This window comes from Lotus japonicus, chromosome 5, assembly GCF_012489685.1.
Source record: "Lotus japonicus ecotype B-129 chromosome 5, LjGifu_v1.2".
Classification (NCBI taxonomy): domain Eukaryota; kingdom Viridiplantae; phylum Streptophyta; class Magnoliopsida; order Fabales; family Fabaceae; genus Lotus; species Lotus japonicus.
In genome coordinates this window covers 53,672,020-53,813,782 of record NC_080045.1, presented here as the reverse complement: position 1 = coordinate 53,813,782, position 141,763 = coordinate 53,672,020, and the positions used below count along the sequence as shown (strand labels likewise).

The 141,763-nt window shown below is 36.2% G+C and overlaps 13 protein-coding genes, 2 long non-coding RNA genes and 1 pseudogene across 20 annotated transcripts; 11 read left to right on the top strand and 5 right to left on the bottom strand.

The window, feature by feature from the left end:
- The first annotated feature begins 4,037 nt into the window (after positions 1-4,037).
- On the top strand, positions 4,038-14,522 carry LOC130719791 (uncharacterized; annotated as a pseudogene).
- Positions 14,523-17,588: 3,066 nt separating this feature from the next.
- On the top strand, positions 17,589-25,742 carry LOC130717250 (protein SEMI-ROLLED LEAF 2). The gene is made up of 20 exons (XM_057567415.1): positions 17,589-17,877; positions 18,194-18,331; positions 18,776-18,850; positions 18,971-19,086; positions 19,259-19,373; positions 19,704-19,832; positions 20,017-20,064; positions 20,504-20,706; positions 20,836-21,032; positions 21,253-21,536; positions 21,656-21,802; positions 22,134-22,538; positions 22,640-22,789; positions 23,222-23,306; positions 23,425-23,549; positions 23,647-23,838; positions 23,917-24,051; positions 24,351-24,488; positions 24,886-25,092; positions 25,392-25,742. Exons 2-20 carry the CDS (start codon positions 18,197-18,199, stop codon positions 25,512-25,514), a joined length of 3,009 nt encoding a protein of 1,002 aa, XP_057423398.1. The 5' UTR covers positions 17,589-17,877; positions 18,194-18,196; the 3' UTR covers positions 25,515-25,742.
- A 2,710-nt stretch (positions 25,743-28,452) lies between these two features.
- On the top strand, positions 28,453-34,540 carry LOC130717792 (uncharacterized). 3 transcript variants are annotated; one of them, XM_057568152.1, is made up of 13 exons: positions 28,453-28,881; positions 29,321-29,526; positions 29,619-29,708; positions 30,109-30,261; positions 30,409-30,533; positions 30,768-30,889; positions 30,987-31,069; positions 32,008-32,160; positions 32,301-32,444; positions 32,880-33,062; positions 33,219-33,313; positions 33,406-33,503; positions 34,343-34,540. In XM_057568152.1, exons 2-13 carry the CDS (start codon positions 29,524-29,526, stop codon positions 34,444-34,446), a joined length of 1,353 nt encoding a protein of 450 aa, XP_057424135.1. In that variant the 5' UTR covers positions 28,453-28,881; positions 29,321-29,523; the 3' UTR covers positions 34,447-34,540. The 3 variants fall into 3 exon arrangements, with proteins under 3 accessions (XP_057424135.1, XP_057424137.1, XP_057424136.1); XM_057568154.1 differs by having other exon boundaries at positions 29,619-29,712; XM_057568153.1 differs by having other exon boundaries at positions 28,454-28,881; positions 32,301-32,438.
- A 4,047-nt stretch (positions 34,541-38,587) lies between these two features.
- LOC130717375 (protein SEMI-ROLLED LEAF 2-like) lies at positions 38,588-52,017 on the top strand. Its single transcript, XM_057567587.1, has 11 exons — positions 38,588-38,615; positions 38,796-38,910; positions 39,241-39,369; positions 39,554-39,601; positions 39,957-40,041; positions 40,160-40,284; positions 40,382-40,573; positions 40,652-40,786; positions 41,086-41,223; positions 51,161-51,367; positions 51,667-52,017. Exons 3-11 carry the CDS (start codon positions 39,367-39,369, stop codon positions 51,787-51,789), a joined length of 1,056 nt encoding a protein of 351 aa, XP_057423570.1. The 5' UTR covers positions 38,588-38,615; positions 38,796-38,910; positions 39,241-39,366; the 3' UTR covers positions 51,790-52,017.
- A 7,217-nt stretch (positions 52,018-59,234) lies between these two features.
- Positions 59,235-61,407, bottom strand: LOC130721540 (uncharacterized). 3 transcript variants are annotated; one of them, XR_009013499.1, is made up of 5 exons: positions 60,952-61,407; positions 60,390-60,465; positions 60,237-60,281; positions 59,885-60,126; positions 59,235-59,485 (listed from the first exon to the last, which is right to left on the bottom strand). It is a non-coding gene; the product is annotated as an uncharacterized LOC130721540 (long non-coding RNA). The 3 variants fall into 3 exon arrangements; XR_009013498.1 differs by lacking the exon at positions 60,237-60,281 and having other exon boundaries at positions 60,952-61,405; XR_009013497.1 differs by lacking the exons at positions 60,237-60,281; positions 60,390-60,465 and having other exon boundaries at positions 60,952-61,391.
- Positions 61,408-66,541: 5,134 nt separating this feature from the next.
- Positions 66,542-73,337, top strand: LOC130718490 (homeobox protein knotted-1-like 10). The gene is made up of 5 exons (XM_057569092.1): positions 66,542-67,205; positions 67,357-67,473; positions 67,563-67,710; positions 71,815-72,056; positions 72,516-73,337. The coding sequence occupies exons 1-5, from the start codon at positions 66,972-66,974 to the stop codon at positions 72,672-72,674; spliced, it is 900 nt and encodes a 299-aa protein (XP_057425075.1). The 5' UTR covers positions 66,542-66,971; the 3' UTR covers positions 72,675-73,337.
- Positions 73,338-74,769: 1,432 nt separating this feature from the next.
- LOC130720405 (uncharacterized) lies at positions 74,770-76,896 on the bottom strand. The gene is made up of 2 exons (XM_057571044.1): positions 76,593-76,896; positions 74,770-75,720 (listed from the first exon to the last, which is right to left on the bottom strand). The coding sequence occupies exons 1-2, from the start codon at positions 76,660-76,662 to the stop codon at positions 74,942-74,944; spliced, it is 849 nt and encodes a 282-aa protein (XP_057427027.1). The 5' UTR covers positions 76,663-76,896; the 3' UTR covers positions 74,770-74,941.
- A 2,258-nt stretch (positions 76,897-79,154) lies between these two features.
- On the top strand, positions 79,155-91,247 carry LOC130717590 (lon protease homolog 1, mitochondrial). 2 transcript variants are annotated; one of them, XM_057567874.1, is made up of 21 exons: positions 79,155-79,652; positions 80,428-80,493; positions 80,685-80,876; positions 80,956-81,021; positions 81,205-81,246; positions 81,373-81,495; positions 82,952-83,050; positions 83,267-83,332; positions 83,412-83,498; positions 83,993-84,032; positions 84,446-84,617; positions 86,969-87,093; positions 87,631-87,761; positions 87,857-87,961; positions 88,174-88,287; positions 88,523-88,690; positions 88,850-88,951; positions 89,133-89,369; positions 89,659-90,174; positions 90,504-90,691; positions 90,944-91,247. In XM_057567874.1, the coding sequence occupies exons 1-20, from the start codon at positions 79,293-79,295 to the stop codon at positions 90,672-90,674; spliced, it is 2,982 nt and encodes a 993-aa protein (XP_057423857.1). In that variant the 5' UTR covers positions 79,155-79,292; the 3' UTR covers positions 90,675-90,691; positions 90,944-91,247. The 2 variants fall into 2 exon arrangements, with proteins under 2 accessions (XP_057423857.1, XP_057423856.1); XM_057567873.1 differs by lacking the exon at positions 90,944-91,247 and having other exon boundaries at positions 90,504-90,919.
- A 2,786-nt stretch (positions 91,248-94,033) lies between these two features.
- On the top strand, positions 94,034-97,220 carry LOC130718802 (uncharacterized). Its single transcript, XM_057569426.1, has 6 exons — positions 94,034-94,207; positions 94,327-94,488; positions 94,577-94,741; positions 94,877-94,983; positions 96,445-96,722; positions 96,855-97,220. Exons 1-6 carry the CDS (start codon positions 94,142-94,144, stop codon positions 97,025-97,027), a joined length of 951 nt encoding a protein of 316 aa, XP_057425409.1. The 5' UTR covers positions 94,034-94,141; the 3' UTR covers positions 97,028-97,220.
- Positions 97,221-100,381: 3,161 nt separating this feature from the next.
- On the bottom strand, positions 100,382-101,458 carry LOC130720304 (uncharacterized). Its single transcript, XR_009013031.1, has 3 exons — positions 101,369-101,458; positions 100,996-101,263; positions 100,382-100,864 (listed from the first exon to the last, which is right to left on the bottom strand). It is a non-coding gene; the product is annotated as an uncharacterized LOC130720304 (long non-coding RNA).
- A 5,479-nt stretch (positions 101,459-106,937) lies between these two features.
- On the bottom strand, positions 106,938-108,240 carry LOC130721136 (uncharacterized protein At2g29880-like). Its single transcript, XM_057571874.1, has 2 exons — positions 107,859-108,240; positions 106,938-107,765 (listed from the first exon to the last, which is right to left on the bottom strand). Exons 1-2 carry the CDS (start codon positions 108,213-108,215, stop codon positions 107,223-107,225), a joined length of 900 nt encoding a protein of 299 aa, XP_057427857.1. The 5' UTR covers positions 108,216-108,240; the 3' UTR covers positions 106,938-107,222.
- A 6,939-nt stretch (positions 108,241-115,179) lies between these two features.
- LOC130719790 (uncharacterized) lies at positions 115,180-116,413 on the top strand. Its single transcript, XM_057570400.1, has 3 exons — positions 115,180-115,387; positions 115,490-115,975; positions 116,394-116,413. The coding sequence occupies exons 1-3, from the start codon at positions 115,180-115,182 to the stop codon at positions 116,411-116,413; spliced, it is 714 nt and encodes a 237-aa protein (XP_057426383.1).
- Positions 116,414-124,075: 7,662 nt separating this feature from the next.
- On the bottom strand, positions 124,076-129,253 carry LOC130718481 (uncharacterized). Its single transcript, XM_057569081.1, has 3 exons — positions 128,914-129,253; positions 128,702-128,817; positions 124,076-124,628 (listed from the first exon to the last, which is right to left on the bottom strand). The coding sequence occupies exons 1-3, from the start codon at positions 129,019-129,021 to the stop codon at positions 124,265-124,267; spliced, it is 588 nt and encodes a 195-aa protein (XP_057425064.1). The 5' UTR covers positions 129,022-129,253; the 3' UTR covers positions 124,076-124,264.
- A 1,256-nt stretch (positions 129,254-130,509) lies between these two features.
- On the top strand, positions 130,510-131,610 carry LOC130719789 (uncharacterized). Its single transcript, XM_057570399.1, has 5 exons — positions 130,510-130,647; positions 130,740-131,007; positions 131,134-131,230; positions 131,312-131,433; positions 131,522-131,610. Exons 1-5 carry the CDS (start codon positions 130,510-130,512, stop codon positions 131,608-131,610), a joined length of 714 nt encoding a protein of 237 aa, XP_057426382.1.
- On the top strand, positions 131,128-133,506 carry LOC130720327 (uncharacterized). Its single transcript, XM_057570957.1, has 5 exons — positions 131,128-131,845; positions 131,951-132,105; positions 132,207-132,324; positions 132,426-132,614; positions 132,789-133,506. Exons 1-5 carry the CDS (start codon positions 131,699-131,701, stop codon positions 133,032-133,034), a joined length of 855 nt encoding a protein of 284 aa, XP_057426940.1. The 5' UTR covers positions 131,128-131,698; the 3' UTR covers positions 133,035-133,506.
- A 3,886-nt stretch (positions 133,507-137,392) lies between these two features.
- On the top strand, positions 137,393-140,380 carry LOC130719788 (uncharacterized). Its single transcript, XM_057570397.1, has 11 exons — positions 137,393-137,554; positions 137,772-138,033; positions 138,154-138,250; positions 138,347-138,468; positions 138,544-138,628; positions 138,713-138,842; positions 138,920-138,975; positions 139,199-139,316; positions 139,418-139,609; positions 139,698-139,946; positions 140,078-140,380. The coding sequence occupies exons 1-11, from the start codon at positions 137,393-137,395 to the stop codon at positions 140,378-140,380; spliced, it is 1,776 nt and encodes a 591-aa protein (XP_057426380.1).
- The last annotated feature ends 1,383 nt before the right edge of the window (positions 140,381-141,763 follow it).

The following is a 141,763-nucleotide window of genomic DNA, read 5'->3' as shown; positions in this document are numbered from 1 at the left end:
CCGACGTCGACCAGGTTGGTCCCGTGGCGGCGTCGTACATCATCTCGATCCCGCCGCTCTGGAGAGCGGCGCCGATCCGGACTTCTGTGGCGTTCCGGACTCCTGCGCCGGTCGGGGGTTCTATGACGGGGGCTCCTTTCTCGAGGAGGCGTACGTGCACGGTTCTTGGGGGGGTCCGGGCACGGGCCCTGGGTGGGGTGGGTGATCGTCTGGGAGGTGGCGAATGCAGACGAGGGAGGTTGACTGAGGAGAGGGCTACGTACTTTGACAATCTCCCGATTCTAACCAGCTCTTCCACCTTGTCTTTCAGGTTCAGACATTCGTCCGTGTTGTGACCGGGGCTGTCATGAAATTCGCAAAACCTCTTGGAATCCAGCTTATCCCCTCGTGTGAGTAGCGGGGAGGGGGGGTTTGTCCCTGAGGTCAGTAGATGTTCTCTCCCGCAAGATGCGGGAGAGGGAAGAGTTCAGGGGGGTGTAACTATCGAACTTTTCCGCTTCTGCTTTTTCGCATCCTGGCTCTTCCGTCGCTGTTCGCGATCGCGCTTAGGTTCGCCCGGGTCTCGTGTTTTCTCAGGGGGCCTATGGCCTGGGTTTTGATTGGTGGACCTTAATGTTGCTGCCTCCTCCATGTTAATATATTTCTCTGATCGGGTCTGGAATTCCTCCAGTGTCCTGGCTTTCTTCCCATCCAAAGAAGTTAAGAAAGGGCCTGGCCTAAGCGTTTGTCGTACCAAGATTAGGCGGACCTGAGGGAGGAGGTCCGAAATGTCTCCTGCTTCTTTGTTGAAGCGGTTAAGGAAAGCCTTCAGGGATTCCTTCTCGCCCTGCATGATCAAGGCCAGTGTTTCTTCTGACTTCGGAATGTTTCTTACCGAGGAATACTGGGTCAAGAAGTTGGACATGACTCCTTCCCAGTTGTGGATGGAGTTGTTGGGGAGGTTTTGGAACCAGTTCATCGGGCCCTTCCCCAAGCTCATCGGGAAGCAGCGGCAGTAGATCGGGTCAGTAGCCCCGGCGTACTGCATGGCTCCCACGAAAAAGTTGATGTGCTCCGTCGGGTCGGAGTCACCCTCATAGAGCTTCATTTTGGGCCTTGACCATCCTGGGGGAAAAGGGGTCTCCCTGATGTCTGGAGAGAGGGGACCATTGATAGTCTGAGGTAAGGTCACCAGGGTGCCATGTGGGCGGATCGGGTCCCTGAGGGGTTCCCTGGTGGAAATGGGGCTCCTCCGTCCGGAGTAACTTCTGCGCGGGGAGTGGTACCTGCGGTGATGGGGGGGTTGATTCACGGCCCTTTCGGTGGTGTGTTCTTGGCCATGATCGTTGTGGTAGTCTGACGGGGGAGGTGGCCTCCTTCCCGTTTCCCCCTCTTGAGAGAACGTCGGCTCTTGTCTAGAGAGATCTTCTAGTTCCTCCAGCTGGCGGAGGCGCGCTAGAAGGGCGCGGATCTCGTCCCGAGTGTTGCGGGCTTGGACATTGCGCTCCTGCCCTTCCTCCGGAGGATGTTCCTCCTCCATCGCCCTAACCCGGGCCTCCAGCCTGCACAGGGCTTCGTGCGCGGCATGGGGGGTAAGGATCCCTGCCTCCGGGGATCGTCCCCGAGGTGGAGTCGGAGGGGTAGTCCTCTGGGGCCGGGGGGAGTGTTGGTGGTTCGCGGATTCGTCCAGAGTCTCCACATGACCCTCGGGGGTTCGGTTGAAACGGCGAGAGGTCTGTCGGGTTTCTACCATTGCTCGTTGCTGTTGCACTTGTCTCTGACGGCACGTGGTGAAGGAAAAGTTTACTCGATCCCCACAGACGGCGCCAAATGATCGGGTGGATCACGAGAGCGGGGCTGCCAAGTGAAGAAGTGAGGCCAGTGTGCTGGGTGGTCGGACGGACCCGGGAGGGGCTCCTGCAAGGGACTCCAATGCCAAAGTGAGTAGAGGGATCGAGTAAGGGGTAGCTGAAATTGGAGAGAATAACGTACCTTAGAATGAGTGAGCTGTTCCCCTTATATACAAGTAGGAGTATTAGGGTTGGAGCCATGCAACGTCATGCATGGCTCGTACTGGTGGGTCAAGGGCCGTTGGATGCTTCTGCTCCCTCTGCGATTTGCAGTGATCCAACTGTTCAGATTGTCTAGGGGGCCCACCATCCAACCACCCTAGTTCCGTAGGGTGGTTGGCCTAGGTCAACCCCTAGGTGGTGGGGTCCATGTCCTCGGGCTAGGGGTGAGCGCCGTCCCGCTCGTGGTCGTGCCCACTCGGGTGATTCCCTTCCCCCTGGTCGTCCCAATTGGGCCCCACTCGGGTAACCCCCTTACCTGGTCGTCTCACTCGGGTGACACCCTTCCCCTGGTCGTCCCAGAACAATGACATTGGATAACCATTTTTCAGATGAAACCTGTCTTGATGAACTTGAAAGTCAGCTACTCAATATCTCTGCTTCTCGATGCTTGTCCTCTCTTCTCTGCTACCATTTTTGTTTCGGATCAACAAAAAACTTGTGGCCATTAAATTTTGGATCAATGCTAGTATGTCAGCATCTATCTAGGCTATGGTTTTTATGGCAATGGGAAATCACCCTTCTCATTTATATCATTGCACTTATCCCCCAAAGAATTTGATCACTAGGGTTCGACAATGAGGTCGCTGAAGTCAGACGCCCCTTCCATAAGCAAAACTCACATGATGAACTTCAAGTGTTCTTTTTAAGGTGTTCGTTCCGCGTCTGCCTCTAACAAACCCTACTACAATTACTCCGTCATAAAATGTAAGATGTTGCTCAAGACGAAATTGGGCTTCATTGGTCATTCGTGCCGATGTAGATCATCCGTAACTCCCCCACCATAATGGTTCACCCATAGACCAAGGGTGTTTTTTGTAATTTACCAATTGAAAAAATTTAAACCCTAAATCCTTCTCCCCTTCACTAGATCTAGATCCTTGTGCACCTTCTCCACCAGATCCAAATCTGGTTTCACTCTTAATGCATCTCCGATCTCGTTTCCCTTCACTGTGAGAATGATGAAGATGAAACATACCGAGGTGTTAGTATCGTAAGCAAGCCAAACGATGGAGAATTGACTCCAACCAAGCTTCCTCTGAGCTATATACCTTCCGCCGGCGAACTGATCGCCGACCCTGACGGCGCGTTAGCCTCCTTTCCTATAACCCCTCATCGTCTTCTTCAGACCCTGATGACGATGAACACAACATCACCCTCTTCTGATCTATCTATTCAGATTCACCCCACACACAAAAAACCAATTTTGATTAATGGGTAAGTTTCAGAATTGCAAATGAAATCGATTTTACTCTTCTTCTTCTCTTTTTCTGGCAAAGCTGAAACTTTTCTTTTCTTTTCCTTTTTTTTTTTTTCATTTTCAGTTGAAAATTGCTTGGATACAAAGTCTCTAATTTTGATTTTTTTGGGCAAATCAAATCAAAATCAGTCGCGTACGCAACACTCTCTGTTTCTCTTGAAATTCTCTCCACTTTTTTCTCTCTGTGATTCCTTTCTTTCTTCTTGTGATTTTAGCAGGGAAGGTGGGTCTTCCATTGTTCATAGTCATCGGATTTCAATGACTGATATTGACCCTTTTGGGCATTGAATAATCCGGATTGTATTTGGGTGAAGTTAGAGCAATTTGGGTAGGGCAGTGAAAATGGAGAATGATGTGCACATTCGTGTAATACACATATTCAGGATGTGTATGAACTTCAGAATGTTTTGATTTGGTTCTGCTATGAACTTCAGAATGTTTTGTTTATGTCCATTTGAGGATTCAGACATGAGAAATGTTCATGTTATTCCCTTTTTTTCCAGTTCAGTTTTTGTTCACTGTTGTATTTATGTTTCAAAAAAAATTAATAAGAGAAAGAGTTTTACACTTTTACCCTTTTGTCATCCTTTCAATCCTAGCCATTCATCTATAAAATATTCATAAATTCTAAGATTTAATGGTGTTTAACAGTGGTCCATCCTGATCGCGGGGATCACGAGAGTGGGGCTGCCAAGTGAAGAAGTGAAACCGGGGGGCTGGGCTGTTGAATGGACCCGGGAGGGGCTCCTGCAAGGGACTCCAATGCCAAAGTGAGTAGGGGAATCGAGTAAAGGGGTAGCTGAAATTGGAGAGAATAACGTACCTTAGAATGAGTGAGTTGCTCCCCTTATATACAAGTTGGAGTATTAGGGTTGGAGCCATGCAACGTCATGCATGGCTCGTACTGGGGGGTCAAGGGCAGTTGGATCCTTCTGCTCCCTTTGCGATTTGCAGTGATCCAATGGTTCAGATTGCCTAGGGGGCCCACCATCCAACCACCCTAGTTCCGTAGGGTGGTTGGCCTAGGTCAACCCCTAGGTGGTAGGGTCCATGTCCTCGGGCAAGGAGTGAGTGTCGTCCCGCTCGTGGTCGAGCCCACTCGGGTGATGCCCTTTCCCCTGGTCGTCCCAATTGGTCCCACTCGGGTGGCATCCTTACCTGGTCGTCTCACTCGGGTGGCGCCCTTCCCTGGTCGTCTCACTCGGGTGACACCCTTCCCTGGTCGTCCCAATTGGTCCCACTCGGGTGGCATCCTTACCTGGTCGTCTCACTCGGGTGGCACCCTTCCCTGGTCGTCTCACTCGGGTGACACCCTTCCCTGGTCGTCCCAGAACAGTAGCCCCCCAGCTCTAGTTCACTGAGGTAGTGGGCTAGAAGCTTTCGGTCAGGTTTTGTGAGTTTCTCTACGTCCTTTGGGTCGGCACCTGCCAGCCCTTACTGGAACACATCCATAGACCAATTTTTAAAATGACCACCCTAGTGGGCACCGTAAATAATATGGAGGTTCCATCCATAGCTTAAACTTGAAAATGGGAAATGAAAACAAACTAGGCAAACCATAATCTTTTCTCTCATACCATTTTCTCATATATTTTCCTTCTTTTTCTTTTAGGACTTTGGGTTGACTAATTGACATACAATAATATTTCAGCCCACTATTAAGAGCTTGGGCTAATGGGCTAGCGGACTGGCCCGGCCCAGCCCATACACAATTCTGGAAAGTTCTTTCCTGAAGTCGCCTACTTGGTCTCTTGCTCTATACTGTAAAGTGTAAACTGTAGTTTCTTCTTGTTTGTTCAATTCATCATCATCATCAGCACACGATGGTACTAGTTTCATCGATTCCTCGTCGTGATAACTCTTTTCCTTCTGTTCTCATCATCGCGATGGAACCTCCTTAATCGTTGATTTTTCCGTTTCTCTCTTGTTTACAGGATTTCCAGGGATTCTTAAACGACTTGCAGGATTGGGAAGTTTCTACAAAGGACAACAAAGCGCGAAAATCCATGTCACAAAAGGAAAATGTTGGTAATTTTAGCTTAACTTTCAAAACTTGCAATCACTATGTCATGCTCCCTGCAGTTTCATATATTAGAGTAATATTATAGGTAGTGTTGTCAAATAGCGGATATCGGGGCGCTATAGTATAGTGTTGTAACGTAGGGCTACAATGGCTCACCACTGTTTGCTATTTGTTACTATTTCACGCTATTTTCAGTTTGAGGGTTTGAAATAGCGGATTTTTGGCTTTCGGCTATTTTCCGTGATCCTCAATTAACAACTCAATTAACAACACTGATGTATGTATGTATGTGCTTGCTTGCTTATATATAAATGCATTAATTCATTTGTATTGTGTGTTATGCTGGCGGCAATCACAAAAGGGTTCATCTTCAAAAGGAGGTGCTATTTCGTCTGATCGTACAAGGAATTCTCCAGGACAGTATGGTTTCCCAAGAAATAATGATACTCTCACCCGTCTGCAGAGTACTTTTGTTCCGGAAGATGTTCCTGATGCGGCTTCTGAGAAAGATCTGGTAGGGGGAGGGGGATGTTCTAGGATATTATGGGTTGATTTAGTGTTGCTGTCTTATGTCATGCTGAAACTGCAATCAATCTATATTTTATAGGGTAATGAGTTTTTCAAACAGAAGAAGTTTAAGGAAGCTATTGACTGCTACTCATGGAGCATTGCTTTATCTCCAACAGCTGTAGCATATGCGAATAGGGCAATGGCCTTTATCAAGCTCAGAAGGCAAGCTACATTTTTAGTTAACAAATTATAGCTTATTCAATAGTAATATTTACATAATGGTGGATTTTTGTCAATAGTGGAATTTTAGTTGTATGATGGTAGTCTTTTCATTTACTGTCAAATGTTAATTTGGTATATTACATAGTAATATTTACATTTACTGTCATGTATTAATCTTGAAGGGAACTTCTCTTCTTAAAGATGATGTTTTTTTCATCACCTATTTGTGTCAGTAGATTCCAAGAGGCTGAGGATGACTGTACAGAGGCCTTAAATCTCGATGACCGTTACATAAAAGCATACTCGCGTCGAGCAACAGCTAGAAAAGAAGTTGGGAAGTTTAAAGGATCCATGGAGGGTGTGTTAACATGCAAGCCATATACTCGTTTATCATCCAAATATGAAAACATTCTGATATTTAAGTTTGTTGACTATCTGGTTTGCTTAAATTACAGATGCTGACTTTGCCTTGAGGTTGGAACCTAACAATCAAGAAATCAAGAAACAGTATGCTGATGCTAAGTCTTTGTATGATAATGTAAGCCCATCATTAGTCCCAGTATTGTTATGTGGCTGCTATGAAATGTTACATATTTTAATTTCTTATTATTTTCCAATTTTGTAGTTTTGTCAACCTTGAATAATATACTTAGGGATGCTTTATAGGGTTGCATGGAAGATTTAGGTTCAACATGTACTGCAAAGTAGAATTAACAGTAGTCGAGATGAAGCAATAAAGAATCCAATTGTCTGATGCCTTAAAATAAGGTTCTAGGATTGAAGGGCCTCTTTGTGGCGTGAAATATTGACTCAAAATTTGAAAATGATCAGACTGTTGAGGATGAATCTTAGATAAAACAAATATTGGTGCATGAAAAAATAATAGTAGATATTTACTGTTTTCCATGATCGGAAGAAACCTTTGAAGGAAAACACGATTAAATATTAAGTCTGCTGTTTTTCATTGTATTGTGGCCTTACAGGACAAACTTTTTAGGATATTAGGAAAAGTAATGCAATTGAGAAAATGAGTGTGTTAGATGTGTTAATTAAATATGTGACACTATATTTGGTTTACAAAGAATAAATAACCAATTAAACTGTTAAACCATGGACGTTTGTACTTTTTATATTTGAATATTGAGGTTGATGTGTCTTTGATATGATCTGAAACAGTGTAGTGCACTCAGAAATTAACCATCAGATTTTAATAGTTTTGGCCAAAGGTTCATTTGGTCAGTTCCAAACTTTGGGTTCATACATTTTGTAGAAGTTGTTGTGTATAATTGTCGATCTCAAAGAGTGGCACGGAGTGACTGACCAAAGATTATAGAAAAAATATCCATTTTATACTATACATAAATGCTAAAAAAATAATAGACATCATTAGGTGTAAAAAATTATCAAGTAAATAGCAAGAGACTGAAGCTGAGGTTGAGGTGCTCTGTTGGGCTGGCTGTGATTGTGATGTTGTCCTAGCTGCACCAAAGAAGGACTGGGAATAATGACCAGTAGCCAACAACAAAAAGAAACAGGGCATAGGATGTGTATCTTACCGAAGGGGAAAATGGATGGGAAATAGTTGCACACAAAAAGCATAGTGGTGTGAGGAGATGCAGCAGCAACTTAGGGGGTCATTCTCCAAAGGATTGCCTCGAGGGGGGGGGTGTTAATCCTATTTATATTCTGATAAGTGAAAATAATGAAAATTTTAGTCACCCTCAAAATTAGAGGGGTGGGTAAACAAAAGAGGGGATCATAAGGGGTTTAGTAGTCTGTTGGCCATAATCACTGCAATTTATCCACAATCTGCCCCATGATTCAGGCAGCTATTGCTGCTCCACTAAAACATGTCAAGATGCAACTTCCTTGGGGACCAGGCTGTGCGATGAGACACGCTGCTAGTTGCTACGATAGTGTGCTATTGACTACTCTGATTTCGCGTTTACTTTTTGTTCCCCTCACTTCTTTGTTGCAGTGATTAATTTTTTTTGTAATGCCTATTGTCTAGGAAAATCTTCGGAAAGTATCTGGAGCACTAAGAAGTACTGTACAGGGAGCTCAAAAAGTGGGAAAGTCAGAGACAAAAGTTAATGGAAGCAGCATCCCCTCCATTTCACATGTTACTCAAAAGTCAGGGCCAGCTGAAGTTCATCATCAGACAAAGGTACAAATAAGCAGAGTTTTTAACATCACTTTTCTAGACCATTATGTTCGTGGATGAGATAGATTGAAGACTACTTTGTAAGGTGTTTCTCATGTAAATTTTGTCCAGCACTCCAGCCTGAAGTTTGGTTATGTTGACAGGGCAATGAGAGGCAATTTCCTGCTAAAGAATCACTCTTAATGGAGATTGATAACGGGGACACAAAAGCCAGAAACAGCACTCAAGGACAAGGGAATGGTTCTAAGGAAGGTTCTACTTCAAGGAACAGTTTGGAGCAGGTTAAGGTTTTTCTTGAAACCCTTCCTCTTCTGCTAAGTAATGTAGCTCCAGGGCATTCCTGGTTCTGTCTAGAAGCAACATTTATTTTTCCTATGTTTAGAAGCATAAGGACATATTTTTATGTTCTTCACAATTTCTTATTTACGTTTGAGTTGGTGCCCACTAGGGTGGGCAACTTTCAAAGTGGTCCACCGGTGGACCAATGGGTAATATTGACATTTCCTCAACCTTTACTTTTCCCTTCTCTTTTTCAATTTCCTTTACCCTGCCTTTCCCTTCTCCATCTCTTCTTCAGAACAGTTCTCTCCACCGCCATTGTTATGCATCCAAACTTCTCCATTTCCACCGTAAACCCAGTTCCCTCCGCCGCTCGACCCTCCTTCCGCCGCCGCATTCAGACTCTCCGATTTCGACTCCGACGACTGGATGGACACTCTAATGGCCAGCGCCGACTCAACAACCGACCCACCACCTCCCGATTTCGCTCTCAGCCCGTTTTCCTCTTGGGCGACCCGCCTCTCACCTCCCTCGGATCTCAACCGGGTCATCTTCACCTCGGAGTCTCAACATCCTCGTCATCGTCATCATCGTCGAGATCTTTGAGCTCAACGGGGAAGCCAGAAGAGGAAGAGGAGGCAGCGGCGGAGGATGGGAAGTAGGGTTTGGGTTGTTCGGGTTTACGGGTCGAGTGGTAGAGGGTGGGTTTTTGAATCTGTAACGAACATGAACCCAGATCTGCGGTGGTGGTGGAGAACCAACCCTTTCTCCATCATCATAGTTCTTCTCCCTTAAAAGTTTCAGCTTCTTCTTCTTCTTCAATCGCCGGAGCTTCGCCGGAGCTGTGATTATGGGTGCGAAGAAGAGACTGAAGAGGAGAACCTTGTTCCGAGGAGCATGACCTCAAAGGAGAGAGGTGGAGCTTGCGGCAGACCTAGGTCTTGACGCAGCGGTGGAGATGGTCGTTGGAGAGAAATGAACCTCTTGTCTCTATTATCCTATGTTTTTCTTGTTCTCCTTCTCTAAGAAGCGAGTTGCTTGACCCCTTGACGGTGATTTGGGTAAGGAGGGATTAGAGAGGTGGGATGAACCTGTGAATTTTGGGTTCATGAATTGGAGTTTTGGGTTGTTAGGTTCTGATGCAAAATCTGAACTTGGAAGTGATTTTGGGACCTTGAATTGTGGTTTTGTCTTGTTGTTTCTATATTCAATCTAATAAATTGCGATGAGGATGAATTATTCTTGTTTAATCTAGGATAATGTTGGGTTTTATGGATTGTTGATTGACAATGCTTGTTGCAACCTAGCAATCATAATCTGATTCACGTTCTCTTCTTTGGGGCAATTATTTTGTGTTTTTTTTTTTTCCCTTTATTGTTCATGATCTGGGTAAAAAATTGGGTTCTGGAAAATGGTGAAGAAAAGGAGATGAAGAAGTTCTTGCAATTTTCCATCACTGTTCCTCCTCCTCTCAATTTTTATTTTGATACATAAAATTTGGGATTTGATGATATATTAAGGAAATATGAGATTTGAATTGATTTAATGAAATCTGGAATTTGATTGAATCTGAAGAAGTTTATGAATTTGATTGAATCTGAAATGAAATCTGGAAATCTTAAAATTATTTTTTGTTTTATTTTTAAATAATAATAGAAAGTATATTACACTTTTACCCTTTTATTATCCTTTCAATCCTAACCATTCATCTATAGAATATTCTTTGATTCCAAGATCTGACGGTTTTAAATCGTGGTCCACCGATGGACCAGTTTGAAAGTTGCCCACCCTAGTAGGCACCGTTTGGGTTATCCACATTATATTCTTTTGGAGCTTTGTCAAAGTCACCTCACCTATGTGCATTTGTTCTTGCTACTTTTTTTAATACACAGTAGTGGGAATAAAATAATTTCAAGGTTTTTTGAGCCTTTTAAATTATATTTTCAAGCATTCTGCACCTTAAAATTATATGGTTTTACCCCTCACTATTTTTGCAAGTATTTTGTTTTATTTTGGTTGAAGTTTTGGTGTCAGAAATATTGCCTATTCCCGTTTATATCCCTATTTTACATGATTTTGTTGTCTTACATTTTTTAACAGAGAAATCACAGAGTTAGAAAGCCCGAAATAAAAGCGTCTGTTCAAGAGCTTGCTTCTCGTGCGGCTTCTCGAGCCTTGGCCGAAGCTGCCAAAAACATAACACCACCAACTACAGCTTATCAGTTTGAGGTCTCTTGGAAAGGGTTTTCAGGTGATCTTGTTTTGCAGACTCGACCAGGGGCGGACCCATGTGTAAGTCAGGGGGTTCAGATGAACCCCCTGAAAAAACAAAAAATTCTACTTACCCCCTTGCATTGTTATTATTTTGAACCCCCTGAAAATTTCAATTTGCACCCAGACCCCCATTTTCTCCTCTCTCTCTCTCACACACTCACAGTCAGACTCACGCTCTCACCCTCTCAGGAACGCTCACCACACCCTCACCCTCTCACTCTCACTCTCACTAGGTCTGGCCATCATCAAGATTAAAGCACACACGCACGGCACGACGCACCGCCACCGGCCATCACCACGCAACGCCACTACCGTCCACCAATCCAGCCGCCCCTCTGCAGCTCTAACCCTAGGTATGGCTGATTTGAGATTTCCCTAAATTGATTTCGTTTCTCTTCTCCTTTCTCAAGCTTGATTTTCCCAAGCAACCATGAATCGAACGAGCCTGGTTAATCTCTCAGGGTTTCAATGAACTCTCTCTTTCTCTTTCACCTTTTCTTCCCCACCACAGCTGATGATGATAGAAATCATATTTTTATATATTCTTTGAATTTCAGCTTTTGTCTTGTTGGAACCCAATTGCTCTAACCCCCAATTTTCAGCTAACCCAATTGACAAGCATAATTATATGAGGCTTTAGGGTTTTCAATTTTCAGAATTGGCATAGATATTGTTCTTTTTTCAGAAATTTGATTGATTTTCATATCCCTTCATTTATACACGGCAAGTTTTTTATAAGGCAATGAACAGTGTGATGTATATTGGTTGTTTAGACATTACCAGTTATTATCTGAAGGTTCTTTTTTGGATTTTATGTGTTTGACTACTTTGTATAGGAAGTTTTAACTAGTCATGGTTATGAATCATAGTGTAGTGTTGTATTATGATTTATAGCTGCACTGTTTAGGTTGCATCTTCTATGACCTTGAAGTTTGAATCCTTTTTAAAAACAATTGCAACTTATATTTGATATCATTTGTGCTGGGCAACACTTGTATAGCAGGACACTGTTTTTTTTGAAAAATTAAAACAACGCAACTGCTACTTCCTTGTTGATTTGAAGAATTTTATATAAATGGCATGGCAAAAGATACAGTTTTGAGATCTTTGCAACCAACAAGGTTTTGGGATGTAAATAAGATATAATTACCTATCTAGTATCTACAATCAAAGAATGGTCCGAAGTGTGTCCAAGAGATTTTGGATAGTCCGCTGTTCCTGGGTTGCTTGCAACTCTTGCAATGGCATATCTTCATAATACATTTTATGGTAAGCTAAAGCCTGTGCCAAGTTCATTAGAGTAGAACTTAATGTCAATCTTTGGTAAATGCTTGGAGGAAGTTGTATCTCATTTGGCACCTGTGCTGGTACCATTGTAGCACTGTTTTGGATTGAAGAATCCATATGAGAAGGCCTAGTTTAGGTGATTGTTGTGGGTCTGAAGAGTATAGCTGGCCTTTATGTTTTGTGAGTGCACCTGGGGTACTGAATACCCTGTTTATGTACTCTGTTTCTGATTCCTCTTCTCTTCTTTTTTCATTTTCCTTTGTTCCATCATATATCTCTCTGGGTTGAGGTACCCCTAGTACCTCTATAATACAATTTTGTTTACCAAAAAAAACTCTATGCTCCACACTCTTGAATTTATTGTTTGTCATAAGTTGGATCAAAGAAATTGGTTCACTGATTATGTATTCAATTATTTAACAAGAACTGGTTCCAATTCAAAATAGTTTTATTTTACATTTGAGTCAAGCTCATTGAATACAGCTTATGAAAAGTAAAACTCAACAAACCATTTATATGTTGTTGTTAGTGCTGAATGAATATTTAAAGCCTTAAGCCTTATTATCTTATCTTGAGACTTTGTGAGTGGGTCTCGTGGATGTGTATGCTTGATGGCTGAAGTTTCTGCCTATTGAAACAGAGTCTGCAACCTCATCTTTACTTTTGTTCTATCATTGGTCTTTGCTGAGTTGTGGGAAATAGTTCTTGTACAGGTTTCTGTGTTTCTGTTTTGGTCTATTGTAGTGAGATTGATTAATTTAATTTCACTTTTGCTGACAAAAAAAAGTGTGCATGTAGTCTTCTTTTGAAGGAGACTAGGAGTGCTGTTTTCTTTTGTTAAAACAGAGTAGTGCTGCCTTGTTTTTAATGATTATGGTTTGTGTTTAATTTTAGGAAGTTCATGGAAAAATTTGAACCCCCTGACCCCGGGGTCCTGGATCCGCCACTGGACTCGACTATTGAAGGTATTCAACTTTTTTGTACATTTATAATTTGATAATATTTTTTGTCATAAGCGTACTTGACATTGACTAGAACAAGAGATGCCTTTATGTAGAATTTCGGGTGTTGAATGTGCTGCTTCAAATTGCAATAAATAATTGTGCTTTTTGCTTGTATAGGCCACGTCCCCCCCTGAATTACCAAAAATATTAAAAAATGCCTTATCATCTACCCTGCTAATTGAGATCATCAAGTGTGTTGCTTCCTTTTTCACGTAAGTATTTATCTAAAGAAATTATTTATTGTTTTGTCTTTTGTTTGAGCTTCAATCGTGATAGCAATATTCTTGTTCTTTCGGCAGTGAAGACATGGATTTGGCTGTCAGTTTTATGGAGAATTTGACCAAAGTACCGAGATTTGACATGATTGCAATGTGCCTTCCATCAGCAGATAAGAATGGTATGTATATTAGTCTAGTAGTAAAATTGTAAGTTTCTTTTTGCCGCACTTTGTAAAATTTTATAAACTGTAAAGGTTTCAGGAGATAAAACGTGTTAAGAAAGGGATTAGAAGTAGGAATGATAGTCAGACAACTTATGATAGTTTATGACTAGGATGAACTAAACTGGTTGTGGATATGCGTGGACGAGCAGTACATTTCTTAGGTAGCTATCCAAATTTTAATGTAAAAATAGCCATTTGCTTGCTATGTAGTTGAACCTTTTTAACCTCTGGTTTCCCTCACCAAGAAAATAAACATAAAATGAACGGCAGAAAGTGAATTAGGGGGGATTCTGGTAGTAACTGACCTTAACAAATCATGTAAATAAGTCATCATTGTTATATATCCTTTTACAAAAGACAATAGTGAGTCCAGAATTAAATGAACACCATCACCCTTGTATAATGTGAAATTGCATATTTATACATTAGACTCGTGAGAGTTTCTTTTTTGATATTCTAGTCCTAATCTGAAATAATGGTCTTGCATGTTCATTGAGAATTAAGCTCGTAAAATCTCAACCCCAAATTTAGCCAATTGTGTTGTAGAGCCTCATTACTTAAATACAGCTAAGAGCTTCTGTATTTACTCAATACGGAACATGAGATTTATATTTCGGTGCAGTGAGTTTTGTTACGTGAAGCCTGTTTACTTTCTTTTATTAGAATAACTCATGCTTTAATTGCTGAGTTGCTTACAAACAAAATGAAAGGCTCCTTTATGGTGGTGGTGGTGTGGTGGTGCTTTTTAGTCCTAATGGTCGATGTTACCAGAGTTGCAAATCTGATTGGATTGAGTTGTGGTTACATTTGGTGCAGATTTATGCAAGATCTGGGATGAAGTGTTTTGTAATGAGGCAACTCCAATGGAGTATGCAGAGATTCTGGACAACCTCCGTTCAAAATTCTGCCTCGGACAATGACATATCCATTTGTATTCTTTTTTTGTTCAGAGATGTTCACTTGTAAATTGTTATGCTATTAAAAGTTTAGCATTATTGTCTCTCTCAATTTGATCCATCTTTTAAGGGATTAGCTAGAAGTAGGAGGAAAAAGAAAGCAAACCTTGTTGAAGTGGCTTGTGGTACCGTTCGTGAAACAGCCACCCTTCCCTCAAAATCATCCCTCTGAATCAATTTTGATTCTCAAAAGCTACTCACATAAGTTTCTCCTCACAAGTGATTTTGACCTCAGAATCAATTTTAGAAGAATTAAAACCATTAAAGTGACCCTTACCCAACAGCTTAAGCTTTTGGGATTAAGTGGTTGTTTGACATGGTATCAGAGCCTCTATGGCCAAGAGGTCTAGAGTTCGATCCTTGCTCCCCTCACTTTCTAATTAAAAAGTGGAATTTAATTAAGCACATGGTAGGTGGGCCTGTGCAGTTATCCACGCTTCAAGCCCAAAGGGCTCTTACGTGAGGGGGCGTGTTAGAATATAATATAAAACCATTAAAGTGACCCTTACCCAACAGCTTAAGCTTTTGGGATTTTTGGGATTAAGTTGTTGTTTGACACATGTAATGTTTCATTTGGTCTTGAATTTCCCATGAGTAATTATTTCACTTATGAAATTGGAGGACTTGGATGCTTGTATTGCACGGAATGTGCTGGATAGAATTATAGAAAGAAAGCTAGTCCCACTCTAACGAGGGAAGGACCGTTTTCAAACTGCTGTCTAACAAGGGGGACCATCTGGCAGAAAGCTCTGCCAACAGTGACTTTACAAGTGACTAGTCTATTTTCCACGTCTTAAGTTTCTTGTTTGATCTGAACGTTTTGACTAAAGATTTTTGGATCCATTTATTTCAAGATAAAATTATGTTTGAGGTGCAACTCGTCCTATCACCACTCTAACATCATAAATCTCGTCTAAAACGCAATGGATCTAAACAAGCTGCAACAATATTAGGCTGTTTGTTTCTTTTTTGCCCCTTAATGTGCATTTGGTTTGTATGGAATAGTGTGTCATAATGTTTATGTAATTTGAAGTGACTTTCACCTTAACTCACTTTTGATCCAAAACCCACATTCAACCAACTGAACACAACTCTCACTTCTCACTTTTGACCCAAAACCCACACATTCAACCAACTGAACACAACTCTCACTTCTCACTTTTCACTTTTGACCCAAAACCCATATTCAACCAACTGAACACAACCCTTGCTTCTACTTTCAGTTCGCACCACTTTCAGTTCGCACCATTGGGGCATTAATTGAGAATTTAGAAATCATCGGCTGATATTATGGGACAATAAAAACCCTTTCATAACTACTGTAATAAGTTTTTTTTCAAGGTATTCCCACCGTAGCCATGAAACTAGTCTTCTGAGAACATGTTAAGTGGGTAGACTTTTTCCAATAAATGCTAAAAATGAAGTCATAGCTTGTTTTAAGGTACTAACATTATAGGATGTTAGAATGTGACATGAAGCTTTTTATTATATTAATTATGTTATAAAATTCTTATCCTGTATAGTTATTATACATCTTAAAACTACCTTTAACTAATATTATTCAAACAATATTATTTTATTGAAATTTATTTTGATATAAAAGTAGTCAAATATAAATCACATTACACTTAACCTATTTTGACTCAAATTCTGTTTTGCAAACTCCCATACTCAAACTGTTTCGCAAACTGAAATTCAAACACAACTTGATCGTACACTTATTACACTCCACTACTAACACTCTCAATCCAAATGGTTCACCGCAACAATAAAAGCCATCCTGCATCAATAGTGACAATCATAAGGAAAACACTATCCTATGACCACAAGACAACCTAATGAAAAAAAAAAGGAATGTCACTTGCCTTGCACGAACAAGGCACGAGGTTGAATGTCACTTTTCTTTAGTGATGGCTACCGTGCCTCTCAAAATAAGAGGGGCATCGATGCCTACCCTATTTTTTGGGCTGAGATCATAAAATTGCTCTTAATATCTACTTCAATTTTTAGAGATGAAAATATAATTAAAATGATATTTTAGCTATTTCAATGATTTAATCTCAATAATCAAATATTCTAATATTATATATATGGTTATAATATTAGAATATTTGATAATTAGGATGAAGTGTTGAACCAAGTGGGTTGGTGTAGTGGTTCAGCACTTCATCCTTTAAGCAAGTGGTTGGGGTTCGAATCTCAACTCTTGCGAATAGAAAAAACTTCTTGGCCAACCCCCTACCACTTAGTGCGCTGACCATGGGGCGATGGATTAGTCTCACGATTAAAAAAAAAAACACCCTATGTATCGGCGCCCTCTTGAGAAGCACTGCAACATTGGCATTTTTCTTTTTTCTAAATTGATGTTGTAACAGAAAATCTTTACTTGTATTTAATTATTATTATTATTTATTTCTAAAAAATTATTATTTATTTCTTATCTTAAAAACATATAAATAACATCAATTATTATTTAATCAAACAAAGAAAATTGGGCAATTAGCCATGTGCACGCTAGTGAGACGCATCACCGTTTTTCACATAAGTCAAACATCCAGTTAATCCTTTTGTTTTGTGCATCATTGATGATAACTACATTATACTCATAATAGATGCATAATTTCAACATCTAGTTAATCCTCTTGTTTGGCTATAACTATTATAAATAATGAAAACAAAATCGCCCGCTAAGTCCCTAACATTTCTATGCTCCAACACCATGTGCATTCATTTTTTATACTTATATCCCCTAGGATCCTATTGCCTTGCATCACCACTCTCATTTTTCTAATTTTTCAAATGAAATAACGTATGAGCCACTTCAATAAAACCTTATAATAAGCAAACTATATGATAATGATGCATTCATAACTATTTGACTAGGCGTGAACGCAAATGAATATTTAATTTAATTAATTCACACCAACAAATAGTAAATACACATTCAATTACCCCCGTTGAGATTTCAAAATAAAGCTTCAACTCAACATTGACTATTCTATATGGAAAAAAAAAACACTATAAAAAAGTGTTGTTTGTTGTTTGTAACATCAATAACATCAATATCCATTTAAATCTTTGAAGAATATAATACTAATAACCGATCAAAATATTGAGTTGAATTCAATTGTGTCTGACAAAGTTTGAAACAGCAGGTTGGAAAAAGAAAAAGGAAAATCGATTTGTGTGTGTGTTGTGTTCACTCTCCTGACACCATCACGTGACCAAACTCGTACTACAACATAGTAGTCTCTTCTCTTCTCTCTAGTTTCCCATTTTGCTGTGTCTTCAACCTCACGCGCCATTTTTGTAATTGGAATTCAACCTTCCTTCACTGTTCTCCATTGCTCTGTGTGTGCAAGGGTTCTCTGTTCTTCCATTCCTAGATCTTCTTCCCAAGGTGCTTGGTAAGGATCCTCTTTCATGGTAGTAGTTGTGATTCCTGGTTCTGTTTATACCCATATGATTTTTTTTGCAAAGTTATTTTCTTTTTGGTATGTGCTTGTTTCTGCTTTATTTATTCCTTTCTGGGTCAATGGTTTTCTCCTTTTTTTTCTGCTTTTTTTCAATTTGAAAAATGGGCATGTCTGTCACTGTTTACTCTTGTACTGTGATTGGAGCTTCTAAGTTTTGTTGGTGGTTTTCAGATTTTGAGGTGAATGTTTTAGCTTGGGTTTACTCTAAATTTGGCTGCATTTTGTTTTCTCATTTTGGGAATTGCAGGCAATGGGGATCATCTCCCGGAAGATCTTCCCTGCATGTGGGAACATGTGTGTTTGCTGTCCTGCTTTGAGGTCAAGCTCACGCCAGCCAGTCAAACGTTACAAGAAATTGCTTGCTGACATCTTCCCCAAATCCCCGGTTAGTATCTTATCACACTCCTTTTTACCATGAAAATGGACATTGTAACATTATGCAACTCCTATGTATACTGCCATTGTGGCTGGTTTAGCTCTTTTTTTCTTTCAACACTTTGATGCCTTAGGAAACAATTTTTTTTGGTGAATTTGTTGTTAAGCCTTTACATTCCCATGACGAGGAGAACATTAATTTTCCTTCTCTGTGAAGTTGAAAATTTGAAACTCATTGTTACTTCTGTGCATTGTTATGGCTTTATTATTATGAATTATTGTTTTCAGTTATCACTTGCTTTTGAAGTGGAAAAAAAGTTACAATTCTAACCAACCAATCATGGTTGCTGGTGAATCAGTTTACTTGTATTATCTTGTCATATCTTTTCACTTTACCATTCATTCGTGGATGAAATAGAACTTTGGTATTCATGTTTTAAATTATACTTCTCAGGATGAGCTTCCCAGTGAAAGGAAGATTGTAAAATTATGTGAATATGCAGCAAAAAATCCTTTCCGGATTCCAAAGGTATTTTTATTCTTTTATTTCACTCATGTATTGGTTTTTAAACAAACGAGGAAGAGGAAAATGGATGTCCTTGAATTAGCTGAATCTATTGCTGAGGTTATGTTTTTCTCTCTCTGTTAGATTGCAAAATATCTTGAAGAAAGGTGCTACAAAGAACTCAGATCTGGGCACATAAAACTGGTGACGATTATCACGGAATCGTTTAACAAGTTGCTTTCCATTTGTAAGGTGCAGATGTAAGTTTCTCATGATTAATTAGTTTGTTTCCATACTCAGTAGTGTGCTGGTATCAAACACTTGATGTTTTATGGATCCTTTTCATTGTTCCACTTATGATATTGATCTCCAGCATACTATATTTATGTGGTTCATTTTGAAAGTTTTTCATATATCTCTTGCTTGTTGCAGAGCATATTTTGCTCTTGATGTGCTTAACGTAATTACGGAGCTCTTGGGCTATTCTAAGGATGAAACAATTCAGACACTCGGTTGCCAATCCTTAACAAGGTTCATCTTCTGTCAGGTGAATCATACAATTCTAAATGGCCAAGATACTTCTGCGCTGTTTGCTTACGTAGCTTTTGCATGACTGTAATTCTATAAGATTAATATTTACTTGAATTTATGAACTTGGAAACAGGAATGAATTGACTCACTCTCTTTGTATGCAACCTCAATAGCGTATGAGTATATTAGTATAAGCTAAAGCAGGTTTTGTGATAATTATAGGCCTCCCTTAGGTGTTACAATCATGAGTTGATCTGTTTCGCCTGCTACTTTCTGCCATCCAATAAATTAGCTGATGTCATTTTTCGCCCTGCACTTTCATGCTATTGACACAATGAAAGAACAGGTAGATACTACTTATACTCATAACATTGAGAAATTGGTGAGGAAAGTATGCATCCTATCGCGGGAGCATGGGGAAACACATGAAAAGCGCTGCTTAAGGGCGTCAAGCTTGCAATGCCTTTCAGCAATGGTAATTAGTGCTCTGTTTGATTTGCTTTGTGCTTCAGATGTTGTACATGTCAGTTGTTTGAAGTCTGATTTATAATATTTTCGTGTAAGATTTCATGGTCGTGATGAGCTTTTTATTGTTTTTTCGAACACATATGATAATAGGAGTAAGTACATTGTTTATTTGACTGCTTTTTTCATGGCAGGTTTGGTTCATGGCTGAATTTTCGAACATTTTTGCTGATTTTGATGAGGTAAGTTATCGTGCTTCTCCCCTCCAACTCCATCCTATCCTTTTAATGAAATGAAGCTTATTTACATCTCAGTTGTAAAGAGATGGAAGAGATCTCAAAGACCTTAGATTATCATTGTTGGACTTGGTATCTCCCATACTGGGGTGAAATTGTGATGAAATAAATTTTTTTGATGGAAAAGATCTCACAGACTTCAAATGATTCCAAGGTTTGATGACACTTTAATTTCATGTCTAGTAAACTGTTTTTTGAAGGTTTGAACTTTACATTAATTAGGAAATTAATTAGGAAATCTGGAACCAAACCCGCCAATTTTGTAACTACCATTATACTGTGGTTTTCTTTGATCAATAGTTTTTTTTAACTTTACGTGGTGGATTCCTTTTGTTTATTTTCAGTCAGGTATCATCTATAATTTGTTGGTTCATTCAAAATGCAGATTGTGTGTGCCACTTTAGATAACTATGAGTGGATTAGGCAAAGTCAAGATGCCGATGTCAGGACAGAGGCGCATCATAATTGGGTGGATGAGGTTGTACGGTGTGAAGGTCGGGGTGGTTCAGTTGTTGGTAATGACATTCGCTCTAGCTGCTTGATCATCCAGCCACGGCCAGAAATAAAGGATCCTTCCCTTTTAACTAGGTACTTGTTATCCAAGAGCTACGTATTGCGTCGCCGTCATTTATTAGCTGTTGCAGCTCTGGCAGTTGGTTTTTTACACAGCTCTTAATCATTGTTCCCTTTTTTTGTTTGTATTTATCTTTATTACAGAGAAGAAATTGAAAAACCTGAAGTATGGGCTCAGATATGCATTCAAAGAATGGTAGAATTAGCCAAGGAAAGCACAACTATTCGTCGTGTACTGGATCCAATGTTCGTCTACTTTGATTCAAGGCAGCATTGGGCTACTCAGAATGGGTTAGCAATAATGGTTTTATCCAACATGGCTTACTTCATGGAGAACACGGGTACATTATCTCTTACCAACTTCTGGCTCAATTGCTTTTCAGAAACAAATCATTCAATTGATGTGTCATTGTATTCCATATTTTTACCTTTAAAGCTGTGTGGAGTTTAGGTTCTGATAGAATAGAATATTCTTGAAAACAGTTATGAATGCTCTATGAGGTTCTTCTGTCAAACCATCCATTTTTGCCCCATAACGTGTGTTTTTCCATTTTTCTACAGGGAATCAACGCTTAATTCTAGCTTCTGTGATACATCATCTTGACCACAAAAATGTTATGAATGATCCCCAACTTAAGTCCTATGTAGTTCAAGTTGCCACATCTTTAGCTATGCAAATTAAATCAAGGAGAGGATTGGCGGAGATTGGTTTTGTTGGCGACCTTTGCAGGCATCTTAGGAAAAGCCTTCAGGCCACAAGTGAATTTGTTGGAGAGCAAGACTTGAACTTGAATATCACACTCCAAAATTCCATCGAGAACTGCCTACTAGAAATTGCTGATGGGGTAGGTCTCCCCCCCCCCCTTCCCAAAAGGGGGGAAAATCACAATTTACTATTTATCCAGTCTCTCACTCTGCATTTCATTCACTTACAAAACTGCTGTTATCTTTTCTGGTTGACTAGGTCATTGATGCTCAGCCACTATTTGACTTGATGACCATAAACCTGGAAAATATTCCATCTGGTGTCGTTGGAAGAGCAACCATCGGATCACTGATAATCCTTGCTCGCACAGTCACTTTAGCGTTGGCCCGTTTACGGTCGCAGCAGGTTAGAGGAGCTTGTTGTAATCGAACAGTGTGTAAAGTTAAAGCTGTACTGCAAATTGAAGCTAGGATACTTGGTAACATTGTTAAGAAAATATGATGATATATACTAGAACTTTAAATCTTTTACACGTTGGCGATGATGAGGCATTATCTGAAATATAACTTTGAACATATGAACAATTTAGCTAATTTGTTTCTTTAAGAAAATTCAAAGCGAGCCATATCCATCATTTAATCAATTTTCCTTTTGCATTGAATGGTCTCCTTTTAATGATATTTGTTGGTGTTATCTTGGAATTTGTTCATTGATCAAGATTTATGCTTCCATCTAGGGATTTCCTGAATCTCTTCTTGTGCAACTCCTAAATGTAATGCTGCATTCAGACGTGGAGGCTCGTGTTGGAGCACACCTTATATTTTCTGTACTTCTTTTTCCGAGCTCCTTCCATACACATGAAGTGTCGTCTCTGCGGTCCAGATATCTCGATCAACGCAATAAAAGGAATTCTCACACTACATCTGCATCTGCTTCAATTTCTGCTTTACTTGAAAAGCTCCGCAGAGGTAGAGATGGTTCCAAGCCAGAAAATCGTGGGACCATTGTTCATGATGGAAAAGAAAGGGATATCGTGGCTGAAGAGTCGAAGCAAAGCAGTGGCTTAAAGAATTCCCCTAACTTTTACAAACTCAGCTCTATCATTGAGAGGGCTACAGGATCCCCAAGTCTGAATGAGACAGTAAGTAACTGAATTGATTTCTGTCAATGGTTTTTGTTAATTGTGATCATTCAAGGTAGAAATTTGTAATTTACCATGTTTTTGTATCATTTGGTTCTCAGGAACCGTATGTTTTGAAACTAAGTGAGGATCAAATGGCCCAGCTGCTTTCTGCCTTCTGGATTCAAGCCAATCTTCCAGATAATTTGCCTTCAAATATTGAAGCTATATCTGATTCATTCATATTCACACTAATCGTTTTACGCATGAAGGTAGTTTTATTCTTTCTTGTACACATTGACATTAGAAGTTATATCCCACTAGTTTTATCTTTACTGCTTTCGTGCTTTTTTACAGATATTATATGGTAAGTTGAATGTTTGTAGTTTTGAATTGCTAGTGTTTCTGCATAAAGAAAATATTCAAAATAGAAATATAGAAGTTAAACGAAATTAATGCTTACTAAGGTAAGTGTGATTCTGTCGGTTTTATCATCTCAAAATTTGTCTTCAATTTTAGTCTAGTTCTCGTCTTAGTTATATTCCCATTGACTAATCACCTTACCCTCTACCCTATGAATTGTGTATGCTCTTACTCAGAAAATATTGAATTCTCATTTTCACAGGAACCTAAATGTAATCAAAATCCTGACAGCACTTTCTTTTATGTACTTTTGTAATCATTATTGGGATACAATGTTGCAGAACCTGAAAGACAGGGAGAACCTGGTGATCCGCTTCTTTCAGCTTCCTTTGTCTCTGTGGACTTTGTTGCTGGACCCAAGTAATGGTATGACCTATGTACACTATCTTTATGTGAACTATTTTATTTGAAAGGATATATAATTGTTCTTTTTGAAAACTAAAGAACAGAAGAATGTGAAAGTGATATACTTTTGTCCTGGCAGGAACGTTGCCCCCAGCATGTCAGAGGTCTATCTTTGTGCTATCTGCTTGCATGTTGATATTTGCCTGCAAAATATATCAGATTCATGATCTGAATGATGTGTTCATGTCATTAGCAGTATCTGAAGTGAGTGACTGCTCTTACTACTCTTTAATGCTAGAGGATTGCCTCCCTGCATAGTCTGAAAGAATTTATCTTAACGACTGCCTGCTTAAATAAACAGGTTGATCCATTCTTGGGTATCAGTGACGATCATCAAGTATATGCTAAGATCCATATGGATGTAAGAGATTATGGTTCGGCTGCTGATAATCAGTTGGCCATGTCAATATTGCCCGAGTTACGAAACAGAATATGTAAATATCATCAAACCATAAAGGATGTTTTGGTTCATAATTTAGCTATGATCATTGAGGTACTACATTTTATTCAGGCACCATATTTTGTTCATAACCAACCATTCTCTTACTTTTTGGTTTTCCTGTTTCTTTAGCTGGATGCAGAAAACCTGGCTTTGCAATTGTCAGAGACCTTCCAGCCTGATGAAGAGTTTATGTTTGGTCCACAGTTAACTCTTGATCAGAATCAAGCGATTGAACATTCCCATGAGTCACTGTCAATTGATGGGGTATGCTATCACTATTGACATAATGTCTTTGTTACTTTTATGTGGATAATTGGTACCAGATCAGTTTGCTGTATAATGTTTCTCCCACTGAAGTATACATGTGTTCAGAATGTTTTTAGAATTAGAAATATTTCAATTGAATAGCTCACTTTATCTGGCCATGATAAAATATATTGGTTTTGATCCCTTGCCCCTCCTTTCCTTCACCTAAACTTCTACTAGCCCTCGTGTCATGCCGACGGGATAGAATAAACGAAGAGTAAGTTTTGTAAAAGAGTACTGATCAGTTATTTTTCCAGGATTTTCCCTCAAACTCAGCAGGTGAAGATGACACAACCAGTGAAGCTTCCGTCTCTGACATTTCTAGATTTATTCCAAAGAATCCCGTATCCCCTTCTGCGCCTCATGTTATCAGCATTGGACAACTTATGGAATCGGTAACATTCTGTGTTCTTGCATGCTTCAATGTATTAATAAGACATTGTTATGTAATAGAATCTATTGTGCCGCATCTGATGGTTTTGAACTAGCAGAATGACAATATATTGGGTGAGAAAGTGAAAGTAATTTAAGTATTTAAGGGCAGTGCTATAAAAAAATTGAAATCCTATAAAAGAAATAAATATACAGTCAACATTAAGTTTGAGGGTGTAGAGGATGCTTGTGGATGGGTAAGTAAGTGAAACACTTTAGTTACGTTCCAATAGTTATATCTCCATGCATATTTTTCCAAGCAATATAAATGGAGTATGAACGTGGATTCCAAAATGCACACATATCAGTTACCCATTGTTATTGTTCCTAAAAGCTTAACAACCCATCCATTGTTTCTAGGCACTAGAAGTAGCAAGTCAAGTGGCGGGAACAACTGTCTCCACTACGCCCCTTCCCTACAACACCATGGCTAGCCAGTGTGAATCGCTCGGGACATGCGCAAGAAAGAAGCTCTCAAATTGGCTGGCCTACGAGAATCATCACACACAAACCCCTGATAGGTTATTTCTGGCTATTGCTGATCATAGAAACTCAGCACTTGAAAAGGTATGTCTTAAGTCCATTGTGTTCAACATTCCTGATCATACACAGATTTACAGGAGCTCAACAATCCATTGTGCTCTTTATTTGTCACGATTCTGATTATTTTATAGCATGTTAGGATCAGCTTCTTTTTTCTCAGAATCTATTATATTATCCAGAAGTTATTCACAGAAGCTTCCAGAACTGATTTTGGCATTAGAATCAATGTAGAAGGATTTCTAAACACACACTTAGGCGTTACCAGGGTTTATTCTATATATATCCAACTCTTTAACATTCATGCTGACATTATATTCTTGTAGGTGGCAAATGATGATGGGTATGCCCAAAACCAAGTAGCTGCATTGCCAAGGGACCCTAGGCTGGCTGTGAAACTTCCCCCTGCTAGCCCCTTTGACAATTTCCTTAAAGCTGCTGGGTGTTAGTGATAGATTAGATGTCTCATGTTAACATCTTCTATGTTAATTTGTGTATCCCTCTAATGTTAAATATTCTTCCAGACAGGAATTTCTAGTAGTAGTAGCTTGACAAAACTTGAATATTATCATAGTCCTTGTAATGAGTAGTTGAATCTTGGTACTTTATCATGTTATTGTAGAACAATTTCTGAGCTGAACTGTTCATGTCTTTATGGTAGATGTTTTTTTGTGGGACATAGTGTTGCATGCCTCTGAACTACTTACTGTATTGGAGTCAATTGTATTCAGTTTGTGATAACCTGCTAGCGTTTCAGTTTTTGTAATCTTGTGTATTCTGCTCTTGATGTAGGAGCTTTTTAGGATAATTTTAGTAATTTTATTTATTTGTAATTAGGATCTTATTTATTTTTTGTTAGGAACTTATTTATTTTCAATTAGGATCTTTTAGGATATTATTTATTTTTCTGTTAGGATATTTTCTTTTCCTATTTAAGCACTTGTAAGGCATAGTCTATTTCAGTTTATGATTGATAATAAAATTCAAGAGTTTTCTCTTCTTCATTCCATATTATTAATTACAAATAAATAAAATTACTAAAATTATCCTAAAAAGCTCCTACATCAGCTCTGGCCTTAACTGTTCGTGTACTTATGATTGGTTGCAAGAACTGCACAAGTTGAAATCTGTCACCATGAATATAAAGTGAGTAGTAACAACTTTCTGAAAGTGAACATTGACAATTGAACCAACAAAGTTAATGCATCGAATACGGCTAGTTTTGGGAGCTATAAATGAGTTTTGTCCATTCACATCAATGTGTGTTTGGTTATAAGCAAGAAGCCTGCATTGGGAATAAAATGAACTTGCTCTAGTTTTATCATGAGAGAGAAAGACTTTGCAGGTGTCAAGCATTGCTCCAAAGTTGGACTAGTCCCTTGAATCATGTTATATGGTGTTCTTCACCAGGCAATCAATTTCTAGGTTGGAGCTGAAGTTCGAGGGAAAGTAGACGGCGCCTTTGATTCGGGTTTGCTGATGACAGCAACTGTGAATGGAAGAGTTTTCAGAGGAGTGTTGTTTGCACCAGTAGTAAGCTTTTGAACTTTGCTTTTATAACATGTTACATTTTGATTGTTGTAGAAATTAGCAAAATATGAAGTTAATTTCATAGATAAGCATGTTGATCACCAATAACTGAATGAAAGTTATCAATAACGGAATAGAAATTAACAACTAAGCAACAGACTAACTGATCCTCTAATCTCTAACTAAAATATGTACAGCTAACATTTGTAGTGCAAGTGCATTAACCATTTTTTGGTAACAAATTTATCAGGGTGCAGGAGTAAGCTCCACCAGTGTTGAGCCAAATTGTTCTTTACCATGTTTATTTCCCTCCTCCACTCAACCATTGATGAACTCAAATCATGTGGAGAATTTGAGGGGTTTGCGGCAACCGCTACTGGCTCGGCCATCTCCAAACATGAGAGGCTCTGCTGCACCTTTAGCTGATGCACGCAAAGTGAGGAGTGACCTTCAAGGGTTGGTTTTGACACTCGGAGGACCTGCTGCGAGTGGCAACCATGCTTGATCATTAGGTGAACTGTTGAGGAGGCTAATAAGGTTTATGTAAATTTTAGAAATAAATCATGTGTACTTGAATGGTTATGCTTTTCTAGGGTCCATCATAATATTTGGTTTTAACTATTCTGGAATAAGTCTTGTTCGCCTACCATAAGTACCATAAGTTCATAACAATAGTAACTTAATCATGTTTGGAAATCTTTTTACAATTGATTCTAATGTCCGAATTAATTCTATGGAGAAGTTTCTTAAGTGGTTTATGGGTGCCACAATTAAAATTGATTATGAGAAACTAATACAAATGTACCATTAGTTTGATTATGTTCTAGCAAGATAATTCCCTGCTAAAGGTCTAAAGCTTGGAAATTTCACAAAATATTCAAATTGCCCTTGGATGGATACTATGTTGCACGGGTACGGTACGGGTACGGGGTACGGCATTTTTTTTAAAAACAGGGTACGGATACGCCGGTTATATATATATATATATATATATATATATATTTGAAATAAAATGTTTTCGACCACAATATTATTAATTAAAAATATCAAATATCTTAATGTACAATACTCGTATTTCTTGGCTAATACTCATATCAAAGACCAACATGAAAGTCATCACAGAACGGTGGATTCAATGGTGGCATGATGGGAGGAAAAAGAACGTGAGCGACTTTCTCTCTTCATTCTTCATAGCAGCCGTATGTTAGAAAGAGTGAAAGGTAAATTAGGTTTTGGTCTTTTGAATAAATTGAGAATAAATTTTTTAATTTTTAAAATTACATAAAAAACTACAAAACGACATAATTTTGAACATTTTTCATTTAAAGAAAAAACTTATCCGATGTACCCACAGAGTACCCAAAACGTACCCACTGTGTCCCCAATTATTTTTTATTTGGCGATACTTTTGGGTACAAACTCACTGCGTATCCGTACGGGTACTCTGCCAATTTTGGCTTACCCGTGCAACATAGGATGGATATATGGATAACATGTGATTATCAATAATTTGACCGGAAATCAGAATTTGGACAAATTGAGGGAACCTATATATCGTAAGAACAAAAATAATTCCTTCTCTGAATTTAGTTGAAAATGAAGTATTGACTCGACTTGGTGAATGGTTTTGTAATTATTGCCCAACGTTTTGTATAAACGACAAAATCAATCATACTTAGATGGAATTGATGCAAGCCTAGTTTGTGACTTCACGTGTGTTATTTTATCCATTGTATTTTATGTATTTGGTTTTTTTTTTCCCAATTCAACAACTTTATTCAATTAATTGGAAAAACTGTTTTAGAAATCTAAATAAATCATCAACATAAACCAAGCATGCTCTCATTATTTAACCAAAGCTTATCCAACCAAGCGATCTTCGTCTTCTCAGCTAATCCACCTTGCCTAGTCTCACAAGTTAAGTGGGTTGAGCAGGCAGATCGGGCCATTTTAAATCCATCCTGCCCTTCAAATTTTAAATCAGAACCATCGTTCGCCCTAATAACTCGTGCACAATGGCCTTGTGCAAAATAACATCATTCTTTGTGCTTATCCTTTCTCCTCTTTATCTCCTTGGGTCCTATTTCACAACAAAGAGCAAACAATAAACTCTGACGATCTCACCCCCTCGTGCACAATATCCTTTCTCTCACTCTCGTTCTCGCTCCCAATCTCACTCTCTCTGCAATTTCGCTCTTTCGATCTCACCCTCGCTCCCGATCTCACTCTCTCTGCAATCTCGCTCTCCCGATTCATGGAGTGGCTCTTTCTTCCCTCTTGATTCAGGTAAAATCTCTTGATTCTTTCACAGTATTGTTGTTGTGGTTGTTGTTGTTTTTTCGAATTTGATTTTGTTTTTGGAGTTGAAAATATCTGTTTTGTTCTTGTCTTGAGTTTTGTTCGTTGATGCTAGTATTGGGTTTGTGATGTTTTTTTTCTCCATTTTGTGCCTGGTTCAGAAGCAGATGAACATAGGTGAGGAAGGCAATAGTTTCTATTTTTTTACCAAAACAATAATTAGAGTTACATAAGAATTGCTCAAACTGAAAATCCGTAACTCCCCCACCTTAGCGAATTCCTTGAAAGTGGGAAAAAAATTTGAAAATAATATGGAGGTTCCATCCATATCTCAAAATTGAAAATGGGAAATGAAAACAAACTAGGCAAAACCATAATCTCTTATCTCATACCATTTTCTCTTATACTTTCGTTCCTTTTCTTTTAGGGCTTTGGATTGAGGAATTGACATACAATAATATTTCAGCCCACTGTTAAGAGCTTGGGCTAGTGGGCTGACTGACTGGCCCGGCCCATATACAATTCGCGAAAGTTCTTTACTGAAGTCGCCTACTTGGTCTCTTGCTCTATGCTGTAAAGTGTAAACTGTAGTTTCTTCTTGTTTGTTCAATTCATCATCATCAGCACACGATGGTACTAGTTTCATCGATTCCTCGTCGTGATAACTCTCTTCCTTCTATTCGATTCCTTAATCGTGAATTTTGTTGTTTATCTTGTGTTACCAGGATTTCCAGGGATTCTTAACTGACTTGCAGGATTGGGAAGTTTCTACAAAGGACAACAAGGCGCGCAAATCCAAGTCACAAAAGGAAAATGTTGGTAATTTTACCTTAACCTTCAAAACTGTGTTTCTGCAATATGAATATGAATAGAGCATTAGCAACTAAGAATTTACTTTGTTTGACTAGTTTCTCCATTTTTGTAATTTGTGGGAATTTTCTTCACTGCATTGCAGTTTGTTTCTCACATACAAAGGGAATGTTAACTCTTGTGATTGTGAATAAACTGTTTTGAAACACTGAACATTCATTAAAAAGTGTCTTTCCTAGGTGGTTTTTTTTCATGTTTCATTTGTATTTTAATGGTGTCTTAAGGCAAAATGGGGCACTTATATATTTGCATGTTTTGGAGTGATATTGTATGTATGTGCTTGCTTGTGTATCAATGCATTGATTCATTTGTGATGTGTGTAATGCTGATGGTAATCCACAAAAGGGCTCATCTTCAAAAGGAGATGCTATTTCGTCTGATCACACGAGGATTTCTTCAGGGCAGTATGGTTTCCCGAGAAATAATGATGCCCTCACTCGTCTCCAGAGTACTTTTGTTCCGGAAGATGTTCCTGATGCGGCTTCTGAGAAAGATCTGGTAGGAGCTATTTTCTCACCGTGTTTTTGTCTTGGGATGACCTGGGGAAGGGGGAGGGGGATGTGTTAGGATATTATGGATTGATTTAGTGTTTCTAACTTTCTATCTTGTATGATGCTGAAACTGCAATCTATCTATATTTTCTAGGGTAATGAGTTTTTCAAACAGAAGAAGTTTAAGGAAGCTATTGACTGCTACTCAAGGAGCATTGCTTTATCTCCAACAGCTGTAGCATATGCAAATAGGGCAATGGCCTTGATCAAGCTCAGAAGGCAAGCTTACATTTTTAAGTTAACGAATTATAGCTTATTCAATAATATTTACATAATGGTGGATTTTGTCAATGGTGGAATTTTAGTTGTATGATGGTAGTCTTTTCATTTACTGTCAAATGTTAATTTGGTATATTACATAGTAATATTTACATTTACTGTCATGTATTAATCTTGAAGGGAACTTCTCTTCTTAAAGATGATGTTTTTTTCCTCACCTATTTGTGTCAGTAGATTCCAAGAGGCTGAGGATGACTGTACAGAGGCCTTAAATCTCGATGACCGTTACATAAAAGCATACTCGCGCCGAGCAACGGCTAGAAAAGAAGTTGGGAAGTTTAAAGGATCCATGGAGGGTGTGTTAACATGCAAGCCATATACTCGTTTATCATCCAAATATGAAAATATTCTGATATTTAAGTTTGTTGACTATCTGGTTTGCTTAAATTACAGATGCTGACTTTGCCTTGAGGTTGGAACCTAACAATCAAGAAATCAAGAAACAGTATGCTGATGCTAAGTCTTTGTATGATAATGTAAGGACATCATTAGCCCCAGTATTGTTATGTGGCTGCTATGAAATGTCACATATTTTAATTTCTTATTATTTTCCAGTTTTGTAGTTTTGTCAACCATGAATAATATACTTAACTTAGGGATGCTTTATAGGGCTGCATGGAAGATTTAGGTTCAACATGTACTGCAAAGTAGAATTAACAGCAGTTGAGATGCAGCAATAAAAAATCAAATTGTCTGATGCCTTGGAGTAAGGTTCTAGCCTTCTAGGATTGAAGGGCCTCTTTGTGGCGTGAAATATTGACTCAAAATTTGAAAATGATCAGACTCTTGAGGATGAATCTTAGATAAAAAAATATTGGTGCATGAAAAAGAGTGGTAGATATTTACTGTTTTCCATGATTGGAAGTAACCTTTGAAGGAAAACACGATTAAATATTAAGTCTGCTGTTTTTCATTGTATTGTGGCCTTACGGGACAAACTTTTTAGGATATTAGGAAAAGTAATCCAATTGAGAAAATGAGTGTGTTAGATGTGTTAGTTAAATATGTGACACTATATTTGGTTTACAAAGAATAAATAACCAATTAAACTGTTAAACCATGGACGTTTGTATATTTGAATATTGAGGTTGATGTGTCTTCGATTTCGATATGATCTGAAAGGATGTAGTGCACTCGGGGGGGGGGGGGGGATGTGTTAATCCTATTTATATTCTGATAAGTGAAAATAATGAAAATTTTAGTCACCCTCAAAATTAGAGGGGGGCTAAACAAAAGAGGGGATCATAAGGGGTTTAATAGTCTGCAACTTCCTTGGGGACCAGGCTGTGCGATGAGACACGCTGCTAGTTGCTACCATAGTGTGCTATTGACTACTCTGATTTTGTGTTTACTTTTTGTTCCCCTCACTTCTTTGTTGCAGTGATTAATTTTGTTTGTAATGCCTATTGTCTAGGAAAATCTTCGGAAAGTATCTGGAGCACTAAGAAGTACTGTACAGGGAACTCAAAAAGTGGGAAAGTCAGAGACAAAAGTTAATGGAGGCAGCATCCCCTCCATTTCACATGTTACTCAAAAGTCAGGGCCAGCTGAAGTTCATCAAACAAAGGTACAAATAAGCAGAGTTTTTAACATCACTTTTCAAGACCATTATGTTCGTGGATGAGATAGATTGAAGACTACTTTGTAAGGTATTTCTCATGTAAATTTTGTCCAGCACTCCAGCCTGAAGTTTGGTTATGTTGACAGGGCAATGAGAGGCAAGTCCCTGCTAAAGAATCACTCTTAATGGAGATTGATAACAGGGACACAAAAGCCAGAAACAGCACTCAAGGACAAGGGAATGGTTCTAAGGAAGGTTCTACTTCAAGTAACAGTTTGGAGCAGGTTAAGGTTTTTCTTGAAATCCTTCCTCTTCTGCTAAGTAATGTAGCTCCAGGGCATTCCTGGTTCTGTCTAGAAGCAACATTTATTTTTTCCTATGTTTAGAAGCATAAGGACATATTTGTATGTTCTTCACAATTTCTTATTTACGTCTGAGTTATCCTCATTATATTCTTTTGGAGCTTTGTTAAAGTCACATATGTGCATTTGTTCTTGCTACTTTTTTTAGTACAAAGTAGTGCGAATAAAATAATTTCAAGGTTTTTTGAGCCTTTTAAATTATATTTTCAAGCATTCTGCTCCTTAAAATTATATGGTTTTACCCCTCAATATTTTTGCAAGTATTTTGTTTTGTTTTGGTTGAAGTTTTGGTGTCAGAAATATTGCCTATTCCCGTTTATATCCCTATTTTACATGATTTTGTTGTCTTACATTTTTTAACAGAGAAATCACAGAGCTAGAAAGCCCGAAATAAAAGCGTCTGTTCAAGAGCTTGCTTCTCGTGCGGCTTCTCGAGCCTTGGCCGAAGCTGCCAAAAACATAACACCACCAACTACAGCTTATCAGTTTGAGGTCTCTTGGAAAGGGTTTTCAGGTGATCTTGTTTTGCAGACTCGACTGTTGAAGGTATTCAACTTTTTTGTACATTTATAATTTGATAATATTTTTTGTCATAAGCGTACTTGACATTGACTAGAACAAGAGGTGCCTTTATGTAGAATTTCTGGTGGTGAATGTGCTGCTTCAAACTGCAATAAATTATTGTTCTTTTTGCTTGTATAGGCCACGTCCCCCCCTGAATTACCAAAAATATTAAAAAATGCCTTATCATCTACCCTGCTCATTGAGATCATCAAGTGTGTTGCTTCCTTTTTCACGTAAGTATTTATCTATTCTAAAGAAATTATTTATTGTTTTGTCTTTTGTTTGAGCTTCAATCATAATAGCAATATGCTTGTTCTTTTGGCAGTGAAGACATGGATTTGGCTGTCAGTTTTATGGAGAATTTGACCAAAGTTCCGAGATTTGACATGATTGCAATGTGCCTTCCATCAGCAGATAAGAATGGTATGTATTAATAGTAGTAAATTGTAAGTTTCTTTTTGCCGCACTTGGTAAAATTTCATAAACTATAAAGGTTTCAGGAGATAAAACGTGTAAAGAAAGGGATTAGAAGTAGGATTGATAATCAGACAACTTGAGATAGTTTATGACTAGGATGAACTAAACTGGTTGTGGATATGCGTGGACGGGCAGTACATTTCTTAGGTAGCCATCCAAATTTTAATGTAAAAATAGCCATTTGCTTGCAATGTAGTTGAACCTTTTTAACCTCTGGTTTCCCTCACCAAGAAAATAAAGATAAAATGAACGGCTGAAAGTGAATTAGGGGGGATTCTGGTAGTAACTGACCTTGACAAATCATGTATATAAGTCATTGTCAGATATCCTGTTACAAAAGACAATAGTGAGTCCAGAACACCATCACCCTTGTATAATGTGAAATTGCACCATTTATACATTAGTCTCGTGAGAGTTTCTTTGTTGATATCCTAGTCCTAATCTGAAATAATGTTCTTGCATGTTCATTGAGAATTAAGCTCGTAAGATCTCAACCCCAAATTTAGCCTATTGTGTTGGAGAGCCTCATTATAAATACAGCTAAGAGCTTCTGTATTTACTCAATACGGAACATGAGATTTATCTCACGGTGCATAGTGAGTTTTTTTATGTGAAGCCTGTTTACTTTCTTTTATTAGTATATCTCATGCTTTAATTGCTGAGTTGCTTACAAACAAAATGAAAGGTTTCTTTATGGTGGTGGTGGTGGTGGTTTTTAGTCCTGATGGTCGATGTTACCAGAGTTGCAAATCTGATTGGATTGAGTTTGGTTACCTTTGGTGCAGATTTATGCAAGATCTGGGATGAAGTGTTTTGTAATGAGGCAACTCCAATGGAGTATGCAGAGATTCTGGACAACCTCCGTTCAAAATTCTACCTCGGACAATGACATATCCAGTTGTATGTTTCATTTCTTTTTTTGTTCAGAGATGTTCACTAGTAAATTATTATGCTATTAAAAGTTTAGCATTATCGTCTCTCAATTTGATCCATCTTTTAAGGGATTAGCTAGAAGTAGGAGGAAAAAGAAAGCAAACCTTGTTGAAGTGGCTTATGGTACCGTTCGTGAAACAGCCACCCTTCCCTCAAAATCATCCCTCTGAATCAATTTTGATTCTCAAAAGCTACTCACATAAGTTTCTCCTCACAAGTGATTTTGACCTCAGAATCAATTTTAGAAGAATTTTCACACATGTAATGTTTCATTTGGTCTTGAATTTCCCATGAGTAATTATTTCACTTATGAAATTGGAGGACTTGGATACTTGTATTGCACGGAATGTGCTGGATTATAGAAAGAAAGAGCTAGTCCCACTAACGAGGGAAGGACCGTTTTCAAACTGCTGTCTAAGAAGGGGGGACCATCTGGCGGAAAGCTCTGCCCACAGTGACTTTACAAGTGACTAGTCTATTTTCCACGTTTCAAGTTTCTTGTTTGATCTGAACGTTTTGACTAAAGATTTTTTGATCCATTTATTTCTAGATAAAATTATGTTTGAGGTGCAACTCGTCCTGTCACCACTAACATCATAAATCTCGTCTAAAACGCAATGGATCTAAACCAGCTGCAACTATATTAGGCTATGTTTGTTTCTTTTTTACCCCTTAATGTGCATTTGGTTTGTATGGAACAGTGTGTCATAATGTTTATGTAATTTGAAGTGACTTTCACCTTAACTCACTTTTGATCCAAAACCCACATTCAACCAACTGAACACAACTCTCACTTCTCACTTTTGACCCAAAACCCACACATTCAACCAACTGAACACAACCCTCACTTCTCACTTTTCACTTTTGACCCAAAACCCATATTCAACCAACTGAACACAACCCTTGCTTCTACTTTCAGTTCGCACCACTTTCAGTTCGCACCATTGGGGCATTAATTGAGAATTTAGAAATCATCGGCTGATATTATGGGACAATAAAAACCCTTTCATAACTACTGTAATAAGTTTTTTTTCAAGGTATTCCCACCGTAGCCATGAAACTAGTCTTCTGAGAACATGTTAAGTGGGTAGACTTTTTCCAATAAATGCTAAAAATGAAGTCATAGCTTGTTTTAAGGTACTAACATTATAGGATGTTAGAATGTGACATGAAGCTTTTTATTATATTAATTATGTTATAAAATTCTTATCCTGTATAGTTATTATACATCTTAAAACTACCTTTAACTAATATTATTCAAACAATATTATTTTATTGAAATTTATTTTGATATAAAAGTAGTCAAATATAAATCACATTACACTTAACCTATTTTGACTCAAATTCTGTTTTGCAAACTCCCATACTCAAACTGTTTCGCAAACTGAAATTCAAACACAACTTGATCGTACACTTATTACACTCCACTACTAACACTCTCAATCCAAATGGTTCACCGCAACAATAAAAGCCATCCTGCATCAATAGTGACAATCATAAGGAAAACACTATCCTATGACCACAAGACAACCTAATGAAAAAAAAAAAGGAATGTCACTTGCCTTGCACGAACAAGGCACGAGGTTGAATGTCACTTTTCTTTAGTGATGGCTACCGTGCCTCTCAAAATAAGAGGGGCATCGATGCCTACCCTATTTTTTGGGCTGAGATCATAAAATTGCTCTTAATATCTACTTCAATTTTTAGAGATGAAAATATGATTAAAATGATATTTTAGCTATTTCAATGATTTAATCTCAATAATCAAATATTCTAATATTATATATATGGTTATAATATTAGAATATTTGATAATTAGGATGAAGTGTTGAACCAAGTGGGTTGGTGTAGTGGTTCAGCACTTCATCCTTTAAGCAAGTGGTTGGGGTTCGAATCTCAACTCTTGCGAATAGAAAAAACTTCTTGGCCAACCCCCTACCACTTAGTGCGCTGACCATGGGGCGATGGATTAGTCTCACGATTAAAAAAAAAAACACCCTATGTATCGGCGCCCTCTTGAGAAGCACTGCAACATTGGCATTTTTCTTTTTTCTAAATTGATGTTGTAACAGAAAATCTTTACTTGTATTTAATTATTATTATTATTTATTTCTAAAAAATTATTATTTATTTCTTATCTTAAAAACATATAAATAACATCAATTATTATTTAATCAAACAAAGAAAATTGGGCAATTAGCCATGTGCACGCTAGTGAGACGCATCACCGTTTTTCACATAAGTCAAACATCCAGTTAATCCTTTTGTTTTGTGCATCATTGATGATAACTACATTATACTCATAATAGATGCATAATTTCAACATCTAGTTAATCCTCTTGTTTGGCTATAACTATTATAAATAATGAAAACAAAATCGCCCGCTAAGTCCCTAACATTTCTATGCTCCAACACCATGTGCATTCATTTTTTATACTTATATCCCCTAGGATCCTATTGCCTTGCATCACCACTCTCATTTTTCTAATTTTTCAAATGAAATAACGTATGAGCCACTTCAATAAAACCTTATAATAAGCAAACTATATGATAATGATGCATTCATAACTATTTGACTAGGCGTGAACGCAAATGAATATTTAATTTAATTAATTCACACCAACAAATAGTAAATACACATTCAATTACCCCCGTTGAGATTTCAAAATAAAGCTTCAACTCAACATTGACTATTCTATATGGAAAAAAAAAACACTATAAAAAAGTGTTGTTTGTTGTTTGTAACATCAATAACATCAATATCCATTTAAATCTTTGAAGAATATAATACTAATAACCGATCAAAATATTGAGTTGAATTCAATTGTGTCTGACAAAGTTTGAAACAGCAGGTTGGAAAAAGAAAAAGGAAAATCGATTTGTGTGTGTGTTGTGTTCACTCTCCTGACACCATCACGTGACCAAACTCGTACTACAACATAGTAGTCTCTTCTCTTCTCTCTAGTTTCCCATTTTGCTGTGTCTTCAACCTCACGCGCCATTTTTGTAATTGGAATTCAACCTTCCTTCACTGTTCTCCATTGCTCTGTGTGTGCAAGGGTTCTCTGTTCTTCCATTCCTAGATCTTCTTCCCAAGGTGCTTGGTAAGGATCCTCTTTCATGGTAGTAGTTGTGATTCCTGGTTCTGTTTATACCCATATGATTTTTTTTGCAAAGTTATTTTCTTTTTGGTATGTGCTTGTTTCTGCTTTATTTATTCCTTTCTGGGTCAATGGTTTTCTCCTTTTTTTTCTGCTTTTTTTCAATTTGAAAAATGGGCATGTCTGTCACTGTTTACTCTTGTACTGTGATTGGAGCTTCTAAGTTTTGTTGGTGGTTTTCAGATTTTGAGGTGAATGTTTTAGCTTGGGTTTACTCTAAATTTGGCTGCATTTTGTTTTCTCATTTTGGGAATTGCAGGCAATGGGGATCATCTCCCGGAAGATCTTCCCTGCATGTGGGAACATGTGTGTTTGCTGTCCTGCTTTGAGGTCAAGCTCACGCCAGCCAGTCAAACGTTACAAGAAATTGCTTGCTGACATCTTCCCATGACGAGGAGAACATTAATTTTCCTTCTCTGTGAAGTTGAAAATTTGAAACTCATTGTTACTTCTGTGCATTGTTATGGCTTTATTATTATGAATTATTGTTTTCAGTTATCACTTGCTTTTGAAGTGGAAAAAAAGTTACAATTCTAACCAACCAATCATGGTTGCTGGTGAATCAGTTTACTTGTATTATCTTGTCATATCTTTTCACTTTACCATTCATTCGTGGATGAAATAGAACTTTGGTATTCATGTTTTAAATTATACTTCTCAGGATGAGCTTCCCAGTGAAAGGAAGATTGTAAAATTATGTGAATATGCAGCAAAAAATCCTTTCCGGATTCCAAAGGTATTTTTATTCTTTTATTTCACTCATATATTGGTTTTTAAACAAACGAGGAAGAGGAAAATGGATGTCCTTGAATTAGCTGAATCTATTGCTGAGGTTATGTTTTTCTCTCTCTGTTAGATTGCAAAATATCTTGAAGAAAGGTGCTACAAAGAACTCAGATCTGGGCACATAAAACTGGTGACGATTATCACGGAATCGTTTAACAAGTTGCTTTCCATTTGTAAGGTGCAGATGTAAGTTTCTCATGATTAATTAGTTTGTTTCCATACTCAGTAGTGTGCTGGTATCAAACACTTGATGTTTTATGGATCCTTTTCATTGTTCCACTTATGATATTGATCTCCAGCATACTATATTTATGTGGTTCGTTTTGAAAGTTTTTCATATATCTCTTGCTTGTTGCAGAGCATATTTTGCTCTTGATGTGCTTAACGTAATTACGGAGCTCTTGGGCTATTCTAAGGATGAAACAATTCAGACACTCGGTTGCCAATCCTTAACAAGGTTCATCTTCTGTCAGGTGAATCATACAATTCTAAATGGCCAAGATACTTCTGCGCTGTTTGCTTACGTAGCTTTTGCATGACTGTAATTCTATAAGATTAATATTTACTTGAATTTATGAACTTGGAAACAGGAATGAATTGACTCACTCTCTTTGTATGCAACCTCAATAGCGTATGAGTATATTAGTATAAGCTAAAGCAGGTTTTGTGATAATTATAGGCCTCCCTTAGGTGTTACAATCATGAGTTGATCTGTTTCGCCTGCTACTTTCTGCCATCCAATAAATTAGCTGATGTCATTTTTCGCCCTGCACTTTCATGCTATTGACACAATGAAAGAACAGGTAGATACTACTTATACTCATAACATTGAGAAATTGGTGAGGAAAGTATGCATCCTATCGCGGGAGCATGGGGAAACACATGAAAAGCGCTGCTTAAGGGCGTCAAGCTTGCAATGCCTTTCAGCAATGGTAATTAGTGCTCTGTTTGATTTGCTTTGTGCTTCAGATGTTGTACATGTCAGTTGTTTGAAGTCTGATTTATAATATTTTCGTGTAAGATTTCATGGTCGTGATGAGCTTTTTATTGTTTTTCCGAACACATATGATAATAGGAGTAAGTACATTGTTTATTTGACTGCTTTTTTCATGGCAGGTTTGGTTCATGGCTGAATTTTCAAACATTTTTGCTGATTTTGATGAGGTAAGTTATCGTGCTTCTCCCCTCCAACTCCATCCTATCCTTTTAATGAAATGAAGCTTATTTACATCTCAATTGTAAAGAGATGGAAGAGATCTCAAAGACCTTAGATTATCATTGTTGGACTTGGTATCTCCCATACTGGGGTGAAATTGTGATGAAATAAAATTTTTTGATGGAAAAGATCTCACAGACTTCAAATGATTCCAAGGTTTGATGACACTTTAATTTCATGTCTAGTAAACTGTTTTTTGAAGGTTTGAACTTTACATTAATTAGGAACCTAAATGTAATCAAAATCCTGACAGCACTTTCTTTTATGTACTTTTGTAATCATTATTGGGATACAATGTTGCAGAACCTGAAAGACAGGGAGAACCTGGTGATCCGCTTCTTTCAGCTTCCTTTGTCTCTGTGGACTTTGTTGCTGGACCCAAGTAATGGTATGACCTATGTACACTATCTTTATGTGAACTATTTTATTTGAAAGGATATATAATTGTTCTTTTTGAAAACTAAAGAACAGAAGAATGTGAAAGTGATATACTTTTGTCCTGGCAGGAACGTTGCCCCCAGCATGTCAGAGGTCTATCTTTGTGCTATCTGCTTGCATGTTGATATTTGCCTGCAAAATATATCAGATTCATGATCTGAATGATGTGTTCATGTCATTAGCAGTATCTGAAGTGAGTGACTGCTCTTACTACTCTTTAATGTTAGAGGATTGCCTCCCTGCATAGTCTGAAAGAATTTATCTTAACGACTGCCTGCTTAAATAAACAGGTTGATCCATTCTTGGGTATCAGTGACGATCATCAAGTATATGCTAAGATCCATATGGATGTAAGATATTATGGTTCGGCTGCTGATAATCAGTTGGCCATGTCAATATTGCCCGAGTTACGAAACAGAATATGTAAATATCATCAAACCATAAAGGATGTTTTGGTTCATAATTTAGCTATGATCATTGAGGTACTACATTTTATTCAGGCACCATATTTTGTTCATAACCAACCATTCTCTTACTTTTTGGTTTTCCTGTTTCTTTAGCTGGATGCAGAAAACCTGGCTTTGCAATTGTCAGAGACCTTCCAGCCTGATGAAGAGTTTATGTTTGGTCCACAGTTAACTCTTGATCAGAATCAGGCGATTGAACATTCCCATGAGTCACTGTCAATTGATGGGGTATGCTATCACTATTGACATAATGTCTTTGTTACTTTTATGTGGATAATTGGTACCAGATCAGTTTGCTGTATAATGTTTCTCCCACTGAAGTATACATGTGTTCAGAATGTTTTTAGAATTAGAAATATTTCAATTGAGTAGCTCACTTTATCTGGCCATGATAAAATATATTGGTTTTGATCCCTTGCCCCTCCTTTCCTTCACCTAAACTTCTACTAGCCCTCGTGTCATGCCGACGGGATAGAATAAACGAAGAGTAAGTTTTGTAAAAGAGTACTGATCAGTTATTTTTCCAGGATTTTCCCTCAAACTCAGCAGGTGAAGATGACACAACCAGTGAAGCTTCCGTCTCTGACATTTCTAGATTTATTCCAAAGAATCCCGTATCCCCTTCTGCGCCTCATGTTATCAGCATTGGACAACTTATGGAATCGGTAACATTCTGTGTTCTTGCATGCTTCAATGTATTAATAAGACATTGTTATGTAATAGAATCTATTGTGCCGCATCTGATGGTTTTGAACTAGCAGAATGACAATATATTGGGTGAGAAAGTGAAAGTAATTTAAGTATTTAAGGGCAGTGCTATAAAAAAATTGAAATCCTATAAAAGAAATAAATATACAGTCAACATTAAGTTTGAGGGTGTAGAGGATGCTTGTGGATGGGTAAGTAAGTGAAACACTTTAGTTACGTTCCAATAGTTATATCTCCATGCATATTTTTCCAAGCAATATAAATGGAGTATGAACGTTGGACTGGGCGGGACATAAAGAAGATTATGTCCCGCCCAAAATGAACAATAAACCATTGACGATAGCCAAGGCGGGAAAGGCAACATGACGAGCTTCATTGCCCTCCCTTAGGTGATGGACCCACCAGCCAGCTGGAAGATTCCTTTGGATTTGTCTTATGTGTACGGGGATTTGGGCCCTGATTGTCAGGCCCAAATATAGGAAAGATCCATATCATGACCACCCCCTCTATAAAAGGGGAGGTCATCCACTTGTACGAGACCAACTTTTTCAGCATTAATGAGAATATTCCTTTTATGGTAGTTTTGCTATTTTAGTGCTCTGCTAGGGTTTACCTTTTGTCTTTCTCTTACATAAGCTTGCCCTAGTACAGAACATTGGCGCCGTCTGTGGGGAAGACTCAGCTCTTCCGGTGACAGAAGGAGGAATCGCGAGCCATGGAGACTCGTTCATACGGCGTAGGTCGGCGCGATCATCGCCGGCGCGGTGGTGGTCGACACGGCGGTCGCGCCGGCGGACGAAACAACAACCGTCCCGTACTGGACGACCAAGAGCAGGAAGCTTCCTCGGAGGGGGTCCACTCAGTGGCGCCGTCGCCGGCGTCATTGGTGAATGCAGCTCCGGGAAGACCTTCAGATCTGATCGCTAAATCAGATCCAGGTGTTCGGCGGCGTTCAACGCCGCCTGACTACGTGAACTTGGAAGATCTTAAAACAACTGCTCCACGGAGAGTGCAAGAGGCAGTGACAGGTATCACGCCTGCGGCTTTGCAACAAATGTTAGATACCTTGCAGAAGGTGCAGTCCCAAAACGAGCAGTTGCAAGCCCAAGTTGAGTATCTTACTCAGCGGCAGAATTTTAAGCAAGAACAACGCCTGGAGGCGGAGGATGTAGTTGAATTCCAACCTTTTGTTCCAGCCATCACTAGGGTGGACATTCCAAAGCACCTGCAAACCATGGCATTAGACGCCTTTTCGGGCGAATCTGATCCTATGGAGCATCTTAGATACTTCAATACTAAAATGGTGATCGGCGGGGCGTCGGATGCGGTAAAATGTCGATTATTGCCTTCCACGTTCAAGGGCATGGCGATGCAGTGGTTCATTCGACAACCGCCCTTCTCCATTGATAATTTCACTGATCTGTCCACTAAGTTTCTGACTCAATTTTCCGCCAATAAAACCACAAAAGCAACAATGTTTGATCTTATCAGCATACATCAGCAACCAGGCGAGAAATTAAAAACCTACATGGCACGCTTCAGCAAGATGGCGGTGCAGTTGGAGGATGAAAATCCAGATGTCTGTTTGGCGTCATTCAAAAATGGCCTTCGGGCGGGAGATTTGAATAGAGACTTAACAAGGCGACCGGCGAAGGATATGATGGATCTTCGCGCTCGTGTTCAAGAGTTCATATTGATTGAGCAAGATGACCAGAAGAAACAAGAAAGAGAGGAAGGACGTAAGCAGTCTCAATCTGGCGGTGTTTCACAAGACAAATCTAAGGCGGGGAAGGAAACCAGGATAGCGCAAACCCCCCGCGTACCAAGACCGGGACCATACCACAACTCTAAACCTGGCTTTCAAAATACATGGCACAGAAATTCACAAGGTCCCGCTGCTGCCACAGCTGGTCAGCCTGGTGCTTCGCCAACGCCAATCCCACTTACTAAGTTGAATGCACCCTTAAGTACCATTTTAAGGGCGGTTGGACAGACCAACGTTGTGCAGTACCCACCACCCCCACGGCGACCGCCAGCTAACGTGGACACCAATAGGTGGTGCGAGTACCACAGAGCGTTGGGGCATACGACAGATAATTGCTGGAATTTAAGGCGGGAAATTGATCGCTTGATTAAAGCTGGCCATTTGGCAAACTTTGTCAAAGACACAGCAGCGCCGGAGGTAGCTAAAATCACTCAAGGGGACAAAGGTAAAGGTAAAGAGATAGTTGAAGAGTTGGGCGATCCTGCTGGGGAATGCTCATCTATTGCAGGAGGATTTGGCGGGGGTGCAATTTCAAGTAAGGCTAGAAAACGCTACGTAGCGGCAGTACACTCAGTACAGGAGTCGAACGAAGGCGAGTGTTGGGTGAATCATTCCCCTATTATATTCACCCCTCAGGATTTTGCGCATGTAATTCCCCATGACAACGATCCAATTGTGGTAACAATTAGGGTTAACAATTATGTGACAAAGAAAGTATTCTTAGACCAGGGATCTTCGGCAGACATCATCTATGGAGACGCCTTTGATCGCCTGGGACTAAAGGAATCAGATTTGAAACCATACAGGGGAACTTTGGTGGGATTCACAGGAGACCGTGTCAGTGTGCGGGGATACGTTGAAATTCCGACTGCCTTTGGAGAAGGAGAGTTTGTCAAGAAGTTTCAAGTAAAGTACTTAGTATTGGCGTGTAGAGCCAATTACAACGTACTCTTGGGGCGAGACACCCTCAATAAGGTCTGCGCGGTCATCTCAACTGCTCATTTAACTGTTAAATATCCCGCCTGCAACGGGAAGGTCGGGATATTGCGTGTAGACCAGAATGCAGCAAGGGAATGCTATTTGAGGAGCGTGGCGCTCTATGGGCGGAAGGCCGCCAAGGAGAGCCACCGAATTACAGAAATCTTCCCACAAGAAGGATTTAGCTTGGACCCAAGAGATGATGCTGATGATTTTCGCCCACAACCGCTGGAAGAAACCAAGCAGGTGCAAGTCAAGGACAAGTTTCTAAAGATTGGCAGTGGGTTGACAACAGAACAAGAGGACAGACTAATCACCCTTCTGGGTGATAATCTAGATCTCTTCGCATGGACCATCAATGATGTACCAGGGATTGATCCCAAGGTGATCACCCACAAGCTAGCCATACGACCAGGGGCGACCCCGGTCATCCAACCAAGGCGAAGAATGAGTGAAGAAAAGAACAAGGCTGTGCAAGTAGAGACTGAAAAATTGATCAAGGCCCGCTTCATCCGTGAGGTACAGTACCCAACGTGGCTCGCCAATGTTGTAATGGTCAAGAAGGCCAATGGGAAATGGCGAATGTGCACGGACTACACGAGCCTGAACAAAGTGTGTCCCAAAGATTCGTACCCACTTCCCAATGTTGACAAGCTTGTGGATGGAGCTTCAGGGAATGAACTTTTAAGTCTCATGGACGCTTATTCGGGCTATAATCAGATTATGATGCATCCCTCGGATGAGGAAAGTACAGCATTCATGACCAATCAGGCGAACTATTGTTACAAGACAATGCCTTTTGGTTTGAAGAATGCAGGAGCTACGTACCAACGGCTCATGGACAAAATTTTTTCAAAGCAAGTAGGCAGGAATATGGAGGTGTATGTGGATGACATGATTGTAAAATCCGCCAGGGCTAGTGATCATGGCGGCGACCTTAAAGAAGCGTTTGATCAGTTAAGAACATATCAAATGAAGTTAAACCCTGAGAAGTGTTCTTTTGGGATCCAGGGAGGAAAATTCTTGGGATTTATGTTGACATCAAGAGGAATAGAAGTAAACCCAGATAAGGGAAGGGCGATCTTGGAAATGAAAAGCCCAACAAGTATAAAGGAGGTTCAGCGTTTGACAGGGCGAATGGCCGCCTTGTCACGTTTCTTGCCAATGGCGGGTGACAAAGCGGCCCCGTTCTTCACATGTTTAAAAAAGAATTCAAAGTTTCAGTGGACAGAGGAATGCGAACAAGCTTTTACCAAATTGAAAGAAACATTGGCCACATTACCGGTACTCTCCAAGCCAACACCAGGCGTTCCATTAGTGCTCTATTTGGCGGTTACTGACAAGGCGGTAAGTACGGTTTTGCTCCAGGAAGAAGGAAAAAAGCAGAAAGTTATATATTTCGTGAGCCATACTTTACAGGGGGCAGAATTGCGGTACCAAAAAATTGAAAAGGCGGCTTTGGCGATTCTGAAAACTGCAAGGCGCCTCAGACCTTACTTCCAAAGTTTCCAAGTCAAAATTAAAACTGATGTTCCCTTAAGGCAAGTACTTCAGAAGCCTGATTTATCAGGGCGATTGGTTAGCTGGTCGGTTGAGCTGTCAGAGTATGACTTACAATATGAGCCAAGGGGCCAAGTCACAGTCCAGAGTTTAATTGACTTCGTGGCGGAATTAACACCCACTGAAGGAGAGAAGACTCAAGGAGAATGGGTCCTGTCTGTGGATGGATCCTCTAATAACACTGGAAGTGGGGCGGGAATAACAATCGAAAGTCCAGATAAAATGATCATTGAACAGTCTCTCAAGTTCGAGTTCAAGGCGAGCAATAATCAATCTGAGTACGAGGCTCTAATTGCCGGCTTAAGGTTGGCCATTGAATTGGGAGTCCAGAAGTTATTTATCAAAGGAGATTCGCAGTTAGTGGTTAAACAAGTGAAAGGTGAGTACCAGGTGAAGGATCCGCAACTGTCCAAATATTTGGAAGTGGTGCGCAGATTGATGATGGAGGTCAAAGAAATCAAAATAGAACATGTCCCGAGGGGACAAAATGAGAGGGCTGATGTGTTGGCAAAGTTGGCAAGCACAGGGAAATTGGGCAACTACCAGACAGTCATTCAAGAAACCCTGCCTCGCCCGAGCATTGATTTGGTAGAAATAAAGTTGAAAGCTGTAAAGTCAGTCAGTGAGGGCGAGGTATCTTGGATGGAATCGATTAAAACCTTCTTAGAGAACCCACCAAAGGAGGATGATTTGAACACGAGAGCAAAACGAAGGGAAGCCAGTTTTTACACACTGGTGGATGGAGAGTTGTATCGGCGAGGAATCATGTCTCCTATGCTCAAATGTGTCGATATCAAGGACGCCCTCGGAATAATGGCGGAAGTCCACGAAGGCGTGTGTTCTAGTCATATTGGCGGGCGATCCTTGGCAGTTAAGGTGATAAGAGCAGGATTCTATTGGCCAACGATGAAGAAGGATTGTTTGGAGTATGTTAAGAAATGTGAAAAATGTCAAGTCTTTTCTGACCTACACAAGGCTCCACCAGAAGAATTAACAACCATGATGGCGCCTTGGCCGTTCGCCATGTGGGGGACCGATATTTTAGGACCATTCCCTGTGGCGAAGGCACAAATGAAGTACATCATCGTCGCGGTTGATTACTTCACTAAGTGGATAGAGGCTGAGGCAGTAGCAACTATCACGGCCGCTAAGGTCAGGAGCTTCTTATGGCGAAGGATTATTTGTAGATTTGGGGTTCCCAGGGCATTAGTAATGGACAACGGAACACAATTCACAAGTAGTGTTACCCGAGAATTTTGTACAGAAATGGGAATCGAGATGCGATTTGCCTCTGTAGAACATCCACAGACCAATGGGCAGGCTGAATCGGCTAACAAAGTTATCCTGAAGGGTTTAAAGAAGAAACTGGATGAGGCAAAAGGGCTTTGGGCGGAGGAACTACCAGGCGTTCTTTGGGCATACAACACCACGGAGCAGTCAAGCACAAAGGAAACCCCGTATCGTCTAAATTATGGAACTGACGCCATGCTCCCAGTGGAAATTGAAAATCAAAATTGGCGAGTGGCTCGGTTTAATGAAAATGACAACGGAGAAAACTTAATAGCAAATCTAATTATGTTGCCCGAGGAACAATGAGAGGCCCACATAAGAAATGAGGTGGGAAAAGTGAAGGTGGCAAGAAAATTCTCAACAAAAGTGGTGCCAAGAAAAATGAGGGTAGGAGACTTAGTGCTCCGAAAAAATACAATGCCCGATAAACACAACAAACTCTCACCCAACTGGGGCGGGCCTTACAGGATTATTGGCGATGTTGGAGGAGGAGCTTATAAGTTGGAACAACTAAGCGGTCAAAAGGTTCCACGAACATGGAACGCCTCTCATCTAAAGCAGTATTTTAGTTAGTAGAAACAACAAATGTGAACAAAGTCGCACTCTTTTTCCCTTTCTTTGGAAAGGTTTTTAATGAGGCGACAATTGTAATGAAGGGACAATTGTTCCCATACGAAAGAAAATTAATGAAAAGATCATTTCAACAGAATCATATATGTTTTGAATTTTTATTACGAGTTCATGCAATGCAAATCGTATCAAGGTATGCAATACCGCGAGTAAACCTTTCGGAATAAGAAAGTATCGCCTTCAAAAGTTAAAAGCCTTGGCAATTCTAGTGGCCACTAGAAACCAAGCCTCGTCGAAAAATCGGCTAAGGTATATAACAACGAAAGTTGGGAACAACTAAAAACAACGAATGAACTTAAGATGATATCCATTTAAAGTAGAAAAAAGGGGGCGATGCCCATACATGATTTGGAATGAAAATAAAACAGGGCAATGCCCAAAGAAAAATTTCAACTTCGTAAAATAAAAACAAATTCAAGCCAGGTTCTCGTTGTTGGCGTTGTTGCCCTGGCTTGTCCCAGCTTGAGGATCTTCCTTCCCTTGATCCTCATTCCTGTGCTGCTCATTCCCATCCTCGCCATCTTCCTCAGGCTCACTCTCATCATTGAATTGGGGAAGGAGATCGAGGCTAATGTCATCATCACCAACTACTTGACCATCCTTGATCTCCTTCAGCCACCCAATGCGGGAAAGATCAAAGCCCGGCTCAACTACACTGATCTGCTCTTTGGCCGCCAGAAAGCCTTGAGCATATTGGAGAGAAGCACGCCCTAGGATGGAAGCATTCAGGCGATCATGTTTCTTCTCCAACTTTTGATATTTGGCTTGAATGGCAGTGTGCTTGTCATTTATGGCTTCTTTAAGAGACTTGGTCTTTTGAAGAAGCAGGTCCGAAGCAGCCAAGTCTTCAGTTAATTTAGCACACTTCTCCTCAGCAGATTTCAGCTTGTTGTTGGCGGTCTCAGCATCAGTTTTAGCCCGTTCATAGGCTGTCTTGTAATCAGCTGCCTTCTTCTCAAAACGGTTTTTGGCTGAGATCAACTCTTTCACACACTGAGCCATTCCCGCTACAGTACTGGCGGCAGACAGTGCGTGATGGATCGCCATGGAAGCAATGTTGGGGGGACCCTGACCGGAAATGTCCTTGTGAATCCGGTTGTCAAAAGTACGGGTCATGAATTCCAGCCCATTGAAGTGAGGATCCGACAAGCTCAGCAAGGGGGGAGGAGCTTCGCCACCAATGGCTGAACTAGGCCCAGCCTGGCCAAATGGAGTTGATGGGCGGTTGATCAGCGTGCTTGAATCTTGTTGAGGGGGCGGGACATTGTCATGTCCCTTCTTTTTCTCAGCGGGACGACTTTTTGAATCAAGAGTTGATTGGTGGAGAGGCTTACCACCAGCAGCACCTGAAGTTTTTTGACGTTTAGGGTCCCTGACGTTGTCAGAACCCGAGGTACCTTCATTCTTCTTCTTCTGCTCAGTTTCGGCGGCCCTCTTTTTCGCCGCCGCAGCAGACTGGGCGAGGTACTCCTTCATCTTGAGTGGGTTCGCGTCAACCTTGCCTTTTCCCATCGTAGCTGTACGGAAAACATCAATTAGACGAGATACATGAACAAAAAGAAAAAGAAGTTACGTACAAAGATTATAAACTTACTAAAAAATTGATTTAAAGTGCCGGATTTCGACGCCTCAATCAAGTCGTGACCGGAAATTACTGGTAGTGTGCGGAGGTAATCGGCGACGCCTTGTTCAGATTCATCCAAGGCGTCGTATGAAACAGATATTTTTCGGCGAGGGTTCTTTGTCCAGTAAAAAGGGAAGAGGGGGTTATTGTCAGAATCTCGGAACAAGTTCTTTATTTCGGGCGACTCCACAACTTTAAAGTATTTCTTCTGCCATACTTTGTAATGGCTTTTAAGGGCGGTAAACCGACTCATGTTCTTACGGGCTAATAGTGGAACCCATTTCACAGAAGTAGGTTTAGTGGTGACTGATTTATAGAAAAGGAAGAACAAGGGATAGGTTGGAGTGAAACTCAAGTGTTCACAAAGAATTTCAAAGCAGCGGAGGAAACCCCAGGCGTTGGGCTGGAGTTGGCAAGGCGCCACATTCAGAAAAGAAAGAACGTGACATATAAACGGCGAGAAAGGAAGTTTAATGTTTAAATCTAAGAAGAAGTAGCCATAAACAAAGAAAAAATCGGGCGATCCATCGTCTGGTTCTTTACGCAACAGAACACAGTCATCTTCGCCACATGGGAGGACATTCAACAGATGATCTTCATTATTCGAGGTGGCGGGATCTATCTTCGTGAACCCTTGAGCAGAAATTCGAAGCGAACTAATGCTCCCAACGCTGCTCCAGATAGAATGCAACAGACATTTATCTTCAACTAAATGCACGTCAGAGCGCCATTCAGGTGAAGACAAATCTCCGTTAGAGGAGAGAATTGAGTCTACAGAGCCGGCGGGACCGGAATCATCATGGGTAGAAGGCGAGGAATGAATTTCAATTATAGAAGGGGCGACAACTTCCTCCTCCGTGGAGGGTGAAGAAAGTTCTAGGGAAGAAAGGCTAGCGTTTGGTAAAGACATGCGAGGCAGTTTCATAAAAAGAAGATGAACAGAGTTAAAAGTAAAAAGAAGATGAACAGAGTTAAAAGAAGAAAGAAGATGAACAGAGTCAGAAAAAAGAAGTAAACGAAGAGTCTCAAGAAAGAGAAAAACTAACCAGAGGGAGAAACGTGAATTTGAGAAAGGAGAACGTCGGCGATAGGGGAGCACCGCGCAATGACGACGGCCGGAGGAAGAAAAGGTTCACCGGAGTTCAAAGAAGAGAATGAAAGCTGCGGTGAAAAGGGTTTTCAGAGCAAAAGTGAAAAATGAAAAGTGAAAAGGGGATTTTATAGAGAGAAAGGAAGAGAGAGAATGAGTGGGGGAAGATCGTGGGATCGTGGGATTTGAAATTCGAAAAGTTAGGAAGCGAAAAGACATTACTCCTCGAGACGCGCAACTGAAGATTGCATTTATAACAAATGATGACGAAATCCCGGAAAATAAGGATACGTGCGTCAGTTGAAAAGACGTGGTTGACGGTTATGATTAATGGCGACATATCTTTGAAACGGCAACAAAGGTGGCGAAGCGTGAAAATGGCGATGTAACAACGAAGGTAAAATGGCGATGAACGAATAAACAATAGAGGCGAACTACTAGGTAACATGATGAAGACATTTCAACTCTTTACTCGAGTCTCATGTCTTGGGGGCATGTGGACTGGGCGGGACATAAAGAAGATTATGTCCCGCCCAAAATGAACAATAAACCATTGACGATAGCCAAGGCGGGAAAGGCAACATGACGAGCTTCATTGCCCTCCCTTAGGTGATGGACCCACCAGCCAGCTGGAAGATTCCTTTGGATTTGTCTTATGTGTACGGGGATTTGGGCCCTGATTGTCAGGCCCAAATATAGGAAAGATCCATATCATGACCACCCCCTCTATAAAAGGGGAGGTCATCCACTTGTACGAGACCAACTTTTTCAGCATTAATGAGAATATTCCTTTTATGGTAGTTTTGCTATTTTAGTGCTCTGCTAGGGTTTACCTTTTGTCTTTCTCTTACATAAGCTTGCCCTAGTACAGAACAAACGTGGATTCCAAAATGCACACATATCAGTTACCCATTGTTATTGTTCCTAAAAGCTTAACAACCCATCCATTGTTTCTAGGCACTAGAAGTAGCAAGTCAAGTGGCGGGAACAACTGTCTCCACTACGCCCCTTCCCTACAACACCATGGCTAGCCAGTGTGAATCGCTCGGGACATGCGCAAGAAAGAAGCTCTCAAATTGGCTGGCCTACGAGAATCATCACACACAAACCCCTGATAGGTTATTTCTGGCTATTGCTGATCATAGAAACTCAGCACTTGAAAAGGTATGTCTTAAGTCCATTGTGTTCAACATTCCTGATCATACACAGATTTACAGGAGCTCAACAATCCATTGTGCTCTTTATTTGTCACGATTCTGATTATTTTATAGCATGTTAGGATCAGCTTCTTTTTTCTCAGAATCTATTATATTATCCAGAAGTTATTCACAGAAGCTTCCAGAACTGATTTTCGCATTAGAATCAATGTAGAAGGATTTCTAAACACACACTTAGGCGTTACCAGGGTTTATTCTATATATATCCAACTCTTTAACATTCATGCTGACATTATATTCTTGTAGGTGGCAAATGATGATGGGTATGCCCAAAACCAAGTAGCTGCATTGCCAAGGGACCCTAGGCTGGCTGTGAAACTTCCCCCTGCTAGCCCCTTTGACAATTTCCTTAAAGCTGCTGGGTGTTAGTGATAGATTAGATGTCTCATGTTAACATCTTCTATGTTAATTTGTGTATCCCTCTAATGTTAAATATTCTTCCAGACAGGAATTTCTAGTAGTAGTAGCTTGACAAAACTTGAATATTATCATAGTCCTTGTAATGAGTAGTTGAATCTTGGTACTTTATCATGTTATTGTAGAACAATTTCTGAGCTGAACTGTTCATGTCTTTATGGTAGATGTTTTTTTGTGGGACATAGTGTTGCATGCCTCTGAACTACTTACTGTATTGGAGTCAATTGTATTCAGTTTGTGATAACCTGCTAGCGTTTCAGTTTTTGTAATCTTGTGTATTCTGCTCTTGATGTAGGAGCTGTTTAGGATAATTTTAGTAATTTTATTTATTTGTAATTAGTATCTTTTAGGATCTTATTTATTTTTGGTTAGGAACTTATTTATTTTCAATTAGGATCTTTTATTTTCAATTAGGATCTTTTAGGATATTATTTATTTTTCTGTTAGGATATTTTCTTTTCCTATTTAAGCACTTGTAAGGCATAGCCTATTATCAATCAAAAACTGAATAGGCTATTGCCTTACAAGTGCTTAAATAGGAAGAAAAAAAATATCCTAACAGAAAAATAAATAATATCCTAAAAGATCCTAATTGAAAATAAATAAGTTCTTAATAAAAAATAAATAAAATCCTAATTCCTAATTACAAATAAATAAAATTACTAAAATTATCCTACATCAGCTCTGGCCTTAACTGTTCGTGTACTTATGATTGGTTGCAAGAACTGCACAAGTTGAAATCTGTCACCATGAATATAAAGTGAGTAGTAACAACTTTCTGAAAGTGAACATTGACAATTGAACCAACAAAGTTAAGGCATCGAATACGGCTAGTTTTGGGAGCTATAAATGAGTTTTGTCCATTCACATCAATGTGTGTTTGGTTATAAGCAAGTAGCCTGCATTGGGAATAAAATGAACTTGCTCTAGTTTTATCATGAGAGAGAAAGACTTTGCAGGTGTCAAGCATTGCTCCAGAGTTGGACTAGTCCCTTTAATCATGTTATATGGTGTTCTTCACCAGGCAATCAATTTCTATCTAAAAATTTCATTTGAAAACCAAAATGGCTGCTACTAAAGCTCCAGGCAATGTTAAAATAAGTTCAAAACATGTTGTAAGCAATTTTAAAGTACTTATTGATAAGCTACAAAATAACTTATATTTAGAATATAAACTTTTTTTGTGTGTGAATAGAGTTATACACTATTTTACATAGACTATTTAGAGCACTTGTATAAACATTTATGTTATATTAAGTCAAATAAACTTTTCCAAACATAACCGAAGCCTAATGAGCTCATGTCTGCTTTCTATTTTAAAGACCAACAAAATGTGGCACTGGTAGATGGGTTGGTTCGTGGAAGTTGCATGGTTGGTAAATAGCTCATTTCTTTAAACATGCTGGCAATAGTTACGATCTTTAATTATATATTCAAAAAAAATTGGTTGAGAAAGAATTTATTTTGATGATATTTATCTATGAAGCATAATCCTGTCTCTGAAGAGATATCCCACCACTACTGAATATTGGCTCGTTCCTCACTTGTTAGATGTCTTCAATGGTGTCCGAGCAAATCTTTTTTTTTTTTTTTCCAAACAATTAAGTCAACACCTCTGCTAAGGTAAACACTTGTGGGGACACAGATTTAAACTCTCTCATATGACATGATAATGTCAAGTAGAACATCGTATTTATCTCTCTCTCCATAAATATTTAAAGGGCATCACCGCGTCACATATATAATACATATGGATGGAGAGATAGGTACAAAATTTCCATAAGATAACACAGGAGAGCATCATGATCCTTTTTAAGATATGGGTATCTTGATGTCCTATTCTTTGAATGTTGTCGTGTCACAGTGTAGTATTCCAAAAGTATTTATTTCAAATCAGGTAAATGTGTACTACATTAACATTTTTTTGTTAATGTGTCAAGTTAAATAATTTAGTTCATAAAAGTATTTATTCCAAATGCGGTAAATGCCAAAACATCAATACATGAAGATTGTGATTCTAAAGACCAGATATCAGACAAGAAGAGAACCAACAAATTCCAAAATATATTTATACATGAAAAATGCATACCAACAAAGAAAAATGGGAGAATATATTGATGCCCCATGAAGCGAAAAAAAAAAGCTAATGGTGGAGGGAGGGGACCTACCCGATAGACATCATTAACGGGGGTTGCCAACCCAAACAAAATGATTGAAAAGCTGTCAGCTCCATCACCGTGAATGGGGGTTCTAAAAAGTAGAAACTGTTCCTCCCCGATGACTTGTCTCAATTCCAAGGCTTCACATCACTTTAGGTTCCTAGTTCCTACCATGTCCTTTGTGTTTGCAACCTTGGTAATATGTAATAGGACTATAGGAGTCACTTTTTTAGTGTGATCTAATTGTAAGATGAGTTTTAACTTGTGGATTGGTATAGCCCATCAAGGTAATGTGCACAAAGTTTGGGCCACCTTTACTTAACTCTTTTAAGGCCACCACCAACCTATCTTTATAGATTCACAAAGCTCATACCCAGTACTTAAGCCCTTGGAAGTAGCCCAATAACATCGTGGAATTAAAAGTAAAATTAATAATCGTCCATCGTCCAAAAAAGGCTTAAATATGTTAAAGGTCCCTCTTAAATAGGGGTCATTTGGTTAAGGCCCCTACAAAATTTTTTGGGTGGAATAAGCCCCTAATGTGAAAATAATATATAGTGATAAACCCCTGTCGTGAGGTTCCGTTTAATTTTTGATGATTTTGCAAACGATGCTGACACAGATTATATTTTGTGAAAATTATTAGGGTGCCATGTAAGTAAATTAGGGTTGAAAAAATAAAAAAAATAAAAACCCAAAGTAAAAAACCAAGTAAAATCCCCAAACGTACTTAGGGTTTTTACTTTGGGTTTTTATTTTATTTTTATTTTTTCAACTCTAATTTACTTACGTGACACCTTCTTGAATTGAATAATTTTCACAAAATATAATCCACGTCAGCGTCGTTTGCAGAATCATCAGAAATTAAACGAAACTTCACGGCAGGGGCTTATCACTGTATATTATTTTCACATTAGGGGCTTATTCCACCCAAAAAAAATTATAGGGGCCTTAACCAAATAACCCCTATTTTAGAGGGACCTCCAACATATTTAAGCCTCCAAAAAAAGTAAAATTAATAAAATTATAGTTATTAGAGATAGTTGTAACTTTCTATTTTATTTTCCGATGTACTAAAAAAAAATATAGTTGTAACTTGTAAGTGATAACCGCTTATAGAAGGTTTTGCAGAAGCAGGAACAGGGCAGAAAATGTTGAAGCAGCTGAGATAGTGATGAAGCAACTGGACTAAAGGACAAGGAGGTGGACTTGAACGCAGAACGGTGGAGGGGATGTAGCCAGCCACCGTGAACAATGGTGTAGTGAGGCAAAGGACGACTGGGAGCATTCACAGAACTCCTCAATCACCTCAAGGTAAAAGAATGAAGAGAGAGATAGGAAGAAAATGAAAAGTAAGAGAGAGAAAGTTACAACTTTGTGCACTTCATTCCACCTCATTCTACTTCCAAGAGATGTGTGAATGGAACGATTGAGGTGGAATGAAGAGAGAGGTAGGAAGAAAATAAAAAGTAAGAGAGAGAAAGTATGAGATGAAATAGATGATAAGATGAGAGAAATAGAAATAAAAATGGGTGAAAATGAAGTGTTTTGAAAATGATGTGTGTATATATCTTATAGAAATGATCCATATCTTGTTTTTTCTCCATTTAGCAGAAAATAACTTTATCACGATATACAATGATTCCTTTTTATTTTAATTTCAATATAGCTTTCTCTTTGGAAATTCTTTATAACTAATATTCTATATATTTTTGTAGGTCACACTTGTTATGCAACTGAGCAACTCCCATTATCATTTTATTCATATAGAAAGTCATAATAAAAAACACAAGAATCTTCATCTGCTCTCAAATAATGGGCAAAAAGCTGAAGGTAAAAGAATACATTTTGATTGCGGATAATTTTTAATAGGCGATGTCTTGAATAGGTAAAACAAGTACTCACGAGAAATCTTTGACTGAAAAGGATACTAACCCTTTTTACAAAGTAGTTTACCATTTTCAGGCATTTTGCATAAAAAATGTGATGTACTTTTAACTTGAAATTTGAATGAAATGATTCTTGAGTTAATTTTCTACTTTTGAAGATACGATATATTGACACGAGCTCAACACTTATTGTGTTTCAGAATAATAAAAAGATACGATACATTTTCAGGCTTATGACACGAGCTCAACACTTATTGTGTTTCAGAATAATAAAAAGATGGTATGGTACAAAGATTCTCCTGAGGTGCTCAATAAAATCAAAGCTAACAAGGAAATGACGAAAAAGAAGTTCCCACATTTTGGGTAGTAATTGTCATGTGAAAAGTTAACATCACTACATTCACTTGAACACTTTATTTTTAGCTTATTAGCACTTTTGGTCCCCCAGGTTTCAAAAATGTGCAAACGGAGTCCCTAAAGTTTAAATATAGCATTTTACTACCCCGACGTTAGTCTCCGTTAGCAGTTTTGGTCCCTCACCACACTTCCGTTAAAATTTTAACGTTTTTGGTTGATGTGGATTTTTTTTAAATGATGTGGAACCTGAATAGGAGAGATGAGCTTAGAAGTGGCTATTAGTAAATTCCACATATACAATTACAAATTAAAACAAAATAAAATAAAATCATTTAATTAAAAATAAACACTATAAAGAACTCTTAAATCCCTAATTAACTCTTAAATCCCTCATTCATGTAACAGAGGAAGAAGAGTTGCAGAAAAACGGAACAGGGGAAAGAAGAAGAAGGGACGCGGTGGAGGGTGCGGCGACGGAGCTCCAGGGGTGTTGATGGCGTTTCCGGCGGAGCTTCTGATACCGTTCACTACGACCCAACCGATCTGTATTCATGGGTTCAAACTTCAAACTATGCTCACCGAGCTCAATCCTGCTTCAACCATCACCTCCAACTTGCTCGATCCATCTTCTCTCTTGGAAAATCCCCAAATCAACGGCCCTTTATACCCTTCTTCAGTACTTCTCTAGATTGGGGTTTTTTAGGTTGGAGTTTCGGTTTTCTTTGGATTGGGGGTTTTTAGGTTGGAGTTCCGATTTTCTCTGGATTTGGGGTTTTGGGGTTCAACGGTTTATGGGTTGATTTTTTGGGTTTGGGTTTCTAGGTTTGGGGCAGGTCGATTTATGGGTTGAATGGTTTTTCTGGATCGGAAGAAGAAGAAAAAAAAAAGCAGAAGAATCTGGAGGTGCTTGCATAGAAGAATAGAGAGGAATAAGAAGAAGATGGGGATTTGTGGGCTTGGGGGTTTGATTTCTGGGTTTCTCACTAGATTAGGAGGAAAGGTTTTCTGGGTTCAAGAAGATTCTGTAGATGGGGATATGAAGATGAAGTGGAAGAGATGAATCCTTTTTGCTCTTAGAATCAATCTAAGATTCCGATGCTTCTCTTCTTGTATCATTGATGAGCAACGCATATTACAATCTTGTTTAAAGGGAAGAACATTGTTGGCCACTATATCAATCTGTCGTTAGTCTCACCCTGCATTGTGGGAGAAACAATTGGCATGGACAAGAAGATCAAAATTTGATCATATCAATGTGGTTAGATTGCAGGTTTGGGAGAATTTGGGGAGAAGACTGAAGAGATGATTCTGGAAAATCAGAAATAAGATTGGATTGAATTAATAATTAGATTCTCTCCTAACTACCATTCTCTATCCTAATCGGTGGCCAACTCATTTAAAAATAGTCCACCTCAGCCAAAAACGTTAGTTTTTGGACGGAATTATGGAGGGGGACCAAAAGTGTTAACGGAGCCAAACGTGGGGGTAACGGAATGCTATTTTTAAACTTTAGGGACTTCGTTTGCACATTTTACAAACCTGGTGGACCAAAAGTGCTAATAAGCCTTTATTTTTTATTAGCTGAAACTTATGCCGGGAGATCTGTTAAAAATATAAGCATCACTTACAATTTAATTGCATAAACTTTTATCAATTAAAAAGACAGTATTAAAGTGTAGGTGTTAAAATGAATGTCAGTAGTATTCTTCATTATGATATTTTTTTGAAATGTTCATTATAATATATCAATTAACGGAAGTTAGATAAAGATTTTTTTTGACATTTATAGCAAATTTTTAGTACTACTACATTGGGTACATTCACTCTCATAATGTGATTATTGTTTATTTAATTTTAAAATTAAATTGTGAATAATTTCTTTAAGGAAAGTACGACTTTCAATTGAGTGAAACCGTAAATACATCTGCTAATAGAGCATAGTTAACCTGTATAGGGAAATCTTTCCACCAACAGTCAGGAAAATCATATGTTAAAGAGGCTAAGACATGTGCAACATTATTGCCCTCTCATTCTACATATAAAATGTTTTGATTTAAAATAAGGGGGTTTGTACTATGATAATATTTAAAAAAATCAAATAAGCCTAGCCCGATGGGTTGGGAGAAATTAAGGAGTAAATGATAGTAAATGAAATATGAAAACACTCAAAGACAATCATATGAACATCTTCTAAATGCATGCTCTATATGAATATCTTCCTACTTAAATTTTCTTTCTCATACAATAAAAACACTCAAAGACAATTAAAACATTATCACTAATAAGCCTGTAAATGTTATATTATAAATCCTTGGCGCAAATGAAATTAGCATGTTACTGTGATACATCTCACTTTTAGTACATGGAGGGCACTACCACAAAAACACTAATTTGGGACGGACAAATCCGTCGCATAACAGTTAAAAATTCCGTCCCTAAAATATTTTGGGACGGAATTGTGACGCAAAAAATTGCGTCGCTTTATCGCTCGTCGCAAAAAAATTGGGATGGAATATATTACTCCGTCGCACTATCGGGACGGAAATAGGGACGAACAAATAAAAAAATGTGACGGAATTTGTGACGGAAATAATAAAAAATTTGTGACGGAAAATATCAACCCGTCGCACTTTTGGGACGGAATACAGTAAGTTACATTTTTTATGGTAATGCTATTGTGACGGAATGGGTGACAGAAAAAATATTTTCCTGTGACGGAATGGAAAATAACATAGTCCGTCCCAAATTGTGCGATGGGCATATTCCGTCACTGAGCTGTGAAGTATGTTTGGGGACGGAATATTCCGTCGCTAATTTGAACTTTTTTTAAAAAAAAATTATTCGGGTCAGTCCAATCAATGTGCAGTATAAACTGATACCAAAATGCAAATATGACAACAAATCCTTTCCTTGGGCAAACATCAGTCCACTTATTTGCTTTAATTTATCTCAAACACCGATATATAATTATATATCTAAGAAAAATTGATGAGGTGGATCCACAATATGCCACATTTTGTGTTCAAAATTATGATGAATAGATAGACACAATCAGTTAGCCAAAATACCAAAAGAAACTTATGAAGGAACTACATAGGTTCACATTACAAGCTTATCTCCTACCCAAAGATTTGGCAATTAAAGGAGCAAATTCTACACATGGAAGAACTCACATCGTCTCATAGCATGCTCCCCTGCTGCCTTATGTTTACAGCACACAGACTTCATGGTAAAGCTCCATATCTGAAGAAACAAATAAACATGTTTTAGGAAACAACCAGCAAACTAAGATAGGCTGATCAAAATTAAATAAGAAAAAACCCAATCGAACAAGCAATGCAAGCATGAATGACGCATTATACACCAAAATTATCAGGCAAAATGGATTGTAATTACTCTAAAATAAACTTAAATAAAATCTTGGAATTGCAGAAATGTATTCCATAGATATAAGAGCTGATTCCCAACAGACTGGAGTTTAATATATCATCCCAAGAAAAAGTTGAAAGGAATCCACAATAATATGATTGATATATTGTTTAGATTACTGTTGAAGGAAGAAGAAAGTATCAAACGAGAAATAAGTCTAAAATATCAAGAAAGAACAGATAATGAAGCATTAATGTTGCTAGAATGTCAGACCTCAGCACTGATTTGCACGCTGTTAGACAGTTGAAGTGGTGCTTCATCATCAGTAATTTCCGCATGTGCTGGTGAAGTATCATTGAATGATTTGGTTACAACTGGTTTAAAAGTAATTCCAGTCAAAATCACCAGTAGCTTGGTTAATTCCTTTCCTAATTCTTCTCAGGTCCTCCAGCAGGATATCATGGGCAGCCATCATTGCTTTGATGATCATGAACCATGAAAGATGAGTGCACAAGCTGAAACATGAAAGTTGAGGTTAAGCTTCATTTTTCATGTTAATCAAGTGAAAGCATAAAAAGATGAGAGCATAGAAGAAGTCCCCCATTGTGGGAGTGTTCATCATTACTTCTGTTAACTCAACTTTGCAAATGACCCAAGACAGAGACATAGCCTGAGTACTCATAAAAAATCATAGAATCAGAGAATTATGAGAGCACCAATGGAATTAATGAAGTACTGCAAAGGGTCAAAGACCAAATCTAGAAAGACAAATCCTTACAATGACAGAAAATGATCTAGACCTTAATGCCAGAGATTTGAAGCAAGCTGCACCAATAGTTGCAGTTTTGAACCACCTAAAATGAAGACAAAATAGTTTAAACAAAAATGCAATTTGATTTATGCATTTCTAGTGAACTAGTTCAATAACCCCAAATGTCACTAACTTATGCTCAAATCCATTTTACTCGGGACTGCATCATGATCTGATGGAATTGATGGCAATGAAGTGGTCTATTTCATTCCTTTACAGTCCTAAAAAAGTAGAACTGGATGACCAAAACACTATTGCCCAATACTAATCACCCATTTTAAGAATTGAACATTGAGCCGTAATACTTACATATATTAAATAAAATAAATTCAGAAAGGAGGAATGAAATTACACACATGCATGTATCTGATGGGTTAATATGGATTATCAGTATACATTTTACAAGCAGTCACAGTCCTATTACAATATTAAAAACAAAGGAAAATGAAGAAATCAAAAACGGAAAGGTTCACACACATGGGTCACAATAGCAGATAGAGTGAGTAATTTTGAACTAAATTCCACTCACGGGGATCTGTAGGTTCGTCTAGAACCGAACTCGACTTGCAAACGGGTTGTCTGATATTCCCCTTAATCTGGGAAACCATAGAGCTGCACTCTGATTGGTCAATGAACTGGAACACGAACCGCGGATCCTAGCAAGCATGAGCAACCCGATGTTGATGGTGTTGGGGCGACATAGGGCGTTGTTGAGGTGAACAGTGAAGAGGATACGACCCATTAGCTTGGCGGCGCAGAAGCCTCAGGTGAGCCACTTGCGGCCATTGTAGACGGAGACGACAAGGGTGAGGGGCGGCAGAATCGAGGTGGAAGGCGAGGCAAAAGTGGAGGTGGTGGAATCGAGAGCAGAGGAAGAGAGAAGAAGAAGGGCGATGTGAGAGCAGAGGATGATAGGTGAAGGATAAGATAGAATTAGGGTTTAGGGCTTTTGAGGCAATTTTCAGATATTTTTTTAAAAGAGCTCTAGCAACTCTCACACACCCACTACAAATGAAAGTGTTGAGAAATTCAGAAATTGTGTTTTTTTTCCCAGTAGGGAAATGATGTTAATATGTAAGTTATTTTTTTTAATAAGCTAAAATAATGCATTAAATGGAGTACAATGTGTACTTCAACCCTTAATACAAAGAGGGGGAGAGAGCTTGAGAAATAAACATAACAGTTGATAGCATTTTATAATTAATGCGTGTTAAACCAACACAATATTAGATGGTGATTATTTTTATTTAAGGGCATTTTAGGAATTAATTTTTTTAAAATATTGTTGAGTGAGTCAATAACAATTTTAGGGTTTGTAGAGGGGTGGAAATAATGAAATTTTTTGGGGAAGCATTCCTCAAACCCATGCTTGGGGAGAACCCCGAACACATGCCTTGAAACTTTTAAGCTCGTCCAAATCACGAGTACACCTCATAGGGTAGGTCAAGCATCTCATTGCTACGGATTAAACACTATCTTTGATCTTGACACTCCAAACATCCTAATGTCTCTGATACTCGAACCTTTGGGTATGGTTCCCTTGCGTGTAACCACCCACCTTCGGTGCTTACATGATCAATGAAATATGAGAAGACAAAGTTCTTCTAAAGAGGAGCGGTCCAATGAAGTATCCATTTACTATAACCATACATCATTACTTCGATCAAGTAATCTACTACTAAAAAATAATTAATTAAAATAGTAGTTTAATTAATGCAAATAAGAATGTAAAGATAAAATAGAATGAGACGACACACCAATTTTATGATCTCAATCTTTATGTTTTCTAAAATATAAGTAGGCTTAACACGCTTGTATGCTACTGACCAAGTAATAAAAATAAAAAGTAAAATAAAAAATAAATATTTATTAGTTATTAAAAAATGTAAAATATAAAAAAAAATATTTATATCATCAAATAACAATATTAAAAACTTATTCTCTTTGCACTTTTAATTAAATTTTTAATATGTAAGAAATCTTGATCAGCGAATGCAACCCGCGAGTTAAGTGAAATAAGAGCATCTACATCCATCATACTCACTAAAATATCTACACTTCATTTTTTACCTTCCCCATAATGCCCCACATCATCTACACCACTTTACTAACTTTTTACTCCAACCCAACAACTCTTAAAAATTTCTATAGTGGATCTCACCATCAACATCACATTTGTATATTTTATTATTTATCATCATTTTAATCTAATTATATTAATTGTAAGTGTTTGTAATAAATACAAGCTCACTTTTCAAGTATAGTGTAGAGTATCTATTCCCACATACTTATCTTTGTCATGTTGGAATTGAATATGTACTACAATAGTAATAGATACTCATATGAGTATGTATTTAACATTAAATGCTCTAACTCATATAGGGTCGTATCAAAATGGACAAGGTATTATAAAGTTGGCGCCTTGATTTACCGTCAAAACTAAATATTCAAATTGGGACAGAATATACATTTCGTCCCTACACTGCGACAAATTATATAACTTCGTCACTAAATTGTGACAAAATACAAACTTCGTCCCAAAAAAAAAGATTATATTTTCAAAAAACATTTGTGACGAAAAATTATTGCTAACTCTGTCACAATTTGAGACAGAATAATTAAATTATTGCGTCCTAATGTTGGCGCCTTAGTTTCCCCCCAAAACTAAATATTTAAATTGGGACGGAATATAAATTTCGTCCCCACATTGCGACGGTATATACAACTGTGTCACTAAATTGTGACGGAATACAAACTCCGTCCCAAAAAAAAGATTATATTTCCAAAAAACATTTGTGATGCATAATTATTGCTAACTCCGTCACCATTTGGGACGGAATAATTAAATTATTGCGTCCCAATATTGGCGCCTTAGTTTCCCTCCAAAACTAAATATTCAAAGTTGGGACAGAATATAAATTGCGTCCCCACATTGCGACGGTGTATATAACTGCGTCACTAAATTGTGACAGAATACAAACTTCGTCCCAAAAAAAGATTATATTTTCAAAAAACATTTGTGACGGATAATTATTGCTAATTCCGTCACAAATTGGGACGGAATAATTAAATTATTGCGTCCCCAAAATTGGCGCCTTGTTTCCCTCCAAAATAAATATTTCAATTGGGACGGAATTGATTTGTTCGTCGCAAATTTGCGACGATTTACCTAATTTCGTCCCTAAATTGTGACAAAATTCATATTCCGTCCCAAAATGATAAATTAATGTTCTAAAAAAACTTAGCGACGAGAAAGTGTCGCCAAATCCGTCACAACTTAATTATTTTGGGACGGAATTATTTTCCGTCGCAAAATTCCGTCCTAATTTGAGTGTTTTCTAGTAGTGGGGGTGCGTATTTATGGAGTGGCTAGCAGGGACCATCGCCCTCAAGAATTTTGAAATTTTCACCGACCATAGGTATTTTTACATAGAATTTTTTTGTAGTCACAGTCCCGCCCCCGCCCCCCCCCCCAATTGTTGTTGTTGTAGAATTTTTGTCGAGTCTCTCAGTCATCACAAAGCTTCATTACTTAAAACACTCCTTATTTCAACAACATCTACAGAGCGATCTTTTTCAGCAATGAAAGGTTTTAAGACTCGGCTTCGCAACAAAATTGAAGATGATCTTCTCAAAATTTTATTAGTTGTATACATCGAGAGAGAAATTGCTAAAACAATCTTTGTTGATACAATAATAGATAAATTTAGTACTATGAAAGAAGAAAGAGTTGTATTTAAATAATTTTTATTATTTGAAGTTCATATAATACTCCCTCTGTCTTTTTTATAAGGAACACTTTGAAAAAAAATTGGTCATTTTTTTAAGATACACTCTTATTAAATTATGTCAAATAAACAATTTCAATGCACAGAGATCTATACCTCATGCAAAAATTTGGAGGAAAATTAAAAGCACTCAATAGATATTGTCAACATTTGTGGTAATTAACATGATTGTTCTTGTGAAAAGGAAAATACATCTTTGGAATTAAGCATAGTGGTTTATTTTATAAAAAACTATTAGTTTCATTGGTTTGCGTGATTTTATCAAAGAGTTTCTTATAAAAATTACCTGAGTGAGTATTCAATGAAGAGTTTTTTAATCTTATATCTCGCCCCCCAACAATAAAATCCTGGATACCCCCTGAGCACATGAAGTCTAACACACATGAAAAGTTTATCTTCTTACCTAATTAATTCCACACAAATTGAGTTGGAGATAAGAAATACATATAAAATAAAAAGGTATATTTGATTTAAAGAGAGATTGAAAAGAGAAAGTGATAGAAAATGACATTTAATAAAATATTAATGCACGTAATTGATGTATCACAGTTTGTAGTGTGATGACCAAACGAATTCACCTCATCGCGTCAACCCACCAAAATAGGCTTGTAGGGCAAGATATCTTATCCTTCCACTCATTTTGACCCAACTCACTTTTTAAAATGGTCGAGAGCCAAACATGGAAGTTTAACCTATAATAACTATTCTTAAAAAAATTGTTTGCATTTTACAGTTTCATAAAAATCTAATTGGTTCGTACTCAGAGACATTTTATTTTATCCAAAACACGACTGTAATTTGTGAAGGGAAAATACTAATTATGACCTAAGGCTAAGTAGGGGCTGACAAGGGCCACAACTCCCACAATTTATTTTAGCAGACTATGCACTTTTTACATATAAATTTTTTCATGATATAGTTAATATTATAAATCTTGTATCAACAATTAAATATTTTCTTCAATTATCAAGAGACAAAGGTTGGAAGCTACTATTGAAGAATATTATATCATTTTGTAGAATTAAGTTGAAGTTATTGACATGAAATTAAAGCCCCATATTTTGGGCGAATGTTGTCATAAGAAAACAAGATAGAGATAAGGAACATCATTATATAATAGATATATTTTATTTTACAACTAATTTACAACTATCTAAATTAAATAGAAGATTTGAGGCATGGGAACTTCTTGTACTTAGTTTAACTTTAGATTTTAAGGAAAATTTTAAATCATTTGATAATGAGAAAATATGTAAACTTGTTGAGAAAAAAAATTGTAGAGAATTTTGTTGGAGTTAGAAAAAGGGAATTCATCGTTTCAGCTGAGACAAAATCATTTACATGTTTCTCAAGATCTTAATTTATGAAAAATGACCAGTTTATCTAACTTTCACCAAGGGTTAGTTGAAATTGAAAAAATAACTATATTTCTACTTGTTGATAGACTGATATGTCTTGTTTTAATACTTCCTGTTTCAACGACATCTATAGAGTGAACCTTAAATTGCTAAGACTCGACTTCGCAGCAAGATCGAATGTGACATTTTCATAAATTTATTAGTTGTATATATTGAGATAAAAATTATTTATAAGACCATTGTCGATACAATAATAAATAAATTTCGTACAATGAAAAAACGAAGGGTTATATTTAAATAAATTTTATCATTTAAAGTATATATAAAATTCATAAACAATTTATTATTATTATTTTATTTCAACTCATCTAACAAGAAAATTCTAGATACGCCACTAAAGTTAAGATACATACACAAACACGAGGAGAGACCGACCAATAACCACTACCGATACTCCAAGTTGTGTCAGGTTGCTACTGCTAGCGTGCATCGTCGTGCACCAATGAAATGCAAATGAATCAATATTTATATATGAAAATGGTTTGACACACCTTTTTTTATGAGTTAAGTCGAGACTTTGACTCAAATCTTTAATGGGCTAGTCCAACCCAACTCGCATTTTGACGGGCAAATAAAAGATTGGGTCCGTCCCGTCCCGCCAACCCATATTGCCACCCTATATGTATTGAAGTTATGATTCATTCATACTTTTACTCATTTTATATCTTTATTTTTTATTAATTTTTTTCTTTTTTCAATTAAATTAGCTATCACATTTTACTTTATCTCTCTTTTATTTTTATTTCTCTCTTTTTTCCATACTTCCATTTCAGTACAAGGTGTGAACAAAACAATATGTGAAGTATCAGTATCACAAGCCTTATACATAAGTGTGAGCAAACTAATTGAGTGACCTTGCAGAATGTCATGTCTAGATGAAAATCAGTGACTGACTGACGTATCCAAATACAGCCTACGCATGCCCTACAGGGTTAGCTATCCAGCAACACACACAGTCACACACCTTAACCTTGTCAAATCCTTTCCACTGTTCCTTCACTTGGCAGACTCACACACATGACACACATCCACATTCCCAAAAATCTTAGATAGAGTAGATAGATACACAAGTGCACGCATATTCACACACACACACCATAACTCTCTTTCACTGTTCACTCTTTCCTCTCTCATCTGTCTGCTCCTGCTTTCCTTTCTTCCAAGCTTTCTTGGAAAAGAAAAGCCACCAGGTCTTGTCTCTTTCCAGGTGCCCTCAACTTTCCATTCCTAGCTTCTCCTCCAAAGACTAAAAAATTTCACAAGTTTATAGAGTCTCATCTCTCAGCAGAAACTTAGATGGATGAATAAACTGAGGACTTGCTTGGTTGATTCAACTTGTTGTGATGGAAGATATTTACAGGATGAACCCTTTTCTATCTAGTCCACAAGATCATGTTGTTGCCACTGCTGGTTCTTCTCAACTGCATCTAGGCCTTGTGGCTAGTAACTACCTTCAGATGGAAGAGCCTGAACCGGGTTTGACCGGGTCAGAAATGTCGGATCGGTTGATCAAGAGCCAGATCGCCTCTCACCCTCTTTATCCAAATCTTGTTTCTGCTTACATCGAATGCCAAAAGGTTATTATATACTTATGTATATATTTTGATAAAGTTTATGCTTTAACCATGAACCATAAGTATTAAGGAAAACAAGCAAGTAAAATATTAGTATTATAACATTCAATTCCTATATGTGAATATAAATAGTACTAGCTTGTTGTGTTCAAAGGTTGGAGCACCGACAGAACTAGCTTCCTTTCTTGAAGAAATAGCCCGTGAGAACCACAATAGTTCTAATGGTTTCGGCCGTGAGATAGGAGATGATCCAGAACTTGATGAATTCATGGTACTTTTTTTTTTGTGATCACAAACTTAAATTTCTTTGTACTGTTATGTGAATGAAAAATTGATATATAGTTTGTTGGTGTTAATTAGGAATCATACTGCGAAGTTCTTCAGAGATACCAACAGGAGTTGTTCAAACCCTTCAATGAAGCAACCTTGTTTTTGTGTGATATTGAATCACAGTTAAGTGAGCTTTGTAAAGGAACACTAACAATGCCATCAGATAACAACCGGTCAGGTATGAATCTCCAACATTAATCTTGATTATTCTCTAACTATGGTGTGTGAAAACTCTAGATATATTGTTTTAAATTATATATGGACGGAGGAAGCTGTATTCTCTCTCTTTTTATTACTATTATTATTATTATTATTATTATTATATTATTATTATTGTATTAGTATTTTGTTTTTAGCTGAAGAAAAGAATGGCCCCCCTCATCTCTGTACGTTTTAGATGAAGACGATTTAGTATTCTTTAATTAAATCTTTACATGGAGGCCCACGAGCGACCATATGATCAGACCGGTTAACAGAACCTTCATGAAATAAAATTTTCAGACAGTGCTGTAGTTTGGTTTTTTCTTATCTTGTATATTAGTTATCTGTGGTCTGTAAAAAACTCAACACTGATACACACATTCAACTGCATACTAGAAAAAACAAAAAATAGGTCCCCTATAAAGTGAGAGCAAATTAGGAATGACAATTTTGCCCAAACCCATGGGTACCCGCCCGAACCCGATTTGACGGGCAAAATCCGAGTTGACTGGATTTGAGTTTGGGTTTGGGTTTTGCCCGTTACTGTAGCCATTTATGGGTTTGGATTTGGTATTAGTTAAATCCGTGTACATACCCGCCCAAACCCGAACCCAAAGATACCCGAAACATAAAATTACAAAAAAACCCTCATACATATATATATTTATAAACTTTGTTCTTAGTGTTTGATGATTAATTGTACTTTTGTATGTTTGAGAAAGTAAACTTTAAACTATTGTTGTCTCATTTTAGTGATGAACGAGGATGATGAATAGTATTTTTTTTCTTTATATGAATTTCACTTTTTTTTATATGAAAGTAAGTTCTGAATTAAGTTGCTACGTAACTAATGAGTTTGGGTTTGGGTTTCGGGTAAATCCGAAACCCAATGGATTTAGGCATGGATTTCATTTTATCGCCCATAAGGGTTTGTGTTTGGGTTCTGGGATTTGGGTTTGGGTTTGGTAATTGTAAAACCCGTGCCCGATCCTACCCGTTGCCATCCCTAGAGCAAATTTCAACAAAAAAGGTGAGAGCGGTGTTTATTATGAAATATGAATCCATTAAATCGTGACCGCAAGTATTCTTACATTTTTCGCGTTTTAATCTTATAACCGTTCATGATTAGACTATTTAATGGTCAAGATTTAATGCTCTTATCTCTTATAATAAACACTCCTCTAGCTAGATATGCTCCCGATATCGTCATAGCATGGGATGAGATATTGGTATTATAATTCACATATTTAGAAGAAAATAATGTATCTACACCCCAATTCCACACCAAACTAGAGAGACGGAATAAAAGTGAGAGGAGGGAGAGATACAATGAGTTATAGGATGGAAAATGAATAAGAAGATATTATTCTCAAACATCAATTCATTTTTTTTAAATAAATTGTGTCAATCTTTAGCAGGTTGTTATTATAATCATGGATTTACTTTAGTCTAGTGATAATTAACTCATTGGGTCTTGTTTCCATTAGGAGTGCTCTGTGGATGGAATTGAATTTGAGAAAGAAAGTAATTGGCTCACGCATTAATTTTATTTTATTATTTAGTTAATTTAATCTTTAATTTAAACCAACTATTCAAAAAAATGTATGTTTCCTTAATTGCTCACTTATAAATGTGTGTTTTAATTTTTATCTACTTGTTCAGAAAACTATAGTTGTTGCTCTATGATAATTTTATAGGGATTTGTCTCCTCAAAATTAAGTTCTTCGATTTAAAGGATGTACAATTATAACAGTTGATTAAAAAAAATAATGTTTTGAGATTATTCATATTAAGTCTTAAGTTACACCCTCTAAATTCACACTAGCTAACTAAAACATTCGATCTGATTAACAAAAAAACGAGGTTTAAATAAGTTTGTAGTCACATTTTACACTAGCTTATCAAATATCCGCCATGGTGGGTTTTTGGTTCTCTGCCATGACCACCACTATCCCATCGTCATTATTTGTTAAATATGGTGGGTTTTTGGCTCTCCGTGCCATCCGCCATTAACAACATTGTTTTACACACAAATTTGGTTTTGGTCCCTACTTATACAAATAAATATGGCTTCCCTCTACTATTTTACAGTATCACACTATTAGCTAATGGTGTGGCTAATAGAGAGCCATGTTATCTATATGGTCTATGTTGGTGCCGAGTAATACTTTTAATATAAAATTTCATAGAGATCAAAACTCAATAAACTTTCATAGAGTGTAGTTTATTTTTTATGTAAAGAGTTATTGATCTAATTTGGAAGCATTATATGTCACATATGATTACTCTGGATACATGACAATAATAATTCGACCCTTTGTTGGCCACATTTTCATTAGTTATTTTTTTATCAGCCAAATCTTTATTGGACGGTTTTTTTTGTCCTTTGTCAGGTTTGATCCCAACACCTGCCTGCCTTAGCTCTTACCACTTGAGTTGTCCTTTGGGGGCATTATTAGTTCATATGTAAAAGTAGTAACCAAAACCAAAAATAGTAGATGATCGGGACCAAAACCAAATCCAGCTGTAAAATGAGGGACTAGACATTTTTTAAGCCCCATAAGTTTCAGTGAGCCATCTTGATGTAATTATTGTGATCGCTTCTAGCTCTCTAATACTATTAATACCTTTAGATACAACGAGGTTTTGATCAGTCTATCCATGGAATTATAACTATTGATTACCTTGACCTTGACCAATTGTGTTAAACTTTGCAAATATTTAGAATATAATGAAATGGCTCTTATTTATGTATGTGTCAAAATAATTTTGGATTAATGCGAAATGTGTTAACATATGCATGTACTTCTACATCACACAGGATCTGGTAATTAATTTACTTGTTAATTGTAATGATGATGCAGTTGTGTGTATTTTGAACAAATATCCATATGGATAATTTATCGGTTACAAAATCAAAGTTGAATATTTTCTGCAAGTAGTTTTAAGTATTAGGTCTGGAATGTGTATTCGCCCTAAGTACACATTCTTTGCCCTGTTAACAAATATTGTTGGTAATGCAAGTGTGATGTCTAGAGTTCCACATTTGTTAAGACTGAGTGAGGTGAAGATCATATAAGTGATTTTGTCCATCAACTCAATTTTTTAGGTTTTGGGTAAAGATGTGGCGTCAAATTCTCTTTGTGGTCTTCTTTGTTAGTCCATTGGTGCTGTAGCTTAAATAGAAGTTTGATTATTTTCTAGAGTGTAAGAGCATGTTTGGACATCAGTTGATTGAACTCCAATAGCTCATTTCCCTCATTTTAGAGCAACCAAAGGGATGGAGTAATAAGATAGAAACGTGTTGGCTCTAGGTTGCATGGTGACAATACACTTCTGCTTACCTTAAAATCTAATGAGGTTTTATATGTTGTTTCTATATGGAGTATATATTTATGAAAGGGACAATCAGCATTTGCTTTTTGTACCTGAAAGCGAAAGAATCATGTTGGATTCTTGCTATAAATGAAAAGAGTTGGTCATAGGTTGGAAATTTTGCTGGGGGGGACCATTTTAATCCAATGCAATGAACAAATGTAAAAAAGAAAGAAAACGAAAGAGCATGACCTGCCTAGTTTGACATGTAATAATTGGTGTATCATTTCCTGTACTATTGTCACTCAATGATTATAGCTAAACTATTTCTCTGTCTTCAAGTTTGTGATGCAAACTTTGGCTTTTCACCAACAATGTTCTTTGATCTGCACTCCAACTGTATGGGTAAATGCCAGTACTGCCATTATAAACATAACTATCAACTATCTATTCAATTAGGTGGTCCCCAGAAAACTACATAATCTTAACATACAATGCTTTTTGACAAATGCTGAAATTACTTGTGTTTTCTCTAGGTATGTTTCTATGCTTTAGTCCCCTGGCTTTTCATTTTATCCTTTTGTTCTGTGCACACATTCAAGGTAAACTGAGAAAAAAAAAATTCTAAGTTGACATGCAGTTTGGCCAATCATTCATAATCTCCTAAATTGAAAGTTTAAATCATTTTTGTCTTGCATAATCTCTTACATTCATAAACTCTTATTTGTTGAAGCATTTTGATTAATCCCTTGTGTGTTGCATTCAGATGAGGCTGCTGGGACATCAGAGGATGAATTGAGTTGTGGGAAGGTGGAAGCGGTGGAATATTCCGGCATGCGTCAGGGGGATCAAGAGCTAAAAGAAATGCTCCTTCGTAAGTATGGCGGTTATCTTAGCAGCTTGAGAAAGGAATTTCTAAAGAAAAGGAAAAAGGGTAAGCTACCAAAGGATGCAAGGAAAACGCTTACGGATTGGTGGAACACCCACTATAGGTGGCCTTATCCTACGGTAATTGAAATTAATATAACATAGTATACTATTATACTGCAATCATTTTATTGTATAATAATGCATTAATATTCATCAGCGCAATGTGGTCAAATTTCAAATATGCCTAATCATGTAGGTACCTTGAATGGACTGGAAACATTCAGGGAATCCTACATTCGATGAAGTATGCCGTCCTCGGACGACTCATATTTAAAGAGGCAACTGTACACGGACGACTCATTTAAAGAGGCAACCGTACAATAAAAAATCAGCCTCTTTAAATTTGAGCTATCCGACTTGATATAGAGTCCGAACTTCACTGAATTCAGGATTCCATGATGAAATGAGCTTATGTATGGTGCTTACCTTGTGCACTTTTTTGGCCACAAGTCAATTAATAAATCAAAACCATATATGTTGCTATTTTGAATAGACAATGCTCATTCTATGCAAAATGCCTTGAATTATTGACAACAGGAGGAAGAGAAATTGCAGCTATCAGAAATGACTGGACTTGATATAAAGCAGATCAACAATTGGTTCATCAATCAGAGGAAACGGCATTGGAAACCATCTGAAGATATGAGATTTGCAATAATGGAGGGTGTAAGTGGTGGCATAATAGGACCTATGTAATTAATTAATTCTGGATGTGGATCGTGATTATTTCTTTAAGTTTCCTGCTACCTGCACTTGTGGAACCTGCACCAATATATATATGACGAGGACATGAGGTGCTCTATTCAGCTTATATACATAACTGTAAAATATTGATCTCCACCATTGATCAATGGTCCCTATTCCCTAAGACCTAAACCCATTATTTTACGACAATAAGTTACTTTTTTTTTTGTGAGATCAGGATATTCACTGCCGACAACAATGACCAATCTCTTTGCTTTGAGTGTTTGCACTAAACAGTAAATGACTGTCCACAATAAGCGCTTTATTCTGATGGGTGGGCCATGTTACTATTGATTCTTTATGAATATATACTGTGACAATCAATATGAAGATTATATTGTGACAATCAATATGAAGATTTGGCACGGATAAAGAAATTTTCTTATACGCTACTATAGTGTGTGGTAGCTATTTTGGTGATGTTGCCTATGACCTTGTAAATGCAATGGAGCCAGTCCAAGTAGTATTCACACATTGTTTAAGGATGAGTTTGAAGTCTCATGGTTTAAGGCTTTAAGCTATGTTATCCAAGGTGTACCTTTTTTTTTGTCTCTGTCATCCAACGTGTACTAATAATGTTTCTTATGCAAGTGAGATCGATGTCAATATTTTGAAGTACGGTTTGATGTAAAATCAAAGACCTTACAAAAGATGTTAGGTATTGTTCCAAAATTAAGCTTATCACTTCATATGTATATTTAAAGAATGCAAATCCTTTCCACACATATGGTTTGCATTGCAGATGTTAAATAGTGGAGAACCAGTAATACTGATGTTTGGACGTACACTCCCACTTTTTTGGATAGACAACTTCAAACTTCAGAAACAGGCTTGTGTCTCATCAGTCTCATGGTCCTTTTAACATGAAGAGACCAAGTAATGCGCTATGCACATGGATGGGCCAGAAAAATGAGTACCTTGGCTGAAAATTTAACACCCTAAACAAAATTAAGGATGACTACACATTAAAAAACAAAGGGGGGGCCTAATCAAATATATAAAGAAAATACTATGTGGTACGTGATGAAACCACAAGACGAATTTCGTCTATGTGTTTTTCCCTTATGTTATTGGTTGATTAATTTTAATAATAACACCTCATGTATTATTAAACAAAAATTATAACTTAATTCACTAATTCGTTTGATTCGCCAGAAAGAGTTATCGAGCTATCTAGAAGTGCTCAATATATAAATACTACTTTATGAAGAAAAAAAAATTCTTTTAAGTTGTGACCGCTCCATTTCATTACGCCTCACCACGTATACAAATGTGGACGATTGACCATTAACATCTTGAATTTGCACTATAACTTAAATTAAATTAAGCTTTATAATAAAATAATATCTTTATATATAACTCGTATTTTGAGTTGAAATGAATTAATTAAGTTATGTTGAGGTAGATCTCGATTATTTTAATTTGAACTAAAATTAAAATAAGGATTAGAAAAGGGGAAAATATTATAAGAATTAGAATTTGGATATAAAAAATAAGGATTTGAAAATAAATTGGAAAAATAAGTATTTTTTTTATGGACATTATTCAATTTTAAACTGTGATGGCAGATTATTTCAAACATGGATCAACAGCTCAACTGCTGAAAAGCAAAGAATGAAATCAATGAATAGTTCAGTTGCATAGCAACAGCAAGGAGACTAGTATGAGGAAAGAAATATGTAGTTTTCACACTAACTCAAAATCAACATGAAGTGAGTTTGAGCGCTTACAAACATTTTCAGAAACATTAAGGTGCATCATTTGTCGACTGATAGAAAACAGTGTAACATGCATACAAGAGTGCAAGCGAAGACTCATGTAACACACTCTTTTCAACACTCTAATTGATTAGTTGAAATTCATGTGAGATGTCAACAATTTTCAACTTGCATATAGCCCCAACTGGGGGTCACAATCATCAATTATACTCCCCCCAACCTGATCCATCAATCTGTGAACCCTAGTTGGACCTGCAGATAATTCCACATCTTACATTTGATGGTCATAATTTTAGCACAACAATAATGACAGCAGCTCTCCGTTACGGTAAAGGAAAAACAGTATGTAAAGCATTTGGAAGATAAAACATGTACAGTAAAATGTGCATAACGTGTTAAAATAGTGTAATTTATACACACTATGTTGAAGCAAAGACATTGAAGAAAAACACATATCATCCACCTAAAATCTGAGCAAATATCATCCACTCCAAAACTTCATCACAGTTCAGAATCTCCATATGTTTCAAAGCTCTGATGTTCGGTAGATTCATAAGCATTGGATTCTTCGCTGGGAGATGATTCATAAATATTGGATTCTTCGCTGGGAGATGATTCATAAATATTGGAACCTTCGGAGCTGTCATATACAGGAATTTCACCAAAAAAATAACCTTCAGGTGCCTCAGAATTTTCATTAGCTGACGCTTTATGAACTTCAATTTCACCTGTCTGAACAAATTGCAACAGCAAATTGACTCCATTAAACACATCATAAACCATTAATCCTATTCTACCACCAACCCAACTGCCCAGGTGACTTCCAACAAGGTAGCCAAATCTACCAAGTTTTTGCTCCCCAAGGAATCCTCCACCATATGCTCCAAACAAAGTCCCGGTGCCCCTAAGAAACCCTTCAGTTACAGTACCACCATAGTAAATAGCTTCAAAAAAGTCCCATCCAGAAGAGATGATGGGTCCTATAATCCGCTTAGCTTGACGGGAAGCCAATTTCGCCGCCTTTTTACTTTCTTTTTGCACATATGTTGCAGAATCTTTTGGCGACATCCCCTGACTAACAGCATCAACAAGGGCAGACTCAATTGCGCGATGCCGCGCTCTCTCAACATGGGCAGATCTAATATTGTAAAAGTAAAGCTTCACACCTTCCTTTACACCACATGCTACAGTTCCAGAGCCCATATCAAAACAGTTTAAGATCGTGAACTTTCCACTCTGCGATGACCCCTCCTCACCAACAAGCTGCCGGCATTTTTCAGCTGAAAGGAGCAACATATATGAGTATAAGCAGATACTTGTAATACCAGACAGGGTACTCGGAGGTCTCCAAAATGCAAGATAGGAAATAAAACACGATTTTCATTACAAACATGAGAAGTTTGGTTGTTTGTCTTGCTAATGATAAAAAAAACATATACAGGCTTAAACCAATCATTATAACTCATACTAGATTTACGTTCTGTACCGGGCTACGGGCAATCATTATAACTCAGGCTGAGTTCGCTATAGATTTAACTTTTTATCTGAACATAACCAAATTGCATAAAGATCAAAAGCATAAATCACCAAAAACACACAACATAAAAGCAGATGAAATTTTCAACAAGCCAACATAACATCCTATAGTAAAAAAGCTGTAGTATTCACTTTTGTTGAAACTAACTAAGCACACAGGAGAAGTAGAGATTTGTGCACAAACTAATAAAGTAAATGTGAATTTGGGGACTTCATTACATGCTATTGCATTCCATTTCAGTACTTTCCACTCTACATCAGATATCCAAAGTAGCCTTAGGATGTTCAAACTATACTATGATTTTATAAAGGGTTTCCATTTTAGCAGTGTGGTCAAAATGATCATGTACAAAATGCCAAGATTTGCGATGTATTGTGAAATATACTCCTCCACCCCAGATCTTATGCACACAGATTAGGCAGTTTCACAAAAAGGGCACAAAATACATGAACTTCAAATTAGAAAGCGAATCCCCCAAATCAAAAACATCAAAATGTTTATGAAAGTGGTAAATCATGGGATCAAGTGGTGAAGCATCTTCAATCAAATCACAATAGAAATGGCAAATACTTGAAAATCATGAATAGAACAGAGAGAGATAGGTGAGTGAAGTACCTGTGATGCTGAGAACTACGATGGCAGCGACGGCGAGAAGCACCTGAAACCTGCGATTTTGGAAATCCATGGAAGTAAAGAGAAACTGTGAACCCTAACTAACTAAGTATGATCATAGAGCAATGGAAGCAGTAGTTTGAATGCGAGGGAAGAAGATTCTTCAAACTACCGTGCCTTCTCCGAACCCTCTTCCCGGCGATGACGTTGACCTTTGACTACTACTACTACACGGTTGGACCGCCAACACGAAACGAATCATAACCAACTTTTTTTTTTGGTTTCAAAAGATGATGGATGAGTCGTGAGCCGAAACATGGGAGGGAGGCCCAGCGTAGTCGAGATGCAATTCGAACCAAGCCCGATTTTAAGATTGAACAAAGTCCAATTTAGAGATGAACTTACAAAGCCCGATATGTCAATTTTGTTCCGACTGACTCATAAAGTTAAAAGGCCCAATAGCATCTCACCCGACTAATGAGCTTTATTTATATCTGAGTCAATGCCATAAGGACAGACATACTAACTTGGTAAAGAAACAACCGGTCTTAGCCAACGATCGAGCGACCTTACAATGGTTGAGGCCACGACATTTAAGCAATGCGACTTGTCGCATTGCTTGTGCCTCTAGAGGTATTGACGATGAATACCGAGCCTATGAATAACTGGTGTGATTGTTCATTTACTTAGCATGCTACTCATTCTTGCAATCTTTTAGTTATTCTAATACTTTAAGGCTCTTTTTTATCCCTCAAACTGACTTATGTTTCACAATGTATTTTGCAGAAACGTCTCCCATTGTGTTCAAGCAGGTTTGCCGTGTGAGCACCACCATCTCAAGCTACATGCCATCGCAAAGTGAGAGGATAACGATCAAGTCTGAGTCCGAGGAGAACAATTAGCTTGCACTTGGCTGCATTTTAGAGATTTTGAGGTTGAACTTTGATGGCTTTTGTCCGTTTGAAATACTTGATAAGATAAACATTGAAATTGAAGTCTTGATATAAAATTCCACTAGATAGAAGTCTTGTGGTCTTTATTGAACTAAAAAAATAGAGTAATAATATATTCTTATGCTCCATGCTCCTATAAATCCTTATACATACTAAATGGAAAAAAATGTCATTTAAATATTTTTTCTGCAAGAAATGCTTTTACACTTCAACGATACTAGACCCCGTTTGGAAGAGCTTATTTGAGCTTATCTGATAGCATAAGCGCTTATATCAGCGTTTGAGAGAGCTTATGCAAACAGTTTATGGCCTCCCATAAGTTGTTTTGAGCTTATTTTCATAAGCTATTCAGGATAGCTTATGAAAAAGAGCTTATGCTTATCTACAACTTATTTTCAATTCATTTCAATAAAATTTTTAAAATAGCTTATGAATAAGCACTTATGTCACAAGTGCTTATGGTCATAAGCGCTTAATTAAGCTGTTTTTCCAAACGGGGCCTTATACATCAACTTTTCCATTTAATGTGCACTGAGTATAAATCATTACTAGAAATAAAAATAAAAATATGTTGTCATATGGCAGGTATCAGTGGAGAAGGTCGCATTTGATTTGTTTAAAAAAGTTCCATACACATTTTTGCCCCTCCATATGAGTTTAAAAGCACTAATAACAGTAAATATATGTTGGTTGTGGTGATGGTAGTGGCGGTGAAGGTGGCAACTATAGGCAGGGACAGATGCAAGTGTTGAGGCATGAGGGCAAGTGCCCTCACTTGATTTTGCAAAATATCATTAGAAAAAAATTTGAGTAGTAAAAGTATGTAGTTTTTTATGGTCATTTGGTAAAAAATGCTCTCACTTGTGTCTCACATTACTAAATGCCCTCACTCAGTCACTTGTGTCCCACATTACTATGTGCCCTCACTTGAGTAGTAAAAGTATGTGGTTTTTTATGCTCATTTAGTAAAAAGTGCTCTCACTTGTGTCACGTTTGATAAAAAATGTCCTCACTTCTAATAGTATATGTTAATTTTTTTTATTACAAATTTATATTTATATATTGCCCTCACAACATTCAATTTCTGGATCCGTCACTGACTATAGGGCAATGGTGGCAGCAATGACGATGGCGACAACAATAACGGTGGCGAAGGGTTGTGGTTATGGTGGGTGGTGGCGATGACGATGGGTGAAGGGTGTTGGTGAAGTTTGTAATGGTGATGGTGGCAGGGATGATAGAAGTGTTGTAGGGCGACAGCGACAGTTGTGGTAACAGTGGAGATGGGTGGTGGTGATGATGGCATCAGAGTTAGTGGTGGAGATGGTGATGACAACCAATGGTGGAAGGTGGTAGTGGTTGTGGGAGTAGATTAAATTATTCAAAGTAGCTTGCACGTCAAATTTTATCAAGTCTTATCCACCATTTATATGTTGGATTGACTAATCCATTTTAATGTAAAGTATAAGAGTAGATTGCTATAGAAACATATATTATACAATTTTATCACCAAACAATGTCATTAAAAGTGGTTGAAACACTGAGGACAAAACCGTACCTTCAGTGGCAAGAAAGGGTCAATTTGGTAAACAAAACAAGAGTGACAGTCGAGGGTTTATGAAGGGCTTTAACACATCCTGATTCAACAACCCCAAACCCACCTCGCTCCGCTCTCACCACCATCATCACCACCATCAATGGCGGTTTTGAGCGCCTTCACCGTCAAACCCCATCCCATTCTCTAAATCCGATGCTAACGAACCAACCTCCAATTTCAATTGCAAGATTCTCATTCCCACATTCATCCCATTGCCAAAACCCCAAAACCAACATGCTGAAGCTCATTTCATCATCGCACATCCACCGCCTCACCCCCGCCGCCGCAGCTCCGGTGCTCCGACCCATAGCGGAGTCCGCATCGCCGATGCATAGACTGCTCAGTTCTCTCGGTCAGAGGAGCGGTAATTTGGGAGGCAGGTATTTTTTCTGTTCGGACTCCAGCGACGGGAACGATCCTGTGGTTGACGCTGAGGTCAAAACGGCTGAGGACGCACCGTCTAAGGCATCCGCTATCGTTTCCACGAATCCCAGACCCGAAGATTATCTCAGCGTTCGTTTCCCTTACTGTTTTTAGTTGCTGAGTTGTTTAATTCAAATGATATGTGGTTGTTTGGAAAATTGTAATTCATGGAGAGGATTGATGTTTATGATGCAAGTGAAATTTGTGATGTTATGGGTATAGATAGGTATGGTTTGCTATTTGATTGTGTTAGCAAAGTGTAGCCAAAATTGCTTGCTCATTATCATTTCAAGTCTGAAGAACTCAACTGTTGTTTCTGGCTTTTTCGCTGGGGATTTCGTTAGCTGAGCCGAAATGAAGTGTGTTTAAATTTAGCTTAGATGTTATTATCATTGTGGTTTCTGCTTTCCATTGCTTGTTGTAAATGTTGTTATCCTACTAAGTAATGTTGCTTTCACACCCCTCTTTGGGGTGGAAAGAGGTGGAATGAAGAGAGAAAGTATGAGATGTGATAAATGATAGGAGGAGAGAGATTGAAATAAAAATGGGTGAAAATGGAGTGTATAAAAAATTAGGTGTGAACGTATCATTGTTGTTATCCTACTTCATATTTAGTCTGTTCCGAGTTACTTTTGGTGTCTCTGTGATGCATTATGTTATGCAGTTCCCGCACCCTACCCTGGAAATTTTACTAGGAACATATCAAACAGTATGTTCAGCGCTTGTTAATTGTTTTTTATGTTTTGTAAACAAAATAATTGTAGCTTATGAACGATATTTCATTTCCTATATCGCTATATTTTCCTTGTACTTGATCACTTATAAATATTGTGAATGTTTTTTTTTCTCCTTTCCTCTGGAACAGGTTTTGGCATTACCATTGCATCATAGACCACTTTTCCCAGGATTTTACATGCCGATCGTTGTTAAGGTATGGTTCTTTTATCAAGAATGATGAGTTAAATCTCTTTATTTTCTCTTTACATGCTTCTGGCTTTACCATATGAGAATTGTAGTCTCTGGTCAGTGCATGTTGTATTTGTGAGCTAATTGGTTATATGTGAAATGGAAGTATGGTTGTCTAAATTCTAATTTCTAATTAATATTCCGCTACGCATCTAGGATCCAAAAATGTTGAAAGCTCTACAAGAAAGTCGGGAACGGCAAGCCCCTTATGCCGGTGCTTTCCTTGTTAAAGATGTGCCAGATCCTGATCCTAATGTAGTATCTAGCTCCGACACAGAGAAAAGTGTACATGATTTAAAAGGAAAAGAGTTGCTTAACCGTCTTCACGAAGTTGGGACTCTTGCTCAAGTATGTGAATTTTATGCAACTTATTGTATAGCTTTATAAGCGCTTCAAACTTTGTCACTAATCTCCTTTTCAATACCAGATTACAAGTATCCATGGGGATAATGTGATTCTGATTGGTCATCGGCGTCTCCGCATAACAGAGATGGTAAGTATTAAAAATATAAAATAATTCGAATTATCAAGATTAGTTTTTGATTTTTTTGTGCCGTTCTGTCCATATTTTTGCTTTAGTTTTGTTCACAGGGATTTATTTCTGATAATTATTTGTGTATATGTGAATGAAATTCTTATGTTTGTTTGACAATGAAAACTTATCTTTTTTTGGCAGGTTAGTGAGGATCCGCTTACTGTAAAAGTTGATCATCTAAAGGTATGTCTTTACCTATCGTTTCTTCAGTTTGTATTATTTTCATTATCGTGGAATTTCTCTTCGGCATTCTTATTTGATAAGCCTCTTGTTTCATTTTTTTAAAACTACTTTTACTTGCTTCTACAGGACAAACCTTACAACAAAGATGATGAGGTCATAAAGGCTACAAACTCTGAGGTTATATCAACCCTAAGAGATGTTCTTAAAACAAGTTCCCTTTGGAGAGATCATGTTCAAACATACACTAAGGTTTGCACTTTGCACCCTTCTTTTAATGTGTTCATTGGAATATGGGAATGGGGGGAGGGGATTGAAGCTGTCCTTTGTTTGTGTGCCTAGTTTTGTTTGCATATTGATTTGCTTGATTTTTCGGAAGTTTGAATGTAAACTTCAAAGTTAAAACTATTTGATTAAATGGGGTTCTCTTTTTTCCTTTTTGTATTGCAAAAAACTCCCCAACGAATTGCCCTGCATCGCATCTTCCATGCAAGCAGCTCTAACACTCTTCCTTAGGCTAGACCGTTTCATTTTCGTGTCATACAGTCTGATCAAATATGGAAATTAGTTAATGTTAAATCGTAATGACAATTTTCCACCAATCGTAGAGGAGGTAGAATAGAATGAAGAAATAGAAAATACTAATGAGGAAAAGGAAAGGAAATATTAGGCAGAGAGTGGGTTTTATAATTTTAACTTCTAAGAGCCAAATTTTAGATATCTTGATAACAATGAACCTATGTTTTATTAAGTCTTTGGCTGCACTATTAAACTAGTTTCTTGCAGTTGTCTTACAGAACAGTTCAAAGTGGAATTTATGGATTCTTGAGTACCACCTTTTTGGCGTACGCTCTTGAATTAACATTATCATATAATGATATAATATTCAGAAGAGCAAAACAACAGGATGAGGATGATGAGTTTGGTTGTGTTTTTGCTGCCTTTCACATGTTTCGTCACTTCCCTATGACTTTTTCACCATGATTGTCGAACATTGGGTCCAATGAGATCGGATCCTCATATAAGGGCCTTGTGTCCTTTACTTTTTCTGCAAATCCCAGCTGTAGAGTAAAAGACTATTTAAACTGATTTGCTGTTGTAAACATTTGGTTTTGTTGTCAAAAGCTCCATGATCTTCGTGTCAGTCAGCCTATTCCCAACATATATGATATTTTACCTGTTTGTGAAAAAAAATCTGTTTAATGAAATAGGAGAATAATGTAACTATTGTTCTGTTCTACAACCTACAATAGTGTAAGTGTGTAGCTAATATTCTGTTTAACAACCTACAAGAAATTAAATAGACTGTAAATTTTCAAAGAAACTAATGGACTATGCATCATTACTTTTCCCACAAGCATGAATGAATTTGAAAATATTAAATAAGTGCCTCTCCTGTAATTTTTTATTGCTTGAAAATACAATGCAAATAATGATGCTATCTGAATTCTGAAGTACTGATAGTTGTTACATGGTATGATATTGAATCACCTGTCATTACTTCACTTTTATTATCGGTGTGTGGTTAAGAGTTTTAAAACGTCAACCTACACTAATATTTATGGAACACAATTGCTCCATCCATGTTTTTTCCCCGATTATGGTGTTTTCCGGTTTAACTTTCTTGGAATGCAGCAAAACGTAAGTTTGATGGTAAACCAATCATACGCTATGTTATTAAATTGACTTTTTTTCTTATATTGTGCAGCATATAGGTGATTTTACTCCTTCAAGAATTGCAGATTTTGGAACTGCGATATCAGGAGCAAACAAATTGCAAAGCCAGCAAGTTCTTGAAGAGCTAGATGTGAGTACCGAGTGCATTTGTCATTGACACTAGTAAACTCTGGTTTCCCACTATTTTCGCGTGCAGTAAGCCGGTAACAAGATTTGATCTCATGGGCCAGACCTTCTCGAAATTTGATGATCTCTATTACCGCTGACTTGATATATAGTGGTGATCATATGGAAAACTCAAATTTTCATGTTTAAAGGTGGTGCATTTTTTGTTTGTTTTGAACAGGTGTATGAACGACTTAAACTTACACTGGAGTTGGTAAAGAAAGAGATGGAAATCACCAAGATTCAAGTAATAATGTCTCGGCTATCTTTAGTGTACTGCAGTGATTTTTTCATCTTATATTGAAGCTTGTGTTGATTCTTGTCAGGAATCAATAGCAAAAGCAATTGAAGAAAAGATAAGCAATGAGCAGCGTCGTTTTTTGTTGAATGAGCAGCTTAAGGCCATAAAGAAGGTACAAGCGATGCTTTGATTTGATAAGTGTACTTCAAAACCGAAACAAGCTTGTATTTCTCTCATATCAACAATACTTTTCTTCAGAAAATTGGTTCATTATTTCTTTTGATGTAGTTTCTATCATTAATTTATCCATGGGCCATGAGATACTGCTTGATGTAACTAAATGCTGAGAAAAATGCTGGTTGAGCATATCTGTTACATTATTGGTATCATTCTTTGGAAGTCTCAGATTTTAGAATACTATGATGTCCAATCAGAGGACACTGTCCTAATGTCTATCTTTTTCGTAGGTTTTATATTTTATCCTGTGGTCTATAAAGTTTAGGTGTCAATATAGGCCTTTGGTCTTGCTGGTGGCATTTATCCTAACTTGAATGCAGTTATAACTTATAAGTAATTACGAATGATATGCTTTGCTGAAGGCTCAACTATTTGGGGGTGATCTGAAACTTATTTTCTTTTCATTGGGATTTTTTCCCCTTTTTGCAGGAATTAGGACTGGAGACTGATGACAAAACAGCTCTTACTGGTTTGTTCTTCTTGTCTATAATATCTGTTTTTATTTCAAGATAGTGGATTTCTTTTATTTACTTATTTCCTTGCTTAGTGGACTGATGTTGTGTGCATACAAGTTGGCTATGACACTGTAGCTTTGTAGGGCTTATCTGTTTGATTGAAGTCTTTCTGTCTTCCAAATTACTAAAAAATGTTCAGCTGACTGGTTTTTTTAACCCTCTTTATGTTTCTCTACCAATATCTTTCAAATAATTATATCCTATAGTGATATAAGAATGTTCTTCATATTATACTTTTTATTTTATTTTGTTTTAAGCTTGTTATTGTAGCTTCTAGTTGTTAGTCCACAAACTAAAATGTTTGCTAGGGTGTACTTTCTCCTGAAACTCATTGCTATTATAACATGAATTTTTCTTTTTGTTTCAGCTAAATTCAAGGAAAGGATTGAACCAAAGCGAGAAAAATGCCCGCCTTATGTTTTACAAGTTATAGATGAAGAGCTCACAAAGCTACAGCTATTGGAGGCTAGTTCTAGTGAATTCAGTGTTACCCGTAACTACTTGGACTGGTTGACTGCACTGCCTTGGGGTGAATACAGGTTTGCGACTTTGCGTACATAGAATTTCGTTCTTACCACCATTGCTGGAGTAATTTAAATCTATTTAGACTTCAATGCATAACCATTGAGGTGGCTAGGTGTATTTGATACTTTAAAATTAGGACAGCTTAATTTTCAGAGATTTTTGGATGAATTTAGCTTAACACTACCTAAATAATGGAAGAAGTATGAAGATTTTAAAAAATCAGGTGAGCTTTTTTTTTTTTCTAACTTGTCCTTAGATTTGATACGACGAGAACTAAACTCCATTTAACTAATATTAAACTAGAATTTCACTTTCATCTTGCTCTATCACTTAAAAATTCAACACTAATTGTCACTTTTAACGTTTCGTTAACTTAATTTCATATTTATGATCTAGGATAGTTAAAAGATTTATATATCTTGTTACATATCCATATTCCATACGAACACAACTTACAACAGAGAACTAGAACTAGTTGGGAATTCTATAAGGACCCTGAACTCCCTTGCGCTTGACATACCTTAGCTTAATTAAATAATGCATCAAAATAAATACATACACGGTATAAAGACTCTTACAAAAGAATAGCAGAAAACTGAATATTTTCTGCCTCAAGGTTTGCTGTATGCTTTCGTGCCCATGGGACCAAGGAGCTTGCATTATGGCTGCAATTTGCAATCACTACTTTCAATGTGATTTTTGTCCTAGGGAGCATAACAGTAATAAAAAAGTTTATGAAAACTAGTTACACTCGGATAAGTCCCAGAGATGACTTAAATCCTTACATACATTCACAACTTAATCAAACATATCAGTTCTTGCCAACGGAAACACATGCCTCTTACCTTCTATTTGGATGGAAATCCTCAGACACACTGCTCGCTTATGTAATTCCAGCCAAGCAGTGGTGCTTTCCTGTCAGGCCGTGCTACCCCTGAACCCATCTCCTCTGTTGTTCACGTTCTTTGTTCTGCACTCATCTGCTAATCTGTTTTTCTTTCTTTCTCAGTTTGCCTTTTATCTGTATTATGTAACTATTGTTTTGTTACCCACTCAATTTGGTTGTACCAGTTTTGTCTTCACATCTCTGTCTGTTTTTGCGTTCTGACTTCTTATTGATCTAAAACTTCTGTGTTCAACTTAAAACCCACAACTATTGATTATTAATTATGATTATAAACATATCTTCAATTTGAATATTTTATACTTTTTGAAAATTTATGTGTAATATAGGTTATTTAACATATGTCTAAATTTTAATGTAGTGGTTATCCTTCAATCGACTATCCAACTAGAGCAGTTTTGGGATTGGCCACTATGTGCTGCTAACTGGGATTGATAACTACGAACCAGATTTCATTAGATACCTATGTTCTACCTTTATCTCTTACAATACTCATAGTATATGCATGAGTAAAGTAAGAGGGTAGAGTAACATTCCATTTTTCATGCAATTTCGCATTTAGCATATGTGAATATTGGGAAACTAGAATAATGTATCCCAACCAGTTTTAGCATTGCAAAACAACCTAATCCTGGCCAACTCAAAGCACCACAACCGTGTACTTGAGGGAGCACAGCTGTGCTACTGGAATAGTGATGAACATGATTGTGCTTTAGCATAGAGCATGGTTAATTCCCAGGTGCGAATATGTAGTTATTTTCTCTGTATAACCAGCGAAAAACACCAATACCATCATTACTTTATTATACAATTCAAATCATGAAAACAGATTCAAAGGATTGAATTTCACAAACCCTATCCCACTATAATCGTATTCATACTGAACCATGACCCAAACATAAATCTTTGAACGCCAACCAAAACTCAAACTTACTCTTATCATAAAGACGCCCCAAGTCTTGGAATTTGAGGTTGAATAAGTTATAATGACCTTGAAAAATCAAGGGTTTGTTGGGTACGAAGCTTGCCAAGCTTCCTCAGTTGAAGTTGTTGATTCTCTATATCTCCACCTCTGACCTTCAAACTCTTCTCCCTCTCCCTTTTTGAGTTTTTTGACTGGTTTCTGCTACACTTAACCCACTCCGGCACCAAGTCCCCTCCTTCCCTTGCAACTTAATCTCATCATCCAATTTGGAACCACATCCCTCTAAATTTTGAAACAAAAGGTCTTTAGTTAAATTTAACTGTATGTTAAGGGTCTAGTTAGTCAATTTGATTAAGAGTTGCATCCATATAGTACACTTATAAACTTAAAACTTACATCAGTTAGGAAAGTTGCCAGTTAAGAATTTCGGGGATGTTACATTAAGGGTTTTAATTTTGTGAGTTATAGTCTTTTATATTTTAACAACAAACTATTTTGAATCTCAAGAATTTCAATCTGTTAATTTTCCAATCCAGTGACGAGAACTTTGATGTTATTGGGGCTCAAAAGATTCTTGATGAAGACCATTATGGATTAACTGATGTGAAGGAAAGGATATTGGAATTCATAGCTGTTGGGAAATTGAGAGGATCTTCACAGGGTAAGCGCATGTTCATCTATGTAATGTATCCTAAAGATTTATATTGGAGGTTTAGTGTGTGCCAAATACTACATTGCTAAATATTGATTTGAATTTTAATGTCTACCAAATACTATTTCTATCCTTTCTTGAAGCAGGTGAGATGCTTTCATGAAGTACTTTCTAAGTTACCATTTATCTTGATGCTTGATTCTAATTTTATGTATTCCTACATAGAACATTCTATGGTAGGATGAACCTTCTGTGGAGTATGGTATAAGTTTTTTCTACTGGTATAAATATGTGAAATTTGAATATTAACTTAAAATATTACAGTCTTGCTTGACATGGTCAGACTTTGAAATATTTTTTTTTTTTTTAGTTTAACGAAGGCAAACTTACTCAGTTTTATGTATTTTGTGCTGATTATTGTTAAAAAGGTTCTAAGATCTTGGCTGTAGTGTGCTAACCCATTTATTTAATGTTTAATCCTTTGGTGCTTATTGTGTTTGCATGTTCAATAAGTGACATGGTCCTTTATCTTTCTCAACCTTGCAGGGAAGATTATATGTCTTTCTGGTCCACCAGGAGTGGGCAAAACAAGTATTGGCCGTTCAATTGCACGTGCCTTGAACCGTAACTTCTTCCGATTCTCTGTAGGAGGATTAGCTGATGTGGCTGAAATCAAGGTAGCTAAAGTATTTTTGTTTCCTTCACAAGGTTGAATTATTTACCTGGTTTATAACAACATAATGTTTTGTATTCTTAATATTTTCTCTAACAGGGGCATCGTCGAACCTATATTGGTGCTATGCCAGGGAAGATGGTGCAATGCCTTAAGAATGTTGGAACAGCCAATCCTCTTGTTTTGATTGATGAGATTGACAAAGTAATACATTGCTGGACGTTCACTTTTTTTGTGGATGAGTAGCCTTGTTTTCTGATTTCCCATTCTATTTTCTATTGCTATAGGTTCCCCTGACCCTAATAAAATAATCTTTGAATTTCGACTGTATTAAAATTTCTATAGTTTCTAATCTTGTAAATCTTTTCTAAATATGATGATTTTACACTCTCTTACTATTGTTTTTTTATGGGTAGTTGGGCAGAGGGCATGCTGGTGATCCAGCAAGTGCTTTGTTAGAGCTTCTGGATCCAGAGCAGAATGCGAATTTTCTGGACCACTATCTTGACGTTCCTATTGATCTATCAAAGGTATAATCTGGTGCATTAATGATGAGGTTATAGAAATGGAAGAGTCATCATTTTTCATGGTTTATTTATTATATGTTCATTGCCGATCTAAAATGACTTGTTGTATCTGTCTATAGCGAGGTCCTTGGGTAATAAAATAGTTCTTGAATGTATAGCTTTCATTCAGTGCCTTGGAGGCAGGCATATTCTAAATGTTTTTAGCATGGTGACTCATACATTGGAAATTTCACTGCAGGTTCTTTTTGTTTGCACTGCAAATGTTGTGGAGATGATACCCAATCCTTTGTTGGATAGGATGGAGGTTATTTCTATTGCTGGGTATATTACTGATGAGAAAATGCACATTGCTAGAGATTATCTGGAGAAGAGTACACGTGAAGCATGTGGAATAAAGCCTGAACAAGTATCTATCTTTTCCACCTGTTTTTGATTTCTTTTCCTGCAGATATTGAATATTCGAGTCTATTGCTAGGCTATCAAGATGATGCCATTTTTTATTGCCTTTTATTTGTTCATTTTAATTGGCTTAAAAATATTGACTACGAAAATTAAATTGCTTCAGGTGGAAGTGACTGATGCTGCTCTTCTTGCTCTAATAGATAATTACTGCCGAGAATCAGGTGTTAGGAACCTTCAAAAGCAAATAGAGAAAATTTACCGAAAGGTTTGTCGATGTAATTTTTTTAGGTCAACAGTGTCAAACTTTCAGGTTGAAAAGACATGGTTGAAACTCTTGATCTGTTTTTTTTGAATTTTTTTACTTCTAGTTCATCACTATATATAAATTTAAATTCAGTAAATGCTGCAGTTATATGTGGCCTAATGTTCTGTTTGTGGGATGGCAGATAGCACTACAACTTGTGAGGAAAGGGGAAGAAATTGATGCTACTGTTGCTAGTTCTCAGTCTTCCGAATCCAAGAAAGACAAAGTAGATTTTGATGAATCAAGTTCAAACACCATTCAAAAAGAGAACTCTAAGTTAGAAGAGAGTAGTAATCCTGAACAAATGGGCGAAAGTGAAACCTGTGAAGAAGTTGACAAGGTGCAAGCAGTACCTGATGATCAATCTACAGATACGGAGGTAATTTAACACTCCGGAAAACTGAATCATAATTAACTCTTTTAAAAAAGGGATCTTCTTTTCTGAAGTTGATTGAATGAGCAAGAAAACAGACCTACTAATGCCAAATGTTAATGAGACCTTGAGAAGTTACAAAGTGTTTTTTTTTTCTGGCATCTGAAATCTTTTTGTGCTCCAATAATCACTACGCAAACTTTGTAATTTATGTTTTGCCCCGTGAAACCTGGCAAGTGTTTTTGTGGTGGTCCTACAGCCTCCAGTTCACTCATGTGATATTATAATTTGGCAGGTTGCAAAAGAAAGTGAGGAAGAGAAGGAAACTGAAACAAAGACTATTGAAAAAGTATTAGTTGATGAATCAAACTTAACTGATTTTGTTGGCAAGCCTGTGTTCCATGCTGATCGCATCTATGATCAGACACCTATTGGGGTTGTTATGGGTCTTGCATGGACTTCAATGGGCGGTTCGACGCTGTATATAGAGACCTCATTTATTGAGGAAGGGGAGGGAAAAGGAACACTGCAACTCACTGGTCAATTAGGAGACGTGATGAAAGAAAGTGCTCAGATTGCTCACACAGTTGCCAGAGCAATACTACAGGAGAAAGAACTAGAAAACCCTTTCTTTGCAAATGCAAAATTACACCTCCATGTTCCTGCAGGGGCTACACCAAAGGACGGACCCAGTGCTGGTTGCACGATGATCACTTCTTTGTTGTCCCTTGCCATGAAGAAGCCTGTGAAGAAGGATCTAGCAATGACTGGGGAAGTAACACTTACAGGGAAGATTCTTCCTATTGGCGGGGTATGTAGAGAAATACCATCTATTGCAAAATTATTGTTCACTATTTTTAGATTCAGAAACTTCTCTGCATCTCCAGCTTCCTCTGATTTTATAGTTATGGAATTTCTTTTAAAGGACTATATTTATTTTCAAATTTTCATACAAATAAAGAGGATTTTATAAATGAGATATTCTCCTGCTTTCATTATCATTCACCAACAAATTACATTAAGAATAAAAGAAAATAAAGTCCTGTAGTTCATCACTCTATTTTGTGCTAAGAATTTCTTTTTTCACTTTTTTTTTTTGTTTCTAAAACTTCCGTTCATGCAATGATGTGGAAATTGCAGGTTAAGGAGAAAACCATAGCTGCGAGAAGGAGTGGTGTTAAGACTATAGTGTTCCCTTCGGCTAACAGGAGAGATTATGATGAGCTAGCACCTAATGTGAAAGAAGGTCTTGATGTTCATTTTGTTGATGATTTCAAGCAGATATTTGATTTGGCTTTTGGCGATGACTAGTCTCAGAATATAGACAAGTAAGTCACGAATGCCATGTTCCTCTTGAGATGAAACCCGATTCTTTGTTGAGCTGAGACCAGCCTGAATTTTGTAATTAACCATGGTTTTTGGAGTTTTTATTCATCTCTACTGAGTTCAAGTCTTAGTATTATTTTCTTTTCCAGTCTGGTCTGGTGTATCCCAATTGTAATAATATATGTATATTCATATTTACTTTGATCGAGTCAGTTAATTTTTCCACTCAATTTTTTATTCTTGCTCTAATGCAGGGAGTGTTCATACTCGATGGAGAATATTCTAATATTTGCATCAATACAAAATCATTTGAGTTTATCATCATTTGAGGCATACATAAACACCTATGGTACTCTACCTCTAGTTTCATCATGTTGAGGGGATAGGAAAAGGGTTGTAGTAGGTGTCGGAGAAATGGATTCAGTTGTTTTTCTATGCCATTCATTCATGCAATTCTAGAAAAGTCAAAAGAAGTGAAGTTGAGAATCACAAGATTTTCATCAAATCATTAGTGGTGAATGACAAGGTTTTGATCAAACCATGAATGATTACATGACACGATTCCAGGTCCTAACTTTCCGACTTTTATTCACATTATAATGCACATGCTACTACTGTTGCTATAACGTGCTCTCCCTCCACTCCTAACAAGAATGAAAAAAAAGTTGTGAGCATTACGTTGTTCGTTTGCTGATGAAAGCCGCTACATTTAGATTTTGTGACGCAAGATGAGGGAAATGAAATCTTTCTTCACGCTTGCGCGTATATTCATTGGATTAGTTTAATATTTTGTGATGCTGTTGCTGACTAAAATGGCACAAAAAAACTAGATAAGAATGATAATCCCAAAACAAAGAAAGATGTGACGCGTGGGTAAGTCCTACTCATTCCATTTTATTAAACGTTCAAGTGGACTTGAAAGTGGGTTGCTGTGAGTGATGCGATTCATTTGAACCTCTGAAAGTGACACTAGTTGTTGGCATGGTCCATTAAGGTGCGGATTTTTATGAAAACATAGACCTGGTTTTATCAAGTTAATAACTACTCTGGCTGAAATGATTGGCGGCAATGATATGGTAATGGGTGTCTGAATTGAAGACACCAAAACCAGCTTCACAATTAAATCTACAAAAAGTCAATTGTCCATTTAATAGTGGGGTTTCCTCTTCTATTCACAACTCTTATGAATGAAAGAACTTTTTTATCAGCTTCCTACAGCTTAGTGTAATGAGTAGTGACATGTGCTGTTATTGCGAGAGGGAGAAAAAATTAATACTAAAAGAGGCACAAAAAAATATCTTGAGCATGAAAACTCCAAAAGAAGAATGGAGAGTGGAGAGTGAGGACCTACTGTGATAGGTCAGAGAAACAGGATTTCAACTCAATGCATGAACCTTTCATTATTAGCAAGTTTAAAGCACACGCACGCATAGAAATAGAATATTAGTAAAAATCTGAGTGAGATTGTGTAGGTGAATTTCCTATTGACAAGCCATCCACGTGCTCGGTTTTGTTAGTATTCTGTGTGTATAATCCTGTTTAGTGTTTGATATGGTTCTAGATGAGGCAACTAGATATCATAAACTTCATATGGATCCCACCATGCTTGCATCCTCAAATTTCTAAGAAAAACGCACATGACTTTTTCATCTGTCCTATCTAAACTCCTTAACATATTGTGACCTCTTGCTTAAGAATTAAAATATTGTATATAGAGATACAGGAGGACAATGGGAGCATATCAAGTTAAGTTAAAAGATTACATGTATTTATGAAATAATTAGCACGAAAGTTTATGATTACACTAGGAGAAAGATGTAAATTTGGGCGTGTGGTTCTGTGTTCTTAAAGTTATTTTTTATGATTTTATATAAAATAATACCGAATTTTAGATATTCAAATAATATAAACATGTCACATACAACTTTTATATATATATATATATATATATATATATATTCTCTTCTCATCGCATAATCATCATATATTACATATCACTACTTTTCACTTCACTTGTCTCATTTACAATTTGGAGTTTATACACTCTCTTAGTGTCCACCGCTGATTTTGTGATAGAAAAATATAAAGTAGTGTTGAGATTTAACTCATTATATTTTGGGCTAAAATCTTTAGTTTATTAAGATTTGATTTAATGTGGATTGTAAAAGGTTTTAAGGGATTGTTATAGGATTTATTAGGATTTTATTGTAAAATAGAGATCAATAGAATCCACTATAAATAGGATAACAATGTAACCCTAAAATTTGTATTTGGTATCACATGCTTCATGCCACAAGTAATACAAAGGAGTTATAGCCGCAGAGGTAGGCAATTTGGCCGAACTACCATGCCAGTCACCAGTGACAAGTTCGAGTTGGGCATGGACTTGTTACAAAGTTCTCGGTGTTAAGCATGAGGAGGAGTACAATCCCAAGGAATCGAAGTTTTGAAGACTGAGGCAGGTATCTTCACAGGCAGTTCGAGAATTCGCCAAGGTGGAGATTGTTGGGTTTTTGGCTCATTAGAAAGAGAAAAAATTAGAAAGATTTGTTTCAGATTTGTTTCTGTTTTATTTTGGGTAAAATATGTTCAGTTTATTAGGATTTGATTTAAGAGGATTGTGTATGGGTCCTCGTCGTGACTCTCCCCAACAAGTAGATATGAAAAAAATGTGATGAGAAGTGAGAACGATGTAGGCGTGTGATTGTCAGCACATATTTAAAGATAAATTCAATTTTATGTTTTTTTATATGTATTTGTATTTACGTTCAAGTTGGTTTTACTCAATATCTTTTGTGTATACTTGTATTTACATTCAAGTTGGTTTTACCCTAATAACATAAGAGACATTTGGTCAAAATTACATTCAAACTGTCTTAGAATATTGTGCGTTGACACAAATACAAACACATCACGTGTCATTGAAGTGGATGTAACTATGTGAGTTTGACCAACTTAAACGTAAATATAAACAAACATGTATAACTTAACTATGATTTTCTACACCTAATTCATTTATGATGAACTGAGCGATGTATGTAGGTGAGTACACATATTACGCACCTGCTCATTCAAGCGGTACATACTTTATTTTTTAAAGGAAAATATTTTGCTCAAATTTTGTGTTTTAGAAAAGTTGGTCATACTATATAATGATTTTTTTCCCCTCGAATATGATTATCTCTCCTTTAGAGGATAAGAGTTTATTCCAAAGTAGCCAATCATGAGAACAAATATGCTTACCAGAATTCATGTCAAATCAGTCCCCATTTTTTTTTTCTCCAAGCTTTTAATAGACATCACTATGAACTCACATCATAAAAAGTATATATAAGCAGCAGGCCGCCAATTACATAACACCAATCTTGAACGAGTCATTATAAAGCCAACCACAAAACTCAAACTCTTGTGCTTGGTACAGGGTACTTGAAGCAGGTTCTATCCATCTATATATGGCACAGAGTAGCGGATATGATGGAAACAATATTATTCCTTTACTACCCAATAATGATGAAACGGTATGTGTGTCATGTGTATATATATTATGTTCAACTTATCCATTGTAATGTATGCATGATGCAACAATCAATTCATGTAAATAAAAGACATTAATTGCATATTATCTTTTGTCTTGTAGGATGATAATTTGAACTTGGAAGACTTATCCAAGGGCCCCCTACCCCTTGGATTAAAACTCACATTGACTCCTGAGATGCTGCAATTCAAAGAAGCCAAGAAAGTTGAGAAATTGAAGGCTGCACATTTTCAATCGTATATGCTCATGATTGGGTTTTTCAAGGTATGGTATCTAATAAAATAGCTCAAATATTGAATGCATGTTAGATTAATGTAGATAAAAAATGGTTTTATGAATATTAAATGTGCAGATTGAGGCTAAATATCCGGAAGATTTGGTAGCAAAGTTTTACTATGCTAAGAGAAAACTAGTGTGGGAAATGTTACGTGATGGTTTAAAAGACAAAATTGAAATACAATGGGACAACATTACTGCCATTCGAGCTGTTATTCAAGAGGGAATTCTGGAGATTGAGGTATATATTTTAATTTTTCTTCTATAATATTTAAGTCTCTGCATTTTCATATTTTATGCTCCTAAGTTAGAAGTTAGAACCTTAATGAATGAATATTTCTAAAATGGTTAATTTGACCTCTATCACATGATGTAGGTAGACAGAGTTCCATTGTTCTTTCGCGAGGTTGAGCCGAAGCCTGGAAAGCATACAATGTGGGCCATATCTCAAGATTTCACTAATGGGCAAGCTTCCATATACCGGTGTGTATCTCATGTTGAAATCAATTTTTATTAATTTTTTTTTTACTTAAGTACATAATATGAATATTTAAAGAGTTTAATTTCTATGCACCGATAGGTTCTAGGTTTTAAAATTCTATCCGGTCATTTACTAAATTCAGGTACTGAGTCAATTGGTCACCGTCAGTGGTTCAAAATGATCGAATTTTATCAAAGATTTTTTTATGTTTTTCGTTGTTATAATACTATTATATGCTACCTGTAGCCAAATTTATAAGAATCAAATGAGAGATTTATTTTGATCATTTTCATAAGAACCAACTTAGAGTTTGTTGTGTATTAATTACTTTTTGACAAGATTACCCTTACTTAATAGAACTTTCTCTCTCTTTTCACTCTCTTAAGCATTAATAATGCATAAATTTTAAGAAAAGTGATTTAGGGCAATTTTGGAAGTTCAATATTAATTGAGAACAAACTTAATGCATTTAACCACTTTAATTGGATTTCTCAAACTGTGTGAACTAGTTTTTTGATTCTTGTACATAAGATCAAAAGTAGTATTAAATAATTTGCAACTATTCTTCTTGAAGCATCATAGGCGTCGTAGCTGCCCAAGTCACTCGCCCGATGGGGGTCGAGCTACCTGAATGGCAGAAGGATTACTTGCCACATTAGTAGGATGGCTCGCCAGCCAGGGGAGGCGCTTGGTCGAGCCTTAATGAGTCACACTTAGTCTTTCAGTATTGACCAAGCTAAGTCACATAGGAATTGACATAGTTTTGACAACCAGTCCATCACTCACCACGACCTGAGCGAGACATCTACATGAGGATCGCCGGATTCGTGTATCATTCAAGTGAACACCTAATGGGAAGTCTATGACTAGGGGATAAGTAAGGCGTGTTCAAACTATGGCATCGTTAAGTATTTGAGTTAAGTGTGAAATGATTTGTTTCATCCATAAGACATTTTGCCTGAATTATAAGGCTAAGTGTGTCTTAATAAGTCGTTGTGTCTTTGCTACGGCTTTTGGAGAGGCGACTCTTACCTACGTCTTCATTTATATGGGCAAACATTTTAAATAGGAAGTCTCTAACCAGTCAACAAGTCCACAAGTCATCGCGCCTAAAATATGAAAGCTAAGCGTGTTTTAATAATTCGCAGTGTCTTTGCTATGGCTTATGGAGAGGTGACTCTGAGCTACATTTTCATTTATATGGGCCAATGTTTTAACTGGGAAGTCTATCTCCACTTCAGGAATAATTTTTTCAAATATTTTATACTATTTAATTTCTTATTTTAAATTATTTTGAATAAACGATCTTAACTCATGTTCAAAAGCTGATATGCCCTCTCTTAGCTTGAAATATTTTCCACAAACTAGATATTCATTTAATTTGCTAGCGTTTATATATAGAATCATTTCTTATTTCATTTTTTTCTTCTTGAAATTCACTATCTTCAAATATTTTTACTCAGGAGGCACTATCTTCTATTCCCTCCTGGCGTTCTTGACCAACACTACGCAAAGCTATTGCAATGTGACAATCGATTGTTGGAGTTGAGCCAAAAATCTTTTCCTAATTCGCAGTTTGCTTATTTTGATTCAGAATTAGATCAAGGAACAACATATTATTCTTTTGGTCATGATCCACATGTACATGGACCAAACTCCTCAGTTATTGAGCAACAATATAATTTATTTTCACCTCAAAAAGTTCAGTTGCCTCTAATTCCTATTAATGGCCCAACTTCAGGTATGAAATCACAATTTCTATTTTTATAGTACGTTGTGCTTATTATAATTAACATTTCAAGTGGGATTAAAATTAAAAGATTGATGCTGATCTTACCTAATTAGGGCCTAAAAACATTTGCTTTTTCTACAGATGAGGCAATTAACAATAAAATGCTTCAAGATCCAATAAACCCTTGGAGTCAAGGCCTTCATTACGACACTTTAAGCGAAAGAGGCTTACAACAAAATAGATTTGAATTGAACTATGAGCCCCTTAATTGGTCACATTTTCATTGTATCCCTGAAATTGAATATGATCATTAAAGACATGAATGTGAACATGATGTGATTTTGAACAAATGAATAGTTTTTTTTTTTTGGTACATAACAAATGAATAGTTTGAAAGTGAAAGAAGTAATCACGAATTATTTGGGGAATGAAATTTTGATCTTACGAAAAGATATTTGGATTTAGAATTTGGTTGTAGATGTTGGTTACCTGTAATGTAAACTGGTTCCAGGTTCACTCATATATACTACTGACACTTAAGATATTTTTTACCGGAATGATATACACTAGTGATTATACCCGTGCGATGCACGGGATCTAAATCATTAATTTCGTTGAAAAAATTACGATTAATTTAATCTAATCATGATTCCTTATTTTATTATTACTCAGATCTCACCATACCACATATATTTATATTATTCATTTTTTAAATTTAAAATTAAATTAATGCTGCAACTAAAAAATATTTAATTAATATTTATAACAATATAATTTATAAGTAGACTTAATTATATTTAAATCCGGACAAAGAGGTTCGAAGGAGACGCAAAACCAGCTCTAGCCGGTCAAAACTGAGTACATGAACTGGAAATAAATTGTATGACTTCGACATGGTACACTTGAGCACACCACGATTTAGATTCGATGGAATTCAACTTAAAGTAGTGTTATCTTATTTTTCAAAGTAGTGTTATCTTATTTTTCGATGGAATTCAGCTTTATTCACATTAAGAGATTCATATGAACCTGTCAATGAGAGTAAAACATCCAAGTCGACAATGGATAAATCATAAAAATTAAAAAATCTAGAAAACAAACATCAATAAATGCATTAACCAAAGCCAAACACAACAAATACAAAACATATTTTTAACACTAACAAATGAGATACCTTTCAAGTTCCAACAGATAATTCCATGCAGTCTGTGGTTAACCCTTTTAATGAAATTTCAGCTTTCTAAAACAAACTATGTATATATTTCCATAAAAGCATATTGATAGCACACAACTGAATTACCATAGAAACTGAAAGTTAGCGAGCTTTAAATGAATTAATTTTTCATTTAAGAGATATCATTTCTAATCAACACCCACAACCCCGCCAGCCATGTAAAAAATTGGGATTCTCAAAACAATTTCATCCTTGTGATACCAAGCATTGCCTAAATGAAAAGGAAGAGAGCAAAAAGAGTCCCTGAAAATGACCATAAATTAATGTGTTAGAATAATCAAACTGCTCTAAAGGGGACATCAATTTTTATAATATCTATATAAAATTTGAAGACAAAAATAAATAATAGTACAATAAGTACTCTATGACTAATTAACATGATAAGTAACTTACTTTAGACCAGAAAAAGTGGAAAGAAGATGAATAGGTTCTCATAGTGCACATAAGAAATGTATAGTGGCAAAGAAACTAAAAAGGAAGAAGTTAAGATCAACTCCAAATAACATACTACACAATTTGAAGAGAATGAGGAGACAAACTGGAAACATTTGTGGAAGTTCATAATGTTTTGTTAGTCATCGAGGGACACTAAAAAGAGAAATGAAGAAACTGAAAGGAGGAGGGTTTGGATAAAGTCATAGCTACTTTGCTAGTCTGAGAAACATATGATGTGCGGGTTGCTCAATCAATAACATGACCTAAGTGGCTAAGCACCAAGATGATGCGCAAATAATGAGTTCAAAATTCTACAACTTGTACTAAACATTAAGTTATCCTATCGAAATCACTTTTCCTATAAATGAATCTAAACATAAATCAATTCACTTTCAACTCACTTTTTACCATCATCAGTTTTACCAAAATCAATTTTATCCAAAACTTATTCTAACAACACTGATCCAAACACATGTGAACCTACCTGATTTCTTTTCAAAATCACATATCCACAGACGTGTAAATCTACCTAAGTTTCCTACTGTGTAATGACGCTTTATTTCTTTATATGATATATATATATATATATATATTATTCTCTTTTTTCGAAAGAAAAAAATCTACCTAAGTTTCCAAATACACATTAAACAAATAATCAACAATAAGCATGATTACCTTTGGGTTGAAAAGAGAACGTCTCAAGTTGAAGAACAACCATCACATATACTATTATGAGCCATTGCTGTGAGCACTTGTCCACTCTTGGTTTTATAGTGCACTCCGCACTCCTTTGATTGTCCCATTTTCTTCAAGTAAAGACGTAACAGTTCCTTGTTTTGACACTGCACAAAATTGGAAGTAAGAAGATGTAAGTGTAAGATTCAAAGAATTTTTTTTAACTTCAAAAGAAATGATTCCTTCAAGAATGAAAATATGATAAAAACATGTATATACTTTGGAAGAGATGAAGCATTCTCTCGCATTCTCTGAATGAAAAGGTCTTTGTGAAAACTTCTCCCAGAGATATCAGAGTCAAATTTCTTCAAGGGATAAGAAAGCTTGGTATTTTCCCATCCTTATAAAGTGTATATCCAAAAATTCTCTGAGCATCAATTTCATCCACACAATATGCAATTAATCATATATTAGTGCCTCCAATTCACATCTGCCACAATTATAATAGCATATGAAATGAAATTTACCCAAATTAGTTCTGATGCAGTACATAAGTTGAATGAGGCATCATACTAATGTCTTCATTTGTAGAATGATATAATACAGAAGTTGATCCAGTTTCATTTGTTAAATCTAGGGTCACAACATAATGAATCCTACCCTATGGCTTCCTTGGCGGATCTCTTATGACATATTGTCAAACCTCCTAAGTCTCCTATAATCTAACGTGTTAGAATTTAAAAATAACACCTTAAATAGAGTTGCTATAAAAAAACATATTCCATGAAAATTAGTGAAAACATGCATGTGAGAATCTCAAATTTCACACTGCAAGACAAGCAATGGGGAATAATGGAGGCACTTCCTTTGCCTAAAACACATTGATCTATGCTATTATAACTAATAAGTGACAGTTCTAATACTAATATCAATACAGGGAAGCAACCAAAGACACAAATACTCGAAAAATTAAAGAAAGGCTAGTCTCCAACAACACAAACACGCCATAAAACTTGTGAAATAACATGATGAATCACTGAACACTTAAATAATTGAATGATGCACAACAATAATAGAAAAGATACACTTAACACACCCCACCCACCAAGATAAACTTGTCCTGCTGTGATGCTAGAAAATTATAAATATCCATGTACATTGAGTTTTTCAAATGTAAATAAATAACTTCATAATAGAGTACATTTATTTTTGAAATTCAGGTGCCATGATGTACTGATATACATCTTACATCTTGTTTTACATGATACACCAACATATCAGATGAGATCAATATGCAACACCCGAATTATCCGCATACATTTTATGCAAGATTCTATTTTAACCCCATAAATTATTATAAGACCTTCAACAACTATTTCAGATTAATCTAGAGTACAACTGTATGAAACATCATTGAGAATACCACCATACATAATAAATATTTTGTAGTTTGTAGTACTTTGTACAATAGGCTAAAATTAAAATTCCAAAGAGGCTGACGTTGAACCCATAACCTGTGTAAGACGTGTTTCCACAGCAACAATCTTGATTCTTGAGTGCAATTCACATGGATGATGATGAGGATCCACTGCCAAATCTCACAGCAATTGGGCTCTTCACACGGTAACTTCCATCACTCCACTCAATGGACCCAAAACTCTGAGAACCACCATACCCAACTGTAGTGAGAGTGACCTCAAAAGCCTGTGTCTTGTTCTTAGCACTGAACACAAGCTTGCTTTGGTGAGACATTAACATCAACACCATTAGGAGCATTCACCTTGACACTGTAGGGGATCACCTCTTGCTGTTTGTCAAAAAATGAAAACTTTAACATCGACCTTTCTTGCATGTGCTATTAAGAAATTGAAATGGAAAGAGAGTATCACATTACAAAAGGAAAGAGAAATCGTGATTGAGGGTCACCGGGAAACTTACCAAACTGGGTTTTGCGGTGGTTGTGTCGTCGGGGATGCTTGCGGTTGTTGAAGGGGGTGTTTGTCGGTTCTCCGGTGAAGTGGGGCGGCGGCTATTGAAAGGGAAGCACAACAGAGAGGGAAGAATAGAGGCAAATCTCGGTATTTCGAGACAACGAAGCCATGACACCAAAACCTTAACAAAAGATGGGTGTTTCGAGAAGTCTATCGGAGGGATTACTCATGACTCAAGCGGTGCCAATGGCTGATCACCGTTTGGGTTTTTATAGCTGCCATGCGCATTTGACAAAGAAAGAAGATGAGAAAAGGGGGGTAAATGGGGAAGAGGGGAAGATTGCAGCAGATTTGCAATCTGCAGAGAAGATACTCCGTACCTACGTTTTCAGACATCCTGCATAGGTATCGGAAAAACCGCTCCAAGACCCGACCCTTGACCCGGCCCTTGCAGATTTCTTTTGATGAACAGTACCCAAAACCCTCTAGCTTTAGTTAGTTATAGATTTTATATTAGATTAGAATTAGAACTAAATTATAATCTATATATATATTAAAGCAGTAACATTCCAATCATGTCATTATCAAAAACCTCAGCTTCATAATATTTTGTACTCCCTCCGTCCCTAATTATAAGCTAACATTGAGACTTTTTTTGTGTCACTAAATATAAGCTAACCTTGCAAAAGTTAATATTTCTTTCCATATTCACCCTTGCATTTATTGGTAGTGGAGCACCACCATTAGTAGTACAATGATGAAAAAATGTTATCATAAATAGGGGTAAACATAGAAAGTTGTACATTTTTTTTGAAAACCAATGCATCAATTAAGACTTTCTTAATAAGTGTGATTTTTACAACTTTAGCTTATAATTAGGGACGGAGGGAGTAATATTTTATTCTCTTCCCTTTGCACCACAACTCGACACGTGTTCCATGAGGATTATTATATTCAGATTTATTCCTCCCTCCTTCATTCTCTCTCTTCTCCCATTATCTCCATTAATTTTATCTCCCCCATTTACTCGGCCTTCTCAACTATTTATTTTGAGTGTTTGATACTATCTGTTTTCTATATTCAATTAACTCTCATTCCATTACTTTTCTCTCTCCCACCAACAACCTCGTTAAATCCCCCCCCCTGATTTCTTTCTTCTCCTCCTACGTTAATTCTCTTTTTTTTTTGTTGGAACCCAAATTAATTATTCCCTGGAACTCTAGAAAACATTTTCCATGCTCCATTGATATTTCATATAATCGATGGCCCTGCCGCCCATTCCAATTTCCCAATATCCTTCCCACGCCCCATTAATTCCTTTTGAACTTTTTCTTTCTGTATTTGTGCCCAATTAATATTGTTCATTCCCACTACAATTTCCTACTGATCAACCACATTCAATTGTTGATTCAACTTCTGTTTTTTCTAAATCGTGATGAAATCCAAATGTTTCAACATTAATTTAGAAATTTTAAATCCAGTTCTCTCCTCTCATCGACAGCTTCGTCCCCCACCGCCCCTCAACAGGACATCGACATCTGCCACTCCTATTCCCTTATCTCTTTCACCGAGTCTCATAAGAAAGACGAAGCTCAAGTGGTGCGTCGCTTCCTATTGCAACCTCGGCTGCTAGGTTACATGCAACCTCGGTTGTTGGCGTTGCCCCAACCTTCATCCAGGTATAAATATCCATCTCGCATAATCCAATTTTTTTGTTTAAATTGTCCCTTCTAAAGCTTGGTTTTTCCCTAACTCTTATATTCTGCTTTCATGATTAGATCTTCCCTTTCTCAGTCTCACCGTTTATTTCCAGGTACGCAATTCATGTTTTTCGGTTTCATATGAGGTGTAGGGCTTAATTGATTTAGGATTTTAAATTTATAAACTTTTTCATTCAATTTCTCTTTTACTATTGCTGTTTCAGCTTCAAAATGGGCGGAAGGGAAAAAACTGAGGAATTAATATAGTACCTTAAGGTTGTGTTTGGATGGGGGAATATTTGAGGGGAATGTAATTTTAGAGGGTATTTCAAATCCCTTCAATTAATATACCTTGTTTGGATATCTAATGTGGAGAATTCTCAAATTACTAGTAATTAAATGAGGTATTTTACTCAATAGGATTTAGGGTAATTGAAATCACCTCAAAATAGGAGGAATTTCAAATTCTTCATCTCTCCCTTAACCCTATCTAAATTCAGTAAAGAAAATTAATCTCGGCTAAAAACCCTAAAATCGGCCATAAACTCGAACGTCAACCAAAAACTTAAAAATCGGCCCAAAACCCTAAAAATTGGCCCGACACTAAAAAATCGGCCGAAAACAGAAAGATGGTCCAAAACCCTAAAAATCGATCCGACTCTCAAAAAGCGGCTGAAAACTCGAAAGTCAGCACAAAACCCTAAAAATTTGCCGATAACCCTAAGAATCGGCCGAAAACATGAAAGTCGGCATGAAACTAAAAAATCGACCCAAAACCCTAAACTCGGCTGAAAACTCAAAAATCGGCCGAAAACTCAAAATTCGGCCGAAAACTCTAAAATCGGCCCAAAACCCTAAAAATCAGCAAAATACTCAAAAATCAGCACAAACCCCTAAAAATCGGCCTGACACACAAAAATTGACCGAAAACCCAAAATCGGCTCATAACCCTAAAAATTGGCCGATAACCCTAAGAATCGGCCGAAAACTTGAAAGTTTGGCCGAAACTAAAAAATCAACCCAAAACCCTAAAATCGGCCCAAAACTCAAAAATCGGCCCAAAACCCTAAAATCGGCCGAAAACTCGAAATTCGGCACAAAACCCTAAAAATCGGCCGAAAACCCGAAAGGTCGGGTTTTAGGGTTTTCAGTCAATTTTTGAGTGTCGGGCTGATTTTTAGGGTTTTGTGCCGACTTTTGAGTTTTCGGACGATTTTTTAAAGTCGGGCAATTTTTAGGGTTATCGGCCGATTTTTGAGTTTCCAGTCGATTTTTGGGTTTTTGGGGATTTTTGAGTTTCGGGCCGAATTTCACGTTTTCGGCCGATTCTTAGGGTTATCGGCCAATTTTTAGGATTATGGGCCGATTTTGGGTTTTCGGTCAATTTTTTAGGGTCCGGGCGATTTTTAGGGTTTTGTGCCGACTTTTGAGTTTTCGGCCGATTTTTTCGAGTCTGACCGATTTTTAGGGTTTTCGGACGGCTTTTGAGTTTTCAGCCGATATTTGAGAGTCAGGTCGATTTTTAGGGTTATGGGCCGATTTTTGAATTTCGAGTCGAGTTTCACGTTTTCGACCTATTTTTAGGGATTTCTTGCCGTTTTAGGGTTTTGGGCCGCTTTTTAGGGTTTTGTGTCGACTTTTGAGTTTTCGGCTGATTATTGAGAGTCGGGCCGATTTTTAGGGTTTTCGACTGATTTTTAGGTTTTCGGCCGACTTTTGGGTTTTCGGCCGACTTTCGGTTTTTCAGCCACTTTTTAGGCTTTTATGTCGACTTTTAAGGTTTCGGTCTATTTTTGAGAGTCGGGCTGATTTTTAGGGTTTTCGGCCGATTATATTAAGATAAAAACAATTAAATGAAGGAAATTCATTTATATTACCAAAACAAAGAATTTTACAATTGAGCGAATTTCAACATTTTATCCAAACAATAAAATTTGAAATTCAAGGGAATTCAATTGATTCCTCCAATTGATTCAATTAATCAATTGAATTCCCTAGCATTTAAAATCTCTTGAATTTCTACAATCCCTCATCCAAACACAACCTAAGAGCATGTATTGTTGGTGTAAATAGATTTCCACTGTTCTGTTAGTAAATAATCAGTGTGATTTTGCCTTAACCTGTTGTTGATCGATTGTGGATTTTTGTACTTTGATTCATTCTTAGAATCTAATCTCACATGGTAGTGTGTTTTTTATTTTCTATGTGATTTGATATGTTACTCCCTTTTCTTTTCTATGTGATTTTTATTTCATTATTTCATTTTGATTTTTGTTAGTTTACTCACTGTAACCTTATAAGGTTATTACCTATAAGGTTTGATGTACATTAGTTTCAGCTTTATTTTGCTGGGAAACAAAGTCATAAAAGATGTTTTTTTAATGTGGAAGTGTTTCTCCGATGTTTTTTTTTTTCCAAATTCTAATTAGATTTAGTATTTTTTTTTCCAGACTGAACCAGATATAAGATAGGATTGGTGTCTTTGTGAGCATTGTGAGCACCAAAATCCCATTCCAAGGAATTGGAAAAAATATATCGGAGATGACATTCAATATTGCTTCTGCTGTCAAGGTCCAAAGATTTAAATTCAATAACATTTAATTTTATCAACGATTCTGAACAAGATGCATGCCCGTGAACAGGAGGAGAGGAAACAAAATCTCCAGTCTGCTATTCCGCATTGTTGCATCTAATTAAAATCAACGATTCTGAACAAGATGCATGCCCGTGAACAGGAGGAGAGGAAACAAAATCTGTACAGGTATATCTGAGTTTCGTTGGGATCAGTAGTTTATTGAGCAAGCACATCTCTCAAATAAACTCACGGGATTGGTTAAAAAATAAATGATTAGTTGAATTTTTTAGAAATTGAGAGAAGGACTGCGAAAATTTTGTGCAAACTATAATAACAGGACCTATTTTAATATCTTTTCTCCTATTGTGGGCTCATTAGAGCTGCAAACTATTATTGGATATCCATGATTTGTTGCATGTGAATATCTGCAGGAAGGAGGAGATGAATTCTTCCTGTATATACATTCTTGAACTTCATGTTTTTCTTCCGTCTATATGTTTCATTTTCCTCTTATGCTTGCTTCTCTTTCCTGATTTAATCTTTGGGTGCCTATGTATGTAGGTAGCGTTAGAAAAGAGAGTCTTCTCTTTTATAATTGAACTTCAAGTGAGTTCTTAATATGACTATATTATAATTCTAATTTTAACTCCAGTGGTTTTTAGTTTTAAGGTGAATCAATGCATGTTGTTTGGCTGGAGGTGCTTCCTATCTAAACTCATAACATGTTATGTTAAATTAATCTAGATGCAAAAGAGATTCGGAATGAATTATGATAAAGGATCTAAGCTGCAGTTAAGGCTCATGATAATCTGCTTCCTCTGTCTGATTCATTGGTTAACAACCTCTGCCAATCTGCTTCTTGCTGTATTTCCATTTACTGTCAGTCACAGTTAGTTCTCTTTATTATTTTTGTTTCTATTTCTATGTTCATTTAGCTTATTCACATTACTTTTTCAAATAGATTTAAATAACTATTTTTTTATGATAATGGCTGTGAGTCCATTTTATTAGTGTCATGCACATACTCTGCTGAGACTTAGGGCCCGTTTGGTGGCCAGGATAAGATAGGATAGGATATGATAGGAAAGCAGGATATCAACAGGATATGATAAGAGCAGGATAGATTGTTATCCTGTCAAGCGTTTGGTGTGCACCAGATAGGATATACCTATATCCTATCCTGTGTTTGAGGTGGACTGGATAACAACAGGATATGATAAATATTATACTCAATTGACAGAATTACCCTTTAGTGTAAATTAAATGTATATTTTTCCAAAATTATATTTTACACAGTATTTAAAATTAATATCTAAAATTATATCAATAAAAATAGTTTTTAATTAGTTGTATGATATAAATAATTTTATTATTTTTTAATTATTTTCATAAAGGACACTTTTGTTTTATTTTTTCGAAAAAACAAAAGAAATGTTTGATTAAATAGTAGCATAGGCAAAAACTCTCTCAAGTGACTAACAAAGATTATAACCTACATACAAAAACAAGAGCCACAAATATTATAAACTAGTCCTAATGAAGTTGCTCACTAATAATAAAGACCAAAATAGATAAGTTCAAACCATAATTTGAGACAGCATTATCAGCACCCCAAGGCACATCCAAACTTGAAAAACCATGGGTATTAAATAAGGATACCAAAAATAGTGAAAATATAATAGATAAGTTGAATCATGTGCTTCTTATAAATAACATAAATATCATAAACATCCTCCATCAAAATAAAGTAACATAGCATAAACACCGCCCAACAAAATGGTGTATTATCCGAATGTAATAGAGGAGCAATGTCATCTCCACCCTAGAAATAACATCACAAAGCCAAATAACATAAACATCCAACAAAATGGTGAACTATCCGAATGTAGTAGAGAAGCCAACATAAACAAAGCAAAATAACATAAACATTGTCTAACAATATGTCATTCTCCAAAGCAATTATATCAATGATTTCACAAACTTGAGACGATCCTCTCCATGACAAGCCCAAAACATGTGCACACGATGAGGCATAGACATTATTTTATCTCCAGCTGCATAACGCTCTTGATCTGTTAAACCCATTTTCAGCAGCTCATCCATGACGCCCCTGGAATCATCAAACATGTCTTTATCAACTTTGAGGCTATTACTAGCCTCAGCCAATCTTTCAGCACTTAATTCAAGCCATTTCCCAAGAGTGTTTCCTAATTCAGATATACTATTAGCAATCAGATTTGCTCCTCTGTTTTTTTTCCTTGATTGACTTTCCACAAGGTCATCTTTTCTGCATTGTGATTTATTAACAGATGATGTCGGGGTCATCTCCACTCTAACATCATCATGATGAGCTTGTTCTTCCTCTTCTTTATCCAATTCCTCAACAACATCTGCAGGTGAATAAGCTAATTTTCCAGTAGCACGGTCTTTTCCAAAGGCATAAGCAAGCTTTTCAAGGAGTGGAATTCGTGCATTCCTATAATCTTTTGCATTTGGATGACTCTAAAACAACACAAAATGAAAATAATTTAATTTATCACAAATATATTGTCAAAGAAAAGAATTCATTAGTGAGGAAAAATTAGAAACACAAACCTTTATATACTCATTCCAGACATCTTCACTATCCACCTTAATCATCTTCTTCTCATCATCCCAACCAAATCCACTTTGATTCAGCATATCATAAACAACATTATAAACTCCCTTGAGCCTCTTCATTGCAGATTCAATATGTGGTTTCACCTTAATACCACATCCAGGAAACTTCTTCTCTAATTTAGCCTCAGCTGCTTTCAAAGTATTTCCTTTGAATTGTCCATTTTCATACTTTTGACCTTGGTTAACAGCTTCAATCAATATGTCTAATAATGCTTCATCCTCATCATTAGACCATTGTCTACGATCTCTCTTTCTCTTGTTGTTTTGCTGGATGCTGCTTTCAGAGTCCATTCCTATGAGATACTCAAATTTTTATTCAACATATTTCAAAAAAATAATTAAGACATAAGGCATGAATATGTCATATGCAAACACAATGGCCCAAATTTCATAATGTAGTGCAATAAATACAAACAAATAAACAGATGTCATAGTTCATTATCAAAGTACACAAACCAAATACATAACCAAATTTCCAAAAAAATAATAGACAAAGGTACACAATGGCCCAAATTTCATAATGTAGTGCAATAAATACAAACAAATAAACAGATGTCCTAATTCATATTTCTAGTAGCAACCCATTCATTCCACATCTGTGTAGCTAAATTTTCTCTCCAGGCAGACCACTCCTCAGTTGTCTCAATTGTACTAATAGGATCATTATGTGCTACATCCTCATTACGAAGGAGATCACATAACAAATTAAAAGACCTAATATCCATACGAAGTTGATCAATACATGTCACATCATCTCGATTGATCAATCTCTGTAATAACTCTCCTCTTAAACCTTCTCCACTTATAGGTAGTTGCCTAAGACAACTATTTTCATAAAACCATTGTGCAGAAGAGCTAACTGCCATTGCAATGCCAAAACAAACCCCCACCATATGGTAGAACGTAGTTTCCATAATTAAATATGTTAACATTCGACGCTGCTTTTGATTCATATTTACCCCTGTTATCAATACACAATTATGACAAGTATAAACATAGCAAACTATTAATATGAAATTTATGGTTCCATAGACCCAAGAAAATAAAAAGCAGAATTAGGAAAAATATAAACATGTCCAAATCAATCTGAAACAAATAGGGAAAATGTAGCTTCCACTAATTCTTCTTCCTTTCTAAAGACATCCTTTGTTTTAATTTCTTGTCCAGTTTGCTTACATTATACTTCTCATTTAATACCTAAAATTCTGAATTGGTTCACCAAATGGCTTTCTATAAACCTTTCTCTATTTCTCTGTTTATACTAGGTAAGTAGGTAGTCTAAGCTACTCAAATTAAGGTGCAGCAGAACATCCAAAGTTTCCCTTCATGTTTGGACTCTAAATCAATGATTTGGACTAAAGCTACAAAATTGGCTCATATGTGCTCGTGTAATTTCCAATGGAAAAATAGAGAGTTCAATTTATGTCATGGTAAGGCAAATTGGAAGGAATTTAATCTCTGTAGTGGCAGGTTCTTTATGCAGTTTTTCTGGCGCACATGGAGGCTGGTTCCATGCTGCTCTGAAAAATCATCAACAATGTCACCCCGATGAGTCCGCGTCCTGTCTAATATGAAGTTTGTGGGAAAATCAACCCCACTCCCCTAACTTCTGTGTCTTCAATGGTAAAGGAAATAAGGGGAAAAAATAAATATGACATATATATTTAATCTGGTAGCCTAGATCAATTCAAAATTGCAGCAAATTGAATAAAATTGCAACACAAACATGCCCGTATTGTATCTGAAACAAAGAGGGAAAAATTGATATGACAACATCAACAAAATAGGGAAAACACGGTACCATATATCAATTGATTAAACATGGAAACAAACACAGATAAGTAAACAATGAATTGAACAACCAGATCAGTTACAATAAATTAGGGCAAATATGATAGAAGAAAATGAAGGAAAAAAAGATAACAAATCCAATGGAAGAAAGCATAGGTGAAAGAGGAAAACGAAAGATGAGAGGAAGAAAACGTTTTCCCCTTTCTGTGAAAACAGGATATATAAAGAGGAGAAGAAGAAGAAGAACGACATAGGAGAGGAGTTAGGAGACATATCTGCAACGAAGGTTCCGGCGATGAACGCGGCCGGCAGCACTGGAAGCAGAAGAAGAACGCCGGCAGCACTGGAACGCACGAGAAGAATGAAGGAGGAAGGAGACTAGGGCTTGCAGAAGTTGAACGCGTGAAAGATATGAGGAGAAGAACGTAAAAAAAATTCTTATCCTATCCGTTCGGTTTCTATCCTGTGTCCCCCCTAGGATAAAAAAAATAACTAAAGAGGTAGGATATGATAGGATAAAAGGATAAGCTATCATATCCTATTGGGCCACCAAACACTGGATTAAAACAGGATAGGATAAGTATCATATCATATCCTATCCTATCCTGTCCACCAAACGGGCCCTTAGAGTTAGTTGGATTGTTATTTTTTTTATTTGCTTTTGTTCCTTCATCTTAATTTGGCAGTGTTCCCTTTTTTTTTCCCTGTCATAGCAAAAGGTTCCCTTGATGTAAGCATGTGTTTTCTTCTTTATTGTCTGTCTTACTAATTTCATCATATGAGAAGGGAGACCTGACTTTTCTTCTCCCATATGTTTATGTAAAATGGAAGAAATATTTGGAAGAATTATAGGGAACTGATGAAATAATCTTTATTCTCACAGATTGGTGAACTGGTTTTATTCTCACAGATTGGTGAACTGATTTTTTACTCATTTCAGAGCTTGATTCAGAGAAAGACAGTGTAGCAGCTCAAGAAGAAGAAGATGAATCTGTTCAAGAGCACTTTTCACCCCTACTACCACTATTCCACTTCACTTTCTGAATGAAGCTTTTGGTGAAACTGATTCATCAGATGAAGATTATTTCCTTTTCAATGAAAACTCAGTGACATCTGATTCAGAGTCAAAATCATCTGATGAAAAGTGGTCTAATCTTGGGCAACAGTGACAAAATTGATGATTCTGAAGCTTATTATGAGAGAGGAAAGACCAGAGGACATGGATGAAAATCAATCTTCATGTGATAGAAAATTTTCAGAATTTGGAGTTCATGGTGTTTATTTTGAAGATGAGTATATTGAAATGGAGCCTGGCATGAAGCGTTTTAAGTCTTTGAATGTGCATGGTTTTGGTGATGTATCAGAACCTGATGAGCAAGATGAGGATGATTTTGAATGGGAGCATGAGAATATTGTGGAACAGCTGAAAGTGGAAGTGAGAAATTCAAGGCATGGAGGAAACTCGATATCTTGAATTACCAGACCATGCGTGCATTAGATAAGAATTGAATTAACTTAATTACTTTGTCAAACTATATTTCAGTTTTGGTCAGTTTCAATTTCAATGTTGGTGTTAAATTTTTCAGCATGTTGCTTAAAGATCAAAAAATGAGGTCTTGAGTCTTAACTATACTGATCACACATGCTTAATCAAAAGTTATATTTTTTACACTCTCATATCTGCAATTCAAGTCTTTTTTGCTCTAATTTCATATATCTTTTATCACCTATATACGTTTTTCCTTGATCAATGTTTTTGTCAGACACATTCAATCAACTTGAAGATTTTTTTAAGACACTCTTGGATACGATCTTAGCTTGGTGGACCATTGTGTATTTTACACCCATAATATTTTGCTAATAATGTGCTCATCAAGCTATTCATACCTTATTTTTCCAATAATGAAGCTAGAGATAGTGACAGGTCTGTGTCATGAATTTCAATTCTATTCTATATGCTGTAGCAATTTTTTTTCTCATTTTCAGTGATCTAATTTAAACATCAAAGACAATATAATATCAGTGATTGAGAGTGGTTCAAATTTTCTGTATTATACAATGCATTCAATAAAGTTGAAGGAACCTTCAACATTACTTTTGGATTGGTTCTCTCCGGTGTGCGTTCACACTTCTTCTTGGTTGAATTTCAGGTATGATTAGCCATTCAAATGATTATGTTCTACTGCACCATGATTGAACTTCATTTTTCTTGATCACATAGGAAGTTATGGATGGCTATTCTGTGAGGCTGATATTTCAGTTATCATTGTCTCTAATTGAACGAAACTGTTTGAAATCTTGAGTTATGGGTTTCTATTGTCGTTGTGTTTTCTGTTCTTGATTATTTTGCATGTCGATGTTAATTGGATGCAAATTGAGATTTTGCCTATATGAAGTTTTTCACATTCTCCGTTTTGTTTGTCGTCTTGGTGTTAATGCTTTTGTTTGTCGTCTTGGTGTTAATGCTTCCTCCGATGCAGGTACAAGGATTAAAAAGAATTGATAGATCATAGTTGTAGATAAGCAGTTATCAAAGAAGTTATGGCTCCAAGGAAATAAATATTAGAAGCATTTCCGTCTTTCTGCTATTGATGATAAGAGTCATGGAAAGTTGTAGTTAAAATTCAAAGCTTTAATTGTTCTAAATTCGCTTAACTAAAAGTTTGATTATATGTGTTTTTCAGGGGGTTTCCGATTTGCCTCAAGCATGTTTAGTGCTACTAGATGCCGGGAGTAGTGATGGATCTGTGAAAAAAGATTCAGTTTTATAAATTAATCTCCTCTTTTAAGTGATCTTGAAAATGCCGCTCAAATTTCTCTGGCTTATTATTTGTTTAGTCATTCCTTGCTTTAAGATTTTTTTTTTTAATTTACAATCTCCTATTCTCCCTTTTGTTTTTTCTCTCACCATCTTCCTGGAACCAATACAAGAAATACATGTATTTCTTATTTTGTGGATGTTTAATTGTATTTGGTGTTTTGGTGTAAGATCATGAACCATAAATTAAGTTGTAAAACTGTATTTATTGATCTCTTTCCCATCCAAATAATTCTTACCCAATATTTGAGTTTTTTAAATTCTAAGTTGAAAGGACCCTACTGTGTCATCCAATTCCCTTTAAAAATTTAGGTTGACTAATAAAATATTTGAATCATTCTCGTTATAAAAATATTATTGAATAATATCAATAAAACAATAAATTTATTTATAATTCAATTATTAAAAAATTGAATATTATTTAATATTTTAAAAAACTAAACCTATGAACGTTTTCTCTGTCTATTATTCGTGGGCAAAATGCAAACTTGATAACATTTGGGGTTTAACACTTTTTAAATTCTAATTACCCTTCTTTTAAAATAATCAATTTTAATGTTCCCACTTATTTTTGATGCAGCCCAAACATCAAAATAATGATTAGGAAGTGGGTTGGGTTTTTCCATAAGTTGTGTATTAATGTTTCATTTTCCCCACAAATATTCCATCTACTTCCCAAAGTGAGTTGTTTTGAAACAGGCTTCATCTGGACGTGTTTTCAAGTAGTATTTCATAACTCTCCTATCATCTCTTTCGTTTTATTTCTCACTATCTTCCTCATTAAATCTGCACCAAGTTGTTCTTTCTTCTTCTCTCTTTAGAAATTTTGAATTTGAAGTTCAGAATATTTTTATTTACCATGGACTATTAATGCTTCCACTATGCATAATATTCATTGGGAACTGGCACGGCTTTCAAGTTTCACTTCTTGCATGATACATGCCTAAATTATAAGAGCAAAATCCACTGTGCACGGTAAAAACATTCTACTTAAAAACCCTTTCGTGTTACGCTAATAGAAAAACTAATTTTCAAATAATTTAAGTGCACTGTTTCTAATTTTGAAATAAATTTCCGAGCAATTATATATATATAATATATATATATATATATATGTATTTTAGTTTCACTTTGTAAGTCCTGAACCTAATACATTTAAATATATGTATTTACATCTTTGAGGCAAAAATTATTTATACGAATTTTGTTCATAATTGAAGATTTTATTACACTCAAATTAGACTTGCCCATATCCATCAGAAGTTATTTTGGTCATGTTTTGGCTTTCTTTTCCGTGTGAGTTGTGGATCAATTGTGGTTGGACATGTAAAATTTGTATTTCTTCAAGAGTATAGTTTTTTTGAGCTAATATTTACAAGAAATTACTCAATTTTTATATTTATTATTTTTAATAATTTAAGAGTATATATATATATAAAGATTATAAAGTATTAATTAATTAATTAATATATATATATATATTGTCAAAAAAAATTATGTTTGAATTACCTGGTAAAAAATTCTCACGGGAGGAATATTTTACATGAAAATAATTTCATGTCAAAATTAATTGAAAATTAAATTCTAATACTGTTTTAATACCTTTTCATATTTTTATAATTATATATATGTATGATAATTTGATGATGAAAATATGTCGTGCAAAGATTATAAGACCTTTTTTTTAAATGCAAATTTGGAACAAGTCAATACATATACAATGTATATTATTTATATTTAAATTACAAGGTTGATAGCTCCCACGGAAGGAATTTTTTGAATGAAAATTCTTCCACATAAAAATTAATATACAAATAAATTTTAATAAAAGTTGTGTGAAATTTTGTCGGTTGTGTGATATTCGTTGTGGTTTTTTTTGTCGAGTGCTCATTTTTGTTAGTCTCTTAATGGTAGTAGCTAAAAATATCGGCAAATATCAATTTTAGTATATCAATTTTGTTATGAGTCATTGTATTGCTTCATACCTGAATATTAAGATCAAATTCCACTGTGCACGGTTAAGAACATTCTACATGAAAACAATTTCATGTTAAAGCTAATAGAAAAGGTAATTTTCAAAAAAAAATTAAGTGCTCAGTTCATAATTTTAAAATAAGTTCAAGAACATTCTACATGAATATTTATGTATTTTGATTTCACTTGGCAAGTCCCCAATATAATAGACCTAAATATATGAATTTATATTTTCAGGGCAAAAATCATTTATACGCCCCATGTGCAGAATTGAAGACTTTGGCTAATTATTTTGTTTTTTTTTGAAATATTTATATTGGTTAAATTGGTGTATGGGTACAAAACACTATAATTAAGTGTCCGAATTTATGTTATTTTTTAATATCTACATCTTTATTATGATTGTTTTTTTATGTGTATTATCTTCAATTATTTATGATCAAAGTATTTATTAATGTATCAAATACAATAGTAAACTTCACTGTGCAGTGCACATGCAAAAATACTAGGTTTAGGACAAGGTTCATTATTATTACCTGGAGGTAGAACTGCTCACTCTAGATTCTCTACTCCTATTTCAATCCATGAATTATCAACATGTAATGTCCGTCAAGGTTCTTCTAAAGCTGAGATGCTTCAAAGGCAATTCTGATTATTTAGGATGAAGCCTCAATGCTGAACAAGCACTGTTTTGAAGCTCTAGACATAACTTTAAATGACATTATGAAGACTCAAGCAACTTTGGGTCATGATAAACTGTTTTGTGAAAAAGTAGTTGTTTTGGGTGGAGACATCAGGCAGATTCTTCCAGTCATTTTTAAAGGAAGTAGATCTGACATCGTTTCTTTTGCTGTGAATTCTTCATACCTATGGAATCATTGTAAAGTAATGAAGTTAACTACCAACATGAGATTACAACAAGCTACGTCCTCTTCTTCATCCTTGGAAGTTAAAGAATTTGCAGATTGACTTCTTCAAGTAGGCGATGAGACAGTTAAGCCAATCGATGAGGATGATTCTATTATAGAGATTCCCTCTGATTTGTTGGTAAGAGAGTCTGATAATCCTTTACTTGAGTTAGTATATTTTGCATATCACAATGTTGTTGATAATTTGGAAAACCATGCATATTTTGAACAAAGAGCACTCCTCGCACCTACTCTTGAAAGAGTTGAAGAGGTAAATAACTTCATGATGTCAATGATTCCTGTGGAGGTAACAAAATATTTGAGTTACGATACTCCATGTAGGTCAGATAAAGATTCTGAAATAGATGTAGAATGGTTCACTTCAAAATTCCTAAATGATGTTAAATGCTCTGGTATTCCCAACCACATAATTGTTCTGAAAGTTGGGGTTCCTATCATGCTGATTCGAAACATTGATCAGTCTGCTGGATTGTGTAATGGAACTAGATTGATAGTGACTGCTTTGACACCCTATATAGCTCTTTCCGGTACAAAAACAGGTAAACCGGTTTATATTCCTAGACTTAGCTTAACTCCTTCTGACACTGACCTTCCATTCAAATTCTCAAGAAGGCAGTTCCCTATAACTATGTGTTTTGCTATGACTATAAATAAGAGCCAAGGCCAATCATTATCCCATGTTGTATTATATCTTCCTAGGCATGTGTTTACGCACGATCAACTATATGTAGCTTTATCGAGAGTTAAATCTAGAAAAGGGTTGAAGATACTTATAGTGGATGAAAAAAAAGTAGTATCTAATTGCACTCGGAATGTCGTGTATGAAGAAGTTTTCCATAACATATGAATGGTTAGATTATCTATCTTAGATTTAATACTTCTTTGTATCATGCACATTGTAATTAACCTGCTGTATTCTTTTTTGTCTTATTTAAATCATTTTTCAAATTGTTGCAGATTCAATATATTTGAAGTGATCATGGGACAACAAGCAACAAGTGGATGCATAAGGAACCTCTTTTTCTTTTTGTTGCTGAATTATATTGCTGTAATTTTCAGCTTTTGTTGGTTTCAATTGAGATTTGATTGTTGTGGAAACGTTTTCAATTTAGGTTAAATTGTATTCTCATTTTATGGCAGCTAATCGGATCAATTTCATGTATTAATATTTAAATTCCATTTTCAAAACGATCATGTTAACAACGTAAGAAATTTAGAATCGTCTTTCGCCGTGCAGCGCACGGGTAAAAACACTAGTGTTTATACTAAATCGGAATGAGTTTGATGGATGTGCATTGTTGGTGTAAATACGTGTTAAATTTACATATCTAATCTTGCTCATTCATCAAGTGATAGTCGTCAAATTATAGCTTAAGTGGTAAGAGTTTGGGCACATATGAGTTGGAGGAGGAAGGTCAAATGATAAATTCTTGAATGGTGCAATTTATCCTTCCAATAATCCAAAGTGATATTTTAGAAAATTATATCCAATAAAATTGCCTTCAACTTAAAAACTCTAAAAAATCTGAAATCTGAAACAAAAACGCAATTTATCTCATTTTATTAGTCTACATTAGACATATGTTAGTAATATAATAATAATAAAATAATAAAATATTATGCATATAAATGTTATCATAAATGTATTTTTGTTAGAATATTATTATGTATTTAACCATATTAACCACGAGAGAAATTATTCATTTTATTAACTATTAGCAGTTTTTAATAAATTAATTTATTGCTAATATATCTATAAACTAGTTGCTCCGTCGCGATTGGCAAGTGACTGTGAAATATATTGCGCGAGAGCAAAATATGGTGGCAGATGCTTTGGCGAAATATGGGACTAGAGTGAGGTGTGGGTGACAAGTTTGGAAGCTCCCTCCAGCGAATATTGTTCCCCTGCTTTGCAGGGATGTTCTAGTTTAGCTTTCTGTTTTGTTGTTTAAAAAAAAACTAAAATTTTAATAATATTTTTTAAATTTTTTTAGAAAGCTTTTTATATTTGTATATGATAAATTTTATAAATAATATATTTTTTAAACCAACAGCCTTGGCAAGAAGTCAGAATTAATTTTTTTAAAACTAGAATTTAATTGGTGTTAGAAGAGATAGAGAAACGTGTAGTGTTGTTAAAATCCTGATCTGGATATCTATTGCAGGATCAGAGAATGGATTGGATCTCACAAGGATCCCGATCCGCGAAGCAAGGATCCTTCGGATCCCGATCTTGCGATCCTGAAGATAGGGTGTTTCACACTTATACTTTTCTATTTTTTATTCTATTTCCACGTCCCATTTCAGAATTTCAAAAAAAAGTCAAATTTCATCCAAAACTCATGTAGTGATAAGGTTTTTTAATCAAAATAAATAAAAGTGATAATCGCTAAACGACAATCCCTAACTTTACCTAAGTCTCGTAACATTGAACCAATACAGTGAACATGCACATTGGATTATGATTCTTCTATTATGAATTAATTAAGGGCTTAAATACTCTAGGGGTGCCTGAAATTGTACCCCGTATCAAAATAAGTCCCTGAAATTTTTTTTTCCGATTCCGAATCCCTGGAATTGTTTTTTTAATCAGAATAAGTCCCTACGCCGGAGAAGACGGTGGTTGACAACGGCGGTCATGGCGGCGCTACGACCAGGGTGTTGGGCCGGCTTCGTCTCGTCCTCAGGAACTCAGTGGTGGTGGTCTCGTGGGCTGGGTCGTCACAGTTGAAGAGAAAAGGCCAGTCGCAAGTTGATTTCTTCTCGCCGGAATTTATGGAGCTTCTCGGTTTCTTCGTTTTAGCTTTGTTTCTTGCGATTTCTTCGCCTAGATCAGATATATGAAGGTCTAGGAGTGTTTTAAATATGTTATTTCATGGTTTGTGGAAACAATGAGGAGGCAACCATTGTCTTCTCCGGCGTAGGGACTTATTTTGATCAAACAAATTTTTCTAGGGACCCGGAATCGGAAAAAAAATTTCAGGGACTTATTTTGATACGGGGTACAATTTCAGGGACCTACAGAGTATTTAAGCCATTAATTAATTATGTCATTGTGTATAATTTTTTATATAAAGCATGAGTTATTTTTCTTATGTATGTGAGTTTTTATGTGTGTGTAGTTTATGAAGTATATATATCTGCATACTTATTAGGATCTTAAAGGATCTACGGTTTGATCCTGATCCTAAGATTTACGATCTTTTACCCCCTAAGGATCCTGATTCTAACAATATTGAAAAAGTGGAGGAAAAAAAATCCACGAAAGAAGTACCTACAAAATAGGATTTCAGCAATAAAATAAAAAAATAATAATAACTTGTTTCGCAAGGGATCGAAACAATTGATTAGGGTGGATACGGATAGAGTAAAGAAAACCTTCCCGAAACAATTAATTTTTTAACCTAAAATATGGATATTTATATATATAAATGGCTAGCTAATCAAGTTTTAATAACTAAATTTTCCTCCACTTATTATTATTTCCTATAAAAAAAGTCCAGAGCGTAGTATAAATATCTAATGGTGCTTAACTAACTGGAGTGTGGTATAACCGTATAAATATATAATGGTGCTTAACTAACTGGAGTTTACACATGAGAAAACCCTTATAGACGCTTAACGATTAGAACTTCCTCTTTCCAAAGTGTTTCTTACCCCAATTGGTTTAAATCAAAACTTGAGTTCTTTGTTACTGCTGTAACAATGGCTCCAAGCATCCAAGGAGTCAAGGCTGCGCATTTTGTAATGAATAAGCTCAAGATTGGTTCTTTCAAGGTACATCAATTTTTGTTTGGTATAGTAATTAAGATATATTAAAGTGAGTAATTTACTGTGTGGATTGAATTTTTCTTTGCATTCATAAGAAATTAATAGCGATGTGTATCTTTTTTTCACATAGCAAGAGACAAATTAATTTCAACGAGTACTTTGATATCCTAATTATAAAGAATCTTGGATAATTGGCCAGTATAGCCCTAAAGATTCCAAAGAGAAAGAAATAGGCTTGTATCAATAATTATAATTTTTATGAATAATTTCTTAATGTCTTGTTTCTTCATGATAAAAGATTTTGTGTCTAAGATTTAGTGATTTTAAATTACTTTTTTTTCCGCTGAGTTTAGCAATTTTGGCTTGAGATTTTAAGCAAAACAATTAAAATTGCAAAATTTAATCGGGGTATATATATAAAATTCGAAAACCCTAACCTTTTTTTTCTTAGAATAAATTACTCTCAACTATTTAAAAAAAAAATTACCCTCCACTCCACTGAGAGATGCTTACTTGTCAAATATGATGTGCAGGTTGAGAGGAAATATGCGGCTGACTTGATGGGAAAGTGTTACTATGCTAGGCGAAAACTGGTGTGGGAGATCTTACAGAATGGTTTAATGGACAAGATTGAAATAGAATGGCAGAATATTTCAGCCATTCGTGCTGTTATTGGACAAAACTCACCAGGAATTCTGGAAATTGAGGTATTTTTCTTCTTTTTGTATTGCAAAATATAGTTACAATTAGTATGTGTTAATTAATGTGTTACTGTTTTAAAGAGGTCTGTGAAGAGCAACAAATGGAGTTAAATTATATTATTGGTAGGAACTATTTATTTAGAAAAAATATAATGAAATTAACTAATAACTATACTATTATTTGAAATGTTGAGAAAATATCAAGTATATTTTTATAAGCTTGATTAGTTTAATCTCATACCTAGAGTGAAAGTATATATTGAACCATCTTTTTTAATGATGAAACTCACTACAGAAATATACTATCATATCATAATTTTATTATTATTTAGTAATATATGTATACATCTTAAGAGCGTCCATGCAATATATAAGAGATACTTATTAATGAGAAAATAAACCAAATATCTAGAAGAATCCACTAGAACTGTTGGGTTTGCTATTAAAAGTACATATTTTCTTTGTTAAGAGTATTATTAAATTTGAATAGAAAATACTTAAAATTTCAAAAAAAAATATTTGTATAACAAATTTAAAAATATGAACTTATGTTCAGAAAATGTTGAAAATGACATATATCACTTTTTGTAAAAAAAAATTACATAAAAGAGTGTTTTTTTTACATTGAGAAGATAAATTGCACCCGTCAGAAATCGATCCCTGGACCTCCCCTTCCCAATCCATATGCACCAAAGAGTGTTTATGATGATTTAATAAATTGAGATTAATTATTTTAAATATCTAATCACAATATTATTTCAACCCACAGGTAGATAAAGTGCCATCATTCTATCATGAGATTAGAGTTGAACCAAAGCCTGGAATGCGTAGTAGCCGTGCATCATGGAAGGAATCTCAAGACTTCACTCAGGGTCAAGCTTCCCAATACCGGTTTGTATCTTACCTCATTATACATAATTTTCTTCATTTTTTTTTTATTGAAAAATGTTAGCACTTGCTCACAAATACATATGGCTTACTATACTACTAAGCATTAAATACTTTTCACAAACTAGACACTCACTCAATTTAATTGTCTTTTTTACCCCTCATTTTTATTAATACTGACATTTATTTCTATTCAGGAGGCACTATCTTGAATTCCCCCGGGAGTTCTTGACCAACCTTATGCGAAGCTCTTGGAATGTGATAATCGACTATTGGAATTGAGCCAAAAGCCTTTTCCTAGCTCACACTCTGCTTACTTTGATTCACAAGTAGATCAAGGTACAACAAGCTATTCTTTTGGTCATGTTCATGGATCAAAAATCACCTCGGCTAGTGAGCAGCATCATAATTTGATAGCATCTCAAAGAATTCAACCATTGAGGCCATTGCCTCTAATTGCTAAAACTTGCCCAACTTTACCAACTTTAGGTAACAACAATTTCTATTGTTTGCTCATCACAATAGTTTTCACAATGTTCGTACGATACAAATATTTATTCTATGTCTAACTTGATTTTCCTTCATAGGTATTTTCCCTCCTACTGATCAGTCAATCAACAATCAGATGCTTCAAGAAAAAATGCGCAACTTTTGGAGTAAATGCCTTCATGATGACACTTCATCTGCAATGGAGTCTGGGTCATATGCAAGCTGCATACAAGTAGGAGAACCTGTATTCAATTATGAATTACCTAGTCATCATAATGATTACATGATGCCAGAATTCTGCCAAACCCCAGCAATGGAATTTGGCAGAAGATGTGTGGATGATAGAAGACATAAGGAGGTTAGAATGCAGGACCAAGTACCCGCTAATGGTTTGGAGCAACAGTTTTATGAAATTAGAATCCAAGACCAAGTACCCGCTCATGGTTTGGAGCAACATTTTTATGCAAGTAGAATCCAGGAGCAAGTACCCGCTGATGGTTTGGAGCAGCAATTTTATGCAAGTAGAATCCAGGACCAAGTACCCGCTGATGGTTTGGAGCAGCAGTTTTATGAAAGTAGAATTCAGGACCAAGTACCAGCTGATGGTTTGGAGCAACAATTTTATGCAAGTAGAATCCAGGAGCAAGTACCCACTGATGGTTTGGAGCAGCAGTTTTATGCAAGTAGAATCCAGGATCAAGTACCTGCTGATAGTTTGGAGCAGCAGTTTTATGCAAGTAGAATCCAGGATCAAGTACCTGCTGATGGTTTGGAGCAGCAATTTTATGCAAGTAGAATCAAGGAGCAAGTACCCGCTGAGCAAGTACCAGCTGCTGGTTTGGAGCAGCAATTTCATGCAAGTAGAATCCATGAGCAAGTACCCGCTGATGGTTTGGAGCAGCAGTTTTATGCAAGTAGAATCCAGGAGCAAGTACCCGTTGATGGTTTGGAGCAACAGTTTTATGCAAGTAGAATCCATGACCAAGTACCCGCTGATGGTTTGAAGCAGCAATTTTATGCAAGTAGAATCCAGGAGCAAGTACCCGCTGATGGTTTGGAGCAGCAATTTTATGCAAGTAGAATCCAGGAGCAAGTACCCGCTGATGGTTTGGAGCAGCAGTTTTATGCAAGTAGAACCCAGGAGCAAGTACCCGCTTATGGTTTGGAGCAACTGTTTTATGGTTTGGAGCAGCAGTTTTATGCAAGTAGAATCCAGGACCAAGTACCTGCTGATGGTTTGGAGCAGCAGTTTTATGCACGTAGAATCCAGGACCAAGTACCCGCTGATGGTTTGGAGCAGCAGTTTTATGCAAGTAATCCTAGTAGCTTGAATCCCATGGATGAGGAGGACCAACGTTGTATGTTCTACGTAGACGAGCTCATTTCTACCTAGAAGCGCTCGCTACACTCTCCTAGACTCATACTACTCACAAATAGTCAACAAGAGTGGTTGATTACCACCATTAACATGGATGAAAGTACAAGTTATTTAGCCACTTTAACATCTCATGTTAACTTTAGGGTTGATTATGTACCTATTTGTTGATTTTCTTTAGGCTTATTAGCACTTTTGGTCCCCCCACGTTTTAAAAATTTGCAATAGGAGTCCCCAACGTTTAAAAATAGCATAATGGTACCCCGACATTTATCTCCGTTAGCAGTTTTGGTCCTTCGACAGTTTTCCGTCAAAAAAACTAACCGTTTTGAGATTAATAAAAGTAATTAATAAAAATAAAAATCTTTAATAGTTAAAGAAATTATCTAATACATTATCAAAAAAAGAAAAAATTATCTAATAAATAACAACATCATACACGTTCAAAAAAAACAGCAACATCATCTTCTTCACGTTTCAAAAATTAAAACATCATCTTCTTCATCATTTTCTCATCTTCATCTTCGGTCTCTCTCTTCCTTCTCTCCATTTTTTTTCAATTGTTTCTTCTTCTGCAATCTCATCCCCATCAAAACCCTAACCCCAACCTCCCACTCTCCCTTCAAGAGAAAAAGATCAAGTGAGGGATGAAAGGGGCCAGATCTGGGTTGGGAGAGTGATATGAGGGACGAGATCGAGGCAAACGGCGACGAATCCTTTACTCTATCTTGCTCTCTCTCTGTTTCTCCGTGGTTCTGCAGATGAGGAGCTTGAAGTGCAGATAGTGGTGGTGCGAATGGAAGAGGGGAGGGCTTGATTGTTGTTGAGATGGAGATTTGGGTTTGCTGAATAGTTTTTCTGATTTACATGTGTGCAGGCTGTCAGGAATTTAGTGGGTATGGGGCTGTTGTTTACACTGGCTTTGTTTCCACCTGAGTAAGGCGTCCTCTATGCTTTGCTTATGTCTGAGCTGGTCAATTGTTGTGCGGTGGAATGATATCTTCTGCTCTTAGACTATTGTTTTCTGTTTCTTTTTCTAGGTAAATGTGATGAGGATGATAAGGGAGATGAAGAGGAGGGGATATTTTAAGGTTTTTTTTATCTTTAATTAATTATTTTTGGATTAATTACATTTTTACCCTTGGAATCGTTAGTTTTTTGACGGAAAACTATCCGGGGACCAAAACTGCTAACGGAGATAAACGTCGGGGTACCATTATGCTATTTTTAAATGTTGGGGACTCCTATTGCACATTTTTGAAACGTGAGAGATCAAAAGTGCTAATAAGCCTTTTCTTTATAAATTTATTCAATTCATTTTGTGTAAAAACTCAAGCATAAACCACTCAAATTACATAACCCTCACATCTGCTACCCAAGTTTAGAAGGGGAAAGTGGGTGAATCAACAACAGACTTGGGTAAAGTTTCAAATCATTCAAATTCATAAATCAAAATAGGTAAGGGCACATAAAAGTGTGTTGCATAATACACAAAACTTCGGTGACAAGACTCTTCCAAACTCTAGTTAAGTCAAGTCCTATGACTGTTAATAATATATTTACTAGATGTGATCACTTAGGTTACAAAAAGCGAGTTCAGCAAGTTAAGTCTTTGAAATTGATAAAGGCGATTTGCCAGAACCTTCCAATGTTGTTGGATCAGAGGACCTGGTCGCAGTTTCATCTGCTTCCAAATTTATTTCAGAGTAGCTTCTTTTCTTTAATGGAGTAATTGTGTTTGCATTTGCATTTGCCTTTTCTTTCTGTTTTCCCTTCCCTTTTTCTTTTCCGCTGTCAACCTCTTTATCAGGTTGTGGTTCTCCATTTTGAAGTGGAAATAAAGGGGGCTCCTGGCCACTCAATCGGCAAAATACTCTTTCAACGGTCTCACTTATCTCCTTTCCCAGGCCATTATTGTCTAAAATTAAATCCCAAACTGATTTTGAGGCTTTCTCCAGTACAGAAGCCCTGCACGAAATGAGCATAGATATAAGAAAAAGCCAGGCAACTAGAGATATATAGTTTCAACAAAATCCAAATACTTTGATAATCTAATAACTAATCACAATTTTTCCAAGACCCCCATAAATCATCTGGAAGGAGCAAAAGGAAATAGGCAGCCAGGATATAAAAAAGTGAAAAAGAGAACTTTAAGCAGTGTTTTTCTATCTATTCTAATTTGGCAGAAGCTGTGTGTAATGCCAAAAAATTAATGGGTAATACCATGTAGCTGTTAAATATTAACCAGGGAGGCCTGCTTATATGGAGTGTTTGACATATCCAAACATGTACCTTCTACTTCCCCGCAGGCAAAACCATTGAGGTAGCACAAAAAGGGTTAATTACACGGTAAACCCCTATTTCTGTCATCTATAAGATGCAAGCTTGATCAATTTGGTTTTCTACAGAATTTGGAAATCAATTAAGCCCCCAATCAATAAGGTAATATAATGTTTTTCCTTAAAAAGTTGACATTAGTCAACAAACATTAGGGGGCACCTGACGTGAACCTATTAGAAAATGGTCCAATTTTGCATCTTTCACTTTTGCCTGCTATAGGAAGTTGCCGGCTATTATGGTAAACCCTAATTAAAGTTAATTAATTTCTAAAGAAAATTATTTTTAAACCTGCGGTTTAATATTGTCCTTTTACAATATAGCTTGGTCTTCTGGTCTGCTGGATGGGTTGCGCCAGCCTGTGTGCCGCAAAACACTGGTAGCAACAGCAATGGCGGCAAAAGCAGTGGTTAGACACTAGCAACTCCACCACAAGTCCATGACCACCATCCCACCCCGTGCCATCAAAAAGAGTACAGCAAATAGCATACAATTGGTGCAAGAAGACCCATCATCCTTAGACACTTGAATGCAAAAACAACCAAACGAAGCCTTCAATGGAGCCTTCATTGACAAATGACAACCTTTTCTTCTTCTTTTTCACATCACAGAGCTGAAATTCACCACCATATATCACCTGGGCAATCAAACAAACACCACTTCCTTTGTTCTTTGCTCAAGATCCTTTTCGCCGTCTTACGAATACCCACTTCCAGTGGCGACAGCAACTCTTCTTCCCATCGCAGATCCGCCTTACAGATCACAGATTCCATCGTCACTACCCTGATTGCTAACACAACCTCGCAGAAGCTCCTGTACAACCCAGACATCAAAGGTGCTGGGTAGGGGAAGGGGTTGCGATTTGGGTTTGGGGTCGTGGAGAGAGGGAGAGTGGCTGGTTCGCAGGGGTTTCGACTTTCGATTTGGGTTCTGGTGGCTAGAAAGGATGAGTTGAGGGAGAGAGGCATGCGTTGGGGAGAAGGGCTTTTTGGAATGAAACACTACTCACTTATTATTATTAATATTATTTTTGGCTAAAAACTGACTTATTATTGAGTTACAATAAGTCAGCAACCTAATATCACAGCTCTTTGGTTTCAATTTCTCATTTCTCATAGATGGTTAGAAGTTAGAACTAAGCTCATTCAACATGATAAGATTTGAATTAAATCGGGTTTTCTACTCGGGCTATTTTATATAGAGGAATTTGATGGCTGCAAGTCTGTAACTGAATATAGGTAAAATTCTTCTTGATAAAATAGGGGGTTTCAAGTCCCTCTTCTGGCAGGGTTTTAGATCTCTTTTGCACGTATCTTTTCAGTTCAATATTCTATGTTCCACAGTATAATCATAGAATCCTACATCAATTTAGTGATCAGACCCAAACCTGCTCAATGTCAGGTATGGCAATGACAGCTATGTTGGTGCAACTTACACCAAAGTGATAAGAAACCTGCATAGAGATCAAGTTGGATCTTAAGGGGAGATTCCACAAGGTGACAACAACCCTTCAGGCTTTCAGTAGGTGGTACACTACAGGATGAAAAGATTACCAATTGAAAGTTTAGAACTCTACTCCAATATATGATATAGATGCAGGATACTGAAACTGAAATCACTTAGGAAGAAGAAACTATAGGTTTTCAAGTTGATCCAGCTTTACTTCTTAAAGCACATAACCAGACAAATATCCTTGAGGTCATCCAAGACCCAAGAGGTTATCTATCAGAGAAATGTGTTATGCTGAATCAAGAATGGAAAATTACTGATCTTTGAAGATGTTGCAGAAATGACAGCACTGCGTTTATTAGGCTTGCTCTTAAAAATCTGGAGAGCAAGTTGGGAGTCGGGACAGAATTTCATGATCTTAAAATCTCCACACTAGACCTTTTCACGGGACAGAGGATTTCAAGCTAACCCGAGAACCTGAGAACAGTTTTCTTGTAGCATGAGCAGTATTGCCAGTCCCGGATATCGGAGCGTAGCGGCCAACCCCAAAAATACTATAGCGGTATATGTGTATAGCACATAGCGGGATGGCTTCTATGCTAATGTTTTTGTATAGTTTATATACTATAACTATATACATATAAATGATAAAAACATACTGAAAATTCATGGCAGCCATTATTAACATTAAACAGTCATAGGTGTCATAAACAAAACATACCAGTACCAATAAAAGCCAAGGTTACCAAGAAGTTTAAGTCTCTAATTCCCAAACTAAATTGCCTAAAAAAATGAGAAGTTCGATATCACTTCCTCCTCATCCTCCTAAAATTAGACTATGTTTCAGAAACAAAAACCCTGGAACACCTCCCTAAAATGCCCTAACATTAACTTTTTGTGGGTTACTTTAGGGTTTTTATCAGTTCCACCAGATAGCGGCCAAATAGCGCCTATATGGCTGCTATGTCCTCCGCTTTAGCGGCGCAACAGCCATTACACTTAACTGCACCGCTACGCAACAACTAGGACCGCTACGACACTATAGCGCGCTATTGACAACCCTGAGCATGAGAATTGTTCTTGCAAGTGTAGCAATGTAACTGTGACAGGTTTACTTTATATTTTATATCTTCTAGTTTCATTTGGCTCTAAGTTAAAAAGCTGTGATAAGACTGATACTCAGCGCACATTCAAGGTAGTCAAAAGCTAGCTTTAGCAATAAAGCGTAGAGGGTCCTAAAATGCTAAAGCGTACGCTTTAGTAGCTTTTAACATTTATGTATATATTTACACTTATAATACTTATATCCATATAAATGGTACTCCCTCCGTTCCTATATATAAGTCACAAATAACTAATTCTCTTAGAATAAGAAAAGTAGTTACTAGTAATAAATTTGTAAAAAAAATGATTTACTTTCCTAGATTACCCTTATTTACTTTCATATGATTTTCTCTCTCCAAGTTAATACTTCTAAAGTTTATCATCTCTTTCATATTAAATATGAGGGTGAACATGGAAAAAATTATTTAATGCTTCCTAGATATTAGAAAGTGACTTATATTTTGTAACAAATTTTTTTCAAAAAATGTGACTTATAATAGGGAACGGAGGGAGTATAACTAACAAAAATTCTTAGGAATGTCATGCATAAATCATAAAGTACCATGACTCATAATTGATGATTCAGATCGAAAAGAGAACTGGTGAAGGAGAACGAGAACTGGAGAAGGAGAACCGAAGGGAAGGTCGCCAGTGGACTCCGTCGTCGCCGGCGGCTGCGCAGCATAAAGAGAGAGAAGAAGGTTTTTGAGTGAGAATGAGTGTTGTTTGGGGTGAAATCCCTATTTTGGCTTACCGGGCCGGGTCGCGGAACAAGTCACCCCCCCCCCCGGATTTCTGGATCTCCATGAAAGCGGCAAAATCTTAAAAAGCGCGCTTCTGCACGCCTCTGCGCGTCTATATAAAGGGGTTCAACGACTGTGCGAGGATGCAGTTTACAGAGCAGAGTACTTCTGTTTCTTTTGGTCAATAGTTTACACAACAGATTTTAGCTAACAAAACAACAAAAGCTTCATTTACTTTCAACCTGGGGTGAGAAATGTTTCAGGCCTCATTCCTCTATCAACAATTTAAACAGCCTATCCAAACTAACTAGTGCCAAACATAGTGAAACATGAGCCCAACATCCACACAAACAAAAATGAAACTCATCATTTAATCCAGAAAGGAACATAAGCAACTCTATCACTTACTCAAGTTCGCGCCGAAGCGCATCGAAGAGCTCTCTTTTGGTCTGTTTCTCAGCCCCAGGAGTGTTCAGAACCTTACTCTGCTCAGCCATTTTAATAGTAGTACTCTTCAGTTCCTCCTGCAAAAACAAAACACAACACAAAACTTGTAAACCAATCAAACCAAAGTTTCAAAGGATATGCAAACTCAAAAGATGAAGAAGAGTGGAAACTACATTGGCTTTGAGCTGGTTGATGATCTTCAATCTGAGAGCATCAATTGTGCCGTCGTTCATCAACGACTCCAATACATCTTCAGGAGTGATCACCGGCGAAGAATCCATACCACGACGCCGCTCCGGACAGCAACAACAACTGCCGATGTCTAGTCGATTTGCGGAAAAGTGGTGGTTGTCAAAACGCGACAATTGGAGGTCGTTTTGATGGGTGGGTGCAAACTGAGTTTTGAAAACCCTAATACAAGGAACGACGGAAGGAAGAAGACGATAGCGGTGGCGAAGCAATCTCGTCGGTCAGCGACAACCTTGTGAGTTAAAATGTGAAATATTTTTTTTCCTAATTGTCAATTGATATACGTCTCATGATTTTTGTATGTATATACCATTTTATATTTTTTTATATCGAAAAGATAAATTATATTTGCTCGGCCAGATGATGTATGAATAACTCTTATCATTTGAGCTGTTATTCGGGTACTACAATTTTATATTTTCTTCTAATGTATTATTATTGTAATTTAGTTAATTATATTTTTAAAATTTTCTAAATTGTCTCTTAGCTTTAAATATTTTACAATAACGCCTAAGATCATTTGTAAGACTCATACCTACAATTTGGGTGAGGTGTTCCAACACACTATGACGAATATTTTTTCTATTGTCTATCTTCTAAGGATGCGGGTTTATTTGGCTATTTGTTTTTTTACTCTTTTTCTCTTGTATTAGGTTGATGTACTCATTTTACTTTATTTTAATGTATCTACTACTTCTTATTCTTCAATTACTGTAGCTAAAAGACCTCCTATCGCGTGCCGACACGTGTCCAATTTCATTGAATCTCTTGCTTTTTTTTTTTTCGCTTTCGTTGCTCACCCAACGGCGTCGTTTCCACATTATGGTTTCCTTCGCCGTGTTCCTCACTCCCTCTACCTGCTCCTCCGTACCGTCCCATCTTCTTCTGATTTGGTGATTTATCTTTGATTTAGTTGTTCCTTCGCCGTGTTCCTCACTCCCTCTACCTGCTCCTCCGTACCGTCCCATCTTCTTCTGATTTGGTGATTTATCTTTGATTTAGCTGTAATTTCGTCTTAGCTTTGATTTTTTTACTAACTTCTCACGAATCTACCCGTCAAGACTGACATTCTGATTGAGCAGCTCATACTTACTTTCGCCGCCGGTTGAAGATAGTGTGTCCGTCGTTTATTGTAGAACCAATCAGCTATATACATCTCAATTTTTCAACTGTTATCTGTCATTCCTCCCCATGAGTTCCCCAACTATCATGGTTGATTGCATCCGGAAGGTTTGAATCACCTATGAAATGGTCAGTATCAATCCAAATCCTCATTAATTTTGGTCATTTTCTTGGATAAACTTCGTACTACCCATCTTTTTATGACTGTTGTTTATTATTTTTTTTGAGATTTCAATGAGCTGTGTTTGAATGAGTACTGATTCATATTTTGGCTATAAATACCCCATTTGTGCACTATCAGTATCACCATTCCCAAATCCGAAACTTCCTGCTAGAAATCCTCTATTCTGGGATTATTCTGGGTTTATTTTGATTTTTATTTTATTCTAACTGCCCTGATGAATTCCATTAGAAGTTTATGTCCTGGTAGAGAAGCATGGAGGATCAGAGCAAGGGTTGTAAGGAAGTGGGAGATGGCACCTACTGCTGATCCTTCTAAACCTTATGCTATCCAACTTGTCTTGATTGATTCTGAGGTATTTAAATAATTTGTTATTTTTATGTTAATTTTTCCTTCAACAAAATCATGATGATGCTGTATTGAACTAAGTTTTTGATTAATTTTCAGGGTAATAAAATTGAGGCAAATATCAAGAAGTATTTGATGAGCAAATTCGAGAGGGAAATTGTTGAAGGAAATGTATACAAGGTGAATTGTTTCTCTGTTGTGGACAATAATGGGGAATATCGTGCTACTGATCATGAGTACAAGATTATATTCAATAGTAAGACAAAGCTTCAAATTGATCAGTGTGATACCATTCCTATGCTTGGTTTATCATTCAAGGATACATCAGAAGTTAAGATGACTATGGGGGAGTCTGATTTCTTGATAGGTCAGTTTGCATCATTTGCGTTTTTTTCCCAGTTTATTTCCTGAATTGAAACTTTCTATGTCTTTTTTAATTTATATGGGAAATATGAAATTAATTAAACGATGTTTTTAAAATATGTGTTTGTAGATATTATTGGATTTGTCACAGGTGTGTCTGAAGAGCAACAATTTCCAAAGTCTGGAAGGGTTACTAGAAAACTTGAAATGGAAATTACTGATGACAAGTATGTTCCTTTACAAATTGAGAAATTTCATGTACTTTTATTTTCACTTTTGATACTGTTAATTTATCAATTTCTGAACAGGGGAAAGATCAAGATGGCTGTTTTTGGAAAGTATGTTGATATTGTTAAAGGGTTTCTTGCTGTTGATGGTGTTGGACTTCCAGTTATTATTGTGCAATTTGCCAAAATCAAGACATACAGAGGTATATTTTGTCATCTAATTCAATATTATAGCTTGCCTATGTCATTTTATATGTAACAATAATAAAGTTTTATTGCACCAATTTGTAGGAGAAGTTGTTATCCAAAATGTTATGCAAGCTACCAAGTTATTTTGGAATGCTGATATTCCAGAAGTTGCTGCTTTTCGTGATGGGTAATATCATTTACTGTTCATCATATAATAATAATCCTGCTGCATCGTATTCTCATTCAGTTATTATCTAATTATATTTTTTCATTTTTTATATGTTCTCAAGTCTGGCTTTAAATGGACTTGATCCTGATCTGCCTATTCCTCGAATTGGTGGTGGATTCCGCAATGTGCCTCCTACTGAAGAGTTTATTAACATGTTTCCTAGGAAGACTATTGTTGAGTTGCATGACACAGCTGAGGTAGTTCTATTCATTTGACTTTGTACACATTTTTTTACTCTAATGATTATGTTTAGTATATAGTAATTAGTTCATACTACTTGCTTGATATTTCTACCAACATAGGAGGGTTTGTTCGTAGTCCTAGCACATATCAGTGCATTGCATGATGGGGAGAAGTGGTGGTATGCATCTTGCAACTGTCGCAGAGCTGTGACTATTGAGGATGGTCTCTATTATTGTTCTTCTTGCTGCACTCATGTTACTGAGGTTACTCCCAGGTTTGTGGTTTGTTCTTATTTTGCTATTTTGTCAATTTGTCAATGTCCTTACTTCTTACTTTATATTCAAAGTTGGTATTTATTTTTTCATTTTTTTGTAGATTTCGCCTCAAGGTTGATGTTTCAGATGGAGATGAGGTTGCTACGTTTGTGATTTTTGACACAGATTGTCAAAACATCCTTAAGAAGACTTGCAGAGAATTAGTTATATGCTCAAAGGTTATTACTGCATCTTATTCATTACAGGTTTTAATTTAAGTAGATGATCATTAATTAATTATTGAAATGGTTTGTCATTTTTTTGTATCAATTTTTCCTAGGGGAAATCTGTTGACGAATGCCCTGATGATATAAAGTCACTTATAGGAAAGCAAGTGCTGTTCAAAGTTGAGAAGTTAAGTGATCATGCATTGAAGTATGATGATTCATACAAAGTCAAGAAAATTTGTGATGATCTGGATATTATTGACCTTTTCACTGATAAGAACAACAACCAAACCCCTACTAAGGTTTGATAAGAACAACATCCATGTAATAAGTTTCTTTGTTTAGGGTTTAGTTTAATCATTTATTCTTTATTTATTTTTTTAATTTGTTTCTTTGTTTTTGTAAGTTATTTTTTTTTTGCTTAATTCTGTTACTTATTTAACTGTACTAATTGTCTTCTTATTATATTGTCACAGCTCATGACTGAGGAATTTTGCTCAAAGGCAGAATCTGATGACAAAGAAACTCTGTTCACTGATAAATCTGTTGGTTGTTCTAGCGGATTGTCTTCAGTTCCTTACCCAAATGTTTCTCTTCATGACATGTCTCCAGTTGGAGGTTCAGCAGTGAGTTCACTATCAGCCAACCCAGACACTGACGATGGATGTTCACCCAGACGTGCAAAGAGGAAGAGGGTAATGAATGGAAAGTATGCAAAGTGATGCTCTATATCTATCTATACTACTTGACATCTTCAGAGGATTGTTGTTGTTTGAAAAGATGAATATCCTTTAATATTTTGTATCTGTAGGTATTAAGAAGTTCTACCTCCATCTTCCCTATATATGTCTCACACTTAGTGGAGATTGTTGTGTTTAGTTATTAAATATTGGAATATTAGAAGACGTTTGTAATTTGTACTCTCAAGATATGTTTTTATTTCGAGCTACCTTTATTTAAGTGACTTATCAGTGATGTACTTCCACAGCCATGTTCTATACTTCTATTTATGTTTTAATGTTTATTTCATTTTTCTTTGACCATGTATTTGTGTATCTGTGTATGTGTGTGTATTTATAAATTTCATAGAGCTTTTACATCACACCTTTCTACATCCTATATTTAGTACTCCACGATTAAAGATACTATTTATGTGTTTCCATTTCTTTTTATATTTCTTTACTTTGAGTTAGGCAACACATACTGTAATAGATTGAAAACATGATAAATCTCCAATAAATTGTTATTTAGTATCATCCATGGAACTGACGGTGGCTTAAATTTGAATCAAGCTGTAAAACATTTCAAATAATTTAAAAGACTTCATTTCTTAAAACATCATATAGATACCTAGAAGATAGACAAATGAAAGATCTACACATCCAATGCATCACATATTCTCCAACATAGTACTGAAGTTGACACTGAATTTAAAATGTTTTACAACTTCCTTCACTTGAAATGGGTTCGTACTCATTTTTTTGTTTGTACTAAACCTCACTGTTATCCTTATTATAAATTCTTATATCATACATCATCCAGTCCATCCTTCTGAAGCAGATATAAGTGCTTTTCTTCAGATCATGAGTTCCCCTTATTTGGTCAAAACATCCACCATAACGTGGGTTTTTGACATTTAAACAAAATTTGACTTCAAACAAATTTCCAACAGGGTCCATGATTTCTATTTCAAACTCTTCAAATATTTCTGGATGAGTATTGACAAACCACCCAGGAACATCAATATAATCCTGGAAAGAGGTACCAGGATCAAGCCCATAAATGGAACAATTGAAAAACAGAGTCAGTGTCGTTCCAAAAACAATCAGCCACTAAAACTACCAATAATTAACTTCTATTTGAGAATCCGATTCTAAAAACACATCGGTGGGACTTTAAAGCACTAAGTACTAAATTTCCCTGTTGAATCGAATAAATTTCCCACGTGAAATTATCTAGAAAGCTGTTTTGAGATTGTCACTCAAGTTGTTGGGAACACAATTTTTGGTAACTATTTCATTTTTTATCAATCTAATAGTAATATGATATTTGTTTTAAAGTGTCTCCCAATAGACATTCATTCAAGGACCCGCCCCATGTCCTTTAGAGTGAACACAGAAACTGTTATGGTGATCTTTTATTTTTTGATAAACTTTCATTCATAGTTGTTTGAACTTCATTACTTCCGTGGGCTCTTTTATTTTTTTGGTCCAGTACAAACACTCCGTATCTAACCAAAACCACATGCTGGCAGACATCCCTAATTGGCCCAACATCTTTTATTTTTTTTTTCTAATGGTCTGTTCATTTCTTGAAGCATGTTAATTTGGGGGGTGATCATGATTATTGGCAGGTCTTTTATGCTATAACATTTAACCCCAACTCAATTCATCAAAAGAATTAGTTGATGCTTTTTTTTTTTATCATAAGAAGCTCATTTTATTAGGAATTAGTAGATATACTTCATGTTGAATACTTTAACTTAAAACTAAAATTCATGATTGTTGGAAGCCATCCTCACGGTTAGTGTCCCAACATTTATATTCCAAATTATATATTTTATTTAAATAAATTCTATCATATTTTTTTATCAATCATTTAGACTAATAGGACTAATATTTAGTACCTTCTTTTTAGCTAAATCCATTAATTCTTTTAAAACGAACTCCATACTTTTGTATACACAAATCTGTATTCATTTCGGTGGAATTATGTATGACATAGGCTGGAGTTTTTTTCTTTTTACCTCAATTCCAGTTTCAAGTATATATTTCATTAGTGTTTCATTTTTATTCACCCTTGATTAAATGATTAAAGCATTTCTTTAAAGCAAAAAATGTTATCTTCATTAATATTGTAAATTTCATCTCTTCATGGCTAACTTAATTTATCAAATACTAAATTCAATCATGTTTACTTCGTTATTGTTTCAAAAAAAAAAAACTTCATTATTACATTCCAATTGTTAATATGTGATTTATTTATTTTTTTAATAACAAAATTTGAATTGGTAGTAATATTAGTAAATTACTCATTTAAATGGTCAAACTCTATACTTTTATTCATCACTTTCCCAAACTCTTATATGTTACTACACACTTAATCCACATCTTTAGTTTGTCCTACCTATTACGTGTCTCACATATTACTAATAGTTGGTACGAAACACTATTCCTTTTTGTAATCATTATATGTATCTAAAAGTTATCATAATACTGTACCCCAACTTTGTGCTTTTTTACTTTCAAAAGATAAATTATACCATTTAGTAATATATAATTTTAATTATTCAATCAATTAATCCAAAGAAACGAAACTATCTATCTAACCACAACAACTATCAGTATATTCCCATTCTTTGTGTTTTGTTCATCCTTATTCTCCCTTTTATTCCATACATAGCTCATCTTTTAATGTTGTATTTCACTGTAGAGGAACATCTTACTGACGATGACTTCACCCAAATGGGACCTTCATTTTTCTGTCATTTTCTTTGGACACAGATCGGAATGTTTTTTTTTTTGTATTTCAGGCCCACTAAGTATCTCTTTCATGTTTAAATGGTTAGATATGTACTACAGAACATGTTAACAATTGAAACCTTCCCATCTTAAATTATATACATACATTACAAGCTCAAGTCATTTCATGGTGTACTTTTGCCATAAAGTATATTCAATCAGCTTCAGCTTTTACTTAATTGAAACGTTTCCAAAAGTTCAATCACTTTGTTGGCATATCTTCACGTTAATCCAATTCTTTAGTTTATAGTACAAGTCTATCACATATCACTAATAGTTGGTAGAAAACACTATTGTAATCATTGTACTTCTAAAAGTTTCCATCAGTTTGAAGTGTAAAGATTTAATCAACATATACTTTATTTTTTTTCCTTTATAATATAGTTTGAATTTTTCAATCCAGCATAAAAGGGTTATCATATCTTCACTTAGTCCAGGTACACTGAACAGATACAGTCAACACTAAGAATTATAAACAAAATTTTGATTATTATCCACTTATTGTTAATATTACTATTTGAGGAATTTATGTTCTCAAATTCTCCTCCAAACCAAAATATTATCTATTCTGTTATAAAAAATTTAAACTAATTAGTAATTACAGTCTTCGTTATTATTTTCATTTGTGGGTTAGTGCTTGATGAAATATACCGCTTTTATTCATTATTGTAAATATATTTGTTTTTTGGGTACACCGTTACCAATTTTCTTTATTTATCCAAATATTTAATTCCAGCATAATTCTTTTTTTATTAGTCATGGATAAGGAAAAGACCCAGATATTGAATAATTCAATTTTCATATTATGTTATGGAAATCTAGGATTCATTTCATCTTTATTACCATTTTATCTTGATATTATAACGTTAAAAAATATAATGTTCACATTATCTTTCTAATTTTTAAAATTCTCATCATCTATTCTACGTATATTTTTTCTTAACTAAATGCACATCAGTTTTTTCTCTCAATTTAATTTGTTAATATCCTATTGACAATTGACAATCTATTGAGTTTTAAACTTATACATTTATACAGTATCTATTTATGTTAAATTTTTGTACTATGATAAAGCATCTTTTGACATCCCAGTAAACACAAATTGTGCCGTTTTGATTTTCATTGTTAAATTTTATATTGTTAAATTTTATATTCAACTCGGTTCTTTCAAAAAAAGATCTCTTTGAAACAGAATCAGTTACTTATCTTCCTACTGTAACCCAAAAAAAAATTAACCAGTTAGTTGTTGGGATTTGTTGTCAAACCCCTTTTGTGTCATGATGTTTTTATTTTTTACTTAGCTGACTACTACAATCATTTTCTGATTTTAATCCTTTTTTCAGATTGCTTTGTCACTTCTATAGTTCTATCACGGTTTTCATCAACTTTTTTGTACCTAAAGCATGGTCACTTTGTACTCTATTTGAAATTATGATTAAAAAATTATATTCATTGGTCTATATAAGAAATTCTTAAGCTGTTGAATACAATATCACTCCCACCACTGTTTCTATAAGTGAAGCTCTTTGTCATAGCTACTTCACTTATATTCAATACCAATGAATCAATCTGCTCTCTTAGATGTTGACACTGCCCGTTCAGTTACAAATAAAGTTTATCCATGGAAGTTTAGAGCTCGTGTGTTATCACTGTGGAAAGTTCCTGACCACATGCTCCCTGTGTCCTCTTCATCAATTGACATGGTTCTCATTGATAAAGAGGTAAAGTGGATGTTCATATTTTTCATGCTGAAGTGTAACATATCATACTTTTTAAAATTAATTTGTTATGTTCTATCTGCATTTCAAAGACATTTTTTCTTCTATTTAGTTATCAAATTATCACCTATCTTAAGTTTATCCAGAATACATAACACTATTCTATCAAATTTGTCCAAACTTCCAACTCATTCAATGTTTTTGCTTACAAACACTTCAGGGTGTGAAGTTTGAAGCTTCTATTTGCAAGTCAGTGGTTGTTCCACCTAAGATGTTTGAAGGGCGTGTGTACCAAATATCTTTCTTCAGGATACTTGACAACATTGGCCCAAAACGTTTAACAAGTATTAGATACAAACTATATTTTCTTCCCTGCACCAGAATCTTTCCTGCTGTTGACCATGATATGCCTCGCAATGGATGGGATTTTTTCCACATGCATCATATCAAAGACTATGGAAATACATTTGGCTACTTAGTGGGTACGTAATGGTTAAACTTGACTCACAAGTTAATGTGTTTTTCTTAAATTATAATGTATCTAATATTATGATTTACTGTTACTGCTAATTTTTTTTTGTTTGCCTTTTTGTTACCTGTAGATGTCATTGGCATTTTAACTGCAGCTTCTTCTGAAAAACTTATGATTAAGGACAAGAGGGTATATAAGACCATGGATATTAAACTCTCAGATAGAAGGTTTTTTCACTTTTAATTGCATTCATTCTGTACTTCTTTGATCTTTTTAACGTAGTACATTATCAAAACTTATTTTCTAATCCATTGTGTTTATAGTGGCATGACTAAGTGTGTCTTAGTTGGTGACATTGTTGACATGCTTTCTGAGTATCTATGTGCTGATTGGGTTGTTAGACCTATTGTTGGACTTCGTTTTGTTGAAGTTAGAAGCAAAAATGGTAAACTACTACCAAATTTTATGTTATTGGATTTTATATCAGTAGTATTTCTCATACTAAAACACTCATTTGTAGGTCAAAATGTTATATATGCTGTTCCTTATGTGACTAAGATTCTGATCAATCACAAATTTGACGAAGATGTTGTGCTTGCTGATAGGTAATGGTTTATTTTATCTCACACACATTGCAATTCATTATGTAAAATATTCTATTTCCTGATGTGTGTAATTCATGTATTTAGATTTCATGGTGTTGATTTCAAGTTACATGTTGACTATATCTTCAATCTTGATAACAATTTGAACAATCATGCTGATATGCTTGAACTGCATCCCAAAAAGACAATCCCTCAACTTCTTGAAAGCAAAGAGGTGCTTATATATTGCTACTCTGTGTTTACATTTTCCCTTATCATTTGATCTCTACTGAATAATTTTTCCAATTTTAGAAGGGTACTTTTGTTGTGCATGCTTGGATCTTGGCTTTGCTCAAAAATAGTAATTGGTACTACCCATCATGCCGCTGCTTTACTGAACTTGAATGCGCTGATAATGTAAAAAGATGCAATCGTTGCTTTAGAACAATTTCAAAATTTATCCATAGGTCAGTAAATTCCACAGAAATTCTGTTTTACTTTCATGTTATTTTCATACACTTTTCTTAAACTACATTAATAGTTATTAATTTCAATTCATTACAACATTATTGAGTATTCTTTGTTATATAGGTACTCATTCAAGGTTCAAGTGTGCGATGGTTCTGACAATACTATTTTTGTGCTCAATGATCATGATGCAATGCACCTGATTAATGTACCATGTGAAGAGTTAATGAGATCTGAAGAGGTGAACCAAAACTATAAATTATCACTTTATGCAAAACATATTATAGAATATCTTATATTTAGTCATTCATATTATCAACTTATATTGTTGTTTTCTTTAAGGTGAAACCATCTTCTGAAATACCTCCACTACTTGAAGAGATTTTAGTTGGCAAAGAATTATTATTCAAAATTCGTGCTGGATTTGGTATGACATACAATCGTCAACAAACTTATGAGGTCCTCAAGATATGTGATGATTCTCATGTAATTAAAATGTTTCGTTCTGGAAATTTCTTCAGCACACCAATGGAGGTACAATTCATCTTCTCATTAACCACTAACTATGTGTTTTTCTACTTATTTCATATTTAATAAATATTCTACTATTGAAACATATTAGGCCAAGTTTGCTCCTTCCTTCACACAATTAGAGGTTGCTCATGATGATGCCAAGGTTGAAGAAATGCATGCTGGAAATTTCAAGTGTAAGGGTGCTGCTCCTGTCAAGTCCAATTTGGCTAAAAAGCAAACAACAATTATTAGTCAGAGTTCAACAAGTATTCATCTCCCATTGAAAAGGAAGCTGGAGGCAGAATTTGATAAATTTGTTTCTGAAATAGATAATGATCTTGATGCAATTGATGCTGCTGTGGAAAAAATAATTATGGAGAAAAAAGGAGTCAATTCTCATGCTGAGTCCTCGGGTGTTAAAACTACTGAAGCCTGTCTAAAAAGGTTGAAGTTAATGTTACAACTAAAGATGATCCATATTGTACTCAGCCTATCATCAACATTGCTGAAGAGAGCATGACTAGAAATGATGGTGAACAAAATCTGAAATGTCCTCAAATCATTGATCTTACAAATACAAATGTGGATGAGGACTTTGAAATTTCACCCACTCAGATTGGAACTATCACTCTGTCAGATGATTTTATTGATTTAACCAAGATTGAGCAAAATGGTGAAGTTACATCCAAAGAGTTTATTGATTTAACCAAAGATTTGGATGCTGTTGACCTTACATCTACTAGCAATGGTGAAGAAGTTGAAGTTTGGGAAGTTGTTGACCTCTCTACGTGATTAGAATAGTATTCATGTTTTTAGATTACTAGGACTCTTCTTAGTGTTCTTAAACTAGACCATGTTTCTTTTGTTCGTTAACATGTGTATCAAAGTAGACTAAGAAGAGTCCCTGTATTGTTGTTTGTTGTTTGTTATTTTTATTTGGTACATGTGTGGTTCTCTGTATGCTTGGATGTGTTCCTTTCTATATGACTAATATAATATTCCCTTTTTATCAACCTGTTTTAGTCTCTTTACTTTTCAATTATTTATTCCATTCAAGATATATATATCTATATATATATATTAAGGTCTTATGTTTGTATTTTTGTAATCAGAGATATTTAAGGAAGAAACTTAGGAGGATTCAATGGACGAAAATTATAAATTAACTTATAAATAATTTACCTTTTAACTTATAAAATAATTTCCCTTCTAACTTATAAAATAATTTCCCTTTTAACTTACAAGTTTTTAATTTACATTTTTTTTAAAATAAACTTTTTACTTTATTATAAAAGCTATTTGTTTCTGTACAAAAAAAAAAACCTATGTGTTTTGGCTTTTATCTTATTTTTGACTAACTTATGAGATATTGTGTTAAAAAAGGGTGATTTTTTATAAAACTTAAAGTTAATGGTTGTGTTTGGACTGTCAAAAAAACATAATGAGATGTTGATTTTTTAGCTATACTAAATAACTTTTTAACTCATAATACAAAAACTAGACGTTTTAAGTATAAATCAAAGAACCTTTCAAAAAAAAAGTATAAATCAAAGAAAATATATATATCATTTGTATATATGCGGTCAAAAAATAAACTTAAATACATTCATATTGACCAGAATCTTTATAGTTGTTTTTTTTTGTACAAATAATCTTTATATATGTAGTAAAAATAATGTTATACGATCAAGTAATCAATAATTAAATATAGCAACAATTTTGGTTTTTTTTTCCTATTTTGTAGGCTACAATATATGAAGTGATAATTGTCCTTTTTGGTTTCCACTTATACCCAATGTTTTAAAAAAGGAAAAAAAATAATAAATACTACCTTTATGTATTTCTTGAAGTGCTACACGCGTCCACATGCACCTATCCACACGCTTTCACCACTCCCAACTCAAATCCTCAACGTTTGATCTTCTGCCCTTATATCTCCTCTATCCTTTTTTGTTTTCATTAGTAGTCTGCTTCTGCAACAGAAGAAACCCTCTGCCTGTGTCTCTTATCTACTTGCCACTATCTTTCTAATTGGAAAATCAATCCAGGTACTTTTCTGCCAATGTTCAGTTTAGAACTTTCTTTTTTGAACTGAAGGATTTGTTTTTCTTCAATTTTGAGATCCACCGCACTAGCGACTAACATGCATGCTTCACTTTCCTCTGTTATTATCTT

Coding starts and splice junctions, on each gene's coding strand:
- LOC130720405 (XM_057571044.1), bottom strand. CDS start 76,662: ATGGATTTCCAAAATCGCAGGTTTCAGGTGCTTCTCGCCGTCGCTGCC. Junction 75,721..76,592: donor CGTAGTTCTCAGCATCACAG/GTACTTCACTCA, acceptor TGCTCCTTTCAG/CTGAAAAATGCCGGCAGCTT.
- LOC130718490 (XM_057569092.1), top strand. CDS start 66,972: ATGGAAGATATTTACAGGATGAACCCTTTTCTATCTAGTCCACAAGAT. Junction 67,206..67,356: donor CTTACATCGAATGCCAAAAG/GTTATTATATAC, acceptor TTGTGTTCAAAG/GTTGGAGCACCGACAGAACT. Junction 67,474..67,562: donor CAGAACTTGATGAATTCATG/GTACTTTTTTTT, acceptor GGTGTTAATTAG/GAATCATACTGCGAAGTTCT.
- LOC130718481 (XM_057569081.1), bottom strand. CDS start 129,021: ATGGATTCTTCGCCGGTGATCACTCCTGAAGATGTATTGGAGTCGTTG. Junction 128,818..128,913: donor TCAACCAGCTCAAAGCCAAT/GTAGTTTCCACT, acceptor TTGTTTTTGCAG/GAGGAACTGAAGAGTACTAC. Junction 124,629..128,701: donor GCGCTTCGGCGCGAACTTGA/GTAAGTGATAGA, acceptor CATTTCGTGCAG/GGCTTCTGTACTGGAGAAAG.
- LOC130717792 (XM_057568152.1), top strand. Junction 30,890..30,986: donor GTTTAAAGGATCCATGGAGG/GTGTGTTAACAT, acceptor CTTAAATTACAG/ATGCTGACTTTGCCTTGAGG. Junction 33,314..33,405: donor TGTGTTGCTTCCTTTTTCAC/GTAAGTATTTAT, acceptor TTCTTTTGGCAG/TGAAGACATGGATTTGGCTG.
- LOC130717590 (XM_057567874.1), top strand. CDS start 79,293: ATGCTAACGAACCAACCTCCAATTTCAATTGCAAGATTCTCATTCCCA. Junction 83,499..83,992: donor AGCTTAAGGCCATAAAGAAG/GTACAAGCGATG, acceptor CCCTTTTTGCAG/GAATTAGGACTGGAGACTGA. Junction 87,962..88,173: donor TGATTGATGAGATTGACAAA/GTAATACATTGC, acceptor TTTTATGGGTAG/TTGGGCAGAGGGCATGCTGG.
- LOC130720327 (XM_057570957.1), top strand. CDS start 131,699: ATGTTCTCAAGTCTGGCTTTAAATGGACTTGATCCTGATCTGCCTATT. Junction 131,846..131,950: donor AGTTGCATGACACAGCTGAG/GTAGTTCTATTC, acceptor CTACCAACATAG/GAGGGTTTGTTCGTAGTCCT. Junction 132,106..132,206: donor GTTACTGAGGTTACTCCCAG/GTTTGTGGTTTG, acceptor ATTTTTTTGTAG/ATTTCGCCTCAAGGTTGATG.
- LOC130721136 (XM_057571874.1), bottom strand. CDS start 108,215: ATGGACTCTGAAAGCAGCATCCAGCAAAACAACAAGAGAAAGAGAGAT. Junction 107,766..107,858: donor TCTGGAATGAGTATATAAAG/GTTTGTGTTTCT, acceptor GTGTTGTTTTAG/AGTCATCCAAATGCAAAAGA.
- LOC130717375 (XM_057567587.1), top strand. Junction 40,042..40,159: donor GTTGCTGGACCCAAGTAATG/GTATGACCTATG, acceptor TTGTCCTGGCAG/GAACGTTGCCCCCAGCATGT. Junction 51,368..51,666: donor GAAACTCAGCACTTGAAAAG/GTATGTCTTAAG, acceptor ATATTCTTGTAG/GTGGCAAATGATGATGGGTA.
- LOC130718802 (XM_057569426.1), top strand. CDS start 94,142: ATGGCACAGAGTAGCGGATATGATGGAAACAATATTATTCCTTTACTA. Junction 94,742..94,876: donor AGGGAATTCTGGAGATTGAG/GTATATATTTTA, acceptor CACATGATGTAG/GTAGACAGAGTTCCATTGTT. Junction 94,984..96,444: donor GGGCAAGCTTCCATATACCG/GTGTGTATCTCA, acceptor ATTTTTACTCAG/GAGGCACTATCTTCTATTCC.
- LOC130717250 (XM_057567415.1), top strand. CDS start 18,197: ATGGGGATCATCTCCCGGAAGATCTTCCCTGCATGTGGGAACATGTGT. Junction 18,851..18,970: donor ATCCTTTCCGGATTCCAAAG/GTATTTTTATTC, acceptor TCTCTCTGTTAG/ATTGCAAAATATCTTGAAGA. Junction 19,833..20,016: donor TGCAATGCCTTTCAGCAATG/GTAATTAGTGCT, acceptor TTTTCATGGCAG/GTTTGGTTCATGGCTGAATT.
- LOC130719789 (XM_057570399.1), top strand. CDS start 130,510: ATGAATTCCATTAGAAGTTTATGTCCTGGTAGAGAAGCATGGAGGATC. Junction 130,648..130,739: donor TTGTCTTGATTGATTCTGAG/GTATTTAAATAA, acceptor ATTAATTTTCAG/GGTAATAAAATTGAGGCAAA. Junction 131,231..131,311: donor ATGGAAATTACTGATGACAA/GTATGTTCCTTT, acceptor ATTTCTGAACAG/GGGAAAGATCAAGATGGCTG.
- LOC130719788 (XM_057570397.1), top strand. CDS start 137,393: ATGAATCAATCTGCTCTCTTAGATGTTGACACTGCCCGTTCAGTTACA. Junction 138,034..138,153: donor TACATTTGGCTACTTAGTGG/GTACGTAATGGT, acceptor TGTTACCTGTAG/ATGTCATTGGCATTTTAACT. Junction 138,843..138,919: donor AACTTCTTGAAAGCAAAGAG/GTGCTTATATAT, acceptor TTCCAATTTTAG/AAGGGTACTTTTGTTGTGCA.
- LOC130719790 (XM_057570400.1), top strand. CDS start 115,180: ATGCTGAACAAGCACTGTTTTGAAGCTCTAGACATAACTTTAAATGAC. Junction 115,388..115,489: donor TTCATACCTATGGAATCATT/GTAAAGTAATGA, acceptor TTCTTCAAGTAG/GCGATGAGACAGTTAAGCCA. Junction 115,976..116,393: donor TCTTTCCGGTACAAAAACAG/GTAAACCGGTTT, acceptor AAATTGTTGCAG/ATTCAATATATTTGAAGTGA.